The 128,631-nt window shown below is 48.7% G+C and overlaps 4 protein-coding genes across 7 annotated transcripts; 1 reads left to right on the top strand and 3 right to left on the bottom strand.

The window, feature by feature from the left end:
* The first annotated feature begins 9,772 nt into the window (after positions 1 to 9,772).
* Positions 9,773 to 19,146, top strand: MAP3K6 (mitogen-activated protein kinase kinase kinase 6). Of its 2 annotated transcripts, XM_044237539.1 has the most exons (26): positions 10,255 to 10,455; positions 10,574 to 10,742; positions 11,089 to 11,195; positions 11,423 to 11,593; positions 11,685 to 11,797; positions 12,388 to 12,547; positions 12,771 to 12,933; positions 13,014 to 13,121; positions 13,205 to 13,254; positions 13,341 to 13,436; positions 13,580 to 13,667; positions 13,758 to 13,891; positions 14,141 to 14,268; positions 14,522 to 14,658; positions 15,012 to 15,117; positions 15,610 to 15,767; positions 15,878 to 16,070; positions 16,178 to 16,316; positions 16,619 to 16,778; positions 16,959 to 17,135; positions 17,405 to 17,510; positions 17,748 to 17,895; positions 17,989 to 18,101; positions 18,198 to 18,271; positions 18,557 to 18,633; positions 18,842 to 19,146. In XM_044237539.1, the coding sequence occupies exons 2-26, from the start codon at positions 10,710 to 10,712 to the stop codon at positions 18,930 to 18,932; spliced, it is 3,030 nt and encodes a 1,009-aa protein (XP_044093474.1). In that variant the 5' UTR covers positions 10,255 to 10,455; positions 10,574 to 10,709; the 3' UTR covers positions 18,933 to 19,146. The 2 variants fall into 2 exon arrangements, with proteins under 2 accessions (XP_044093475.1, XP_044093474.1); XM_044237540.1 differs by lacking the exons at positions 16,959 to 17,135; positions 17,405 to 17,510; positions 17,748 to 17,895; ... (2 more) ...; positions 18,557 to 18,633; positions 18,842 to 19,146 and adding exons at positions 9,773 to 9,903; positions 9,990 to 10,013 and having other exon boundaries at positions 10,265 to 10,455; positions 16,178 to 16,686.
* Positions 19,147 to 19,322: 176 nt separating this feature from the next.
* Positions 19,323 to 27,749, bottom strand: SYTL1 (synaptotagmin like 1). Its single transcript, XM_044237537.1, has 15 exons — positions 27,587 to 27,749; positions 25,359 to 25,591; positions 24,232 to 24,380; positions 23,959 to 24,031; positions 23,828 to 23,873; positions 23,344 to 23,416; positions 22,976 to 23,073; positions 22,717 to 22,830; positions 22,396 to 22,562; positions 22,044 to 22,140; positions 21,557 to 21,715; positions 21,213 to 21,291; positions 20,996 to 21,095; positions 19,966 to 20,171; positions 19,323 to 19,762 (listed from the first exon to the last, which is right to left on the bottom strand). The coding sequence occupies exons 2-15, from the start codon at positions 25,547 to 25,549 to the stop codon at positions 19,623 to 19,625; spliced, it is 1,692 nt and encodes a 563-aa protein (XP_044093472.1). The 5' UTR covers positions 25,550 to 25,591; positions 27,587 to 27,749; the 3' UTR covers positions 19,323 to 19,622.
* Positions 27,750 to 30,582: 2,833 nt separating this feature from the next.
* TMEM222 (transmembrane protein 222) lies at positions 30,583 to 42,759 on the bottom strand. The gene is made up of 6 exons (XM_044237536.1): positions 42,552 to 42,759; positions 35,931 to 36,015; positions 34,690 to 34,721; positions 33,066 to 33,162; positions 32,851 to 32,981; positions 30,583 to 31,685 (listed from the first exon to the last, which is right to left on the bottom strand). Exons 1-6 carry the CDS (start codon positions 42,743 to 42,745, stop codon positions 31,598 to 31,600), a joined length of 627 nt encoding a protein of 208 aa, XP_044093471.1. The 5' UTR covers positions 42,746 to 42,759; the 3' UTR covers positions 30,583 to 31,597.
* Positions 42,760 to 53,674: 10,915 nt separating this feature from the next.
* Positions 53,675 to 124,264, bottom strand: WDTC1 (WD and tetratricopeptide repeats 1). Of its 3 annotated transcripts, none has more exons than XM_044237534.1 (16): positions 124,037 to 124,264; positions 103,041 to 103,189; positions 101,535 to 101,618; positions 73,928 to 73,974; positions 73,406 to 73,517; positions 70,518 to 70,705; positions 67,853 to 68,035; positions 67,016 to 67,110; positions 66,493 to 66,608; positions 65,024 to 65,099; positions 64,314 to 64,419; positions 62,995 to 63,168; positions 59,752 to 59,987; positions 58,146 to 58,326; positions 57,065 to 57,257; positions 53,675 to 55,671 (listed from the first exon to the last, which is right to left on the bottom strand). In XM_044237534.1, exons 2-16 carry the CDS (start codon positions 103,086 to 103,088, stop codon positions 55,474 to 55,476), a joined length of 2,037 nt encoding a protein of 678 aa, XP_044093469.1. In that variant the 5' UTR covers positions 103,089 to 103,189; positions 124,037 to 124,264; the 3' UTR covers positions 53,675 to 55,473. The 3 variants fall into 3 exon arrangements, with proteins under 3 accessions (XP_044093469.1, XP_044093468.1, XP_044093470.1); XM_044237533.1 differs by having other exon boundaries at positions 64,314 to 64,422; positions 124,037 to 124,263; XM_044237535.1 differs by having other exon boundaries at positions 55,503 to 55,671; positions 57,065 to 57,199; positions 64,314 to 64,422.
* Positions 124,265 to 128,631: the final 4,367 nt, after the last annotated feature.

Raw genomic sequence — 128,631 nt, 5'->3', positions numbered from 1 at the left:
GTGTTTGGCTCAGGTCATGATCTCAGGGTCCTGGGATCAAGCCCCATCGAGCCCCACATCGGGCTCTCTGCTCAGCGGGGAGCCTGCTTCCCCGCACCCTCTCTCTGCCTACTTGTGATCTCTGTCTGCCAAATAAATAAATAAAGTCTTAAAAAAATCAAGAATAGGCAAAACTAAAAAAAATAAAAGTAAAAGGACCTTTCTTTATCGGATGTTTGTTTTTTCCAAAATAGTAAATGCCTGCAGGAAACAAAAGGTCTATACAGGAATGGATATGAAGAGTGAGGAACACTTTCCCCCCCGCCCACTCCCCAGAAATAACTAAGCTTAACAGTACGTTTCAGACCCTTTTTGTAAATTTACACCCTACATACATGTGTTCCGTGTTCTTAAAACACAAAGTGCGATCAGGCTATACGTATTGTTCCACAACTTTGCCCCTTCCATTAGAGCTCAGGTTTGCCCTATGACATGCCCAGGTGGTGGTATTTTATTTGCTTGTATTCTATCTGTGTTCAGTTGGGTTTGTTCTGTTTTGTTTTTTGTTTTTTAAGATTTTTTTTAGAGAGGGGTGCCTGAGTAGCTCAGTGGGTTAAAGTCTCTGTCTTCGGTTCAGGTCATGATCCCACGGTCCTGAGATCGAGCCCTACATCGGGCTCTCTGCTCGGCAAGGAGCCTGCTTCCTCCTCTCTCTCTGCCTGCCTCTCTGCCTACTTGTGATCTCTCTCTGTCTGTCAAATAAATAAATAAAATATTTTTTTTTAAAAATATTTTTTTTTAGAGAGCACACGCAGAGGGAGAGGTGGAGGGAGCGGGGAGAAGCAGACTCTCCACTGAGTGGGGACTCCCACGCAGGGCTCGATACCCAGGACCCCGAGATCATGACCTGAGCTAAAGTCACACACTCAACGTACTGAGGCACCCAGGAACCCCCATGTTAATTACTATAAAGAGCACATGACAATTTTTTAAAATTATGCCCAACATGGGGCTCCAACTCAAAGGCCAAGATCAGGAGTCACAGGAGTCACACCAACTGAGCCAGCCAGGTGCCCCATTCAAAAAAAAAATTATTATAAGTAACACATGATGGGGCTCCTAGGTGGCTCAGTCAGTTAAGCATCCAACTCTTGCTTTTGGCTCAGGTCATGATCTCAGGGTCGTGAGATCGAGCCCCACGTCTGGCTCTGCACTCAGCGTGGAGGCTGCTTGAGACTCTCCCTCACCCTCTGCCCCTCCCACTCGTGATCTCTCTCTCTCTCAAATAAATAAGTACATGTTTTTTTTTTTTTTTAAATAACACATGACTAAAAAAAATAACACATGGTAACTAGGCTTGTCTGCAGATCGTAGCACACCTGCGGGAGAGTTTGGGGAGGAGAGATCCCTGGAATTGGAACTTCACCATCTCAGAGAGTCCCTCTCATGGATTCATCCTGTCTGGCAAACTTGGCCCTACCTTCCCCGACACCCCCTGCTACCGTAGCCCTCCCCTGCTCCACGAGTGCTGGGCCCGGCATAGAGAAGGCCTCCAGTGCAAGCTTGATGAACTAATGACCAAGTGGATGGAGGAGTGAACGAACAAGCCAGTGAGGCTTCCCTCCCCTTTGCTATCCCCTGAGGATTCTCTCCAGGTCAGATTACAACCCTCACATCCGGCCTGTAGTGGCTGCCTCCTCACTGGCCTCCCAGCCTCCAGGCCTGCCCCGCACAGTCACCCACTCAGTGGCCCGCCTATATTAGCGTCTATTTCCTAGGTGCTGCCGGGGGCTCCCCAGCAGACTTGAGAGTGGGCGTGAAGTCACTTTGCCAAGAGTGTGTCTGCCCAGTAGGGAGCTTCGGCCAAATCTCTGTGGCTCTGAGCACATAAGTGCCAGGTCGTGAGCAAGCCATGTCCTGTCTCTGGGCCTCAGTTTCTCCTTGTTTTTTTCATTCATTTAACCAATATTTATTGAGTGCCTGCTTTGTGCCAGGCCTATAAGCCAGGGCCAGGAATGACTACATGCCAGACTGTGTACGAACCAGAGGCCACACACAGACCACACCCAGCAGGACTCGTGGAGTGCAGTAGGTACCCAATAAATGGTAACCATGGCCGTAACCCTTGACAAAGACTGGGGAGAGGCCCCCGGAGGAGATGACGGTAGGGCTGGACCTCTACAGACAGTTGGGGCTTCGCAGGGAAAGACAGAGAGGAGGGCATCCCACATGAGGGCATGGAACAAGTGAAGGGGCAAAGGCAGAAAACCCTATGTGACTCCAAAGGTCTGGAGAGATGGCTGCAGAGACCCAGAAGCCAGGACCAGAAGTTAGGACTCCATCCTGGCCTCCGGGGCTGAGGGAGGAAATGCCTCTAGCAGCTGCTGGCCCTAGCCTGGGTAGGGTGTCCCTGGGGAGGGACAATGGGCAGGAGTCTTGCTTCATGTTCTCCCACCAGCCTGGCCCCTTTATAAACTGACATCCTCCCTCAGGGCACCAGCAAGATGGGGCTACTGTGGACCCCATTCTCCCTTTATACTCTCCTTGCTTGGGAAGCCGGCCTGCCTAAGGACCCAGGGCCACCCCAGCTGCCCAGGTAGCAGCCTAGGATGTCCTCCCCACCAACCGTCACTCCTTCCCCGGGTGTCCTTCTCCCACCCAGGCGCATTAGCCTCAAGGAGCAAAGGAGTTTGATCATTTGGGCTCTGCGCTGTAAATTTATGCAAATAGATGCAAATAGTGCAAACCCTTGACCCTTGGCAGCTCTGGAGGCAAGGGTCCTGACAGCTGGAATCTGGGAGATGGAAAGAGAACCACATATCTGGAGGAGATAAGCCCACTCCCCCATGCCCAACCTGGGGCCGCCCGGCCCTGCATCTTCCTGCAGAACCCAGGAGCTGGAAGCCAGCAAAACTGTCTTCCAGTTGTCCTGGAGCCCCAGGAAGTCGTGGAGAGAAAGGGGCTCCAGGCCCTTAAGCTAAGGGATCCCTGGAAGCAGGCAGGGACCTGGAGGGAAATGAGGCTGGGGATGCAGCAATTACTATCTCTGCTGAGAGGCCATGACCAAGGGGCAAGGAACCCAATGTGTGCCGGGCCCCAGGCTGGGCTCCCAGCACCCCAAGGTTGGCTCTGTGAGGTAGCTGGTTCTCCCCCGATTTTGCTGAGTGGGAAAGTCAGGTCTGAAGACGATGAGCTGGGCGGTCATGATCTCAGAGCCAGTAAGGAGCCACTTCTGGCTCTGTGTCCCTCATTGCCCTGGGCACAGGGTGGGACTTAAGGCACCTTGGCCTCTGGCCTTTTGGGGAAACATGGACCACCTGGCAAGATGGGCCCTGGTGGCCGTCCTCTGCTCTCTTTGTTTTCTGTCCTGAGGACTAGAGAGGGCTGTCTCTGCTTGGCTGCTGTTGAATGAGCCACTGGGAAGGCTGGAGAAATGGGGAGGGTGAGGAGAGAGGTCTGGGCACCCTCCCCTCTGGTGTGTGGACCTTGGAAGTACTCAGACTTCAGAGCCAACACTCTGCCTTTTCCTCTGGTTCACAGAGCCAGGAACACGGCCTCAGGCGGTGCCGGTGGCCCAGCCCTCTGTAGAGAGTCTCTTCAGGTCCCCAGAGCTCCCAGGGTCCCACCCTTGGCCTGTTCCATTGCCCGCAGGGTGAGGGTTGGGGACTGCCTTGGCAATTCCTGTCAGCTCACCTCCCCTTCCATAGGCCCCAGAAGCTGTCAGGAGCTGCTGAGCCGGCCTGCCACATTGAGTGGCTGGTGCTCTCTGAGCCAATGGAGGGCAGAGCCCCCCCCCAGCTTTTTGTGATGAAGACACCAAAGAGGGCCGCGGGCTGGTGAGAGTGTCTGGAGGCTCAAAGGGCTTGAGGCCAGGTCCAGTGGGTGCTTTTCTCTTGGCCCCTAGGGGGAGCCAGAGCCCACTGGAGAGGCTGCCCTCCTCCCCCACCCCTGCATGACCAACTATTACTGAGCCCCCAGAGGGTCTGAAGAAGTCTGAGAAGGCTTCTCCGAGGCAATGCCGTTTGAAAGGGCCTTGAATGCTGAGTAGAAGTTCTCTAGATAGATGGGGGTGCTGAAGGGCATTCCAGGTAGCCAGAAAGACAAACACACAGGGAGGCAGGAGAGGCCAAGAGGGTTTGAGGAGATCCTGTGAATGGACTGGTACAGGTCAAGCGTGGATTTAGGGCCTCCGCAGAGGCTAGTTCATGGAGGGCACGGGATGGCTGACTGAGGAACGTGGGAGGCGATGGGGAGCCATGGAAGCATCATAAGCAGAGGGCGGACCCAGTCAGACTTCTATTTTAGGAGAAAGACTCAGATTGCACTGTGGAAGGTGGTCTGCAGCCATGGATGGGGTAGAGGCAGGGACGCAGGTTAGGAGGACCACAGGGGTCTGGGCCACCGTGGAAGGAGAGGCCCTTAGACTGAAAGATATTGAGGAGAGAAACTCTGTAGCAGGGGGCGCCTGGGTGGTTAAGTGGCAAAGGGTTAAGCCTTTGCCTTCAGCTCAGGTCATGATCTCAAGGTCCTGGGATTGAGCCCCACACCGGGCTCTCTGCTCAGCAGGGAGCCTGCTTCCCCCTCTCCCTCTGCCTGCCTCTCGGCCTACTTGTGATTTCTGTTAAATAAATAAATAAAATCTTAAAAAGGAAAGAAAGAAAGAAAGAAAGAAACTCTGTAGGGCCTGGCGACTGCTTGGCTTGCGGCGGGAGGTGGGGGGCATCAGGATAAGGCTGGGACGTGAGCATGGGACTCTGGAGTGACTTCTCCGCTATAAGATCTTCATTTCCCTACTAACTTAAAGCAGGTTGTTTTGAACCGACTCTCAGCAGGACTGACCATCCTCCAAGGGCAGGCCTGACTTTTCTGTCATTTTAGTCACCCAGACTCACATGTCATCAACAAGCCCCCAATCCAAAGAGGGGGCTGGTGTCTGTCCACCCCTCCCAGTGAACCCGTTCTCCACGGCCACTGCTCCCTGCTTCTCTTCGTCTCCTGCCCAGCCTGGAAAATTGGCAATGCAAATTGCTGTGTTGGTAGGCCTTCTCTGCCTCCCTAAGTGTTCCAGAAGCAACAGAATGGCTCTGCTCTTGGTCCTACAAAGCAGGTTTTGGGAGCCAGGAGTCTGAATTCTGGCTGGGGAATGAGAATTTGCACCAGTTCACTCTGCAGGGTAAGTTCCCAGCAGGGCCCCTGGAGCCTGGGGGTACTGGGGAGGGCATTTTGCTGATACTCTGGGATCTGAGAATTCCTCTGTCCCTGCCTCCTCCTTCCCCCCAGGGACCTGGGAGCTGCAGGGGGAGCTGGAGGACTTTATTGGCAACCACACTTTTGTTTTTTTGTTTTTTTTTAAAGATTTTATTTATTTATTTGACAGAGAGAAATCACAAGTAGATGGAGAGGCAGGCAGAGAGAGAGAGAGAAGCAGGCTCCCCGCTGAGCAGAGAGCCCGATGCGGGTCTCGATCCCCGGAACCTGAGATCATGACCTGAGCCGAAGGCAGCGGCTTAACCCACTGAGCCACCCAGGCGCCCCGGCAACCACACTTTTGCCCACAATGAGGCCTCCTGCCTCCCTGGGGAGTCAGATCGCTTCCAGCTGGTGGGGGCAAGATCTCAGAGGGCACAGCAGGCACGTGAGCCTAAGGTGGCTCAGAGCAGGAGAAGAAGGGGAGGGAGAGGAGGGAGTCAGGATCCTTTCCCAGTGCTACCATGGCCTCCATAAATGACCCAGGGCAATTTCTTCCCCTCTGTGGGCCTCAGTCTCCTCATCTGAGAAATGGCAATCATGAGACAGAGTGGTGCAGGAGTGAACACGTTGGGCTCAGGATGCAAAAGTTCTGAGTTTGAATACGGCTCTTTCACTTACTACTAACCATGTGACCTTGGCCAAATGCCTTCCGAAAGGTCAGTTTCCTCCCCTGCAAAATGGGCAAGGAGGCGAGGAGGGAGGCTGTGGGACCCATCTGAGGCCCTGCTGAGTGTCTGTGTTATCTGCCTCGGAAGAGGAACCGGGAAAGGGTTTTTTGGTTTTGGGTGTGTGTATGTGTGTGCATTTTCTTCAGAGAACCAGTAACTGTTGAGAGACTTCCAAGAGGGAAGTGGTTATGAGGAGGTGCCTCAGGATGCCGCTTGCTGGGGGCAGGCACTGGGAAGTCCCTCCCTGCTCTGTCCCACCTGACCCTGCAGAGTTGTTCAGGCTGCTGGTGGGAGCTGGGGATTTGGGGAGGGGACAAGGCGGGGGTCAGGGGAAGGAGCTAGTGGCTTTGGAGCCACAGTCCTGAGTTCAAGAGCCTGTAACCCTGTGACTGGCCAAGTGATCTGGGAAAAACCTGTGGCTCCGAAGGGCTGCTGTTTTCTGCCAGGGCCTGCTAACACCCACCTCATGGTTGCTCTGAGACCCCTGTGAGAGCATCTCTTTAAGGGTGCCTGCATGGCGTCCCACTCCAGGATGACTCCATCCCCTCCTGGCCAGCCGGGGGGCTTCCTGAGCTTCCATAGTGGGGAAATGGGAAGCCCTTTACCACCCATGATGCAAGCAAGAGCAAGGGTGCTGTGATTGTCCGTGGTGCTGGGTGGGGCGGATCGAGCCACCAGTCCAGTTTCTTGGAGGCCACCGCCCCCAAGTATGGCACCAATTGGGCCTCAGGCCAGGGCGTGGGCCACCCTTACTGCAAGGTTCACATGATGCTCACCAGTATAACCTGGCAGCAGGTCCCCTTATCTCTCCCATCCCCTTATCTCTCCTGTACAGCTTCCGGACCCTCAACTATCCTCCCCATTGCTAACTGCCTCTGCTCACCTGTCCTCATTTAAAAATAAAATTACTTTAACCCTTTCCTGAGTTGTAGGACTCTTCTGGCTACTGGGAAAAACCCAGGAGGGCAGAGCAGAGACACGGGGTTCAGCTCCATTCAAGGAAGACCTTCCTTCCAGTCAGGAAGATGGAAGGGTTGGTCTCGTAAGGTAGTGAGGCTTCCACCCCTGGAGGTATGCAAGCCAAGGTCAGAGGAGCATGTAGTGAAGGGCTTGGAAGGATTCAAGCATCCACTGACAGCCCCCAGTGCCCTCCAGGTCCTACAGGTGGATGGTTTTGTGGGGACACCTGTACATCATCTCACCCTGTTAACCCGTGTCTGGGCCTTCTAAGTCATCTGTTTTCCACACCTGCCTCTCTTGCAAGCCAAGTCTCATTCTCTGCTACTTCCTGCCTGTCCCATTCGGGACTGGTTTGAACTCCGAGTCAAGCCAGGGAAGGTGCATTTTACTTCCACAGGGTAACAGTCACCAAGCAGTTAACTTGCTAGACTCACATTCTAGAAAGTGGCCGAGCAACACACACTTAAGACTGTGATAACTCCATCGGGCTCTCTGCTCAGCAGGGAGCCTGCTTCCCTCTCTCTCTCTGCCTGCCTCTCCATCTATTTGTGATTTCTCTCTGTCAAATAAATAAAATCTTTAAAAAAAAAAAAAAGGGGGGGTGCAGCTCCCCCTGGTGAAAGGGCCAAGGCCTGGGCTCAGATGCCAAGTACCATGTTCCTGGCAGGCTGAGAAGACCGCTTCCCCCATTCTGGTTCTTCCCCACCTGCACAGCAGGGCCCCAAAGGATGTAGGCTCTTCATGTGTTCTGCACACCCTTCTGTCTCTGGAGATGCCTTCATTCAACAGATCCCCGCCGGGCAGTTCCTGCAGTTCCTGCAGTTCCCAACTCCCCCCTAGTCCCGGCCTGGGCACACACCCTATAGGTGCCCGCTCTGAGCCATCCACACTGGTTGGCCTGCGCGGGGGCACAAGTTGTTCCGGAAGCCGCCAGTCTCAGTGGTTCTGGCGGTAGAGGAGGGAGGGGAGAGGCCAAGTCCTGGGGCCGCGAGGGAGCGGCGCTGCCCCAGGGCCGAGGGTGGAGCTTTCCCAGTTGGCCGGGAAAGGGCTGGGCCCGCCCTACATGTGAGGGCAGGGGAGAGCGACGGTAGACTCTTTCCTGCGGTGTCCCGGTGGTGGACACGCCAGGACCGATTCCCGGGATCCCCTACGTGACTCTGGGCCGCGGATCACTGGATGTCCCAGATTCTCTGGACCCAATCCCCGACTTCAGATCCTCAGGACCTTGCAAGTCGGACCCCAGATTTCGCCCTGGGCTCCAGATCCCGGAACAGGACTTCTGGCAAGAGTTTGGATTTCCAGATCCCGTACCAGGTTCCCGATCCTGAGATCCCTGGATCCGTAGCCACTGGCTCCTGCCCCTCCCCGGGTGCCCACAGCCGGGCGCCCGACACCCGAGCGCCCCCGCACGGCAGGGCCGTGCTTGCGGTCCGGAGCCCTGGAGCGCGCTGGCAGCTGCTGGCAGGACCCGCTGGCCGAGGCGCTGAGCCGGGGCCGGCCCCATGCCGCTCCCCCGGGCCGGGGCTACGCGCGAAGCCGGCCGCTCAGCGTGGTCTACGTGCTGACCCGGGAGCCGCAGCCCGGGGTGGAGTCCGAGGCGGAGCCGCTGCCCCTGCGCTGCTTGCGCGAGGCCTGCGCGCAACTCTCCGGGCCGCGGCCGCGACCGCAGCTGCGCAGCCTGCCCTTCGGGACGCTGGCGCTGGGAGACACGGCAGCGCTGGATTCCTTCTACAACGCCGGTGAGCTCGCGCTGGGGGCGGGCCCGGGGCCCGGGGCGGGGCTTAGAGTCCGGAGGAGGGCCGAAAGGGGCGTGGTTCGGCGACGCCGGGGAGACCTCGAGACTGGTGTGGGGTCCGGGGGACACAAAGTGAGCTAGGCTGAGGGGTTCGAGATAGGGGCACGATAAAAGCGGAATTTAGGGGATCTGGAGCACGGCCGGGCTCGGGCTGGGACCTCGTAAATCCAGGCCCGGAGCCTTCGGGGTTCAGGGTTGGGGCTTATAGCACTCTGGAGTCGGCACCGTGCCTGGGGAGCGAGGTTAGGATTGCGGCGAGGCTGGGAGCGGGTCAGAATGTAGTATCTCAAGAGTGGGGTTGGAGGGCTCAGCCTCAAATTGATCTCGCGCGGAGCTCGTGAGGGCGGATCCGGGGAGGTGGAGCTTGGACTAGGGAAAGGGGCGGTCCTTGGGGGGGGCGCTGGAGTCCAGGGGCGGTAACACACTACTTCCGAGGATCGGTCTAGAGAGGCAGAAAGAGAAACGAAGGGACCCTTCGGCGCGGGATTCTGGGCGAAGGAGTTTAGGTTATGAGGCCCCAGAAGTTGCGAGGTAGTGGGCGGAGCTGGAGGCTGAGCAGGGTTGCTAGGGGGCGGGGCCAGAAAGGTGGCTAGTCCCGTGCTGGTCACCCCTCCCTTCCGTCAATCCGGACGCCCCGCCCCGACACTTATTTGTTCATCCAGGAGTCTGGGAACCAAGCTTATCTGACCGCCCTAAACTCACAGCCTAAAGATGAAGGCTGACTCGACCTCGAGGACACAAAGACCCACACAGCCTTAGACTCCCACGTCGCACATATGTTGACACACCGGCCCTCACAGACACTGTCACACACAGAGATAGAAACAGCTCTACACACGGGCACAGCACCGTGCCCCGTACCCGCAGGCTCTAAGCAGTGGAATGAGGGTCCCAGCCCGTGGAGTTCAAGCCTCTCCTGCAACACCACAGATAATATCCGTTCTGTGAAAGAGCCAGAGGGACCTAGAAAGGGGAAACTGAGGCCAGAGCGAAACTGTACCCTGCTGGAGTCAAATGGGGAGGCCATCTAAGCCAGGACAGCCTCCCAGGCTCCTCCCCTGCCTGCGGAACTAGGCTTCTGGGCTCAGGGCCTCCGCCTGTGCCCCCACAGACGTGGTGGTGCTGGAGGTGAGCAGCTCCCTGGCGCAGCCCTCGCTCTTCTACCACCTTGGTGTGCGGGAGAGCTTCAGCATGACCAACAACGTGCTGCTCTGCTCCCAGGCTGACCTCCCTGACCTGCAGGCCCTTCGGGTAGGAGGCGGGGTGTCTGGGGGCGGGGGCAGGCGGGGGCAGGGGGCCGAGGTTACCCAGGATACTGATTGGATTGTCCTCTGCAGGAGGATGTTTTCCAGAAGAACTCGGTGAGCAGAATCCACTCTCCGCTCCATTATGCCCTTCCACCACCACTACCTTTCCTGGCCTCCTCAGTCACCTCTGACCCAATTCCCTTGACATCCGTGTGGCCTTCTGTTCCCTATTGCCAAGCTCAAGACGTGTGCCCTTTCTCTGCTGTTCCAGTCCCCTCTGGTGCTGACCTCTCACCTCCTCACTGTCGCTCTATAACCGGGTGCTGACCTCTGATCTGCCCTGATTGCTGCCTCCCTCCCCCCAGGATTGTGTCGGCAGCTACACGCTGATTCCCTATGTGGTGACAGCCGCAGGCCGAGTGCTGTGCGGTGATGCGGGCCTCCTGAGGGGACTGGCTGATGGGCTGGTCCAGGCCGGGGTGGGCACCGAGGCCCTGCTTACGCCCCTAGTGGGCCGGCTGGTCCGGCTGCTGGAGACCACGCCTACCGACTCTTGGTAATGGGGTACAGAGAGGGGGCACCAGGAGGAGGCTGGCGAGAGCACAACGGGCCTGGCTGAGGGACAGGCCCCATCGTTCTCTCCCCCTCCCTCCCTCCTCTGTCGGGGCCCTCAGTGGCTACTTCCGGGAGACCATCCGGCAGGACATCCGGAGGGCCCGGGAGCGCTTCTGCGGGGAGCAGCTGCGGCAGGAGCTGGCTCGCTTGCAGCGGCGGCTGGACAGCGTGGAGCTGCTGAGCCCCGACATCGTCATGAACCTGCTGCTCTCCTACCGCGACGTGCAGGTGTGTGGCGCACGGGAAGGCAGGTGGGGCAGCGGCACCCCACTTCAGAAAAGACCCATTCCCTCTCCTGGTTGTGCCACTCACGTGCTGGTGGCTTTGAGCAGAGGGGCTCATGTCTCTGAGCCTCAGTTTCCTTGTCTGTAATAGGGGTAGATCGTGTCACTGTCTCCCAGCATGGGGAAGTGGAGGCCCACAGCGGGTTCTCTGTGTCATGTGTGGGGGTGGGAAGATGGGGTTTCAGGGATGGGAGGGGGCCCCAAACTCAAGGTTTCCCTTAGTGCCTGGGGGGACGATGGGACCCCCCCCCAGAGGCCATCGTGTCAATGTGCACTGTCCCCCTCCGCAGGACTACTCGGCCATCATCGAGCTGGTGGAGACCCTGAAGGCCTTGCCTACCTGTGACGTGGCTGAGCAGCACAACGTCTGCTTCCACTATACGTTTGCCCTAAACCGGTGAGTGGTAGAACAAGGCTTAGGTCCTAGCCTCCTAGGGACATGGGTCTCTGCCATACGAGGTCCCTGCTGAGCGGGATCCGTGCTGTTCAGGGACTTTGCTGACTGGGATCCCACTGATGGCACATGGGACTGCCGCCTGGGGGGGTCGGCAGATCTAGGGGGTCATGGTTAGAGTGGGGTGGAGTCATCAGGTAAGGCCCCGGCCCGTGCTCCCCTTTCCCTAGGAGGAACAGGCCTGGGGACCGGGAGAAGGCATTGGCCGTGCTGCTGCCGCTGGTCCAGAGCGAGGGCTCCGTGGTGCCTGACCTCTGCTGCATGTGCGGCCGTGTCTATAAGGACATGTTCTTCAGCTCTGGCTTCCAGGATGCTGGGTACCGAGAGCAAGCCTACCACTGGTAAGGGGCACCAGCGAGTGGACCGTGGGCTGGAGAATGGGGCTGTGGGCCTCGGGCCAGCCCTGAGGCCCCACCCCCACCTCCACCCCAGGTATCGCAAGGCTTTTGATGTAGAGCCCAGCCTCCACTCGGGCATCAATGCGGCTGTGCTGCTCATCGCTGCAGGCCAGCGCTTCGAGGACTCTGAGGAGCTCCAGCTCATAGGTGAGTCCCAGCCCTGGACGGGCCAGGGGAGAGCGCGGGCAGAGAGGACACCGGGCTGGAGCCTGACCTTGTCCCTTTTGGACCTATTCTGTGAGAACCCACACCTGGACCCTCATACCCGTCCTGGGCCCTCATGAGCCCTTGAGGCTACAAGTGTGCCAAAGTCCACACCTGTGCTCCTTACACACCAAATTTGACAGACACTCGTTCCCCAGGCCTTCCTTGTGCCCGAGCTCCTACTCCCACCTGAGAGTCATACCTAAGTTTTCACCTTTTTTTTTTTTTTTTTTTTTTTACGATGTGTTTATTTATTTGAGAGAGAGAGGGAGACAGAGCAGGGGAAGGGGCAGAGGGAGAGAGAATCCCAGGCAGACTCCATACTGAGCGTGGAGCCTAATGCAGGGCTTGATCTCTCCACCCGAAGATCATGATCTGAGTGAAACCCAAGAGTTGGATGCTTAACCAACTGCGCCACCCAGGCGCCCCTTGCCTGTTTCTGTGTTCCTGCCCACATGGATGTCGTGGCCCACACCTGGGCTTTGCCCACACCCACAGCCACACTCCCTAGGTCCCACACCCCTCTCTCCCAGGCATGAAGCTGGGCTGCCTGCTGGCCCGAAAAGGCTCTGTGGAGAAGATGCAGTATTACTGGGATGTAGGCTTCTACCTGGGAGCTCAGATCCTCGCCAATGACCTCGCCCAGGTGGCGCTGGCCGCAGAGCAGCTGTACAAGCTCGATGCTCCCATATGGTAGGTGGCCTCCTCTGCAGTCTGGGCCCGGCCTCAGCTGCCTGCTCCTGCACACATGTACCCCTGCATTCTAGCCTAAGTCCTGAGCCGGTGACATGGCCCCTTCCAGACCAGGGCCCACCACACCCGGTGCCCACGTTCTGGCTGCCTCGAAGCCGGTCTGCTTTCCCAGGCAGTGCTAGTGGGGGCCTGGGCTGAGTTGAGGACAAGACTCTGCCGGCAGGTACCTGGTGTCCATGATGGAAACCTTCCTGCTGTACCAGCACTTCAGACCTACGCTGGAGCTTCCCGAAGGACCCCCGCACCGTGCCCACTTCTGGCTCCACTTCTTGCTGCAGTCCTGTCAGCCACTCAAGACGGCCTGTCCCCAAGGGGACCAGTGCTTGGTGAGGCTGCCCAGTGCAGGTGTGGGACCTGGGAGAGGGGCGGGGCCTCTCTAACCCACCCCCTTCCTCATCATGTGCAGGTGCTGGTCTTGGAGATGAACAAGGTGCTGCTGCCTGCCAGGCTGGAGATTCAGGGTACCGACCCGGTGAGCGCAGTGACCCTGAGCCTGTTGGAGCCCGAACCCCAGGTGAAGTCACTGCTGGGCATCCCTTCCCCAAACCACTCTCCGAGTCCCCCAGCACCCTCCTCAGACCCAGCTTCTTCTGCCAGGAGGTTCCCTCCAGCTGGACTTTCCCAGTGGCTTCCATCTGCGGGGTCAGGTGAGAGGCGAGGCCTCGGGCGGGGTCCCCAGAGTGGGGTGCCGCGGGCCCACTAGCACTCACTGTGGCTCTTCCTCCCTTCCCAGCTCCTCCAAGCGGGATGAGCGCTGCTGCTTCCTCTACGCGCTGCCCCCGGCGCAGGACGTGCAGCTCTGCTTCCCCAGCGTGGGGCACTGCCAGTGGTGCGCTTGGCCTCTGGGATGGCTGGGGTGCCCGGGGAGTGAGGGAAGGGAAGGGACATGTTCCTTGGGTGCTCTCGGCCGGGGGAGGGGACAGTTTCCGCCCAAGGTGCCCCTCCCGTCGGCCTGACCTCCCCCACTCTCAGGTTCTGCGGCCTGATCCAAGCCTTGGTGACAAATCCGGATTCCACAACGCCTGCGGAAGAGGCAGAGGGTGTGGGGGAGGTGCTGGAGGTGAGGAGCGGGGGCCTGGGAGCGCCGGAAGTGGGGGTGGGGAAGGGCTGGGGGGCCTCACTGAGCCCCCATATCGCCCGTCCCCCGCAGTTTGATTATGAGTACACGGAGACGGGTGAGCGACTGGTGCTGGGCAAGGGCACCTACGGGGTGGTGTACGCGGGCCGCGAGCGGCACACGCGGGTGCGCATAGCCATTAAGGAGATCCCGGAGCGGGACAGCAGGTGCGGTGTGCAGGGGCCCAGGGGCGGGGCCCAGGGCCCGAGGGGAGGGGGTCTTGTGGGCAGAATGGCAGGGAACACGCGGGGCCGTGAGGTCTGGAGGGGGCCTGTGGGCTGGGTGATCTGGAGGAGGAGGTCAGAGAGGGGCATGTGGCTGGGGCAGGTCCTGGGGGCCCCGCCTGCCTGGCGCTGGAGCTGGGTGAGCATCTCTGCCCCAAAGCGGCCTGTTCCTCTCTTGCTCCCCGCTCCCAGGTTCTCTCAGCCCCTGCATGAAGAGATTGCTCTGCACAAGCGCCTTCGCCACAAGAACATCGTGCGCTACCTGGGCTCCACCAGCCAGGACGGCTACCTCAAGATCTTTATGGAGGAAGTGCCTGGAGGTAGGTGCCCAGTGTGGGATGGCAGTGGAACTGGAAGTTTGGGCAGGGGAATGGGGCCAGGAAGGGGGTGGAGAACCCTAGGGGAAAATGAATCCTAGCCTGCGTGGGTGGGGTAGCTCAGAATTAGCTGACACTGTGCACTTGGGTGGGGATGGAGTCTGGGCCATGGCTGGGGTGTGCCTGGGCCTTGATCAGAGAGCTGAAGGCTGGAGTCAGGGGGTTCCTGTGATGATCCTGGACTGCGTCTGCCCAGGCAGCCTGTCCTCCTTGCTGCGGTCGGTGTGGGGCCCCCTGCAGGATAATGAGAGCACCATCAGTTTCTACACCCGCCAGACCCTGCAGGGCCTCAGCTACCTGCATGACAACCACATAGTGCATCGAGACATCAAGGTAAGTCCTGAGACATCAAGGTGAGTCCTGTTGCTGGTGGCGGGGGTGGGGGGGGTTGATGGGAACACAGGAGTCCAGACAGAGAACAGCAGTTTGCATTCAGAAGGCTGACTCCTTTGCAAAGGGTGGGGGAATTCAACAGGGAGGCTCCCAAGGGAATGAGAGAACTTCAGACCTGAAGCCAAAAACAGGTGCCTGCACCCAGGAAGTCATAAGTGGGGTGGTAGAGGGTGGAGGTTGACAGAGGCAGGGTCAGGCTGCGATTGTAGGAGGTGGGATCCAGGGACAGGGTCCAGTTCCGCCATCAGGAACCCAGCCTGATGCCCACTGAGCACAAGGTCCACTCTGCTCAGGGGGACAATGTGCTGATCAACACCTTCAGTGGGCTGCTCAAGATTTCTGACTTCGGCACCTCCAAGAGGCTGGCGGGCATCACACCTTGCACTGAGACCTTCACAGGTAATGGGGTGTGGGATGGGGGGTGGGGATGCTGACCTGAGACAGAAGAACTCTTAGGACCTTCCGGGGAATGGTGTTTCTCCTGGCCGTGGAGTTAGAGCCCTCATGGGGCATGGAACCAAGGGCCGGTGACTGCGCCGGGGGTGAGGTGATAGAGTCTAGAACTAGAGCTTGAGCAGTCCACGATGGCGAACTTAGTGTCTGAAATGCACCTAGGAAGTGTCAGTGTGGGCAGAAGTGTGTGATGGGTTCAGAGTGGATGACGCTGTCCCGGATGTGTGGTGGGCCGTACTGTACGCGAGGGAGTCGGAACATGACGGAGCCCAAGATGAGTGAGGAAACTCAGGATAGGTGTTTGACCCCCAGGATAGGTGATGGGGATTATATGGATGACAGAGTTCAGGGTGGGTGCAGGTGGCTAGGATGAGAGCCCCTGTCACCCCACGTCGTCTAATGCCTAGATGAGCATTAAGGGCATGGCTTCTACCACAGGGACCCTCCAGTATATGGCGCCAGAAATCATTGACCAGGGCCCGCGAGGGTATGGGAAGGCAGCTGACATCTGGTCACTGGGCTGTACTGTTATCGAGATGGCAACAGGCCGCCCCCCCTTCCATGAGCTAGGGAGCCCGCAGGCGGCCATGTTTAAGGTGAGACCCCTCACTCATGGCCTGGCTCACAGGGCGGGGGGCGTGGCGACAGACCGAGACCTGGACACCTCGAAACTTGACCTTTTTCCGTCCTCCCTGCCCCCTCCCAGGTGGGCATGTACAAGGTGCATCCACCAATGCCCACTTCTCTGTCAGCGGAGGCCCAAGCCTTTCTTCTCCGAACTTTTGAGCCAGACCCCCGCCTCCGAGCCAGTGCTCAAGCACTGCTGGGGGACCCCTTCCTGCAGCCCGGGAGGAGGAGCCGCAGCCCGGGCTCCCCACGACATGCACTGCGGCCCTCAGGTAAGATGCAGGTGGAGGGAGTGGGTGCACGGGGCTGAGGGAGAGGAGCTGTGGAGGTGAGAGGGCTGATTGGGGGGCCCAGGCTGACAGCCCCCTTCCTCCCTCAGATGCCCCTTCAGCCAGCCCCATTCCTTCAGCTGACCTGACCACCCAGCCCCAGACATTCCCACGCCCTCAGGTACCCTTTCAGCACCCACCCAGTCCCCCGAAGCGCTGCCTCAGTTACGGAGACACCAGCCAGCTCCGGTGAGAGCCCAAGGTCTTGGCGGGGCTTTGCCTCATCTGGGTTTGCTCTGGTACTCCCTCCGGGGGGAAAGCACCCCTCGGGGCCCCAGGTGCCTCCCACCACTTGCAAGGATGGCATTGGGGGCCTGGCATACAAGTCGCCGATGCTCCGACTTGTATTTCTTGTGCCACCTCAGTGCCAGGCTCCTCTCTCTTACCCCTGGGAGGCTGGCCTCAAAAGAGCCAGGATTCAGACCCTGGGGTGGAGGCGGCCGGGCGCCGTGGCCACCTGCCCTCCATCCGCAGCTCCCCGGTTGCACTAGGGTGCCTGAGGAACCGGGGGCCGAGGAGCCCACGTCCCCTGAGGAGAGTTCCGGGCTGAGCCTGCTGCACCAAGAGAGCAAGCGCAGGGCCATGCTGGCCGCGGTGCTGGAGCAGGAGCTGCCCTCGCTGGCGGAGAGTCTGGGCCTGAAGCAGGAACAGGTGGGTGTGCGCGTCCCAACCACTACCACCAACAGCCACACACCACCACCCTCCTCCCCTGGTTGGTGGTGAGGCGGGGCCAGCAAGTCCGCAGAGGGCTTCCCCTATGCCTGCACCCCCACCTGCCGCTCTCTTGACTCAGGGGGAAACCCACCCATGACAACCTCTCTTCCTCCCCAGGGGCCCCGGCTGGGCAGGAATCATGTGGAACAGCTACTGCGCTGCCTCGGGGCGCACATCCACACTCCCAACCGCCGGCAGCTGGCCCAGGAGCTGCGGGCGCTGCAAGGGCAGCTGCGGGCCCAAGGCCTCAGGCCTGCACTTCTGCACGGACCGCTCTTCGCCTTCCCGGACGCGGTGAGGGAGCCTTCTCGCGGTTCGGGCTGCCCAGTAAGATGTAGTCAGCTCCCTGTGCCTGGGAATGTGCAAGGACTTGTTGCAAGGTCACACGTCTTTCCCGTGAAGATACAGCTGTCAAGAAAGGGACATCTATCTCGTCCTAGTTTCCCAGCTCCTCCCTCTGCCCCAAGCCCGCCTACCCGACTCGCCTCTGACTCAAGACTTTCTAGGCCTTTCGGACTCGAGCCCCACCTCTGAGTCCCGCCGCGCCCTTTCTCCCTTTCCAGGTGAAGCAGATCCTCCGCCGGCGCCAGATCCGCCCACACTGGATGTTCGTGCTGGACTCGCTGCTCAGCCGAGCGGTGCGGGTAGCCCTCGCCGTGTTGGGCCCAGGTAACCCCAGGAGTGGAGCTATCCTGCCTGCCCGCGAGGGTGTGACCCCCTTGGGGGCTTGACATACACGCCAGGGGCCGGTAGGGGGCGTGGTTGGTGGGGGTTAAGCTCAACCCGGGCGGGAATGAATGGCTGGGTACCCAGAGCCGTGCGCCCTCTGCCGGGTGTCTGGGGAAGTGTCCCAAATGGGCGTTCTCTCTCCCTGCGGGAGCTCACCCCAGTCACTTGGATTGGCAGAAGAGGAGACAGAGGAGGTCCCACCAAGGTCAGAGGAGGAACCCCAGTCCAAGCAGCAGGAGACCATCAGCCGGCTCCCGGGGGAACCAGAGAAGACACCCCCAACCCCAGTGGTGCAGCTGGGCCTCTTGCGAGCAGAGACTGACAGGTAAAGCCCAGGGGACTTGCTGAACCCCCGGTGCCAGCTTCACCTTCCCTCTCCTCTCCTACGTACTGGCCCCGCCTCTGCGCTCTCCTACAGGCTCCGAGATGTCCTGGCTGAGAAGGAGCGGGAGTGCCAGGCCCTGGTGCAGCAAGCTCTGGAGCGGATACACAGGGAGACGGGGACCTGCACCCTGGCCCCAGAGCCCCCTGGTGAGTGTGCCACAGCTGGAGAACACTCAAGGCAAGTGCCAGGAAGCTTCTGCCAGGAGGTACCCCTGGATTGACCGCCTGACTTCTCCTTCACAGCTGCTCTCACGGTGGACCAGGGCTTGGTGCAGTGGCTACAGGGACTGAATGTGGATTCAGGCACTATCCAGATGGTGAGGGGGAGAGCCCTGGCCAAGTCCTTGACCCCCACCCACCAGAGACTCCATCTCTGCCCATCTTTCAGCTCTTCTCACTCTTTCCCTCATGCTGAGAATCTCAGTACACAAGACCACTTAGTGTACCCCCCATGGTGCAGATGAGGAAACAAGCACCAAGGGGCGTTGGCTGCCGTGTAGCATATTAGTAGCCCAGCAGAGTTAGTACCTGGGTCTCTGGACACATCTCCCTCTGATTTTCTTTTCTACTGTTTCTGCATCTGGGTCTTTGTCCACAACCAGCTGCTGAACCACAGCTTCACCCTCCATATCCTGCTGACCTGTGCCACTCGAGATGACCTCATCTACACCCGCATCAGGTATGTCCTGAGCCCTCCAGGGACGACCCACGCATATGGCTTCTTGGTGGCTAGAGTCTGACCACCCCCCCACCAGGCTGCATGCCTGCTTCAGTTCCTCCCTGGAAGTTACGTGGACAACAGTGTCCCCCGGGGGCAGGAGGCGCATCAGGCAGACAGTGGGGTAGGCCGTATTCTGGCTGAGCCGCACTGAACCTGCTCTCCCCAGGGGAGGAATGGTGTGCCGCATCTGGAGAGCCATCTTGGCCCAGCGATCAGGATCCACGCCAGTCACCCCTGGCCAACAGGAGGCTGAATGAGAGCTCCGAGACAGAAGGCAGGACCCAAGGATGGCTGCATGGAGAAGACACAAGCAACTTCTGATACACCTCACCTACCCTAGGACTCAGGGCCAACTGGAGGAGGCCAGGCGAGTGGGGGCAGGGTAGGGCCCAGACCTAGCGATATTGGGGGGGGATCAACCATAGAGATACCCCCAAGCCGATCAAGTATGGCCAGGCAGACTATTAAACAGAATACCTTTGTACGCTTGGGTCTTGGCAACTTCATTTTTTTTTAAAAGATTTTATTTATTTATTTGACAGAGAGAGATCACAAGCAGGCAGAGAGGCAGGCAGAGAGAGAGGGGGAACCAGGCTCCCTGCTGAGCAGAGAGCCCAATACGGGGCTCAATCCCTGGACCCTGAGATCATGACCTGAACCGAAGGCAGAGGCTTAACCCACTGAGCCACCTAGGCGCCCCGGATCTTGGCAACTTCTGAGGTATGGGGGGCCGGGGGTCCTGGGACCAGCTTCCTAAGGTCTTTCCAAGTCTGAAGTCCCTTCACCTGTTCCCTTTCACTTCCCTCACCCATTCCTGCCATCGCCCTTGCTGCCCAAAAACAGGTATCAGCCCGTTGCTGCCCTTAGAATAGACTTTATTGGTTTTGGCCAAGGGCAGGCCCTGAGATGGGGGTCCAGAGAGGAGTGTGGTGGAGCTTGTAGGGCAGCTATGTCCTGGGGACCAGGTCAGTTCTGAGGGGCAGAAGGCCATCCACCCACTCACATGGTCGCTCCAGAAGCATCTGCCACAGCTGCTTCTCCTCCGCTGTGGAATCCATCCAGGGTACCTGGAGCCCGTAGCTGCTGCCTGGATATATGCAGACAGGGGTGAAGGACATGGTTACCCTGGACACCCTAGATCCCAAGGAATGCCTGCTGGGTCCCAGATTACCCACTGCCACTCCCAGCTCACAGTGGACATCAAAGCTCAGGGAAGGGTGGAGAAGTGCCCAAGGCCACACACTAAGCCCGGTCTCAGCATCAGGTCTCCCGGGGCCCTGCCCCACTTACCAGTGCCCAGGCTGAGGCGTGTGCCCCCCAGCTGGCGGCTGGTCAGGGCCCCATGGTCCCAGAGGGAAAGCTCAGCACAGGCCTGATGCAGGTCAGCAGGCCTGAAGCCATCGTAAACCATCGTATGGTTGAACACAGGGCTGAGGCTGCGTCGTACCACCCTTGTCCGTTGGCGGCTGGCGTGGCTGTCATCGGGCAGCACTGAACTGTGGGGCAGGTAGGCTGGCAATCAAGTGGCTATCCCTTCACGCTCCCCAGAACCAGCCAGTCACCAGATCCTACCCATTCTCCCTCATAATGTCCGTACCCTCTGGCTCCCGCCTATGCCCTGAACTCAAACCTTCACTATTTGTGGACCTTTGGGCCAGCTACCTCTCAGGCTCTTGTCTTTAAAAGTTACAGCTTTTGTTCGTAGGACCCCAGAGTACAGTCTCTGAAATACAGATCTGCTACTTCCCTGCACAATGACCTTCATTGGCTCCCTGTTGCCCCCAGAAGTAGTTTCCAAACTTTTTAAAGCCTCAGAACCCACCCTGCAAGATAAAACATTACCCAGAAGTAAAATAAAACAACATCTGGGCGTGAAATCAGGGCTGGGAACTTAGAACCTGACCCATCCAACATCATTTCACTCTCCGAGTATGGGGCAGCACCCCGAGGCACCCCTAGAGGTCCCCCAGAGCTTACTTTGAAAACCACTGAACTGCAAGTTCAGGGCCAAGCCCCACAGCCTGACCTTCCAGGTCTTTTCATGGAAGAGCCCCTGTGACCTCCCAGGTCCCCAGCCTCAGCTCTCCAACAAGTCCTATGGCTTGTTACTCTGAAATGCAGCTCCTGATGGAAGTCTTTAACTTTTCTGACTCTGGGCTTTTGTTCAAGTTGTCCCCTTCACCCCTGCACAGTTGTCAGAGATCAGACTGGGGGCGGATCAAGAACGGTTGATGACGAGGGGTTTGTCAGAGGTGGGGAGCTCCAGAGCGCGTGGGCCATGGGGGAGGGCGAGTAGCCAGGATGGCCTGAAGCCCCTCACCACTGTACGTAGGTATCCGGGGTTCCTGAGCGCAGCGGCACGAGGTCCTGAGCTTCCTTCACCCAGAAGTGCAGCTCCCCGCTGGGGGGCAGTCCCGCGCCTGCCCAGAGACTTGGCTCAGACCTGCCGCCCCATGCCCTCGCCCAACGCCCCTCGCCAGACTGGAGGCCCCCTCCTTCCAGGTCCCATCCCGCGTGGCCTCTCGCGGGGCACTCACCCTTGGAGCCGGCGGGGACGTACTTGAGGGAAAGGGAGAGCAGCCCGCGGCTGGGGAGGTCGTCGGGAGAGTGTGGGACCTGCGAGAGGCGGTCAGGTCAGGGGCGGGAGCCGGCCCCAGCGAAAGCGGCCATCGAGGGGTGAGGTCTCCAGACCCGGATGGGGCGCACCTAGCCGGGGGACCCAACCGCCGCCGGGGGGCAGTAGGGTTGCAAGGCCGAGGGGAGGCTCGGCCAAAGGCGGGGTCAGAGGGGGCTGGAGCAAAGGAAAGGGGGGTTGGGCGGGGGAGGGTGCAGGCGGGACACCTGCGTCGCTGGGTCTCCCCACGCGGGCAGGCTGCCTCACCCGGGGCTGCAGAGGGAGCCAGATGGGCTCAGAGTCCCAGTCCCACGTGTTGAGAGGCACTTCGACTTCGCCCAGAAAGATGTTGCGACCCAGGCTCTCGCGGTGCCACACGGACAGGCTCAGCACGCGGCCCCGGAGCTCGGCCTGCGGGACGGAGTACTGGGGACAAGAGGTGCGCTTTAAGGGACCGCTGCGGCAGTGTGGACGGGGTTGGGGGGGGGGGGCTGTCCTACCATGCTCCTTGCACGACGGAATCTGGGGGAGCCCCGAAAGGCCTTAATGGGAGGTCTGGACTAGCGCCATGCCCAGCACTGGACTGACCCACTGGGGAACGCACGAACGGAGGGCCGCCCTGCCGTTCCTCCCACACAACGGTGGGTCCGAGCGACGGGCAACGACCATATCCTGGCTGCCCCAGCCACCAGGCCCCCGCAAGAAGGGGCGTTGGGTTCATGCATGGGGGCCCGCCCGGTCGTCGCAGCCTCACCCTCAGAGTCTCGTTGAAGACCGGGTTCAGATTCCGTTTCTTCACCGCCGTCTTGCGCTTGCTCTGCTTATCCGGGAGGAGGTAGCTTTTGACGTAACTGGAGCGTGGGAGGGGAGGAGAGGACCGGAGCTGAATGGGGGCCCCTCCCAGCGCCTACCACCACCCCCCGGGGGGGCCTCCCCAGTCCCAGCCCCAGCCCAGAGCACGGCTTCCGGGCAGCGCTTTCCAGGAGTTCTCTCACTTAACCCCCGCGCCTCCCAAGGACGTTGATACTCCCACTTCGAAGACGGACGAAAATAGGCCAAGAAGAGTGGCGGGGTGGGGGTGCGGCGAGAGCGGGTCGGGCACTCACGGATCGGAGCGGCGGCGTCGCGCGGCAGCCAGGCCCTGGCACTGGATCACGTGCACGCGCAGCTCGGCGGTGCCCGGCTCGTAGCGTAGCCCGAAGTGCACGGAGCCGCGCACCTGCACCGCGCCCGCCTCGGCCTCCCCGGACAGGCTCAGCAGGCTGCCGCTCAGCTGCGGGCGGGGGTGGAGGTCAGCGCGGGGCGGGGGGTGTTGCTCAGATCAGGGGACGAGGGAGGGGTGAGGCCGGGGCTACGCGCGGGGATATGGAAGGGTGGCGTCCCCCACCCGTCTCCTTCGTCCCCAGGCCATAGCCCTCACCCCTCACCGTGGAGGAGTTGAGGCTGGACACGGAGGAGCTGCTGCTGAGCATGCGGTCGAGGGAGGGGCCGGGCCCGGGATCCTCCTCCCCGTTCTGCAAGATCTCGGGTGCCGTCTGGGTCTGGGGAGCGTGGGGCAGGGTTAAGTGACGGGGCGTCTTCTCTTCCCCAGTCCTTCCCCCGACGGCTCTCAGCCTGGTGCACGGGCACTCCCTGCCCAGAATCCGCTCCGGGTCTTGGGAGCAGCCGCCGGCCGCTCCCGCCTACCTGGGCTGGGGGTGGCGGCGACTCCGCTTCCCGCGGCGGTGGCTCAGGCTCCGGGTCCGCCTCCTCCGTGTAGACCTGTGGGGCCCCGGAGCCCGGGGCTGGGGTGGGGCATGAGCTACTGAGCGTGGCCCTCTCTTGCCCGCCCCTAAGCACATTTGGAGGGACTGTTTTGCCACTCCCGTGACCTGCGGATTCAGGCTCCAGTCCTGCGGGAAGCCCTTGAGACCGCACACGCACACGCATATACACGCACCAAGGAGAGAGTAGGAAGGGGAAGGAAGGTGAACACAGGTGGTTGGGGTCACTTCAGAGATGCCTCTGGTCCCTGAAACCTCTCTGTAGTCCCCAACACACACCCTCCCGCTCACCTTCCTGGGCCTGGGGCTCTTCCTCATGATCTGAAGACTTTAGGGGGACATATGGTGAAGGGGAATCAGGTTTCTGAAAAAAGCAAGGGGATCACAGTGGGGACTTGTGACAAAGGAGTCAAAGGTCACGATAGGGTCAGAGGCCAGAGGCTCCAGCTGGCTATCCCAGATGGATTTAGCACAGCCCTCCAGGCAGGGCTGGTAACCAGCTAACCAGTTGCCAGACCAGTGGGGCCTGCATGTCACACCCCATCCCGTGTCACGGCATGCCCTGTCTGACTCCGTCCCACTGGTGGCAGACAGTAACTTCTGAGTCCTAAACCTCACCTAGCTCAGTCCCCCACCACCCCTAGGAGCCAGATTCTGAGATTCCCTTAGAGGCCAGGTCCCTGTCCTCATTTGACAGAGGAGGATTACAGTGGCCCAGACCAGGGTCTCCTGAGTCTCACTTCCCACCTCCTCTTCAGGGTCACTCATTACTCACCTCAGCCTTGCTGAGCGTCTCTTGGGGTGCCTTGTCCACGACGAGCCTAGGAGAAGGGAGAGGTGGTTGTCAGGGGATAGACCCCAGAGGACTGGTAGACACCCTCCTCTCCCCCTGCCAGGCCTCCTCACCTGGGCTCCGGCTCCTCTTCAACTTCTTTCTCGGCAGCTTCAGCCTCCCCATCGCTGCCTGGAGCCTGATCTCCTGTGCCCGGGTGAGAAGCTCTGTGAACCCTGGATCTCAGGAAGTCTGGCCTTTGGAGAAACTCACTCACCTCCAGGAGCTCATGGAGGGGTGGTGCCCACCCAAAGACACACAGTACCAGGGGCCCTCTCTCACTGTACGTGCATAGCCAGTGCCCTGGGCTCTGTGTAGCCAGTCTCACCCCGGGGATCTCCTCTCACCCATGGAGCTCTTCTTTCTGCGGATAGAGGCTCGGACAAGATCAGAGCCAAGGTGGGCATGGTGGTGCCGTTGTGAGCGCGCTTCCTGGAACCAGTCTCCTGTCAGGATCTTCAGCTGCCCAGGGTCTGCCAGCGAGGCCCGGAGCTTGCTGGGGGATAGGGGAGGGTGTGGCTGTCATCCAAACCACATTCCTGCTACCCACTCTGTGCCAGGCCTTGTACCTGGGGCCAGGGACACAAGAGCAAATCAGACTCAATCCTTACTCTGGATCAAGGAGCTCAGGTTGATGGGGAGACTGGATCCAGAACAGACAAGTACACTGTAATGAGGTGGGTGCCATGATGGATGTGAGAAGGGCCAGCTTTGCCTGTGGGAATCCAGGAGGGCTTCCCAGAGGAGGTGACATTTGACTAGTTTCTTGAAGGACAAATTGGAGTTTTCCAGGCAGAGAAGGAGAATAATTATCATTCATTAAGTGACTACTGTGCATAATGCCCCCTCCTAATTCCAGGAGGTAGTGCTCCTTAGCCCCATTTTACAGATGAGGAGAGTGGTGCTGGGGAGGTCAGGAGAGTTGCCCTAGGTTACACAGCTAAGAGGTGTCTTCCTGTCCCCAAACACTACTTTTAAATCACATGCTCCTCTGCCACTGTGCTCTTCCAGGGAGAAGGAACAGCATACATAGAAGGCTGTATTCAAGGACTCTGACGCTCTTGAGTGGACATTCTGGGTATGTGTATCGGGGGCGGGGCTTACTGGTGGAGGATGAGACTGGGGAGGCTGGCAGGGACTAAGCAGGGAGGCTTTGCGGGCGCACTTAGGAGCTGGCTCCTGACATGAGGTGCTGAGGAACCATGGGCGGTTTCAGCAGGGGACATTAAGGACAGATCTGGGGAGCTCCAGCTGCAGCATGACCAGTGGATCAGAGAGGGTGAGCATGGAGGCAGGAAGGCAACTGCCTCGGGTGAGGTGGAGAGCTGCGCTGGTTAAGGGTGGAGGTGACCAGTGGACGAAAACAGGAACCACCCAGATATCTGACAGGCCACACACTGGGAGGCAGCAGGGGCACACTGGGGCTCCCAGCGCCTGATGTCCTGTTCTCCCGGGCTCCCCTGCCCTGCCTCACCTGACGCGGCCCTCCTCCAACTGGCGAAGGCGGGCATCTCGCTTCAGGACATCAGCAATGGCCTCCTGCTCCTCCTCCGTCAGGAAGCTGAGGTCCAAGAGTGCATCAGCCTCAGGCTGTGGCCCGTGCGCCATGAGGCGGCTGGGCAGGGCCCAGAGCCTCTCCTGAAATGGGTGTCCCCTCTGGGGCATCAGCTGGGACAGTGCCCCATCAGCTGGGGCACATGTGGCGACCTGGGGGCAGATCAAGGGGGCAGGTCAAGCCCTGCCCAAACAGAGGGCCCATCCTGGAGCTGACTGCTCTTTTCTGCCCAAATACATGCCTGGGCGGTGGGCACAGTAGGACTCCAGGAAGGCTGAGCTCGAGGTGGCATGCGATACACCCATGGACCCATGGGCCCAGGTACACACTGGCTCACAGACATACAGATACCCTTGAAGATGTGCAGACACGCCCACCCACAGTGAGACGTCTGCCTGATCACACGGGTGCCCCACACAGTGCACACCTGTCCCACACCAAGGACCCTGTGCGGTCTTGGTCCCAGACACTGGCCCACTCCAGGGGACATGCCTGACATATTCTGAACCGTGCACGCGAGGCCCCACAGAATGTATAACTTGGGACAAAAATATGACCTGAGATACACACAAATCACACTGAGTGTTGCACACACATTGCTCCTCCTCCAACTGGATTGTGAGCTCCTTGAAGACAGAGACAGCGCCTCACCTCAAAAGCCCATATGTTGCCCACAACAGACAGTGGTAAAAACTTGGTTAATTGAATGCAGAAATACGCCTGTACACACATGGGGAAGGCTACACACACAAACACACACCCAGATCTGCTCACTGCCCCCCCCCCCCCCGGTAATCTACCAATACGGGTTTTCTCCCTCCACCCTTCACCTCCACCCTGCCCTGGCCCATTTGGCCTTCCTGTCTGAGGCAACCTCCTCCCCAGCCCACACCCCCACTTCCTCCCCACTGAGGTAACCACTTTACCCACTCCCCCTGAGGCCTCCAGCCAGGGATGCCCTCTTGCCTGCAACCCCTGGGCCCCTCTGCTCTGGCCACAGGGGTTCTCCCCCTTCTCCTGACCCAGGACCTGGCCAGGGGCCTGGCGGCAGAGGCCAAGGGCTGCAAAGCAGCTCAGGCTGCCCGGGCACCATGCTGACTCCGGAAGGAAAACATTTGCCCAGCTCCAAGGGGCATGTGGACGTGGCGGGGGGCCCGGGACAGAGTCGTGGGCAGAGCAGAGGCATGGCCTGAGCCCACTGGGCCATCTCTCCTCCCCTGCTGTCCTTCCCATCCCCTCCCAGGCCAGGTCAGGGCACCAGGCAGGCCCAAGATGGGAAGAGGGTTCTCTGGCAGGCAAGTCCTGGCTTGTGACCGCTGCTGCCTGAGCTGGGCCGTCCCTGCTGAGTCTGTGTCCAAGCCTGAGCGCACCTTCTCCCTCTGCTGCCTGCACCGCGGGCTTGGTGTAGCTGTCTTTACAGAGTGCCCGGTCTGATCCTGTGTGAACACCCGTCTGAACGCCCGTGTGCCCTGCATTAGCACTACTTCCCAAACATCTGCCCTGTTCAGTGCTGGGTGCTGCCCGCGCACAGCTCGGGGCTCTTCTGTGGCCCGGGGCCCAAGCCCATGTGACATTGTGCCCTTGCGAGGGTCTCAGACCAACACAGCACAGCTCTGCACACGGAAGCGTCTATGAGGCTGTTTGTTTTGTGGGTGTGAAGATTGTGTCACTGCCTGTGTGTCGGTGTACCATGCCCCAGTGTGACGCCGCGTGGGTGATTGTTGTTCACCTTCAGTGACTTTCGGGTGACAGCATGGTGTGGTATGTGCCCTGTGTACTTCATCCTCTGCTGGATGCGTGTCTGGGCTGTGTTGTGCTATGTGCTGGGGGGCCCCAGGGGTCCTCCGGGGGTGTGTGTAGGAGTACGGAGGTGGGGAAATGTCCTGTAGGTCCGCCTGGGCGGGGTTGTGGGCATCTGAGCCTAGGGTCCCCAGCAGCAACCCCTCCCTTCTAGAGCCAGAATCCAGCGTCCGGTTCTTCCCACTCCCATTCAACACTATGGGACAGACCCATTGGTCAATGTTCCAGTCCCAGACCCGCTCCCACCTGCCCCGACCCCTAAGGCCCCAGAGGGTACCCAGGAGACCAGGTGGCAGTGTCTGCCCCTTGGGACCCTGGCAAGGAACCCTCGCCCTGAGGTGTGTTACCTGTAGGGGTCCAGTATGGATCTGACACCTTCGCAGGGTGACGTGGGCTCTCCTGGACTCCTGGCAGCTGAGTTTCAGAGCAGAACTTGGGGAGCAGAGCAGAGAGGGACTAAGGCTGACTCAACCAGCAGCCCAGAGGAGCTGCCCCAGAGGAGGAGGAAACACCTTCTGAGCAGGGCCTGCTGCAAAACCGGGCCTGGACTCCCGGCACCCTGGGGGTGCACCCAAGCCTTGGCTTTCAGAGCTCTGAGCTGATCTGCTGGGTGGGAGACCCCAGGGGCTTGGCCCCAGCTCTGCTGCCCACTTATTCTGTAACTGCTGTGAGCAGCACAGGCACCAACCCGTGAGAGCCTCGGTGGCCTCATCCCTGGAGTGGGCGGCCGCCCCACCCCGCCTGCGGAGTTGCTGAGAGGAACTTGCTTTGAAAGCAAGGTTAGAAATCTTTCTAAGAAGCAGGGTCAAGGAAGGATAGCAGACTGTGGGTCAGAGGACCCTAAGTAGAGTTTCTCCTCTGCCACTGTGTGACCTTAAGCAGGTGTCTCCACCATGCTGAGCTGCAATTTCCTCCTATGCAAACTGGGGGTGGAGGTGTGAAGAGCCTGTTCCAAGGGCCAGAAAGGGCCCAGCCAGCATAGAGAGGGTACCAGGGGGCCCCCCTCCAACAGTCCCTTTTTTTTTTTTTTTTAGTATATGTGCTGCCGAAGCGAGCACTCCAACAGTCCCTTTTGACAACCACTGCCCCTCCCTGTCCACATGTGCCTCCTGGGCGGCGTTAGCCCCAGCCCTGCTGCTCTGGACCCTAACTCTGTATCCTCCACCCACAACCAAGTCTTCTCTTATGTCCAAGTTCCCACTGCTACGAACAGCCCCCCTGCTGCCAGCACCCAGACTGCCCCCTCTCCCATCCCCAGCTATCCCCCATTGCTGTTGCTCCTGCCCAGGTGTTAGTACCAGCCCAGCCTCTTCTGGAACCTTCCTCCTCCCTGTCTCCTGGCCTCCACACAGCCCCTCTAGTCCTGCCTATGCAAGGCTGTTGGAGGGGTCTTTCAGTGCCCTACTTTGATCTGTCATTCCTCAGCTCTGGAAGGAGCTGGCAAACAACCAGGTTGACCCTGTGGCTGGTTCACAAAAGTGCTCCCAACCAGTCCAGCCTCCCTTAGACACTTGGACTAACTCTTGGGCTGCACCTACTCCTCAGCCTAACTCCCAGGCCCCCCTGTAAGTGTGGCTCTGACGTCCTTGTGTCCCACATCCTTAGAAGCCTACCCAAAGACCCTGCTTCCGTTGGTGCTCCCTAGTCCCCAGCTGCAGGAGTGCTCTCCCCACTTGCCGCTGCCCCTCCCAGGGCTCCCCTGCCTCCAGGCTGTGCACTGGGCTTAGGCGAGAAGGCAGGAGCCTGGAGGCCAACAGGTCTGGCTTAAACTTCTGGCTCTGGTGCCTGGTCCCTGGTGGGCCTGGATCAGTGACAATCTCTATAAGCCTCACTCTCTGCCTTTATAAAACAAAGGCAGTGACAGCAGCCATCCCCTGAGAAGGCTGCAGGGGAGTGTCCCCTGGCTTGCCTCCAGCATGCATTCTCCCTTCTCTATGGTCACGGTAGCCAGCCCTTTGGAAAACAGCCTCTCTCTGCTTTACCCCTTGTGCTCCGGCCACAGCGTGGTTGTGAGTGGGGGCTCTGGAAGTAGGTTAGGCTACTGGACTTGAACATGGGTCCACTCTTCCTACCTCTGTGCCCTTGAGCAAATCACTTTACCTCTCTGTGCTTACTTCATCTATAAAATGGGGATGGTAGCACTGACCTCACTGGGCTGTGGTGAGGATAAATGACACTTTATTATGAGGCCTAGCACACACTAAGACTGAGCCACCTCTTTATATCTTGTTTCCCCAAAGCTAATTTAACGTTCTGCTGGGGTGCACCTGGGTAGCTCAGTTGTTAGGCATCTGCCTTTGGCTGGGGTCATGATCCCAGTGTCCTGGGATGGAGTCCCATGTTGGGCTTCCTGCCCAACAATCTGCTTCTCCCTCTTCCTCTGCCCCTCCCCTCCTCAGCTCCAGCTCTTTCTCTCTCAAATAAATAAATAAAATATTTTTTTAAAAAGTTCTGCTGGGCGGGATCAAGTCTTACTACTTTTGTCTGCCCACTTCGCTGTGGTTGTCCATACTGGTTCCATACTGGAACTTTCTCCCTTCAGCCAACTCTCAGATGAGTCCCTGTTTGCAAAATTGATTTTTGAAAATGGAATTGCTACGAAGGGATGGGGGTGGGGGGCTCTGTCTTGCCCTGGAGAAACTCCAGCTCCAAAGGGTGATAAGCTTATAGGCCCCTCCAGGGCCATGGGGGCCGGCCGCTACAGCTGTCCTCAAGGCTGCCATCAGGATGGACACCAAAGATCCTCGGGATTCAGAGACCAAGTCCTTTGCGAGTTCAACTAAAATGACACATGACATAGAGCAGGGTTAGGAAAGATGTCATCAAGGAAGAGGCTTTGAAGCCAAGTCTTGGAAACGAGGGCCACAATTTCAACAGGTGGAAAGCAAAGGACCAGAAATGAGCAGGTTCTGGCGTCTTGCTGGAGAGCGGGGCCGTGACCTGATCGCTGGGGGTCAGCACCGGGAACCTAGCAATATGACCGATGGATACAGGGCAGAGGCCAGGGGCTCCGGTGATCCTCCTGGCTTATCCCAGACGGTGCAGCCCTGGCTGAGGGGACAGGTCAGGGCGCTGGTCTGCCCAGCCCCACATCCCCGTGCTCTGCCAGTTCTTCCCAACAAGCAGTGTGGGAGGGTTTCATACTCACTTGCCTTGAGAAGGCTCTGGGAGAGTGGATCTGGAAGGGTGGGGAGCTCCCACAGCCTGGGCCTGGGGCAGGAGGTACCTGAGGGAAGTGGACATCCCTGTAAGCTCTGCCTGAGGTAGGCACTGGATGAGGACTCAACCATGGTTTTGTCAGTCAGGGCCCCCACCAGGGAGAAAACAAGGACAAGACACCTTCTGGAGTCAAACTCTTTATTACCCTGCCCAGAGAGCCCCGCGCAAGGAATCCGTGGAGCAGGGGTGAGGGGCAACACATGCCCTTCCCACAACTTGAAGTTAAGGGGAACTGTGGCAGGTGGGAGGAAACAGCTCCCCTCCAGCTCCCTGACGGCACTGGCTGCCCTGATGGCTGGCCCCCAGCATCTCGGACCCATGGGGCCATCACCAGTGCGCCTGTGCAAGGCCCATGCCTGGGGCTGAAGCCAAGCTCCGTTTACATTGCTCTGGTCTACAGAGGGTCACTCAGGGCATGTCAGCATCACTCATCTCCCTGGGCTGGCTGGGGGAGCCCCGACCCCCAACTGCAGGGGGAGATGGACTCACGTGCTGGGAAGCCCAGGGAGAAGAGGAAGCAGGGTCTGCAGGGGCTGGAGGACACCAGGAGATGGGGCACGAACTGCCCCTAGTGCAGCTTCTGGTAGACATCTGACTGGGGGCCCACCCAGTCCTATTAGACCATTCTAGAGACTAGTGGTGAAGGTCCCAGGGCAGCTTAGCTTATGGAAACTTCTCAGTGTACTCCACCCACCCTGGGACCAGAGCCCTGGCAGGCGGCTGCGCTCCAAATCCAGCTCTGGCCCCTGTGTGGCCTTGTCCGGTGGTCCAAACGTGCTTCCCCACCGGGCACTGGGCTGAGGCAGAGGGAGCCCAATGGGCAGTGGCAGGAGTAGCTCTACAGAGGCAAGCTAAGGCCTTTCCAACAGGTGACCAAAGGGGGTACCTCAAGGGCGGGGGTCACAAGTCTGGGAAGGAGGGGACAGGGAGCTTCTCAGTGACCAGTGAGATACAACAAGCAAACATCCCCCGCCCCATGTTCATCTTCAGCCATTGTTCAGTCCATCTGGCCCAGACCACTGGGTCAAAACAAGCAAACCCATCCCTGCCTTTTGGGGTGAGAAGAAAAAATCTGGAACCAAAAGGGGTGGCGACTGCCTCCTCAGGAACCTGGTGGACTCAGGGCCAGGCGGCAGCCATCACCGAAGATTGAAGACGAGGCTGACAGTTAGGATGATGCCCAGGAGGAGGACGAACGGCAGCCAGGTCTTCACGAAGGCCCCCACGCTGACAGGGAGGAGAGACGGGAGTCCGAATGGGAAGGGTCCGAGGAGTGGGGTGTGTTTCATAGAGCCCTGTCCGCCCACCGGCCCAGATGGGGCTGCTGCTGCTAAGGAAGCTCCTGGAACCACTCCCTCACCCCCAGACTTGGTCAGTCAAGGGAACAGGCCCAGCCTGGCTTGATACCGACGATGCAGAGTCACGGGTTCCAGTCCCGGGCAGGGGCTGTTCCAGGTTTCTGGCAGACATCTGACATCACACTGGGCCAGCACGAGAGACGCACCCACCCCCTCTCTGGGCCTCACCGCTCCCTCCACAATGAGCTCTCTCTGGGGAGGTCTTGAGTCTCGGTGTGGAAGCCCTCTAATGAGGCCCTCTGGGAAGCGAGGGGTGGGCGGGAGTCAGCACAGTGCTGTGGCTGGAGCGGAGGGGCTGGGAGTCAGGGCTCTGCCTCAATGTCTGTGTGACTGCGGTTACAGTCTTCTCTGGGGACCGCTAAAGGACTTTCGGAATTAAAAAAAAAAAAAAAAAAAAGACCCCTAAGAGTCTCTTTTTCAGAAGCTCTTAATGATGCATGTGGCTAGCGGGAGGGCTGGAGAGGTGGCCGAGGAGGGGGGGACCAGGCCCATGCTGGCGCCCAGGTGGGTGCATCAGTCAAGCTCTCTGAGTCCCCTTACCTGAAAACTGGAAAAATGCCTTTGACCTTACAGGTTGAGGCTGTGGCTTCAAAGGTCCTCCCCGGCCACCACGGAGGCCACCTGCCCAGAACCCTGCCTCTGATGAGGAAGAGTAGGAAGGGAATCCCGTGGGGTCAGTTACCAGCCCTTCCTGCGAGGGTCTCCATGTTCGCCTGACCTGTGCACGGGGCTCTGAGGGCTCACAGCCTCTCGAGGGGCCACAACCATCAGCTCCATTTTGCCAAGAGCAGCTGCGCTCAGAGAGGCAAGGCAGGTGGCTGAGATCACATGGGTCTGGGGTTGGACCCAGGTGGAGCTGGATTTCAGCACAGTCACCTTCCTCTCCACCAGGAACTCAGCTAGTTACTCTAGAACCTTCATGGCTCCAACCAGCATCTGTTTTGGCCCTGTTGGCTGCAGAACTCCACAAAGGGCCCTGACGGGATCCTCGGGAGACCACGGCCCCAGGGGTAAGCAATGGCTGGACGGCTTACCTGACGTACTTCCCGTACAGCAGGCAGAAGAAGCAGAGTGTCACCATGTTCCAGTTGGTGCTGTTGTTATAGCGCATCAGGTTCAAGGCCAACGCCACATGTGAGTGGCAGTTGTCACAGCAGAGACTGTGCTAGAGACGTGGGAAGGGCTGGGTCAGGCTGGGCAGTGGGGGACCTTCCACCCTGGGTCCTGCTATGGCGAGTGGCCCACCTACCATGCGGTGCTTGTACTCCTCGGAGGCGTCGTGCACGGCTGTGTCCCACGCATTGGGCCCGCTAGCGTACACCTGAGCAGGGTCCAGCTTCCAGTACCTGGGAGGAGAGAGGGGGGCCTGAGCACTGGCTCTCCTCTCTTAACATCACTCAGCCTCTCAAATGTTCCGGACGCCTGCTCTGTGCAGGGTCCAGAGAAGGGGCGGAGGCTGCAGGGGTGAGAAAAGCCCAGGGCAAGAGGCACACAGTGGGCACCTGTCACACAGTGCCATGTGGATGCTGGGGAAGGCGGGGACTAACTCATTTGGGGGGTTGTGAGAGGCTTCTGGGGTGACATCTGCATCGCGTGTGAAGGAACAGTGGTTACCTGTGCCCAGCAGAGGGCGGAGCACGCACAGAGGGAGAGTCACAGACTTAGCGGTTCATACGGGAGTGGGGTGGGGGGGTGGTTATGAGTGGGCACTGCTGGAGGAGTCAGAGGAAGGTGCAGGCTGGGCCATGTGCTGGGGGACTTGAATGTCACCCAGAGTTTATCCATAGCACAAGTTCTCTGCCCCCCCTCCCACATGGGAGACTGGGGTGAGCAGGAGAAGAGCCCGTTCGGCTAAAAGCTCACTGATCTCAAGCTAGGTGCGAGCTGTGCTAACCACGGAGCGCCCAGCGGGGTTCCAGAAGGGAATGCTGGGAGGGCAGGGCGCCCTCTGGCTGCTCCGTGGGGAACGGCTTGGATATGGGGCTGCACAGGGGTTCCTGTCTGGAAATGGGTGCCCAGAAAACGGACCCCGAAAAGCAGCCTGGCACAGACATCCAGCCCAGAGGTCCACGGCCAACATCTCCGCCTGCCTGTGGAAGTCAGCAGCGGGCGGGGAACCAGTGCAGGCTGTTTCGCTGTGCGGGTACCACCTCCTCCCTGGGGCCTGACTTGGCTGGGGCAGCCTCAGACCACAGGGGCTGTTCTCAGCATACCAATGACTAAGACCTTGTCACCAGGCCCACAGCTGAGTGGGCCCCCAAGACAGAAGAAATAAAGGGGTGCCTGGATGGCTCAGTTAACAGAGCATGAGACTTTTGATCTTGGGGGTTGTGAGTTCAAGCCCCATACTGGGTATAGAGATTACTTTAAAAAAAGAAAGAAAGAAAAAGGAAGGAAGGGAGAGAGAGAGGGAGGGAGACAGACCAAAGATTCCAAATACCCAAACATAGCAATAGCTCCCAGAGGGTCTGACTACTTTTATTCTAACCAGAACTTTCCAGCTGAGTTCCAAGCAGTGCCTCCTTTACATCTTAAATGGCTTGTTCACTCCCAAGGGGCAGAAAAATCTAGATTTTGGAATGAGACATCTAGGTGTGAGTCTCAGCTCTGCCACTTCCTGTGTGATCATGACCAGCCCTTTCTCTTTCCTTATCCTTCCAAAGGAGCTGCATACAACCTCACAGAGCTGAGGCAAAGTCTAGATGGTCTGTGGGTAAAAAGGCAGCCAGGACTGGGGCAGATGCTTGGCATGGGTGCTATGCTCTGGTGCTCCCTGGCTCTCCCGGCCCTCATCCCATCCTCAGGGTGCTGATTCCCGCCGCATCCCAGAAGGCCCGGCCCTAGGGCTTCTCACACAGGTGCTCATCACTTACTTGGCAGGCTTCCCGAAGGCCATGTTGTCTTCCTGTGGAAGGACAAGAGCAGAAGTGAGTGGAGAACCTGGCAGACAGACGTGTCCGTGGTGCAAGTGCAGTGACTAAGAAGGTGGTAGGTCAGGGGGGCAGAAACGGAGTCTGGGCCCCACTCAGGCTGGCACAGCATCTAAAGGGCCAGCAGCAGCTTTTCTGGGAGAAGGCCACATCACAGCAGGAGCGCCCAGAGCGCTGCATCCAGAAACCAAAGACTTGGAGTGCCAGCCATGACAGCCCCTCTGTGTGGCTCCCAGGTACTTCTCTCACCCTCTCTGGTCCTCATTTGCTCCAAGTTCTCTGGCCAATCTCTGAGTGATCACAGGGAGGCAGTTTCCTTTGTGGTACAAATGACAACACCCTCTGACCTCCTGACCTGACAACAGGGCCCACATGGGGCTCCTGTGTCTGGCAGCCTGACCGCATCATTCAGAGGAGGCCTGGTGGTTGAGGAGGGGGCTCGAGAGGCTTCCAATGACAGACATGTTTCACCCAAGCCCTGGACCTCCTACATAAGGAGTCAGGGCAGATTCTGGGTTCAGAATCAGGAAGACCCAGCTGACAGAGCAGGTCAAGAGAAACTACCATAAAATATACAAACAAAAGACCTCTGTCATGACATCTATTGACATAAACAAGCTGGTACCATCACGGCTCCTCATTCCAGCCTCTCACGGAGATGAAGCCACACCTCGGCAATAGGCAGCACACTGCCTGCTCCTCTGGAGCTGGCCCCTTGCCCCCACCTCAGGCACATCCCCAGGAAACAGACCTAAGAATATAGCTGGTTTGTTCTAGAAGCCCCACCCCATCTTCTCCATGGCCACACCCAGGGAACCACATCAGCCTCCCCGGTGTCCCCACCTTGTGACTCCCACCTTCTGAAGGTCCAGATGTGGTTCCTGGATGATCTGACTCTCCACTCTTGCCTCTAATCCCTACCCATGTCTTGGTACCCCAGGGGTGGGCTAAGGACTGGGTCAGTTACTTAAGAATCCTTCTGGCCACACTGCCCTCCTGGCCTGTCCTGGAGGTAAGAGAAGGGGGAGAGGGGTCAGACACTGGTGAAGAGCAGAGGGCCAGGGCCAGGACTGTCTGGTATTTGGCATTCTCCTGGGGAGACTGGAAAGCTGCCTCAGGCCAGCCAGGCCAGCCTCCCACTGAAGCCTCAGAACCCACCAGAGTGGGGTAGAATGGGAACTCACCGAGACAAAGTAGGGGCCGGCAAAGTCCCGAATGACTCCCGTGGATGTGCAGATGCCCATGTGGCCGATGATGGGGAAAAACCACCTGTGAAAAAAAGGACAGAAAAGGGGCAAAACTTAGGGGGTCTTCAACTGGTTAGGCAGACGCTGGGGACACTCCACCCAGTGTGAGACTACGTGAATATAACGTTGTAGTGAGTGCCAACTAGGGTGGCCGGCGAGGGCTGCGGAGGCACAGACAAGGGGCGAGGGCAAATGAATAGCACAATGGAACACCACTGCACCCCACAGAATGGCTACCCCCAAAGGATGGTAACATGGGGTGTGGAGAGTGTGTGGAGAGGATGGGGGGCAACGGCAATGGTTTCTACTGCCTTCAAAACTGGCAATTACTCTATGCCTCAGCAAACCCACTTCAGAGTGTACGCCCAGCAGAAACAAATGCTTATGTCCACCAGTGCCAAGAAAATCTATAGCACCTCCGTTCAACATTGCTGGAAACATATGTCAAGGCTCACTGAACCGCACACTTAAAAATGTATGCACTTCACTGTATATACAATACATCCCAATAAAGTTGAATTTTCCTTGAAGTGTTTATCTCAATTCCAGCTAGGTAACACACCGAGCAATACGAGTTTCGGGTGCAGGATTCAGTGATTCATCACTTGCGTGCACCAGCTGGTATCATCACAATTGCGCCGCTTAGTACCAGGCACCTGTTCAACCCCCCCCAATAAAGTTGATTTTAAAAATAACTAGAAATAATCCATATGTCCAACAAGAGTAAAATGAGTAAGTAAATTAGGTAGAGTCATGAAATGAAATAATATGTAACAATGAACAAAGAACACACTTTGGCTACATACAACACACATTCTCTCAGACATTAGGCAGTGAAAGAACCTTCCACAAAAGTTCATGCATAAAACTCCGCTTACATGAACTATAAGAAGAGGTAAAACTAACCTATGGTGCTCAAGGGCAAAAGAGGGATGATTTTTTGGGCAGAATTAACTGGTACAAGGGAGTCTTTAGGGTAGTGGAAATGTTATCTTCACCTGGGTGACATGAAAAAAAAAAATATATATATATACACACACACACACACACACACACAAATTCACTGAGCCATATACTTTAGATTTGTCCGCTTTGCAGTGTATCTCAGCAAAAAGGTTAAAAAATATCTCAGCAAAAAAGTTAAAAAATAGGGGTGCCTGGATGGCTCAGTGGGTTAAAGCCTCTGCCTTCTGCTCAGGTCATGATCTCAGGGTCTTGGGATGGAGCCTGGCGCCTGGCATCGGGCTCTCTGCTCAGCGGAGAGCCTGCTTCTCTCCCTACCCCCACCTGCCTCTTAAAAAACAAAAAAAAAAAAACAAAAAAAACCAGGGGGTTAAAAAATTAAAAAGTGGGCGCCTGGGTGGCTCAGTGGGTTAAGCCGCTGCCTTCGGCTCGGGTCATGATCTCAGGGTCCTGGGATCGAGTCCTACATCGGGCTCTCTGCTCAGCAGGGAGCCTGCTTCCCTCTCTCTCTCTCTGCCTGCCTTTCCATCTACTTGTGATTTCTCTCTGTCAAGTGAATGGATAAAATCTTAAAAAAAAAAAAAAATTAGGGCGCCTGGGTGGCTCAGTGGGTTAAGCCGCTGCCTTCGGCTCAGGTCATGATCTCAGGGTCCTGGGATTAAGTCCCGCATCGGGCTCTCTGCTCAGCAGGGAGCCTGCTTCCTCCTCTCTCTCTCTGCTTGCCTCTCTGCCTACTTGTGATCTCTCTCTATCAAATAAATAAATAAAATCTTTAAAAAAAAAAAATTAAAAAGTGAGGGGGAGGCATTTAAACCAATCTGTGGGGGTGCCTGGGTGGCTCAGTCCTGGGATGGAGTCCTGTGCCGGGCTCCTTGCTCAGTAGGGAGTCTGCTTCTCCTTCTCCTTCTGCCTGCTGCTCCCCCTGCTTGTGCTGTCTCTCTCTCTCTCTCTGTCAAATAAATAAATAAAATCTTAAGGAAAAACAACAACAACAAAACACCAATTTGTGTGTGGGCGGGGAGGGTTTCAGCGATGGCTGCTTAGAGGAAATGAGGAAGTTAACAGTAGGTGGAAGGACATCGATGAGGACAAAAGCACGGTGCATTCCAGGAACTTAAAAGTCCAAATTTTTTAAAAAACCAAAATCTCAGTTGGGCCCCAATATGCAAAATATATAGAAGCCCCTGATCTGTCTGTAGCATGGGAACCAGGGCGCTACAGGGCCTCGGTGCTGAACAGACTGGTCCATTTTAAGGACTCCCGGGGGGAAAAATGATTCATTCCAGGGCCAGTGGCCAGCACTGGTTTCAAAGCTGCACCCTGCTCGGGAAGGGGAGGCAAAACCTGGAGGTGCAGCTCAAGGAAGCGATTATTAGGGGCTGGAGCAATCAGCAAAAACTTCACAGAGGAGGTAACTTTTAACCCTAAGCCGTGAAAGGACAGGATGTCATCAGGCAGAAAGCAGAACTCTGCTTGTGTTTGGAGAAGGTGAGGGGACAAGAGTGGAGGGAAGTGGGTGGCCAGTTCAGAGGCTATTCTGGAATACTGGCAAGAGATGATGGTGATCCCGACTAGAGCACTGGTGGTAAGGTAGTAAGAAGAAGATGGATTCAAAAGATCCTTAAAAGGAACACTGGGCAGTTTTATGACTGATGGGACAGAGGCCTTCCTAGGTCTGCTGCCCGGGGGAATCTGAAAGGATAGTGGGGTCAGAGCGGTCTCTTGAGAACGTAATTCAGGTGCCATCAATCCCTTGCTCCACACTCATTAATGGCTTCCTCTTACACTTAAAATATACTTAAAACTCCTTCCAACAGTTTGGCCCTGCTTATCCCTTGAAATCACCTCAACCCTCTTTCTAGCGACATTGCCTGCTTCTGGTTCCCCAAACACACCACATCTTCCCACCTCAGTGATCTTTTTCATTTGCCTTCATCTGGAACACTCTTCCTCTAGAGCTTCACACAGCTGGCTGCTCTTTGTCATTTAGGCCTCAGCTTTACCTGTCCTCTTGGGAGGTCTTCCCTGACCATGCCTTCAAGAGTAGCCACACAATGGGGCGCCTGGGTGGCTCAGTGGGTTAAGCCTCTGCTTTAGGCTCAGGTCATGATCTCAGGGTCCTGGGATCGAGCCCCACATCAGGCTCTCTGCTCAGCAGGGAGCCTGCTTCCTCCGCTCTTTCTGCCTGCCTTTCTGCCTACTTGTGATCTCTTTCTCTCTCTGTCAAATACATAAATAAGTAAAATCTTAAAAAAAAAAAAAAAAAAAAAGAGTAGCCACACATCACCCCAGGAACCCCAGATCTCATTACTCTGCTTTAATATCTTCATAGTATTAACTACTATTTGGAACTAATCTTGTTAACTTCTATGGTTCTGGTCTTTCCCTACTAGGACGTACACTCCAAGACAGCATGGATTTTCTTATTTATTATAGTCCCCAGAGCAGTACTTAGCATGCAGTTGGAGGTATGAATTCACTGACTGATAAATGATGAATGAATGAATGTCCTGAATTTAAGAGTGGAGTCAGGCTCTGAAGTTGGAGCTGGGCTGCATCTTGACTTTGTTTTGGGGCAAGTTACTCATTCCCAACTTTGTCAGTGAGAGGTGGATAGTAATTATGACCTCAGTGCGGGGCCTACTGTGAGGATTAAACAGGCTCTGCTTGCGGGGCGCCTGGGTGGCTCAGCGGGTTAAGCCGCTGCCTTCGGCTCAGGTCATGATCTCAGGGTCCTGGGATCGAGTCCCGCATCGGGCTCTCTGCTCAGCAGGGAGCCTGCTTCCTCCTCTCTCTCTCTCTGCCTGCCTCTCTGCCTACTTGTGATCTCTCTCTGTCAAATAAATAAATAAAATCTTAAAAAAAAAAAAAAAAAAAAAAAAAACAGGCTCTGCTTGCAAAGTGCCAGACACACTTCCTTGCATTTGGTAGTTGCTCAATATTGTTACCATGAGCTGTTCCATAAACCCTTGCTATCTCATTGGCTGGACCGGCACAGAATAAATTGCTAAAGAGCTACAGTGGCCACAGAATGGGCACCAGAATTATGGGAAAGTAGCTCCTCTGGCTTCTCAGACCCTGATCTCAGAACAACCCCCTACCCTTTGCCTCTGCCCCAGTTCCTTTCATCTGGTTAGGGAGAAGGTCTGGGTTTGACCAGTAACCCACATATCACAGCTATGCCGGAAATCTGTAAAGCCCAGAGACAACAGCAGAGCCCTGAGCCTATGGAGGCCGCAGAGAAGAAACTCTCCAAGTATTAGTTAGTCTGGAAATCCCATGAAGGCAAGCTCCAAAGCTGCTTTGTGGACTGCTGTCTATTCAGACCAAGTACATAACAGACCCTCAATAACTGTTCATGGAACGAAGGAACGGCGGGAGGGAAGGAGTTACTGATTCTGGAGAGCTCTACCTGGTAAGGCAGACTATCTCAGTGGAAAGAGCCCCATGTAGGCTTCTAAGCCTTTATTTCCTCATCTACAAAATGGGGATGACAGTATCTATGTTCGTTAGGTTGACGTAAGGATCAAGGACCAAATGAGATGATGAATATAAGATTTTAGAGTATGTATCCAATCTTAGCTGCTTTTGCTAGCAGCAGGAGCTATTATCTGGCTTTTCATGCAGAATTATCAACACCTCTGAGGGGGTGGACAGAGTTTTGGTTTCAGTTGCCTCCTCTCTGCTCCCCTTTCCAAAGACAGAGGACAGTTCCTTGTGCCACATCTATTCCCAGCTCTGCACCCTAGGTCAGCAATCATCACGATGCACTACGATGGTTCGTTCACCTGTCTTCCCTTCCTGCTGCAGGTTCCACAGAGGGCCTATGGCTTATTTATCTATTGAACACATGCACATAGATGCAAACAGAAATGGGGTGCGAGCTGCTCCTGGCCCAGGTGACTAGGGATTATGGTGCCCCCATTTCATGTTGCTATCAGCTCTCTGAAGAGCAGAGGACTCTATGAATGTTTTTCTGACAACAGGGAAAAACCAGAGATCTTAAAGAAAGAAGACATGTTTCTAGTAAAACCAGTATATTCCTTGACTATCCCTTACAGTTATTCTCATGTAAACATTTTTTTTCTTCGCAGCACTAATCACTATCAGAAGTTCTCTTCCTAGCTTGTTTACCGTCTATCTCCTTTCACCAGGATTTAAATTCCGTGACAGGTGTGCCTAGGTGGCTTAGTGGGTTAAAGCCTCTGCCTTCAGCTCAGGTCATGATCCCAGGGTCCCGGGATCAAGCCCCACATTGGGCTCTCTGCTCAGCGGGGAGCCTGCTTCCTCCCTCGCCCCTGCCTGCTCTCTGCCTACCTGTGAGCTCTGTCAAATAAATAACATCTTAAAAAAAATAAATAAATAAACTCCATGACAGTGAGGATCCTATCTGTTTCATCTGTGACTTTATATTGTTATCACTTAAAACTACTCTGGGCACAAAGGAGTCATTCAACAAATGTGTTACAAGAACACTGAATGAATGAATGAACACACTTTCTTAAAATTTTTATTTTTTAAAGGAATCAGACTTGGATGCTTTTAAACGAATGCATAAGCATTTAAAAACACAAACAATTGAAGTATTTTAACATAATACAAAAATTAAGGTCATTTTTGTATCATCAACATATAAGGCCAAAAAATGGTCCCTTCTCCACAACACTTGGCTGCTTATGATACAGGGAATAAATTTGTCTCATCAGGTGAGGGGAGATAGTAAAAAGAGAGCATGTTGCGGAGTCGAAGACTGAGTTTGGGATGCCTTTGCTCATTGGCTTGTGAAGCTGACCAAGACCTTTAATGGTACAGAGGAAGCTCAGCTTCATCATCTCAGAAATCCCTACCTTAGAAAATGACTGTGAAAGAGCCTGGCCAATTGTCCAGCACTGTGAAGGCTGTTTTTATCAGTTGTCAAGGCTGAAGTAGGAGAGCAAACCAGCTCCCCTGACCCAGGAGCTCCTCCTCCTTAAAAGGCGGCCACACTACAGGAGCACCTGCTCTCTCTCCTGACAAAGGACGAGGCCATGGAAGGAACACTGCTTTGGGAGGTAGATACCCTGGGACCTAAATTCGCTTTGCAAGTGAAATAGTGTGTGATCTCCAGCCTCATCACCTACGAGACAAACGGCTGGACTCCCAGATGTCTGGGGGCTTTTTCAATGTTGACATCTCAGAAGTCAGTGTGGTCTCAGTCACACTCCCACTCCCGCCTCTGGACTCAGTCTAGCCTATAGGAAGTGATCAGCAAGCTTTCGCTCAATGAATGAAGCACTGAATGAATGAAGATGCCTCCTCAGACCCGGTGAGGGGCCCCTCTTCTGCACGCCCACAGGTCCTGCGCTTCCCAGCCACAGAACCTTTCCCGCCGGTCTACGACTGCCCCGCTCCCTCACTAGACCAGGTGTAACGAGGGCGAGGAGGGTGTCCCATCCGTCAGCAGAAATTGGCACCGCGTAGGTGGCGGGGTTCTGGTGATTGGGCGAGGGGTGCGGGCCGGACTCGAGGGAAGGGCTTGCAGCACGTCGAAACCGGAGGCTGGCCCGGGGCCGCCCGACTCTCCCCATCCCTGGGCGGAAGCCGGGAGAGACTCACGTGAGCACCGGGATGGGCGTCCACACCACGCAGTAGGGAAAACGGCTCCGGTCCACGTCCATGGTGCTGCCGCCCGAGCCGCTGAAAGGCTTCTTGTCCGTCTCGGCCGCCGTCGGCACCTCCACTTCCGCCATCCCGGGCGGGGGTGGCGGCGGCGGCAACAGAAGCGGCGAACTCCCTTCCGCTTCCGCCATGCTGCGCGCGCCCCGCTCCGGCCGGCCCCTGCTCTAGCGCCGCTCGCCCGGTGGCGTCACTTCCCGGAGGTGGGGTCCGCCGGCTTCGCCTTCCCCCCGGGAATTGGGGCCGCATCCCTCTGGGCCCGGCCCGCCTGGCCCCCTGCCTCGGCGCCCGTTGGCCCCGCGTGTTTGCGCCCGCGCTGCAGCGCTGAGGAGCGGATGCCTTCAGGCGGCGCGCAGTCTAGCGCGAGAGACCGACCGACAACTTCGTAATTCAGTACGCTGAGGCCTCCCAAGAGGTGTGGTACAGCCGCTGTTTATTGAGCGCTTCCTAGGTGCCAAGCACTTGACATACACTGTTTTTAATCCCCATAGACTGGTTCGACATGCGAATTTAGGTATTTCCCCTAGGTTACATGGAGAAACTGAGGCCCAAGAGGTGAGGTGAGTGGCCAAGACTCAAACCCAAGTCTGCGTTCCTTGTCCTTTTCCATTCTGTGGGCTCTCATGAGGCAGTGGCAGCGGAGAGAGGAAGGTCAGGCAAAATGCTGTGTGGTGTGCGTGTACGCAGGGGAGGCTTGCCGGGAGGTATTTGAGCTGTCTCGATGTTTGCCAGGTGGCACGGGGGTGGGGGTGCAGGGATGCGTGCAGCCGTGCAAAGCAAGAGGCTTTGCAGAGCGCAGTGTGCAGGAGTGTGAATATCACCTTGGTTGGAATAAATCTCAAACCTTAGATGTGCTCCGATCCCTTCATCGAGCAAATGGAGAAACTGAGGCTCGGGGAACATCTATTAATTGTCCGAGATGACACACAACCAATATAAAGCAGGCAGGCTTAAATCTTGGATTCTTTGGATTTTTTGAAGGATGCCAAAGAAAATGGAATCTTTGGGGATAGGAAGGGAAAATATGGGGACAAGAAGAAAGGCAGCAACTAAAAATCAGGCTAGGAGGAGGTAGGGACAAAATCAGAAAAATGGGCGCTATGCCTTTTTAGGAACGTCTTTTTCTTCCATTGAATTACCCTTCCTCCCATAGAAACCCTGCTCTCCTGTTTGTAGCACTTAATATTTTAATGCATTTTGGGAGGTATGTCTGTTATGAAATCTAAGTTCCTTGACTTCCGTAGCTATCGTATAGCTCCTGGTACAGAGCAGATGCCCACTAGATGTTTCTTGATTTAATGATTGAACGGATGTTTTATAAAGGCCTTACAGATATCACAACTGAAAACGATTCTGAGTAGGTTTGTGCCTCTCCTGTGACCCACGTGTCGTGCATTATCTTTGCAGAGCAACACCAGCATCTAGCACAGAGTTTGGCATAGATTAGGTGTGCAGTGTATGTTTGTTGAATGAATAAATTACATTACTTCTTGACTCATCACGATACCTAATCTCTTCCATATCACAGGCTCTAAGGAAGGTCTTTGCCTTAGATATTCCTGCATCATCACTGTCAATCCATAATTCTAGCACAGGGTTGGTGGGTGCCCTTTAGTCATTTATTTTACATATATTGATGAATAAACAACGAAAGTTAAGTCTTTCTTAGGGTCTGCCACAATTTGGTAGTAGTAACACAAGGACCACCTTTATTCTGCCAGCCTTCAGCGGCTTCTCCCTGTACTTAGGATAAAACATAAATATCTAACCCTAGCTTACAAGACCCTGCATCTTGCCTTTTTTCTTGCGCCTTTTTATCAGTTTCTCCTATGTGCCACACTCTTTCATGCCCCCAGGGACTTGGCTTACATTCCTCTGCTGACTGTTCCCCACCCCCTTAAAGTGGCTAACGTCTATTTATCCTTCAAGTCTCAGATTAAATGTGGCTTTCTCCAAGAGTCCTTCCCAATCAAAATCAGAAAGCCCGTTAATCTCCCTTGAGATATCCTCTTCCTTTCCTTCATAGCAAATTTGTAGCTCTGCATTCTTGGATTCCCCCACTAGGCTGGAAACTCCTTGAGAGCAGAGACTATCCTTGTCCTGTTTACTTCTGCAAACGTAGTGCCTAGTAGTGTTGAGTATATATCATCTGCTTAGTATTTGCAAAAACGAATGAATGGCATACCCTTAAAAGCTGGGTATCATATGTTGGGTACACACAGTCCGAGGGCAGGAACCTAGCTCATCACCTGCTACCTCTTGGTGTCCCAAGCTTTTTAAAGGGGCCCGAGGGTGTTGCTGGGCACAGTGCTCAGGAGTAGTGTCTGATCAGAGATTCTTAGCTCCTCGGCCTAGGCAGCTACAGAAGCAGAGGCATGAAGATGGCCAGGTTCCTGGAGAAAGCAGCCAGCTCCTCTGACTTCTCTGGGGCCTCTCCCCCAACCTTCTCCCCCTGCCACCCCTTAGCCTGTCCACACAGCCCCCTCTCATATGCACACATCACCTGGGTTTTCTCACCCAATGTAAAAGCCTCCCTAGCCTGTGCCTTGCCTGCTCGGCTGCTGCCACCTCTATCACCCACAGACAGATGGGAAATCTCCATCAGAGACTAACACTTCCTTCCAGGCTCAGAGGATCACAGCAGGGTCCTGGAAGAAGCTCCTCTGACAGCTCAGGAAAGGATTGATAGGACTCATTGCTACCCCTCCCCTCAACACACACACCGACCTAAAATAGGAATGACCATCTGGATCCACTTACAGGGCTGGCTGGGGGAGGGAAGGATAGGAGAGCCGGAACTGTCAAACTGGGAAATCTTCGAGGGCAAGATGCTGCTTGTTTGAAGGGTGAACTCAGGGCATGTTCTCTTGGTGGGAGTCAGGGCACCCCCTCCATTGGCCCCATCTCTGAGTCCCGCAGGCTCACACACCACCTTCCTCAGACTGTCTCACTCCTCATCCTGGCATTCAAGGCCCCCATGGTCTGGCTCTAAACCCCAGCCTACTTTACAAGCCTCATCTCTCACTGTGCCCCTCGGGATTTGTTCAGAGTTAACCTCGCTGGGCTGTTTGCCCTTCAGAAAATGATTCCTGCACTTCATACCTCATGTCTTTGCTCACACTGTTCCTTTAGTGGAATGCCCTTCCCCTAGTCTCCTATACTACTTTCAAGGTTTCTGGCAAATGTTCCCACTTTGCTCCCAGAGCACGAAGGCTGTGTTTCTACCTATTGAATATTCATGTGTACTTCCATTAGCATTAGCTGTTTACATGTCTGTCTCCCCTGAGGGACTGTGAACTCCTTGAGAAGGGGTCTGAATGGAACTATTGGTCCCTGTAGCCAAGCACAGCACCCGGAAGATAGGAAGTGCTCAGGGAATGTCACCGTTGCTATTTGTTGATCATAGATGGTCTCCTTAACGACTCTGGGGAAGAATCACCTCAATCAATAACCCCGGGCAGCAGGGCTGAGCCAGGGCTGAGCCAGGGGCGGTCACCGCAGCAGGCTGGAGTTGCTGCTGGGCATCATGCAGTGTGTCTGGAGTGTGGAAGGGCAGAGTCCTCTCTTCAGCCTTTTGTTTCTACTTCAGCTGTTCTGTTTCTACTCCACTCATTACCTTCTCTGGCTCCTGGAGATTGGGATTCTCCCCATTAAGCCCTGAACTATCTTCCAGGATGGCTCCAAACCTTTCCATGGTAGGGAGAGGACCATCTGAGAACAGACACTCTGACCCTTTGGACATTAGAGTTTACAAAATGACTTCCTTCTCTGTTCGGTTTTATAGATGGGCAAACTTGCCCAAGATTATCAAAAGCACATCTAGGACCAGAAGCTAAGTCTCCTACTCCCGGTGGGCAGTAAAGCAAGACAGTTAAATATGTGAATTCTGGAGTCAGCCAACAAACCCAATGTTTCCACCTAAGCCCTGTCAGTGGTTGTCCTTTGGAAAGTAACTGAGCCTGTTGCAATCAGTTTCCGCATATCTAAAATGGGAAACCATAATTCACATCTTAGAGAGTTCTTGTAAGGTTTATTTGACCGGCTAGACCTGAACAGTTCCTGGCCCCAAATACACACTCAATGTTAGCTACTGTAGCAGTGAAAACCACACAACTATAGAACTCTTACTTAAAAAGCACTTTGATGCACATAATCTCACTGTGATTTGGGGCCTTTTATAATGTAGTGAAATAACCAGAGCAGGTATCAAAATACCCATTTTATTGATCGGGAATATGAGCCCAGAAAGGTTCAGGAGCTTTTCTGAGGTCTAAGTACCTATTAGACAGAGTTGGGGTTTGGAGCCTTCTTGACCCTGGCTCTCTCTGCTGGTAAACCGTCTTAGGTCTACTGAAGAGTGATAAGGCTGAGACCAGCCTGAGATTCTGTAAATCACAAAACAGGTGCAAACTATAGCCTCATTAGGACCAGGCTAGTTTATATATATAAGAAAGAAATGAGAGCAGGAAGCAGAACAAGATAGAACAATAGAGTAGCGCATGCCTGCCATCATATCCATCAGAATGCTTTCCTCCCACACCACCCTTGTCTGACACAGAGCCTAGCAAATGGTGGGGAACTCCATGGAAGAATGTACAGGGGAGGACTCATGATTCCCAGGGAAATTCAATTTACAGGGACCATGCACAATCCGCATTTCTAGCCCACATCTTCCAGATAATGTGGAGGTTCCAGGAGGTCAGGGATTAGTCTGTTGTTTGCACTTTTATTAAGCCAGGGCTTGGTACAGAGGAAAAGCTCAAAAAGTATCACAACATTTAAATAATAAAATGATTTTTAAACACTTGGACTAGGAATCAGAGATTAGGGATCCAGTCCTGGTTTTGTTTCTGAGGTCCTTGCACAGCCCTTCCCTTTTTCCTGCCCCTCTTTGGAACTCCTTGTCTCTCTTTCAAAAACATGGAATTTAGGGATAGATCAGTGATCCTCAGCTCTGGCCATACTTAGAATGAATCTGGGATGCTTAAAAATAATGGCTGGATGCCTGGGTCTTACCTCAGATCAATTAAAACAATCTCTGGGGTGGGACAGTTTTAGTTTTTAAAGTATACTGGGTGAGGGGCGCCTGGATGGCTCAGTTCGACCCTTGATTTTGGCTCAGGTCATGATCTTAGGGTCATGAGATCAAGCTCCATGGTGGGCCCCATACTGAGCACGGATGGAGGCTGCTTCAGACTCTCTTCCTCCTCCTTTTCTGTGGCACTCCCACCCTCTTGAAAGAAAGAAGAAAAGAATGAAAGAAAGAAAGAGAGAAAGAAAGAAAGAAAGAAAGAAAGAAAGAAAGAAAAGAAAAGAAAAGAAAGAATGAATGAATGAATCCTGGGTGATTCTGATAGCATAGCCAGAGTGGAGAACCTCTGAGCTAGATGGTTTCTCATTGCCCTTTACATTCTGCAGCACATTTCAGCATGTGCTGAAGCAGAGACAGCGGAGCAGGCCTCTAGGGCCACACCTACCCACCACAAACACAGGTGGCCCAATTCTCTCTTTTTAGTAGGCTCCCTGCCCAGTGTGGAGCCCAGCATGGCAGCAGGGGCTTGAACTCATGACCCTACGGTTAAGACTCAGATGCTTGCCAACTGAGCCACCCAGGTTCCCCACAGGGGGGCCAATCCTAATGTCCGTTTTGCTTGCCAGGGTTGGCTCAGTCGGTAGAGCCTGCAACTCTTGATCTTGAGGTTGAGTTCTAGCCCCGCACTGGCTGGGTGTAGAGATTTCTTAAAAATAAAAAAATCTAGGGCGCCTGGGTGGCTCAGTCAGTTAAGTGTCTGCCTTCAGCTCAGGTCATGATCCCAGGGTCCTGGGAGTGAGTCCCCCATCAGGCTCCCTGCTCAGTGGGGAGCCTGCTTCTCCCTCTCCCTCTGCTGTTCTGCCTGCTTGTGCTCTCTTGCTTTGTCAAATAAATAAATAAAATCTTTAAAATATATATATTAAAAAAAACTGTTTTGCTATGCATTCACTGGGCGGGCTTATCTGATCCCACCTCTCTCGTTTTTATCAAAGTTTGGTTTTTTAAAAAATATTTGTCAGAGAAAGAGCGAGAGTGAGCACAAGCAGGGGGTACCGCAGGCAGAGGGAGAAGCAAACTCCTGGCTGAGCAAGAAGCCCAATATGGAACTTGATCCCAGGACCCTAGGATCATGACCTGAGCCGAAGGCAGATGCTTAACCAACTGAGCCACCCACGCATCCCTGACCCAGCCTCTCTTATCAGTAAGGCTGGTGAGAGTTTTGGGTGAGTCACACAAGCAGAAACACATTAAAAATGGAGTACCATGCAACCTTTCTTACTCCAGTTTTGCCTTTTCCACAATGTCATATAGTTGGAATCATACAGCGTGACTTTCAGGCTGGATTTTTTCATAAAGCAATATGCATTTAGGTTTCCCCCATATTTTTGTGGCTTGATAGCTCATTTCTTCTTATCACTGAATAACAGTGTGTCTGTATCACAACTTATCAGTTCACCCTTTGCAGGACTTCCTGGTTGCTTCAAGTTTGGGGAATTACGAAGCTGCAAGAAACATCTGTATACAGGTTTTTGCACAGGTGTAAGTTTTCAACTCATTTGGGTAAATACTAAGAAGAACAATTGCTGGATCCTACAGTAAGACTATATTCAGCTTTGTAAGAAACTGCCAAACTGTCTTTTCAAGTGGCTGTACCATTTCTGCATTCTCACCAGCAATGAGAATTCCTGGTGCTCCACATCGCTGTCAGCGTTTGGTAATGTCAGTTTTTGAAATCCAGCCATCCTAATAGGTATGTAATGAGATTTCACTGTTGATTTAATTTGCAATCCCCTAATAACATAATGCTGAGCATCTTTTTGTATGCTCATTAGTCCCCTGTATATCCTTTTTGGGTGAAGTATCTATTCAGATCTTTTGCCCATTTTAAAATTGGGTTGTCTGTATTCATATTGTTGAATATTTAGAGCTCTTTGTAGATCTTTGTGTGTGTTGGGGTATCTTTTATTTTATATTTATATTTATTTTATATTTATCTGACATGTTTCGCAAATTATTTTCTCAGTCCTTGGTCTGTCTTTTTCATTCTTGTGATAATGACTTCATGGAGAAGTTTTTAATGAAACCCGATTTATCAATTCGCTCATGGACTGTGCTTTAGATGTTTCTAAAAACTCATCACCAAACCCAAGGTGACCCAGATTTTCTCCTATTTATCTTCTAGACTAGAAGTCTCTTTTACATTTGGGTCTATGATCCCTTTTGAGTTAACATTTGTGAATGGTGTACGGGTTTATTTTTAAAAAGATTTAAAATTTTTATTTATTTACTTATTAAAGATTTTATTTATTCATTTGACAGAGATCACAAGTAGGCAGAGAGGCAGGCAGAGAGAGAAGGGGAAGCAGGCTCCCTGCCGAGCAGAGAGCCTGATGTGGGGCTCGATCCCAGGACCCTGGGATCATGACCTGAGCTGAAGGCAGAGGCTTTACCCCACTGAGCCACCCAGGCGCCCCTTATTTATTTATTTAGAAAAGATTTTATTTATTTATTTGACAGAGATCACAAGTAGGTAGAGAGGCAGGCAGAGAGAGAGAGAGGAGGAAGCAGGCTTTCTGCGGAGCAGACAGCCCGATGTGGGGCTCGATCCCAGGACACTGGGATTCTGACCTGAGCCGAAGGCAGAGGCTTTAACCCACTGAGCCACCCAGGCGGCCCAGATTTTAAAAATTTATTGGACAGACAGAGATCACAAGTAGACAGAGAGAGAGGGGGAAGCAGGTTCCCCGCTGAGTAGAGAGCCTGACGTGGAGTTCAATCCCAGAATCCTGGGATCACAACCCGAGCTGAAGGCAGAGGCCTTAACCCACTGAGCCACCCAGGCGCCCTTGGTCTACAGTGTTTAAATCCAACACCACTTATTGAAAAGACTGTCCTTTTTTTCATTGAACTGACTTTGCTCCTTTGGCAAGGATCAGCTGACTGTATTTATGTGGATCTACTTTTGGGTTCTCCACTCATTCCATTGATGTTTGTCTAGTCCTTTGCCAGTACCACACTGTCTTTACTATTATAGCTTTAGGATAAATATTAAAGTTGGATAATGCCAATCCTCCTCTGTTTTTCTTTGACTTCATTATTGTCGTTGGCTATTCTGGGTCTTTTGCCTCTCTATAAACTTTAGAATCCATTTGCCAATGTTCTCAAAACTAGTTGCTGGGATTTTTTTTTTTAAAGATTTTATTTATTTATTTGAGAGAGAGACAGTGAGAGAGAACATGAGAGGCGAGAAGGTCAGAGGGAGAAGCAGACTCCGCATGAAGCTGGGAGCCCGATGCGGGACTTGATCCCAGGACTCCAGGACCGTGACCTGAGCCGAAGGCAGTTGCTCAACCAACTGAGCCACCCAGGCGCCCAGTTGCTGGGATTTTGATTGGGATTTCACTGAAGCTATAGATGAAGTTGGGAAGAAATGACATCTTAATAATATTGAGCCTTTCCATACATAAGCATGGGTTATTTCTTCATTTATTTTGATTTTCCTTGATTTCTTTCATCAGCATTTTATAGTTTTCCTCATATAGATCTTGTACATATTTTGTCAGATTCATTCCTAAGGGGTGTGTGTGTGAGCAGCTGGGGTACAGGGGATTTTTTTTTTTGAGATTTTATTTATTTATTTGGCAGACAGAGATCACAAGTAGGCAGAGAGGCAGGCAGAGAGACAGAGAGAGAGGAGGAAGCAGGCTTCCCGCTGAGCAGAGAGCCTGATGCAGGGCTTGATCCCAGGACCCTGGGATCATGACCTGAGCTGAGGGCAGAGGCTTTAATCCACTGAGCCACCCAGGTGCCCTCGCACAGGGGATTTTTAGGGCAGAAACTATTCTGTATGACAGTGTAATGATGGATACATGACATTATGCATTTGTCAAAACCCACAGAACTATAAAGAAAGTGACCTTACGGGCTTTAGTTAATAATGATGTATTAGTATTGGTTCATTAATTGTAGTAAATGCACTACAGTAATGCAAGACGTTAATAATAGGGGAAACTGAGCCAGGGAGAGAGAGGGATATATGGGAGTCTTACCGAATGTAAGCCTTAAAGTGCTCTGAAAGACAGGGGCGCCTGGGTGGCTCAGTGGGTTAAACCTCTGCCTTCATCTCAGGTCATGATCTCAGGGTCCTGGGATCGAGCCCTGCATCAGGCTTGCAGCTCAGCGGGGAGCCTGCTTCCCCCTCTCTCTCTGCCTGCCTCTCTGCCTACTTGTGATCTCTCTCTCTCTGTGTCAAATAAATAAAATCTTAAAAAATTTAAAAAGTGCTCTGAAAGACAAAATCTACTTACAAAAAGGGTGTGTGGGGGAGTACCAATTCCAAATGAAAGGGAGCCCCTTGTGAATGAAGTCTTCCAGTGGCTCCTTCTTGCTTCCAGGGTCCAGCCTACAGCCCCTCATCAAGCATGGGGAGCCCTCTGCAGCTGGACTGCCCCTCCAGCCCATGAGCCACTCCTCCCTGAACAGTGCAGCTGAACTCAATCACTCGGGCTCCAGGAGGGAACCAGAGACTTTACACTAGTCTCTTGACCTGGGACACTGCCCCCTCCCTTGCCTGGTCTGCAAATGTCTTGAGGAAGTTTCTAAAGACTTCATGCTGGGGGCGCCTGGGTGGCTCAGTGTGCTAAGCCTCTGCCTCCAGCTCAGGTCATGATCTCAGGGTCCAGGGACTGAGCCCCGCATTGGGCTCTCTGCTCAGTGGGGAGCCTGCTTCTCCCTCTCTCTGTCAAAAGAATAAAGACTTCATCTTGGACACAAAAGAAGGGACACTGGTCCAAAACACCTGCTTCGTAACACCACCTGCTGTGCTTCTGTTTCTGTCAGGATCTCCTTCCTGTCTCCTGAATTAAACCGAGAATACCCTAGCATACCCTGCTGCCTTCCCATCACGCTGTTCTTTCCAAATGTACACACAGAAGAATGACAAAATTTCAGTAGTGAAGCTATTGTTCCCACAATACTGAATCACAGCCCTGAAACTGTGCATCAACAACCTTGGCAGGCCCCAACAAGTTCATAGAGCACATGGTAGGGGATTTTAAATTTGGGAGACACTCAACATCTGTTGGCTACGGAGAGATCTACTAGTTCAAGGTAGATCACAGTTTCATCATTAGGTTGTGATACATTCCTTTGGTTAGATCATCTTAGAAGCTGGGTTTTTGGTGGTCGCTATTGTGAAAAGCAATTCAAAGTCAGTGTGGAATAGGTAGTGCCGTCCAACGGGATTAGAAAGTTTGAGAAGCTTTATAGTGCCCAAGAAGCACACAGATCCCATTAGTTATTGTATTTAAGAATGAAATAAAAATACTGTTTCTTCTAGTTTATAAGTTTTAAAAAAAAGTGACTTGGTACCACATAGTTCTTATTATGTAATTTGAGTATCATTACTTGATAAATAGAACTCTTGGGCATTTCTTTTGGTTTAGAGGATCCATGAGAAAATTACTGAGCCATGAATGCTGGGTGAGTGCTATGAGCTGGGAAAGTCTGGGAACCTCTGGTCTAAGATACCCTCTAATCCAGGGCACATCACATTGTGAAATCCGTTTAGTGGGTTATGGCCAGCCTTCTTTTGCCTTAGTAAAACAGAATGGTCACTAGAACACACTGCATGTAGCAACGGTAAACATTATTGTGTAGAGCTTATGTTCATTATATACACACAAATAAGCATGGGTATCTTGGATCACAATGTAGAATGTGTATTTCTTGTTTGGGTTGATTTTAGAAGTTTGAAAAGCCACTAAGACTTCAACCTCATTTTAGAGATGAGAAAACAGCTTGGAGAGTGAAAGCTGATTATTGCAATTCACAGCCACCGGGGCCAGGCGCTGCTGCACTCAGCCTCGCTGTGCTGGGAGGCCACTGCTCACAGGGATCCTCCAAGGCAGGCCTCATTCTACCCAGCAGAGGTGTGGTTACTCAAAGTCACATAGCTACAGCGGTGAGGATCAGGTACCCTCACTTTGGTTCCAAGACCCATTTGCACCCCACAAATGCCAGCAGCCACACCTAGAACAAAATGGTTTTAATCAATTGCGTCACCCTCACTCTCCTGGGAGCGGAGCAACAAAAAGGCTCGGCTCCTGCCCCCAGAGGACAGTAAGGCTTATGTGTCTCTCCACACTGCAGGGCCCAGGCTGGGCAGGTGTGGGGGCGGGGGGGTACAGATGGGGGACACAGGATGGGCGGGCAGGAGGCAGAGAGGAAATGGCAGGTGGCTCGAACACAGGAAAGCAAAAGGGGCCCCTGCTGGTCCTTGGGCCCCAGGGCCCAGCCCCAGTACTCCTGCTTTCCCCTCCCTGGCTCGAGAAAGGTCATGGAGAAGAGACAGGGGAGCAAGTCCCAGCAGCAGGAAAAGCAGCAGCAGCTGTTTCCTTCACCAATAAATATACTTCATTACCAAGCTAGAAGAGGGGGTGGGAGAGGGACTGGGTGGGGAGGAGGGGGGAGAAGCTGCCACCTGTGTTGCTGGGATTAAAGCAATGACGAGATGGTGCCAGACCCCCCACCACTATCCTCACCCCCCCTGCCTTCTTAAAACTGTGAAAAAGCTTTTAACGTGGCCCTCCTGTCTCCAGGGCTGCTCGGAAGCCTGACTGAGAGGAGGCACCTGGCAGAGACCAGGCGGAGGGAGGGAAGGACGGAGGGAGGGAAGAAGGGAGGCTGCTGCTCCCCAGAGGCTGCAGCTGGAGGGCTGGAGCCAAGTAAGCACTGAGGGGAGAAGGAGGGAGAAGGGGAGGAGGCTGAGCAACTGTCAGGAGAGGCTCCCAGCTGAGAGCCAAGGGGGCAGAGAGCGGCTTGGTGAGTGGTGGGGTGACTGCTGTCCAGTGTTAAGCTTGGGGCTGCTGAGGAGGGAGGGGGCCAAGTTAGGGATTTTCCCATCTGAGTGGCTCAGGAGACCCACCCCCCTCCCCCCAGAGCAGCAGGGGGACAGAGAAAAGCCATCACTTCTTTGGTCTTTGTGGCGGCTCAGCATGTGGGGTGGGAGGAAGGGCAGAAAGGGCCCTTAGCAGGGAGCGCCACCTCAGCAGAGTGGGCCTGGCTGGGAGCTCTGGCAGAAAGGTCACAGTGAGGCCAAGGAGCCCCCAGAAAGGGGAGTGGGAGTGGTCATAGTGCAGTGCAGAAGGCTATGGCGTGTTGCCCCACCCTCTGCCAGGGCCCTTGGGAAAGGCTAAGCCCCCGGAGGTGGCCAGTGAGCGCAGGCGCAGGGTCTGGAGCCAGCACTGGGAGAAGGGAGAGGACACTCTCCTGCCCAGGCAGGGGCCTGGCCTTGCCTACTGCAGGACTCCCACCTTCCTTCGGCTTCCACCCTGACATGGTGGCTCTGGAGGGAGGGTGGGACCCCATCCTTTTTCAGAACCTTCCCTGAAGCCACAGAGGAGCTAGCCTTGCCCGTAGGAGCAAGAGTGGCAACAGGTCAAGGCTAGCCCTTACGGACTGGAATTCCACTCCCCTTCCTGCCGCCAACTGAAGTGTAGGGCAGTCCTTGAAGACAGCTTTGGCCCTTGCCTCCCAACCTGAGGCAGGCCAGAGCCCTCCAGGGACATGGGAGGTGGGTGGTGTCTGGAGGGGCTTCCCCTCCTGCTCTTCTGCTCAGAGCTGAGGCCAGTCAAAGGGCAATCTGCCCCAAAGTCTGAAAGCCAGCGAGTTGTAGCAACCCCCCACCCCCAATGCCAAACTAACAAACAAAACAGGGAAATGAAAAAAATGGGGGGGGGGGAAGACAAACCAAAACAGAACCCCCTGACCTCCTGCCCATGGTGGAGGGTCCAGCCAGTAGCAGGGGCCGGGGACCAGAGCTTGGAGGGTCTAGCTGGGCCGGCACTGAACCTGGCCCTCGGAGCTGTCCTCGTCATCAGAGGCCCCCGCGCCCCCACTGCTCAGGCCTGTGATCCGGTAGCCCATGTTGAGCAGCATCACCTCCAGTGGGTCGGCGTTCATGCGCCGCTGGTTGGCCTGGGAAGCACCCTCCATGTCCTCCACAACTCGGCCTGTGAGGTCTTCGCTCTGTGGGGAAGGCACACAGCACCGGGAGAGAAGTGTGTGAGGGAGGTTGGCAAACACACACACACACACACACACACACGTGGAGCGGTATACATAGAGGTGGCTGGACACACCAAGAGATGTACGTGGGGCTGTACGTATACTCCTATGTAGATGCGGATGCAGGTAACCCACATATGGGGATACGTACAGGACACGTGCTCACCAGGATACAGATATGAGGGAGACACGCCACGTGGGGTTATACATACGAGGCCCATCTGGTAGTACACACTGGAAGGGGACACAATACACTGAGATATATATGGAGGTGCCCATGCTGGGATACACACCGAGGGGGGGGCATACCCCTATTGGGGTACATATTGGCGGGGCCCCATACAGGAAATGGTGGGGCTTACCACATGGGGTTACACACATGGGGGGCCCATACATGGATATATGTGGGAGGACTCGCACCAGGGTCTGCTGGGCACACCTACTAGATACCCAGGGCAGGAGGAACAGCCAACACCCCCCGTCCTACTCTTCTGTCATCACTCCCAACAACCCTTCCTTTATCCTCCTTTTTCCCTCCCCTCATGGGAGAGGCCTGTAGGGTTCTCTTTAAAATTCACAGTAAATTGCCTCTGTAATTAGATACACCACTTGACTTCTGTTTTGCTGGCTAGAAAGGGGAGGGAAGTGGGGCAGAGGGCAGGGGAGGCCTCAGGCCAGCCTGCTTGGCTACCCACCCTGGGAGTAGAGGGGACCACATCCTCCTAAGTGTCCCTGTGGACTGGACACTTCACAGGCATCACTTCTTTATCCTTAAAGCAACCTTTTAAGGTGGTGGTGTCATACCCATTCCAATGTACAGATAAAAACCTGGGCCAGAGATGGTTAAGTCCCTTAGGCAGTGAGTGAAGGGACCAGGATTCAAACTTAGGCTCGCCAAGATTCCGAAGCCTGCATACTTCCCATGTAACCAAGGGACTGGCTTTTGTCCAGCTTCTGGGGGACACAACACAGTGGTATATGAGGTCCCTAGGGAGCCCCTGTTCTCATGAAGTGGTACTGGGGCTGCTCCAGTTCCCTCCCGGCCTCCTGCAGCCTGTCCTTGGTTACTGTTTCCTGTATGGGAGTCTCATCCCCTCAGCTTGCTCAGGGATGTGCCTCGAGAAGGCAGGTGCCTACTCTTCCCCCCGGAACTGCCTACTGCGTTTGGAATTGGTAGCTCCCACCTTGACATAGTGCTGGGCCCTCAGGTAGGAGTTCACTCATCCCAGGGGCTTCCATCTCTGGATGACTCATTTCTTTCCCCAATCTTCCCAGGCCCAGCCGGAGGCCTTGCACAGGATCCAGCCCAACCTTTGTCCCTGTCCAGTTTTGGCCATTTTCTCCACACCCTCACCTCTGGCCGGGGGTTCCAGAGCCGCACAACAGGGTCAATGCCGCTGGTGGCCAGGAAGCAGTAGCTGGGGTGTGGCTGCAGGCAGTTGACGATGGACTCATCTCCTTGGAGCACGCGGACCAGGTTGGTGGTCTCCTTTTCCCAGATGAAGAAGGAGCCATCGTCAGAGCCACTGACGATGTACTGAGCGTTGCTGGCAGAGGGGCAAAGGGCAGGGAGGTCAGGTGGGGTACTGCCCTACAGCCTCAAGTAGAGGCTGTATGGCTTACGGCAAGGGGAGCAGGGAACTCTGGGGTCTTCACTTGACTCAGAACTCCCACACTCGGCAATCCTCTCCATACTGCACAGCCTTAGTCGCTGTCCAGCTATTAAGCTTAAGATCAGGGACTGCTTGGGTGCCTCCAAGATATTCTCCCTCAACACATGTTATAAGCTCCCTGGGTGCGGGATCAATCCTGCATCTCTTCGATCTCTGGGAACACTCTTGTCGAAGCCTTCCCCAGCAGTCCTCGCTTCCCGGGTCCACAACCCCCTTACACACCACTGACACTTAGAGGGGACCTTGATGGAGAGACTCTCAACACTCAAGGGTTTCACTTACCCCAAGAAGGTATACCATATACAATGGAGGGTTGGGGGTGGCGGGGTCTGAGACATGGGCTATGTCCCTCAGTACCAGGGGCACAGTTCTGAGAACACAAGTGTGCTAAGACTGCCAGCTTTTGAGGGCTCTGGCCTTATACCCCAGCAGAGGGAAGCTCCAAGCATCCACATCAAGACCAAGCTCTGGCACATGGAGACAGAGGGAGAGGAGGCAGGGGATAAAGGCAGAGTCCAGACCCCATGCTGGATGCTCTGTGGATTACCTCACAAATCCTCATTATGGCCCCATGAGTGGGGATGGCTTGTTTCATTTTATAGATGAAGAGACAGGCCCACAGAGGTGAAGCCATTTGGTCAAGGATACAGAGGCAGAACTGGGATTTGAGACTTTTCTGAAAGCATTATGCCCCCACAACCCCCCAGTCTCCTGCTGCCGAACTGCCCAGGCTGTGCCCTCCTCCTCTTCAGGGCCTCGGACCTGCCAAAGAAATTGGCCTCCTTGATATCCGTGGTGGTGTTGCAGTGGCCGCAGTAGCGGAACTGGTAGTCGTAGCTTCGCTCCCGCAACACCATTTCATCCTCTGAGATGGAGTCCTTGCGGCTCGTACTGCGGAGGCGGACAGGGCCGCCGCTGCCACCGCCGGCTCCCTTCTTCTCCTCTAGGGTCAGAGAGCAAGGAAAGGTGAGACCTGTCCTTATTTTTCCTCCCCTACCTTGTCTCTACCCCGGCCCTGTTTTCAGCTCAAGTGCTGACAATGTAGGGCTATCTGCCTCTACCCCTACCCTCGAAAGCTGAGAATGACTGTGAGGAAGAAGCGTTTTTGTACCTAAGCCTTGAGGATATTCAAGAGGGGACTTTGGATGCTAGAAGGGCCTTTGCTCAGGTCCCAGAACAATGTCTGGAAGCCCCAAGGATGCACAGGCCCACAGTCTGTTTCTGTGGAGATAAGAGACAGGGAGGAGAAGGTGAAGCACTACTGAGAGACTTGAAAGGGTAATTTTTCTAAGTAGACCTACAGCTCTGAAAGGAGTAAAGTCTAAGCCCTTTCCTCACTGGAAGATGAGTTATAGATCCCAAATGAGGCACTGATCAGTTCAGTGCCTTGGGTAAAATCACAGTTTTCTCAGTGCCTTAAAAGTGCCTTGATTCTGCCTGCCTCAGGGCCTTTGCATGTGCTGGTTCCTAGGCCAGAAATCTTTACCTCCCACAGGTACACTTTTTATCTAGTTACCTCTTCTTCCCCATCCCTGAGATCTCAGATTAAATGTTTCCTCCTCTAGAACCCCAGCCTGACATTAAGCTCTGCCCCAGGCACCTGCACCGTATCAGCCCCCCATGGCACTCATCACATTGTTTCTCCTTCATTGCTCGGTTCCTTTGCTAGGGCTCTAAACTCCACGAATCCCAACTGACTTGTCCACAGCTGTACACCCACAACCCAGCACAGTGCCTAGCATGTGGTAGATGCTGGATAACTATTCAAACAATGCATCAGTCGCATGGTTAGTAAATTGCATAGGAGAGAGGTGAGGGTCCATGTCTTCATCACAAATACCCAGCTCACCCTCCAATGCTACTGAGCAGAGCTGGACAGGGCTTCAAATGAGCCCGTGGAGGCAAGGCCGTGGGGTCAGGGAGGCTGTGTGAGGCATTTCCACTGCCCTCCACTGCTGCCTCTGCTGCAATCAGCCAAACTGGAAGGAGTACAACCCCCCACTGCTGCCTCTTACTCAGATGCCCAATGGAACAGCTAAGACCCTGTCTCTGTGAGCCGGTGAGAAGGCCCAGCTAGAGCTATGCAGACTGGGCTCAGTTTCTTCCTGTCCTGAGTCCTAGGCATTAAGCCAGGTGCTTTAAACATACTATTGTTAATCCTCAAGAGAAACCCTAAATGGGAGGTGCTATCATTCCCCCTTTACAGTTGGGGAAACTGAGCCTCAAAGAGACCAAGTGAGTGTCCCAACCTCCATAATTTCTGAATCAGCCTAAGAATCCAGGCCTCTCTAATCTCAGAACCATGTCTTCTCCAGCATGTCACACAGGACCTCAAAGTAACAGCAACCCCTCCTCAGTGCCCACTCACCACCGTCATTTTTGGAGAAGAGGGCTGCCGTGATGTCGCGGCCCAATGCGTCACAAGCACTACTGTGGGCCTGCTCCGGGAACTTCCCTTTGAAGTCATCCAGGCACTCCAGGGCCTCAGCCACGTACTTGAGCTCAAAGAGGCAGCGGGCCAGGCGGAAGTGTGCCTTCAGGTGGCACGGGTTTAGGGAGATGGCCTTGAGGCAGTCTCTCAGGGCATCGTAGTGGTCACCATCCCTGGGAAGGCAGGGGAGTGTGGCTTAGAGGTAGGACCGTGTGGCAAGCAAGGAGTCCACCCAGTCTCCTTTGAGGTGGGCCACCTCAGCCCACCTCTGACAAATTTCAGGGCGAGGGTGCTTGTAAATGAAAAGAACCCTGGCTCAGCCCAGACCCCGCTCCCCAGGAGACAGAGTATGTTAAGGAGATGAGTCAGGAACCCTGAAGTCTTGGTGGGGGATGAAGGGATGGTGTGCGCGCACCAGGGTGCACGCATGTGTGAAAGAAAAAACAGTGTCAGGCTGCCCTCTGCTGGGCACAGAGTGCAACTGCGCACTGGCTCACCCCAGGCCCCTGCAGTTCTGCAGCAGAAGGCCTGGCATCTTGCCCACTTCAGGCTCCCCAAGCCCTCCTTCTCTCTTCCTCCAACTACCTCCTCAAATCCCCCCGGCTGGTCTTCAAAGCCCTGGCCAAGGCAGGGGGCCCTCAAGGACAGTTCGGCGGTCTGGGGAAGCCAGAAGTGCCAGGCTGGGGACTCAGGGTCTGACCAGCAGGCAGCAAGCCCTCAGCCAGGCCCCCCTCTGTCCTGGCTGACTGATCCACAGCAGCTGTGGCCTCTACCTCCCGGGGCTGAAGGATGGGGCCTGACAGACTGGCAGAGTCAGCTCTCTGGAAGCTGATGGCGAAGGGGGGTGTGCACGCCAGGAACTCCAAATCATCCCCACTCACTACCTTCAACCTCCCAAAGCATGGATGAAGGGAAATGGGGATGGTTTTCAGTTTTCGGGGGGACAGCAAGAAGGGAGGGGTCTTAAGGAAGTCCCCTGCTCTCCCACCCTGTGCCAGAATATAGGATACACTCCTCCAGTATCTCTCATCTGTTCCCACCTGTCGTTTATAGATCACACAGGTCACAGGACTTCTCCTTTAGTAGCCTTCCCGCCAGCCCCCTTTTCCCTGCTGGGCTGAAATGGGCCTAGGACCCAACTGTGACAAGCAGCATTCCCCAGAACTGATGCTCTTTCCACCAAGGCACAGGTCACAACCCTCCTGCACAGGGTCAAAGCAGGCCCAACAGGGGAAATGTCCTCCTACAGCACTCAGAGCGAGCATTCAGCCCTTGCAACAGCCATACTCAGATCGGGAACAAGTAGCTCACCAGCGTGGGAGCAGGCAGGGGACAGAGTGCTTTGAAGGCCTGGCCTGCGTCAGAACGACGGGCTGTGATGAAGGAGCAGGCACTGTTTGGAAACCCAATTACCACCTGCAAAGTGCCCCTCAGAGCTCCTGGAGAGAGCCAGACAGAAACCAACCAGGAGCCAGAGGGTGACAGCTCCCACTGCACCCAGGAGCAGATGGCAGCCCTGGAGAGACTGGCCTGGGACAGAATGCGACGTTCTGGGGTCACTGGCAGGTGTGTGGGGATGGGGAGAGTGGGCCGGCCCTAGGGTTCACCCATCCACCAGACTCACTGCCAGATCAATCTCCCTGAAAGGACAGCCCTCAGCACATCCCTCTCCTGCTCAGAACCCTTCAGTAGCTGCCCATCACCCCACTGAATCCAGGCCAAAACAGCCACCGCTCTGCATTCCAAGTCCTTCCCAGGCCGGCCCCAGGCTACCTCACAGACTCATCTCCTGCCAGTCCCTTCCAGAACTCTCTGCTCCAGCCAAATGGATTTGTTGTTCTGCAAACAAGCTCTTCAGTCAATCCCCCACCCCCACGCCTTTGTTCGCACGTCTCCCTGGGAATGTCCTTCCCCCAGAATCCCCTCCTCCTTTTCACTTCCTTGCCTAAGTCTGCCCACACTCAAAGCCCATCAGATACCTCATCTTCCTGACACTTCCCTGACCCCAGCTGAAGTGACTTAACTTTTCTTAGTGCCCACAGCCTTTTACTTGACCACGCAAAGACTCACTGCTTCCTGACTCTTTGACAATGAGAACCATGATCACGTCTTTGTCCTCTGCCCAGAAGCTGGGGACTCTGGAGCACAGGAACTCAAAGTGAAGAACTTTGTGTCCCTGGTATCTAGTGCATAGTAGGAGTTCAGAGAACATGTCAAGGGCTCTATCAGCCTCTCTTAGCAAGAATGCAAGAGTGAAACAGCTCTCAGTCTAAAGCCTGGATGAGGACACTGCATATTCTACCCAGCTCTTGGGACAGAGAGGCCAAACACCTCAGGATGGCTCCCAAACCATCACCTCCTCAGTCAGGTTACCATCTGAGTCTTTGGCAAACTCTTGACGCCTGAGCTAAGGCCAATGGGGTAGCATCTTCCCAAACCCCCATCTACCATCCTGTTAACTTGGGTGGGTTTCTTAAGCTTCCCTCTCTGGCCTGCCTTGTTGCAGCCAGACGATGGCACACCAGCTGGCCTGTCTGTCTGGGCAGAGCCGACGGATGCCAGACGGAGCAGAAATGGCTGTGGGCCCAGCTCTATCCATCTCCAGTCCTGGCCCCGACTGGGGGATGGGGCTTGCGTGCCTGCTGGTGCTGCAGGCAGAAGGGCTAGGAGCCCTGATGGTCTCCAAAGACAGCGGGTTCTTCAGGATATGGACCCCACCCCTTTACCACCAGCCCCTATGACCCAACATGACCCACAGCCAGCTTCAGATCTCTGGTATCTTGTTTGTGCTTAGTCTACGAGCATAGAAAAGCAAGCTCCAAGGTCAAGGAGCTGCAGAATCATTTCAGACAGATACCAAGTGAATTCACCAAATGCCTCTTTCCTATGTAGCAAGAATTCCACTGTTCCTTCATAGTCCCAATTCAAGGCACAATTATCCAACAGTTGGGATTAATCAATCTCTCAAGTCCTACTTATCCAGTGGCCACAACACTTTACAACAAAACACCACTACTTAACAAAACGATTTCACTGTGACCTTCCTTGGTGCTTGAGAATTCCTGACTTCCAGTCTGGAGATGGGGAGAAGCAGCCTGGGGCTAAGGAGCCCTAGGAGGCCTCAGCATCTTGGCTCCATCAGGCCCCCTGCCTTCATCCCCTGTCCTAAGGTCCGCTCACCACTTGCGCTTCATGTAGGCGGCAGCTCGGTTCCCGTAGAGCATGGCATTGTGAGGGGCCCTCTGCACGGCCTTGCTGTAAAGCTGAATGGCCTGGGTCCACTGCTGGCAGGCAAAGGCCTCGTTGGCTTGCTGTTTCACGCGCTCCAAGTATGGGGGCAGCTCTACCTGGGGACTACGGGGAAGGAGAGCCAAGTTAGGCCAGCCAAAGAAGGTCAGAGCAGCCTCTCAGGAAGTCTACAGCCTTGCCTGAGGGCCACCTGTTATTTTCTTGGTCCCTGGGATCTGCACTGTCATTTAGAAGAGGGGCGCACTTCCATTCTTGGTCTGGGTTACTGCAATAGGTAATGGGCAGAAGTCCCGATACTCTGAACCAGTGAAAAAACAAGAGGAACTGTCATGGACAGGTAAAAGGCAACTCTCTCTCTCTTTTTTAAAAATTAAACTCTAAGTAAACTCTATGTCCCCAACATGGGGCTCAAACTCATGACCCCAAGATCAAGAGCTGCATGTTCCACTGACTGAGCCAGGCAGGCACCCCAAAGGCGATTCAATTTGATTCTATTTATTAGAGAGAGTGCGAGTGTGTGTGAGCTTGCATGTGCGAGCGGGGAGTGGGCAGAGGGAGGAGAAGAGAATCTCAAGCCAACTTGTGCTGAGTGCGAAGTTTAACAGGGGGCTCAATTTCATGAGCCTGAGAGCATGACCTGAGCTGAAATCAAGAGCTGGGTGCCTAACTGGTTGAGCTACCCAGGTGCTCCCCAAAGGCAATTCTTAATCAAACTCCTGAGCATGATAATAGCTAACCACCCACCCCCACACTGAGCTGAACCTTGTGACCACCCAAGTTCCTCCCATGTATCTCTTTATAGAGACTTCTGTTTCTCTCAAAGTTTAGAGGCTTTGAACACCTCTATACGCAGCATTGGGCTTGGTAGTGAATAGAGGCCAAAAGATAGTATGGGACAAAGAAAAATACAATGGGGGAAGAATATCTATGTAGAACACCTTTAAGAGAGAGCTCAGTACTAAGAGACAGCTGATCCCCTGGTCCTGACCCAGCTATGGATACCAAGGGACTGGAGCTTCAGTCTGAGCATGACTGGAATCCTACCAGGTAGGAGCAGTATTGGAACCACTAGCCACATCCAGAAATACTCCATTACTCCATTATATCCCTTGCCCCAGTCCCCAGACTTGGAAGTATGTACCTGGATGGACGGTTTACAAAACATGCTCTTATATCCCTTCAATTATACTGTAAGGTACCATAAGGTGTAATTGGGACTGGAAGGGCTGGACAAGTCAGACTGGCCTCACCTGACATGTCCCCTACTCTCCGGCAGCCGGAAGCCATTGCTATGAAGGTGCAGGCCATTGGATACGCCGTTGGATACACCATTGGTGGACATCTTGCCGTTCTGAACTTCTGGCAGGGATGGGGAGAAAGAACAGCAACAACTCAGGAGGAGTTCCCCATTGCTCCTCAGCAGCCCTCCAGCTTCCATCACAGGATCTGATGGTTCCACTGTGGGCCATCCTCCTGGGGTGAGACCCCTTCCCAGAAAGCAAGTTTTGACGCAGGTAGGCAAGTGCATAAAGAAAAGCCTGTGCGCCCTCTGCTGGTTGGAGAGGGACACAGCTTTAACTTGGCATTACCCTTAGGTGGGATTTGGGGGGATGTGGGGTGGGCGGGGGTGTGTGTGTGTGGGGAGAACGGGACTTGTAGAGGTGCCTAAATCAACTGCAGGCCCCAGGAAAGAGTCAGTGAGGAGACTGACCCAGGATGAGAAAGGAAGGGCAACTAGTTGAGGTCCTTAAGAGACAAGCCACGGAAAGTGCTTTTTCAGAGGGAAGGTATCTCTGACCTACCGTTCTCTTCCTTCTTACTATACACAGAGTGTTCTTTCAGAGAATCGAGTCCTTTTGGGGCACAGCCACAGCACAAGGGAAGGGGCAGCTTTCTCAGCAGAAGTGGCAAACGCTCAAGCTCCCCAGCAGAGATAACCCTACCCCAAGAGAGAACTTACCCCCTGAGGAGTGGCATTTTCTAGGCAAGAGAAAGGTGTACGGCCGCTGCTTGTAAGTCAGGTCAAACAAATAGACCTAGGGTGGAAGGGTCAAGAAAAGAGATGGAGGCTGTGAGGTAAGAAAGTGGCCGGCCAGAAGCAAGGCCTTGGTGGCTTGATGGCTCTCAGGAACACAGTGAGTACTGAGTAGGGAGCCATCCAGCAAGGCCAGGAGGTGTTCTACGGAACAAACCTCACACAGGAACATCTTCCCAGTTCCCAGTCCCGAGGGTGGACTGCTTAAAACACCGCCATTAATTAGAATCACGTGTTTAAGTTTGAAAGGTCCTCAGAGGTTACAAAGCCAAATTTCTCATTTTATAGATGGGAAAACTGAAACCTCAGAGAAGGGAAGCAATTTGCCCAAAGCATCATTGCTATTTACTTCTCTCAGTGAACATAAAATTATTATTATTTAATGTTTTTTCAATTCTTACTTTGCTTTAGGAACTTGGCTAAATGTTTTATAGGACTTACCTCATTTCATCCTAGAAACCACCTCATAAAGAAGTACTATTATTTTTTTAGTACAGTTTTTAGTTATCTCTATACACAACATAGGACTCTGAACTCACAGCCCCAGGGATCAAGAGTTGCATGCTCTTCTGACAGAGTCAGCCAAGTCAGCCCAAGAAGTACTATTATTATCAACCCCTTTACAGACAAAGAAATATGGGCTGAGCCTTTATTTACCCACGGCCATAAAAGTAGTATGTGGCACAGCCAAGACCCAAAACCAAGTCTGTCTGGCTCTAAGCCACTCTGCTACACTGCATCACTATTCATCCTAATGCTACCTTCAGGCCAGGTGATGGCCCAGCAATCTGAAGCCAGGACCAGTTCTCCATTCCAGTCCTCTGCTACATAGTCCACCTTGCCTTGTTCATCAGCTGCTTCACCTGCCATGTCTCCTGTCAACCTGGGCTGGATCATATTTCACCTCTGTCTCCTTCATGTTTATAATGATGCTAGTCCCAGAGTAAGTGCTCAGTGAGTGTAGAATAAATGGATTTAAGCAAGGCTTACTAAATATCCTGACCGAGAACATGCAAAGAGAAAGGTTAGTAGCCTGCCATTACCAAGGAACACTCCTACAGGCTGACTCAGCCCCAGGGTTTCCTCCTAGGAAAATGGAGGATGAGGAAATCGAGGCTCAGAAGAATGAAGACCCTCACAGTTCAAACTCCCAGTACACAGAAGGCCAGCATTTGAAGACCGGTCTGTCAGTTCTAATGCTTCAGAAAAAGCCAAGGCCAGGGCACCTCTCTGGGAATTCCAGTGATGCCAGGTTGCTCCTACATTTCACTGTGAAGTAATTTACAATAAGGCTGTTGCCTGTCTGCCTCATGGCACTGGAAGTGAGGTGTTAAGCCCTGGCTGCTGACTGTAGGGTGAAGGAGGGCAGAGCTACCTCGGGCAGCCAGACATACCTGCTCCCCTCCCATGTTGACCAGCAGCTCTGTGCCATTGGGGCTGAAGGTCACATAGGTGGCGACCAACACTCTCAGACGGTTGTTGTAATCAGGCAGCTTCACAGGCAGGTGACCTGTGGGGAGAAGCTCAGTTACCCTAATGTGAAGCTCCCCATCTTCCCCCAGAGGGGCAGGGAGTTGTGTGAAGTCAATCATATCAATAATGGTAGCAATTACCTTCATCATAAAAGCAGCTGCAAGTGTTGAGCACTCACTATATGCACTAGGCTAACTGCTTTATATACTTTATTTCATTTCATCATTACGATGCCATTTTATGGAAAAGGAATTAAGACTCATCAAGGGTAAATACTTTGCCAAAGGTCACAGGATGGCTGGTCAGTGGCAGTCAGGATGAAAGCCCACATCTGCCTTACTCTAAAACTCTTTCTCTTGACCACCATGCCATGCTATCTCCCTGCACCACCCCAGAGTCAGCACCCAGCCAAGAATGTGGGGCCAGGGCTGGACTGAGCCCTACCTGCTACGTAATACTGGGCGGCACCATCCGGAAGGGGCTTCTGCCGGTCACAGAAGGTGTGGACACCTGCCGAAGGGCTCTGCTTCATGCTCTTCCTGGTGGGAAGGCAAACCATATAGGTTATAACCCCTAGCACTACCCTTGGCTAGTCGAGATCACACTCCCTAGAGGAAAACCTAAATTTTTACTTCTGAAAGGAGATACCTTTCTTCCTTACCTGAACAACCCCAAAGTTTCACCAATTAGACAGCCATGGCCGTACACATTACAGTGCTTTACAAGTAGGTCCTATCCATTGTCTTGGTCCTCATGACCACCCTATTATTCTCATTTTACAGATGATGGAGTTAAGGTTCAAGGTCCACTCCATGTCACGTAGTGTATGAGGAGCAGCAGTGGTCGCCCAAACCCACAAATGAAAGTCTAGCAGGCCAGACACCCCTGTGCCTGTCCCAGGAGTTGACTGAAAACCCAGGCTGGCAGAGCTGCTCAGGTCTGCAACTTAGGTGGAGGTTCTGAGTATATTATACATTTGTTTAAAAAATAATAAAATTAAATGTACAAAAAAGAATTACATGTATAAGATTATAACTCTGCACGAATACTCATAGTAAGAGAACAAGTGAAAATATTATACACAGTGATTTGTTTCAGGTGGTGGATTATGGGTAGTTTTTTCATTATATTTTCCATATTTTACAAAATAAACATGGATTACATTTTTTCAAAAATCACAAGAATTTAAAGACCCATCTTAGAAAGAAGAGGGCATGGCAATGAGGGAAAGGGGCAGCAGGTTCCCAGGGACCTGGCCATGGGAGGCCGAGCTATTCATACCTGTGGTTATGAATCATGCGAATGTCATAGAGCCTCACAAAGGGCCCACTGGCCCCTACTGCCAGGCAGTTGTTGTCCTGGGGGTTGACGGTGAGGCACTTGGCCTCCACCAGCTGGCCACAGTACTCTGTCAGGTCAATCAGCACCTCCGAGTGTTTGCTGTTCTCCCGAAGGTCATACTGGCTGTGAGAGAGGACAGCGTTAGGGGATGGGGGTTGGGTCCTCCTGTGAGGTAGGGGAGAAGCTAAGGCCTTGTTATACAGAGGGACTGAGAGCAGCTCTGACCTGTTCCTAAATAATAAGAAGGTCAAAAACCACTATTTTTTTTTTTGAAAGATTTTATTTTTTAAGTACTCTTTACACCCAGTGTGGGGCTTGAACTCAGGACCCTGAGATCAAGAGTAGAATGCTCCTCTGACTTAGCCAGCCAGGCGTCCTGAAAAACCATTCCCATTTCCCCAGTGGTCACGATGGGCCAGGCACCTGAAATAGGCTTCTCATATAATCTGTTTTATTCTTTATGTAACTATTTACGGTAAATACTACTGTAATGTTTTTTGTTTGTCTTTTATAGGTGTCAGTGATATTACTATTTAGTACTATTACTAGTAATTACTAAAAATGAGAAACTGCTTTGTGTCCACTGCTATCTGTAAATGTTGCACATGGATTATCTCATTAAATCCTCATGCCATTCCCAGGTACCATTACAACACTGAGGCCGAAGGCAGCTGAACAGCCTGTCTGGGATGACACTGCCAGTAAATGTGAAGCTGGGAAAATAGTGCAGAGCTGGGGAGACAGCCTTTAACCACCTGGCTCCGCTCCTTAACTCTACTTTTAATCTAATTTCTTACAGGAAACAAAGAAGTATGGAGGGGACTGAAAGGAGAATCTAGAGGTCACCTACTTAGCATCAAGACAAGCCTGAGTCCCACTCAGGAGGTTAAAGGTCATGTCAGACATCCCCAGCAGCAGCACTCCCCCTTACGGCAGTTTGGAGGACTGCTGTGCTGCCACTACACAGGCACAGAGAATGGGGAGGATGTGCCCCATGTGCTCACCCACCTCCTGCCTAGACACTGGCAATAATCTCCACCCTGTCCGCCTCACCTTTCTATGCCCACCTCATCAGATTGCTCTTCCTAAAATACTGTTTTTGTTATATCACTCTCCTGCTCAAAAACCTGAGGGGATTCCTCAATACTTCTAGCTTACTGTTAGTAAACATTGACCAAACTTATCAGTCTGGTTTCTAAGACCCAATTTCAAGCTAACATTGTCCCTCAGCTTTCTAACTGCGCCGATGACAACTATCCTCCATGTGGCTATCTTACCCCTGCCTCCACGAACTCTGCTCAAGTTGGGGAGTCCACTCAGCTTTTCCTTGCCCATCCAAATCCTGCCTATTCTGCAAGGTCCAGTGTATGCTCCCCTTCTGCTAGGACACTTTCACTGACTGTACCTTTGCCTAAGTGCCACTCAGGCTCTGACTCTAGGTGCTTTGCCTATCCCTGCTGCCCTGGCACAGTCTGGTTAGTGAGGTTCAACAAGGGGAACACAGAATTGTACCTGCCACTGACCAAAGTGCTTTTTGTCTTCCAAGTACTCTCCTAAGGTTTTATAGGCACTATCTTGATTTTAATGCTCAGGCCAAGGGAGATATTATGATAATTTCCATTATAGATGATGAAACTGAGATTCAGGGGTAAAGTGACTTGCCCCAAATACTGAGTGACAGAGGTAGGACTTGATCCCAGGTCTGTCTGACATCAGTGCCCTGTTTCTAACTGCTGTTTTATATTTTATAGTTCATGCGATCTAGATCTCTCTTCTTTTGTAACGGGGAAGAGGGTATAAAGTCCTACAAGATCTCAAGGGAGACATTAAATCAGGTTGGAGAGACAAGGAAAAAGTTCTAAAGTCACCTCTGAAGAAAGGAGTTAAAGGGCAATGAGACCATTTTAGGATGAAGGAAAGTAGAAGCAAAGTTGTCATAACCTAGGCCACTGGGAAGGGGGAAAGCCCACGTGACCATTTCTGGCTCGCTATCCCTTTCTCACACATATGCCCACTGATCAACTCTTTGAGAGAATGTATCAAGCACCTCTACGTACTAGGCACAGTGCTGGGCTCCGGGAACAAAACCAGGGATGAGAGAGAGATGGAGACGCTCTGGCAGCTCACTGTTCAGTGAGTGATACAGACAAAAAGATAAACCAATGAGTAAATAAAATTAAAGAACTACAGATAGTGATTGGAGTTAGAGAGGATACAATTAGTGTGCTGAGACAGAATGATTGGGGCGGTGTCCTACTTCTGAGGAGGTGATCCTTACGGTGATCTCAGGGCGAGGAAGAGTCAAATAAGGAAGAACTGGGGACAGAGAAAACTAGGTGGAGGGAACACCAAGTGTGAAAGTCCAGAGGAGGCTGACTGCTGGGTGACAGTAGGCCTGCAGGCCTGGATATAGTGGATATAGGACAAGCAATGTTGCCAGTTTTATATTCACAGAAAAGTGCCCTGGGCAGACATAGGAGGCTGAACTCTGCTGACAGGAAGGAACCAGGCCTATGGAAGGAAGCGGTGGGGCGGATGGGATGGGGAGCCAACATGCAGGGGGAGCAGGGGAGGCACAAGCCCCACTCCATGCTCAGGCCCTTACCGGATAAGCCCGTCCTCAGCAGCACTCCAGAAAGTGTTGGGCCACATGGGCGCTGTGGCGATGCGTTTCACCCGGTTTGTATGGTCTCCAAACATGTGGATCGTTTCCTTTACTGTCAGGTCGTGGACATGCACTTTGGAGTCGGCTGCCCCCGTGATCAAGATGCGGTCCCCAGCGTGAGGCAGGAACTGCTCCAGAGAGATCGAAGAAGAGATTGGCAGGCAGTGTGGGTCGGGCTGGCCAGGAAAGAAGACTAGCCTGGATGTTAGCACCCTCTTTCCTTCATTTTGGGTAAGAAAATGAGCCCATCCAAGACACTCCACTAAGGAAACTGCATCAAGCATCAGCCCACAGGCCCAAAGGTAAAAATTGGGACATATGCCTTTTCTTCGGTGGAATAGTCCTGACTTATGCCAAACTGAACTACCTAAGAAAGCCTTTTCCTCTGACCCTTCCCCAGGTAAGAGCTGAGCAGGTGACAGTCACAGTTGTTACCATTTACTAAGTATTTACCATGTGCCAGACACCTGGGCAGGTTCCTTATCTTATCAATATTTTAAATAACCCACTTAAAATTGAGGTTCAGCACTAACACTGAGTTAACTCGAGTCTGTCTGATTCTCATGTGAATACTGCCTCATGAGGACCATTTGATAACCTGAGAATTACATAACAAAGTAGGCTTAAAATGAAAAGGACTTCCAGTGTTTTAAGAAGAAAGTAGTATTTTAAGTTGGGTTCAAATATTTCTGGAGAACAATCTGGCAATAGGTAGCAAAGTAAAAGATGTTTCTATCTTTTAATCCCACACTTCCACTCTTGAGAAATTTCTATTAGGAAAAAGGGACCTGTGCAGAAATGCTCAGAGCAGCACTCCTCGTAATGACAAATACTGGAAATGGCTCAAATGTTGGGCCCTGGGGAAGGGTTGAGCATCAGGAGGAAGCATCTCCCTGCAGCTGTTACAAAGAATGAGAACCCCACCATTCAGATGAAGTTGGGAATAAAATATTCCAGATGACATGTGGTAAGAACAAAACAGCCATAAATATAGCTCTGAACAGTAATCTTTAAAAGGTGTGCGGTTCTATCACCTAGCTTTGAGAAAGAAAAATATTTGGGTATGGCGTTAGTGGACTTTTTCTCTTCTTTCTTGAGTTAAAAAAATTTAATTATCTTCTTTCTTAACTGAAAGTTCCTCCCAAACCACAACAAGGCTGAACCGGTGCTGGGGTTGGGGCATTAGTCTGCATTTAAAGAGCTCCAGTCCTACTTGACTTAAGTGTTCAGGAAAGAGCAACAATTCACTCTTCCCACACACCACTGTCTAAGGGCTCACCAGAACAAGGGCTGGATGAAACAGACGGAATTCCATCATTTTTAGAGGCAACCAGTAGTCTTTAATCCTGTCTGGAAACAGCATGTACTTCAGGCACAACAGAAGAGGGAGCTCTTGAGGCCTCACACACTGTAGTTGCCACCAGGGGGAGCTTGTGGGTTAAATAAAAATACCTGCATTGTTACTACCGGAAGAGAGAAGAATCCTTTTCTACACTTTCACAGGAGGCTGAGGGTCTGTGAATTTAATTTTGGGCCTTGCCCCAAATCTCACTATTAGTATCAAGACTACTGTCAAATTCTGGTTTTTGAACTCAACGTTTTGTGCTCTACGATGCCAAAGCTGATGGCACAGATCTCATTCCCAGATCCCACCCCACAGATTCAAATTAAACCTAATAACAATTTTCAGGGGGCAGAAAACAGTCTGTTTGCCATGCAAGAGGTGAATCAGCATTGTTCTGTCTCTAAAAACTGCAGAAAATTATCTAGGACTGGTCTCTGGAACAGAAGGTGAAAATGAGAGCTTGGGAAGAGGGCAGGGTTTAGGGAAATAAGTAGGTTCTCAGCTCTCAAATCTACCTTCTTCTTCATGTATCTTGTAATTCTTCTTGATACTAATTAGGAAAATATTTCTCAAATTAGTGAGGCTTTCCAAAGAACAGCCTCTCTCACATACATTTATTACAGAATTTCAGGGCTGGACAGGTCCTTAAAGGTCATTTCCTCCAACCTTAAACCTGTCAGGTAAGTTCCCATTGTGGAGAGTACCTCAGTGCTTGGACACTTAACAACCTTCTCAAAGGGCCCATTCTACCTTTTCCAAATTGCTCTAAGCGCTAGACCTGTCTCTCCATTAGGCCCATATTTGCTTCTGTGGACTTAAGAGCCAATAATCCCATGTCTGTTTTCTGAGATCAAAAGGAAGAAACTTCTTGTCATTTCCACCAACAGGGCTTCAGAGGTATGAAGACATTTTTAAATCCCATTCCCACCTCTCCTTAGCTCACTTTCACCAACAAATCTGTAGCTCAAATGTAGAATCGCTAAAAGTACCTACGGCAGGTGCCTTTTTACAATCATCTCATTGAACTATAATACTAAGCCTATGGAGTGCTGCTTCCCTTTTAAAATTAAAGGCCTATTTATTCATTTACTCATGAATCCAGGGGATTTTTCTAAGCTACTTTGTATTTACAGATGAGTAAAAGGGCTCAGAGAGGTCAGGTGACTTGCCTAGGTCACACAGCTTCTAAAAGGCAGATTAAGAGAGTCAAACATAGGTCTTCCTGCTATCTAAGTTCATGCTTGGAACCATACCCCACCATCACCACTCAAATAAATATAAATTCACCTGGTGCTGGCCTTGTGGCTCTAAGTGAGAAAGGAGAACATGGAAAGGAGATGGGGTTTCAGGAATCACTGTCAGATAGCTCAGATCACAAAGGTGTCTGTGACCCCAGGGGGTATGTGGAACCCAAATGGGCAAATACAACCATGTGCACAACCCAGTCATGCCTCTTACTTGCTCTATGCCTTATCCTGCTCACCTTGACAGAGAAGATATTTGCCGTGTGTCCCGTGTGCATGGAGAGCAGCTTCTTGTGGTGCAGCGGGTCCCACACAATCGTGTGCTGGTCATCGGAACCAGAGGCCAGCAAACTGCAAGCAGAATGAAGGTTTCTGATGTCTCTTCAAGTTCCTAGGCCCTACTCCCCTACCCCACCTCCCCTGTTCATAGGGAATGAAGCCACAGAGAGTGTGATGAACAGGAGATATCACGGAATTCAAGGTTATCTTGTAAACATTAGTTGAGTCTCTTCTATTTTGTCCTAAGGATTTATCATTATTCCTTAAAGGCATTAGATTATATAAAAAAAAAAACAACAAAAACCAGGGCTTGGGTGGTCATCCAATTCATTGTTCAACTGTGTGTTGATAGTGATGGACTAAACTTAAGTACACAGAAAAGTCTCTTTTCCTTAGATCTACTAAGGAGGAGGAAAGTCCCTTCTCTCAGCCTCCCCACTCCCGTCCCCAGCACCTTCTCAGATGCTCTAGCTCATACTCACTCTCCTTTCTCGTTCCACTCCAGACAGTTGACACATCCTGAGTGACCCTGGGGGAGCAAACGGAAAGGGACAAGAAGAGAGCCAGTTAAGAGATTCTCTTGGGAAATGAAACACCAAGAAGTAGAACTAAATAGGTAAACTGGCCTTTCCATCATTAGTGTTTTGCTGGTGCATGTGAATGACCAGAATTGAATTAAACTGCCTAGTATCTTACAATATATAAAGTATTTTCATAATCATGATCTCGCTTAATACTGAACACCTCAGCCTGTTTTTTTTTTTTTTTTTTTTAAGACTTTATTTATTTGAGAGAGAGAGAGAGCACAAGCAGGGGGAGCAGCAAAGGGAGAGGGAGAAGCAGGCTCCTCGTTGAGCAGGGAGCCTGATGCAGGGCTCAATCCCAGGACTGTGAGAATCACAACCTGAGCCAAAAGCAGATGCTTAGCTGCCTGAGCCACCCAGGAGCCACCACCTGAGCCTTTTAAATAAGGCCACGTTTCATTGATCCTATTTTGCAGAAACGTAAACTAAAGTTCAGACCAAGTAAGCCATGGAAGTGAGATCAAACAAACTTCTGCTCCTACCACTAACATGGGCATGTCCCCTTCCAGGGACATCCCCCTCAGCCACAGAAAATTTGCCCAGAGGAATACCTGACCCAAAGGCCGGCAATTAACTAGAAGGTTGATCTTTTGTCCATTCGGCATATAATTTAATTTGTCAGGCACCCACTGCATATCAGGTACTGTTTGGCACTGGGGATACAGCAGTATACAAAACAAAGTCCCTGATCTCCTGGAGCTTACTTCAGTAGGTGGAACCTGGTAGAGTAAGGTTATTTGGGACAGAGTCTTGAGCTTTGGGGGTCTGAATTAAGAAACATAGAGAGAGAGAGGCAGTTAGTAGCAGACACTGAAGGTGAAAGCATGCACAGAGAGGAATCATGGTAAAGCCAGAGCAATGAGGAAAGAAAACCCATAAAAAACAAGGTATCAAGTGGCAGAAGTGAGTCTTACATGGGAGAAGGAAGGAACAAGTCACCAGGCATTCCTATATACTATTGTCTGTTTTCCCACCCTCCTTCATTCCTAGCAGTACCTAGATTTTCATTTACTTAATTCCCTATTCCAAATAACACCATGTGTTTCAGTGAGTATAAACCCACTGTCCTTGCCATACTGATAGGTTTAGCAACTTAGGCCTTAGCCAAATTGGACATGGCATTCACCTGGGCACAGGAATTGGCTCAGAAATAAGCCTGTGACCCCAATCAGATGCCAGGGACACAGCTGCTGGGAGGATTCTGAAAAAGGCCTCATTCTCAGAAGAATCTATGAGAGATGCCTTTCTTCCTCAGATGCTGGGTGTATAGCTGGACACTTGGAATTGCCACACAAGGGAAACCAGCCTGAGAGTGACGTTCAACACACAGAAGACAACCCAGTCAAAGGGAATCACACAAAAATAGAGCCAGGGTGACTGACCAGAGTAACCAATACTGACGCCTACTCTACTTCTGGACTTTCAGTTAAATGAGACACTCAGTTCATTATTAAGGTCTTCTGACTTGGGTTGTTACTTGTAGCTCAATGCATGCCAACTGGTCGTTCCAGCTCAGATCCCAGTTTATGGATACTTCCTTCAAGATGCCTTTCCTGTCCTGTAAATTTGGGAAGGAGATACACCCTTCCTTGTGGGCTCCTCCTGTCACACTGGACTATGGCTCTGTGTTGACATAATTTTGTTTTTTAAAGATTTCATTTCTTGGGCACCTGGGTGGCTCAGTGGGTTAAAGCCTCTGCCTTTGGCTCAAGTCATGATCCCAGGGTCCTGGGATGGAGCCCCACATCGGGCTCCCTGCTCAGCAGGGAGCTTGCTTCACTCTCTCTCTCTGTCTGCCTCTCTGCCTACTTGTGATGTCTGCCTGTCAAATAAAATCTTTAAAATCTTAAGAAAAAAAGATTTTATTTCTTTGAGAGGGAGCATGAGAGTGGGGAAGGTCAGAGGGAGAAGGAGGCTCCCCACTGAGCAAGGAGCCTGATGCAGGACTTGATCTTGACACTCCATGATCATGACCTGAGCTGAAGGCAGTCGCCCAAACAACTGAACCATCCAGGCGCCCTCTCTGTTGACATGAATGTCCACTAGACTGAGCCTGAGAAAACAGGCTTTGTGTCTTGTATTCATCATATCCCCAAGGCCAGAAACAGAGCCTGGAACATTATCTGTTGCCTGAATGAACAAATGAGTCCAGCGGGACAAGCAGGAGGGATTGAGAAATATGAACAAATCTAATTCCCAAGAACCTGGTTAGGCTTATGATATTTTTTAAGATTTTATTTATTTAAAGGAGAGAGAGAGTGTACACCCACAAGTAGGGGGAGGAGCAGAGGCTGAGAGAGAACCAGACTCCCTGCTGAGCAGGGAGACCAATATGGGGCTCGATCCCAGGACCCTGAGATCACGACCTGAGTCAAAGGCAGAGGCTTAACTGACTGAGCTACCAGGTGTGCCCGTAACTATCTGGTTAGAAATGCTTTTCTTCTGCCTTCTCCTTCCCTCTTACCCTTTGCCCTATAAAGATTTTCATCTGGGTTGAACCACATTTCTTTCCGGGTTCTGCACTTACGTGCATTCACTCTGTTCAGACTTGTCAGACCACTTGCTGACCTGAACCTCTCTCACATTCCCATGGCACTCAGCTGAAACTCCCACACGTGGCTCTGGTCACTCTTTTTGGGTCAGAATAACTTCTGGCCTCAGCAGTTTCATTTTCCCACCAAGATGTAAATTACTGTGCCTAGGGTCGCTTCACATCACAGGCCTTCAGTAATCGCCACTTAGTGAGGGCTTACAAAGAGCAAGCACAGTGCTAGCTAACTACTTGTGGTAGGCAGAAAAATGGCCCCTGATGTCTGTGTCCTGATCCTCTGGAACTTAAGAATATGTAATGTCTGGTGGCAAAGGGGACTTTGCAGATGAGATTAAAGTTAAGCTCTTTGAAATGGGAGAGTATTCTAGGTTATCCAAGTGGTCACACTTGGATCACATGAGTCCTTAAAATCAGAGAACCTCTCCTGGCTGCAGAGAACTTGAGAGATGTAGTTGTGAAAGGGATCTGTCTTGTTATTCTGGCTTTGAAGATGGAAGAAGGGGCTTATGGGTCAAGAAATGCAGCAGCCTTTAGGAGTTGGGAATTGCAAAGGAACAGATTCTACCCTGCAGCCTCCAGGAGGAACACAGCCCTGTCAAGATCTTGCTTTTAGCGTAGTAAAACCTGGGTCAGACTTCTGATCTACAGAAATGAGATAAGAAATTTGTGTTGCTTTGAGCCACTAAGTTTGTGGTAACTTTGTATGACAGTAACAGGACACTAATACAGCACTCTATATCCATTAACCTATTTAAGAAACAGGTATCACTACTCATTTCATAGATAAGAAAAGCAATACTCAGAGAGGTTAGGTAACCTGCTGTGATATTGTAATTTATAAAAGAAATACGTATTTGGGGGCGCCTGGGTGGCTCAGTGGGTTAAAGCCTCTGCCTTCGGCTCAGGTCATGATCCCAGGGTCCTGGGACTGAGCCCCTTGTCAGGCTCCCTGCTCATGCTCTGTCACTATCTCTGTCTCTGTCTCTCTCAAATGTATAAATAAAATCTTAAAAAAAAAAAAAAAACTTTCAGTCCTACTCCCCAGAGGTCAGAGAGGAACTGGAGGTTGACTAGGTCACCAATGGCCAATATTTTAGTCAGTTATGCCTATGTACGTGAAGCCTCCAAAGAACCCCAAAAGAACTGGGTTCAGATGGCTTATGCATTAGTAAACATGTGGAGATTTGGTGAAGAGTGCACATTCCAAGAGGGTGTGGAAGCTTTGTACTCCTTCCTACATACCTTGTCCTAGGCATCTCTTCTATCTGGCTGTTCCTGAATTATATCCTTTTAGAATAAAAGGGTAATCTAGTAAGTAAAATGTTTCTGAGTTCTGTGAGCCACTCTAGCAAATTAATCAAATCCAAGGAGAAGGTTGCTGGAACCTCCAATCTATAGATGGTGAGTCAAAAGCACAGGTGACAACCTGGACTTGTGATTGGCATCTGAAGGTCGTGGTGCAAGGGGCGGGGCCATCTTAGAGGACTAAGCCCTTCACCTGTGCAATGTGATGCTATCTATCCCCAGACTGACAGTGTCAGAATTGAGTTATATTGTAGGGCACCCATTTGGTGTTGGAGAGTTGCTTGATGGTGTGTAAAAAGTACCCCCCCCCCGCCCCAATACACACTGGACCTGGCACCACTAACAGGATAGGAAGCAGGATTTTTCACTTGAGAGCCTGAGCTCTTAACTACTGTCTGAGAAATAGATGAATGTCTCTAGAATTACTGTTTATTTGTCCTCAAATCAGTAATGCCTCTCAAGTATAGAAGACAGAGGCCAAGTAGATAAACATGATACTTAGGATTAATTTTCACATGGTATAACCTAGCTTAGAGGTGGGTAAGTTGAAGAGAGTATAGAGAGAAAGCTCAAACCAGATTCTACAAAAATACAAAGAAACTATTGACAAAAAGTATTAATAAAGGACTTTATAAGTTAAAACACCTGTTTGGGAAGCTCTATTTATAAGGAATAGAGTGTTTAAGAGGAGTTATTTTGGCCCTGATAACTAAGGCTGGCTTAGATATATGGTCACATCTATAATTACATTGTAGAATACAACAGAAGAAAATATGCCTATGACGTATCAGAATTAAAATTTGAGTAAAAAATAAAGGGATAAAGCCTCAAACTTTTAAGAAAGTGAGAAGAGGGACTGGGCAGAGAAGGCTCCCTAGAGAGGAACAGACCTCTGGTGCCTCCCCGGACCCTTGGAAATACTGCTGTTTGGGGTGAGCTTTGCACATCAGGGACCTAGAGGAAACCGAAAGTGCACAGAGAGAGAACCCGCAAGAAAAGATTAAATCTCATTTACACTCCAAGTTACAACCTCTTAGTTCCTGTTTAACTTTTTAAAATATTGATTATAATTACAATTTTTGTTAAGTCCCTATAATTTGCTGAGTGGTGTGATATATGGGAGGAGGAGGAGGCAGGAAGAAGTATTTTATCCTAACACTGCTCAGAATTGTAGGTGCACAATGATGATAAAAAGCAAATGGAATTACAGTGAGTTGTATTACTGCCTTTACATTCTTTACAGACTACGTAACCCATCTAGGGGCTTATATCCTGCACTACAGCCCCCACTTTCATATGCCTCTAGTATGTAGAACACTAGCTATTACTACACATGATCTCATTATCACTCCCTTTCCACAGGTAAGACTAAGTCTAAGAGATAATTTACCTGGGGTCGCACAAATGATAAACATCAAAGTCCAGCTGGGAACCCAGGTCAATATAACTCCAAAGTTATTTCTCAGACTATGCTGGATACCTCAGATGTCATGATTATTACTGCCCTTAATTTAAAAAGAAATCTCGCTGCTACCATCACTTAAAGACTGTTTGGCAGTTTCATGTAAAGTTAAGCTTACATCTACCCTATGACCCAGAAATTCCATTCCTAGGTAATTACTTAAAAGAAATTAAAACATTTGTCCACACAAGACTGACATAAGGGCACCCGGATGGCTCAGTGGGTTAAAGCCTCTGCCTTCGGCTCAGGTCATGGTCTCAGGGTCCTGGGATCGAGCCCCACTTGGGCTCTCTGCTCAGCAGGGAGCCTGCTTCCCCCACTCCCTGCCTGACTCTCTGCCTACTTGTGATCTCTGTCTGTCAAATAAATTTAAAAAATCTTAAAAAAAATGGGGCGCCTGGGTGGCTCAGTGGGTTAAGCCGCTGCCTTCGGCTCAGGTCATGATCTCAGGGTCCTGGGATCGAGTCCCGCATCGGGCTCTCTGCTCAGCAGGGAGCCTGCCTCCCTCTCTCTCTCTCTGCCTGCCTCTCCATCTACTTGTGATTTCTCTCTGTCAAATAAATAAATAAAATCTTTAAAAAAAAATCTTAAAAAAAAGAACTGACATAAGAATATCCACAGATGCTTTATTTTTAAAAGCTCCACGAACACCCAGCTGGCTCAGTTGGTAGAAGTGTATGATTCTCCCCCCCCCAAAGATTTTATTTATTTATTTGACAGAGAGAAATCACAAGTAGATGGAGAGACAGGCAGAGAGAGAGAGAGGGAAGCAGGCTCCCTGCTGAGCAGAGAGCCCGATGCGGGACCCGATCCCAGGACCCTGAGATCATGACCTGAGCCGAAGGCAGCGGCCCAACCCAGAGCCACCCAGGCGCCCAGAAGTGTATGATTCTTGATCTTGGGTTTGTAAGGTGGAGACCATGCTGGGTATAGGAAGTACTTAAAAATAAAATCTTAGAGGGACACTTGGGTAGCTCAGTTGGTTAAGCGGCTGCCTTCAGCTCAGGTCATGATCCCAACGTTCTGGGATTGAGTCCCACATCGGGCTTCTTGCTTGGCAGGGAGCCTGCTTCTCCCTCTGCCTCTGCCTACCACTTTGCCTGTGCTCGCTCGCTCACTCTCTCTCTCTCTCTAAGAAATAAATAAAATCTTTAAAATAAATAAATAAATAAAATCTTAGGGGGAAAAAAAAAGATAAAAGCTCCAAACTGGAATTAAGCTAAACGGTCATCCATGGAAAAGGGATAAATAAGTCTCTCCACATAGTGGAATACTATGCAGCAATGAAAAGGAATGGACTATAAATACATGTAACAACATGGATGAAACTTAAAAAACATTATGCTAAGCAAGAGAAGCCAAACACATGCAAAAATATACTATCTAATTCCATTTACATTAAGTAAAGAACAGGCAAAACTAATCTTTGGAGACAAAAGCCAAAAAGTGGTTGCTCTGAGGCAGGAGGGTTGACTGGAAAGGGTACCACAAGAACTTTCTATGGTGATGGAAGTACTTTCCAATTTGTTGCAGACAGTAGTTATACAAGTGTCAAAAATCACCTAACTCATACCTCAATAAAGAGAGAAAAAAGGTGGTAATAATAATAATAATAGCAATAGTAACAGTTGATATATATTGGACACTATCTCACCATGTACCAGGGACATTACTGTGCCCTTCACATACACTTTTATTTTTATTTATTTTTTAAAGATTTTTATGTACTTCTTTAAGAGAGAGAGCACAAGTGGTGGGGGGCATGGGGGCAGAAAGAGAGGGAGAGGGAAAAGCAGGCTCCCTGCTGAGCAGAGTCCAATATGGGGCTCAATGCCAGGACCCTAGGATCATGACCCAAGCTGAAGCAGATGCTTAACTGACTGAGCCACAAGGCGCCCATATATATATGCTTTTAGTTAATCTTTACAACTGTCTTATGATGGAAGCATCATTATTTTCATTTTTCTGATGAGGAAATTGTGTAAATAGTGCAGCCGCATACTGTGTAAATAGTATAGCCAGATTATGAACCCATGTCTGACAGGTTCCGAACTTGGCTGTTAACCATGATGTCAGATTGCCTTTTTAAAGATTTTATTTATTTATTTGACAGACAGAGATCACAAGTAGGCAGAGAGGCAGGCAGAGAGAGAAGAGAAAGCAGGCTCCCTGCTGAGCAGAGAGCCCGATGCGGGGCTCGATTCCAGGACCCCGGGATCATGACCCGAGCCGAAAGCAGAGGCTTTAACCCACTGAGCCACCCAGGCGCCCCTCAGATTGCCTTTTTAAATTCTGAGCTGTCTCTCCTAAAACTTAAATGCTATGTGCCTGCAAGTATTGTGTGGGCTCAGAGAGACATGACTGAGTCAGACAGACACATCTGTCCTCACAGAACTGATGAGGTTTTGTTTTCTCCTTTTTTCTAAACATGCAACATTAGCCTTTGCGTATGTTATTATAATCACATAAACACCACTTCAAATGGCTAAGGAATATTCCTCCAAAGGTTAAACCATATCTACCTCTACCTTAGTGTTGTACATATAAGTTAGTTGCAAATTTGGTGAGTTGATGTACTTTTAAAAAATATTTTATTTATTTATTTGACAGAAAGGGGGGGAACAGCACAAGCAGGGGGAGCAGTAGGCAGAGGGAGAAGCAGGCTCCCCACTGAGCAAGGAGCCCAACTCGGGACTTGATCCCAGGATCCTGGGGCTCATGACCTGAGCTGAAGGGAGATGCCTAACTGACTGGGTCACCCAGGTGTCCCGAGTTGATGTATTTTAAAGTTCTAGTGGGAAAAGGGCATTTACAGGTGACTGGTCAGCCCAGACTAGGACTAATGTCATGGTTTTGTTTTGGTTTTGTGTGTGTTTTGGCATTTGACTGGAAATATATAAAATCCGTGTGTGTCTTTTTTAACATTTTTTTTTAAAAGATTTTATTTATTTATTTGTCAGAGACAGAGGGAGAGAGAGTGAGTGAGCACAGGCAGACAGAGAGGCAGGCAGAGGCAGAGGGAGAAGCAGGCTCCCCGCCGAGCAAGGAGCCCAATGCGGGACTCGATCCCAGAACCCTGGGATCATGACCTGAGCCGAAGGCAGCGGCTTAACCCACTGAGCCACTCAGGCGTCCCCCATGTGTGTCTTTTTTAAAGATTTATTTATTAACTGAGAGAGAGAGAGAAAGGGAGAGAGGGAGGAGGGGTGTATAGAGAGAGAGAGAGAGAATCTCTCTCTTGGGAGAAAGTCCCAGTGGACTCCCTGCTGAGCAATGCAGTGGGATGTGGCGCTCAATGTCATGACTGTAAGATCATGACCTGAGCTGAAATCAAGAGTCAGACACTCAACTGACTGAGCCCCCCAGGGACCCCTATAAAACCTGTGTTGTAATGCTAAGTATCACCTGTGCTAATCAAGGGCCTGATAAGCAGTAATGGTGTGGAAAACTATTAGAATGGGAAACATTATTAACAAATGCAAGTTAGTAGGGGCACCTGGGTGGCTCAGTCAGTTAAGCATCTGACTCTTCATTTTGACTCAGGTCATGATTTCAGGGTCATGATACTGAGTCCCATGTCAAGCGCCACACTCAGCATGGAGTCTGCTTGTCTCTCTCCCTCTTCCCCCATTTGTGTGTGCATTCTCTCTCAAATCAATCAATCAATAAAATCTTTGGGGCCCTGGGTGGCTCAGTGGGTTAAAGCCTCTGCCTTCAGCTCAGGTCATGATCCCAGGGTCCTGGGACTGAGCCCCACAGTGGATCGAGGACCTACATATAAGATCTAAAAAGTATAAAGTCCTGGGATTGAGCCCCACATCAGGCTCTTTGCTCCACAAAGAGCCTGCTTCCTCCTCTCTCTCTGCCTACTTGTGATCTCTATCAAATAAAAAAATAAATTAAAAATAAATAAATAAATAAATAATCTTTGAAAATAAATAAGTACAAGTTAGTAGACAGCAATCTATTAAAATATGGGATCCACAGGGGAAAAATAATAAAAGTCATTCATTTCTAGAGGAAAAAAAATAGGAACCATTTTATAAGGGAGTAAGAAAAAAAGAAGAGAGGCAAAGAGCTGGGAAGTCTACAAATCAGTGTATATCCTGGTATAACAAAAGGGTCTAGAGAGCCTTTTGTCTTAATTTATTTTTTACAAGCAGCAAGCCTAGGCTGGTTAGTGACAATCAGAATTGTACAGTAAAAAGAGATGTCAGGGTTCAACTCTGGCTTGGCCTCTTCCAAGGTCTAGAAGTAGTCACGTAAGATTCCCAAAACTGGGATGCCTGGGTGGCTCACTGGGTTAAGCATCTGCCTTTCGCTCAGGCCATGATCCCAGAGTCCTGGGGCTGAGTCCCACATTGGGCTCATTGCTCATCAGGGAGCTTGCTTCTCCCTCTGCCTGCCACTCCCCCTGCTTCTTTCTGCTCTCTCTCTGACAAATAAATAAAATTTAAAAAAAATAAAGAAATGGGGCCCCTGGGTGGCTCAGTGGGTTAAAACTTCTGCCTTCGGCTCAGACCATGATCCCAGGGTCCTGGGATGGAGCCCCGCATCGGGCTCTCTGCTCGGTAGGGAGCCTGCTTCCTCCTCTCTCTCCCTCTGCCTGCCTCTCTGCCTACTTGTGATCTCTGTCTGTCAAATAAATAAACAAATAATCTTTAAAAAATTAAAAAAACAAAAAACAAAAAATACCCAAAACAAAGATTCTCCAAACCTTATTTTTCATTTAGAAATGGAGATGATGATAATGTAAACTTGACAAGATCACTGTGAAGATCAAATGCAGTAAAGTAATAATATATGCAAGCACACTTTGGTAAACCCTGCCCCTATCCCTGGAACTAGTCCTCACATATACTCTCTGATATACCTGGTATATCTGTGTGTATCTTCCAGATCCTGCTCTTTTTTTTTTTTTTTTTAAAGATTTTATTTATTTATTTGACAGAGATCACAAGCACACAGAGAGAGAGGAAGGGAAGCAGGCTCCCTGCCGAGCAGAGAGCCGACGCCGGGAGGATCCCAGAACCCTGGGATCATGACCTGAGCCGAAGGCAGAGGCCTTAACCCACTGAGCTACCCAGGTGCCCCCCAGATCCTGCTCTTAAAGACCCCTCTGACATGGCTAGGATACTCAGAAAGGATACACATCTTGAACAACTGGATTCCTTCCTATTTACTTACTTTTCCAAAAGGGTTATTTTCTGCAGCTATTAAATTGCTACCTTAAGCTATGACCAAACAGAAAATTCATTTATTTAATACCCCTTATATATAAAGTACTGGGGAAAAAAAGGAATAAATAGCAGGATACACAAAAACAGGTCCATGTCCATGGCAACATGAGTCAAAGTTCTATCATAGTGAAAAAGAGATATACCAAAAAACCTAGGAAAAGACAGGAATATCCAGCTTTAGGAACAAGCTTAAAGATCTTTGAGGACAAAAAAAAAAAAAGATCTTTGAGGACACTGGCTTGCATATCCACATGTGAAAGAGTGAAGTTGGATTCCTACATCACATCATATATAAAAAATAATGCAAAATGGATCAAGGACCAAATATAAGATCTAAAAATATGAAACTTAGAAATAAACCTGGGTATAAATTTTTGTGACCTTGGATTAAGCAATGGTTTCTGCCCCCCCTCTTTTTTTGGTGGTGGGGCTATAACTGATGATTAATGGTTTCTTAAACATATAAATCATATATATGATAAGTGTCTAGTATCCAGGAGTATAAAGAATTTTTACAGCTCAGCAATAAAAAGACAAAAAAACTCAATTAAAAAATGGTTAAAGAGAGGAGCACATGGGTGGCTCAGTGGGTTAAGCCTCTGCCTTCAGCTCAGTCATGATCTCAGGGTCCTGGGATCGAGCCCTACATCAGGCTCTCTGCTCAGCGGGAAGGCTGCTTCTCTCTCTCCCACTCCCCCTGCTTCTGTTCCCTCTCTCACAGTGTCTCTGTCAAATAAATAAATAAAATCTTTAAAAAATAAATGGTTAAAGAAGGGGTGCCGGAGTGGCGCAGTTGGTTAAGCATCTGATTCTTGGTCACAGCTCAGGTCTCAATGTCAGGGTGGAGTTCAGGCTCTGCATTGGGCTCCACAATGCACATGGAGCCTACTTTAAAAAAAAAAAGAAAGAAAGAAAGGATAAAGGATCTAAATAGATATTTCTCCACATGAAATATACAATGGCCAATAAGAACATGAAAAGATGCTCAAGGGGCACCTGGTGGTTCAGCGGGTTAAGCATCTGCCTTTGGCTCAGGTCATGATTCCAGGGTCCTGGGACTGAGCCCCACAGTGGATCAAGGACCTACATATAAGATCTAAAAAGTATAAAACTCTAAGAAGGAAACATGGGTAGGGGCGCCTGGGTGGCTCAGTGGGTTAAGCCGCTGCCTTCGGCTCAGGTCATGATCTCAGGGTCCTGGGATCGAGTCCCGCATCAGGCTCTCTGCTCAGCAGGGAGCCTGCTTCCTCCTCTCTCTCTCTGCCTGCCTCTCTGCCTATTTGTGATCTCTCTCTGTCAAATAAATAAATAAACTCTTTAAAAAAATTTTTTTTTCCAAAAAAAAAAAAAAAAAGAAGGAAACATGGGTATAAATCTTTGTGACCTTGGATTAGGCAAAAGTTTTTTTGTCACCCACCCTTTTTTTGGTAGTGCAGCTACAACTGATGGTTAATGGTTTCTTTTTAAAATTATTTTTATTAACATATAATGTATTATTTGCCCCAGGGGTACAGGTATGTGAATCATCAGGCTTACACATTTCACAGCACCCACCATAGCACATACCCTCTCCAATGTCCACAACCAAGCACCCTCTTCCTCCCTCTCCCCCCAGTGACCCTCAGTTTGTTTTGTGAGATTAAGAGTCTCTTATGGTTTGTCTCCCTCCTGATCCCATCTTGTTTCATTTTTTCATTCCCTACCTCCCAAGCCCCCGCCCTGCCTCTCAAATTCCTCATATCAGGGAGATCATAGGATAATTGTCTTTCTCTGATTGACTTATTTTGCTCAGCATAATACCCTCTAGTTTCATCCACGTAGTTGTAAATGGCAAGATATAATTTCTTTTGATGGCTGCATGGTATTCCACTGTATGTACGAATGTATATATATGTATGTATCTCCACATTTTCTTTATCTATTCATCTGTTGATGGACATTAAGGTTCTTTCCATAGTTTGGCTACTGTGGACATTGCTGCTATAAATATTTGGGTGTACTTGTCCCTTCGGATCACTATATTTGTATCTTTAGGGTAAATACCCAGTAGTGTGATTGCTGGGTTGTAAGGTAGCTCTATTTTCAACTTTTTGAGGATCCTCCATACTGTTTTCCAGAGTGGCTGCACCAGCTTGCATTCCCACCAAGACTGTAGGAGGGTTCCCCTTTCTCCGCATCCTCACCAGCATCTGTCATTTCCTGACTTGTTAATTTTAGCTATTCTGACTGGTATGAGGTGGTAGATGATTAATGGTTTCTTAAACACGACACCAAAAGCACAAGTGATAAATGGAAACAAATAACTTAGGCTTCATTAAAAATAAAAACTTCTGGACGCCTGGGTGGCTCAGTGGGTTAAGCCGCTGCCTTCGGCTCAGGTCATATCTCAGGGTCCTGGGATCGAGTCCCGCATCCGGCTCTCTGCTCAGCAGGGAGCCTGCTTCCTCCTCTCTCTCTCTCTGCCTGCCTCTCTGCCTACTTGTAATCTCTCTCTGTCAAATAAAAAAATAAAATCTTTAAAAAAAATAAAATAAAATAAAATAAAAACTTCTGTGTCAAAGGTGCTATCAAGTAAGTGAAAAGACAATCCACAAAATGGGAGAAAACCATTTAAAATCATGCACGTGAGGATATGGAGAAACTAAAACCATCATACATTTTTCCTGGGGAAGTAAAATGGTGCTGCCACTTTGAAAAATAGTTTGGCAGTTGCTCAAAAAATTGAACATAAAAACAAACAAAAAACATATGATCCAGCAATTCCACCCTTAGGTATATACCTAAGGGAACTGAACATGTATGACCACACAAAAGCTTGTCCACAATGTTCACAGCAGCATTATTCATAGCTAAAAGATGGAAATAACCCAAATGTCCACCAACAACGAATGGATAAACAAAATGTGGTATATCCATATAACGGAATGCTATTTGGCTATAAAAAAGAATGAAGGACTGATTCATGCTATAACATGGATGAATCTTGAAGAAGTCATGCTAAGTAAAAGAAGCCAGATACAAAAAAGCCAGGTATTGTATGATTCCATTTTTATGAGATGTCTAGAATAGGAAAATCCACAGAGACAAAAAGTAGACTAGTGGCTGCCAGAGATAGGGAGTAACTACTAATATGGATAAAGGGTTTCCTCTGGGGACAACAAAAATGTCTAGAATTAGATAGTGGTGACAGCTGCACAATTTTGTGACTATACTAAAAACCACACTGAATTGTACACTTGAATAAAATAAAAAATAAACTAAAAACAAGGTAACAAACTGGTGGCAGGCGGGATTTGGCCCCCAGACCATACTTTCCTGAACCCTGATCTAAAGGATATTCCTTGAAATCTCTTCCAAAGTCAGGTCTCGGGGCACCTGGCTGGCTCAATGGGTTAAAGCCTCTGCCTTCGGCTTGGGTCACGGTCCCAGGACTCTGGGATCTAGCCCCGCATCGAGCTCTCTGCTCAGCGGGGAGTCTGCTTCCCTTCCTCTCTCTCTGCCTGCCTCTCTCCCTACTTGTAATCTCTGTCAAATAAACAAATAAAATCCTTAAAAAAAAAGTCAGGTCCATCTTTTTCTTTGTGGGTGACTATTTAATAAACTTCTCTATAAGGTATTATTAAAAAAACACTCTGACAAGTCTTTATTAGTGTAAGGTTATACTCTGATAAAACTTCCATGGTCTACTAACTGTATTCAAAAAGAAAACCAATCTAGTTTGATATTACTTGTTTCTAGTGAATTTATGCTCAAATTATGTATGAAACAAAACAGGAACAAAAAAGCAATCAAGCCAGATTGTGAAGGTGAGAAATGTAATTTTGCAACGTACTGGAAAATATTAAGAAAACTAGTATGGCAAGAGAATGAATCCACCAAGCCAAGAACTATTTGTTAATCAATGAACTAACTAACTAACAATTCATTGATTAAAGTAAGCTCTACACCCAGTGTGGGGCTTGACCTCACAATGCAGAGATCGAGAACTGCATGCTGAACCAGCCAGGTGCTGATAAACCCTTTCTAAAAAGTAGACACATGGTTGAGGTAGAAAGAATTATAAACTATGGGGCCAGACAGAATCTTATTAATCTTATTATTAATATATTAATTATATATATATATTATTAATCTTATTTTTTAAAGATTTTATTTATTTATCAGAGAAAGAGAGAGGGAGAGAGCGAGCGAGCACAGGCAGACAGAATGGCAGACAGAAGGAGAAGCAGCTCCCTGCTGAGCAAAGAGCCTGATGTGGGACTCGATCCCAGGACACTGGGATGATGACCCGAGCCGAAGGCAGCTGCTTAACCAACTGAGCCACCCAGGCGTCCCTTATTAATCTTATTTTTATCACTTATGTGACCTTAGAAATGCTCAATTTTATTCTCCTTATTTGTGAAGTGAGATTCCTTTCCTCTCCCTCTCTCTACCATGTGTGGAACATTGTGCCAAGAAATTCCACAAGTAAAAGAAATAGAATGGATCAAAATGTGGACAAAACTTTAAAGTGTCCTTGGAAGGGGCGCCTGGGTGGCTCAGTGGATTAAGCTGCTGCCTTCAGCTTAGGTCATGATCTCAGGGTCCTAAGATCGAGCCCCGCATCGGGCTCTCTGCTCAGCAGGAAGCCTGCTTCCTCCTCTCTCTCTGCCTGACTCTCTGCCTACTTGTGATTGTTCTTTCTCTGTCAAATAAATAAATAAAATCTTTAAAAAAAAAAAGTGTCCTTGGAAGATCCTGGTGATGCAACCAAAAAAGAAAGTGCCTCCCCCAAAAGTGAGGATTGCAGGCTACAAACTGGAATCTAAGGATATTTGGCTCCTGTCCGGTTCTGACATTAAAACTCACTGAGACAAGATGAGCTAGCACATGTAACTAAAGCGGGATGTGGAATGCTGAGCAAAGATGTCCATGGAAAATATATACCAAAACATCATAGATTTAATCCTAATTAGTATTAAATTTAAATCCTATAATATCAACTTCCTTTCTGCCTCTCTTACTCAGTTGCTGCCAATATACCAGTTCTTTACATACACATATAAGATTTTATCTATTTATTTGAAAGAGAGAGAGAGAGAGAGAGAGAAAGCACAAGAAGAGGGGAACAGCAGAGGGAGAGGGAGAAGAAGGCCCCCCACTAAGCAGGGAGCCAGACTTGATCCCAGGACCCTAAGATCATCACCTGAACCACAGGCAGACTGACTGAGCCCCCCAGGGCGCCCCTAAAGTTTATCTTTATTTTTTTTAAAAAAGATTTTATTTATTTATTTATTTGACAGAGAGAGATTACAAGTAGGCAGAGAGGCAGGCAGAGAGAGAAGGAGGAGGAAGCAGGCTCCCTGCTGAGCAGAGAGCCCGATGTGGGACTCGATCCCAGGACCCTGAGATCATGACCTGAGCCGAAGGCAGCGGCTTAACCCACTGAGCCACCCAGGCGCCCTAAAGTTTATCTTTAGAATACATATACTCGAAGAATATATATAGTCAAAGTACTGTGTTAAAAAATTACTTGGGGGCGCCTGGGTGGCTCAGAGGGTTAAGTCGCTGCCTTCGGCTCAGGTCATGATCTCAGGGTCATGGGATCGAGTCCCACATCGGGCTCTCTGCTCAGCAGGGAGCCTGCTTCCTCCTCCTTCTCTCTCTGCCTGCCTCTCTGCCTACTTGTAATCTCTCTCTGTCAAATAAATAAATAAATAAAATCTTTTTTAAAAAAAATAAAAAAAAAAATTACTTGGGTTAGTTGGCATTGCTCTCCCCATCGTTGTTTTTATTTACTTTTTGAATGTGCGAACCTTAACGTGGTTCTAAAAGTAAAAACTCTACAGAAAGGTCCAGAAAAAGGTTACTCCCTTTTTTCAACCTCTCCACCCCTATATCTTCCATCCACTAGAGGGTAACCCATTTCATTAGTTTCTGCTTAACCATTCTGTGTTTGTGTTTGCAAAAATATGCAGGTAACTATATAAATTCTTATACCAAAATCAGCAAAAATTATATTAAAATAGCCTTTAAACATATGGAATAGATATTCAATTTCACTCATAAGAGAAATATAACTTAAAACTACATTGAGATACTATTTTTCACCTGTTAGAATGGTAAAAAAAATTCCAAAGCTTAACCACACAGTCTATTATTGAATCTATTCCTTCTCCACAGAGAAGCAGGCACTCTCCTGCATTACAACTGGGAAAACAAAATGGTGCAACTCCCATGGAGGAAAATTTGGTAATGTCTAACAAAATCATATATGCATTTACCCTTTGGTCAGTACTTCTACTTTCAGGTTTTTACCCTAAAGATACACCTCCAGCAATACTAAAATACTTACACGTAAGGTTAGTCATCATGGTATTGTTGTAGTTGTAACTATTAGAAACAACCCTAAGAGTCCATACAGGGGATATTCACTGAATAAATCTGGGCTCATCTACATAATACAATATTATGCAGCTATGAAGAAGAACTCTATGCACTGATACAGGTGATTTCCAAGATAGCTTGGCAAGTGAAAAGAGTGTGTGTGTATATATACATATATACAATCTTAAGTCATGCCTCACTGATTTTTCATCCTCAAAAAATCCCCCAAGTCCAGGGGCGCCTAGGTGGCTCAGTAAGTTAAGCTGTTGCCTTCGGCTCAGGTCATGATCTCAGGGTCCTGGGATTAAGTCCCGCATCGGGCTCTCTGCTCGGTGGGGAGCCTGCTTCCCTCTTCCTCTCTGCCTGCCTCTCTGTCTACTGTGATCCTTCTCTGTCAAATAAATAAATAAAATCTTTAAAAAAAAAATCCTCCAAGTCCAGCCAACCCCTTTATTTTCTTTACATGCTGCATCATGTCTTTATTTCCCTTTCTATTCCCCTAAGAATCCATGATTCATTACTAAAATCATTCTCTTGCAACATTCATTTGACAAACCTCCAACCCTGAATGATACTCTAGTTCTCCTGTATCTTTAAGTTTCCCTTTCTCCACTAATTCCTTCCCCTTGGAATTAAAAAAGCACAAGTTCCTCTAATCTAGAAAAGTACTTCTTTGATGCCAAGTCTGCATCTAGCTATGGCCTTCCATTTCTATTCCCCTTTGTAGCCAGACCAAAAGAGTAGCCTATACTCAGTATTTTCACTTCCTTACTTCCCAGTAATTCCTCAATCCACTTCTATCATCTATACCACACACCACAAAAATGGCTCTTGCCAAGGTTACATTGTAGCTTCCTTGCCCTAAATCAACGGACATTTCTTTTTTTTTTTTTTCCCCAATCAATGGACATTTCTTAATCCTTATCTCACTTGGACCCTGGCAGTATTTGATACTTCCACCTCAATACAACTTTCTTCTGGGTTCTGTGACATCACCATCTCTCTCTGTTTTCCTTCCTACTCCTCTAGTTACTCTTTCTTGGTACCCTTTGCATATTCTTTGTTCACATGGCCCTTATGTTGGTCTTCTTTATGTCTCTATCCAAGGCTTTTTCCCTCCACTCTGCCTATTCCGCAGAGGTGATTACAACTTTTCCATTGTTCCAATCTCTATGATGTTCCCTGCTCCCACATCAACATCTCCAAAGTGTACCTGTATCTTAGGCTCAGAGTCAAGTATTCCAACTACCTATCCAGAAAGCACTAGATAATGTACAACATACAGCTCCAGAGCATCCATACTGAGCTTGTTATCTTCCCCCCAAACCTATTCCTTTTTCCAGTGCTTCCTTAACCTAGTAAATGATACTATCATTTACTCTGCCAGTCAAGTCAGAAACTTGACCTTCACCCTTGACTCCTCTTTCCTAACTTTTCACATCAAGTCACCAAGAATTCTGTTTATTCTATCTCTTAAATGTTTTGCAAATTCACTGACTTCTCTCTATCCAAATTACCATTATCTAGGGTCAGGTTATTTAACACCTCTTCCTGAATCACAGCCACAGTCCCTTAAACTGGTCTGGCTATATTTAATTATTAATTGTTATTAATTTTAAAGGTTGACTTATTTATTTGATAGAGAGAGAGTGCATGAGCAGAGGGAGGGCTAGAGGGAGAGGAGAAAGCACTGTGATGGACCCCATGAGATCAATCCCACAGCCCATGAGAACAAGACCTGAGCAGAAAACAAGAGTAAGACGCTTAGCCAACTGAGCCACCCAGGAGCCCCTAGTCTGGCTATATTTAAACCTGGGCAATCTTCATTTTGAAGCCAAGATAATTTTTTTTTTTTTTGCCAAGATAATTTTAAAGCTTAATTCTGATCATTTGCTCCTACTGTAAAAACTATTCAATGGCTCTCCACTGACCTCAGGATAAAGTCCATGTCTTCAACATATTTTACAATGTCTTATTAGGAGCATTTCACCCACACTCATCTCACCAACCTCATCTGTCATCCTTCTCCCACTTGTATTTTGTGACTGCCTGTTCTCCTGGACTGAGTACCCTCTACTCTCTCTCGCATCACTCATAACCCCAACCTAGCACTTTTTCTCTCCCTACCAATCCCCAAATCTAGCTCCTCCCATCCAGCTCTCAGGCATCAATGTGGACTACATTTCTTTTAGGAAACTAAGCTGTGATTTCTCCAGCCCATCAAGTTTCACCCATTTGTGAAATTTCTCAGAATAATGGGGGACACATAGAGGAATAGAGACTGGGGTTGGGGAGAGAACATTTGTTGAGCAGTGCTCTAAGAATGAAGGAATGTAAAAAATGTACAATTTAGTACAAACTCCATGAAAGATAATTTTGTTTTTTAAGATTTTATTTAACAAAGAGAGGGAACACAAGCAGGGGGAGGGCACAGGGAGAAGGAGAAGCAGAAGCAGGCTCGCTGAGGGACTCAATCCCAGGACGCTGGGATCATGACCTAAGCCCAAGGCAGATGCTTAACTACGTGAACCACCCAGGTGCTCATGAAAGGTAATTTTGATAATAATTATCCAAAAATCACAGATATGTGTACCCTCTGACCTACTAATTCCACTCATAGGTTTTTATCCTATAGACACCAATATGTGCCAGTGATACTGTAAGCAATAACGTATGTACAAAAGACTGTAGTTAATCTACATGTCTGCCAACAGGAACAGTGTTTAAATGAATTACTCTGAAGCCATGAAAGAATTAGAAATTAGAAATATCTTTATGTACTGATATACTAAAATCATAAAACATTTTTAAAATAAAAAACTTAAGGTACAAAGCAGTAAACATGTTATGCTAACATTTGTGAGAAAGGGTGAGAACGCATAAAATTCCTCTGGAATGATACTAAAACTGACTAGTTGATTCCAGGGAAGTAAATTAGGTGGCTGGGAAAGAATGGGAAGGAGATGATCTTTTAAACTTTTAAAATTACAACTATATGAATGTTTACCTAATCAAAAATAAGTAAATAAAAAAGGAAAGGACCTAATAGTCAGATGCTAGGTTGAAGGAAAAAAGTATTTAAGAAGCATCATTCATGTCATCCACCCAAACCTCCAGGTCAAAGAAGAAATGCTAATGCTAAGTACTGTGTTAAGTACTCTGATTTTTTATTACAGTACAATGAGCAGTTTTGAACATTATTTAGTTTAAACATTTTTAAGTGCCAAGATCTGAGAGTATTTTTTTTTAAAGATTTTATTTATTTATTTGGCAGACAGAGATCACAGTAGGCAGAGAGGCAGTCAGAGAGAGAGGGGAAGCAGGCTCCCCGCTGAGCAGAGAGCCCGATGCGGGGCTCGATCCCAGGACCCTGAGATCATGACCTGAGTCGAAGGCAGAGGCTTAACCCACTGAGCCACCTAGGTGCCCCAAGATCTGAAAGTATTAAGGACAATTTCCTAATATAAAAGAGAGATGAATACAACAGATTGATGTACTTCTTGATTCAGATCTTCCTTAGGAAGAAACAACTAGGAACAAAATTAATTCAGGTAAAGTGGATGGAAACCAGTCTCAGAAAACAATATTCAGGAAAGAAGTATGAAAAATAAAGAAAATCAGCTTTGCAAAGTAGATTTTTCAGAAGCTTACAGAACCTGCAGGATGAATGCAATAGAAAGAATATCCAAGAAATAAAGTTATCAATGTTAACTTGGGTGCTTTTTAAATAGGCATCTCTTTTGGTATAAATTCTACATATACAGGAAAAGTAACAAAATACCAGACCGGTTAAACTCAAAAGGCAAACTAGAAAGTCAGAAAGTAAAAACAGGGAAGGATTATTAACCTGGAAAGTAGAGAAGTGGTATGTGAATAAGATTAAAAAAGCAAACTCGGGGCGCCTGGGTGGCTCAGTGGGTTAAGCCGCTGCCTTCGGCTCAGGTCATGATCTCAGAGTCCTGGGATCGAGTCCCGTATCGGGCTCTCTGCTCAGCAGGGAGCCTGCTTCCTCCTCTCTCTCTCTGCCTGCCTCTCTGCCTACTTGTGATCTCTCTCTGTCAAATAAATAAATAAAATCTTTAAAAAACAAAACAAAACAAAAAAACCTTTAAAAATAAAAAAGCAAACTCTAGGGGCACCTGGGTGGCTCAGTGGGTTAAAGCCGGGGGTGCCTTCAGCTCAGGTCATGATCTCAGGGTCCTGGTATCTCAAGCCCTGCATAGCATCGAGTTCTCTGCTCAGCAGGGAACCTGCTTCCCTTCCTCTCTGCCTGCCTCTCTGCCTACTTGTGATCTCTGTCTGTCAAATAAATAGATAAAATCTTTAAAAAAAAAAGAAAAAGAGAACTCTAATAAGAAAATTTAAAAAAAAAAACAATCAAACCAACAGGTTTTTTGTGAACATCTACTAAATGTTCAGTGCTCTGTCCTAGAAGTTATCTTTAAGTTATCCTTTAGAGTTTTTCAAAAGCATACAAAGTAGTAAATTAGGAGATCCAGGAAAAAAAATCTTCCCCAGAGAATAAAGAATATTATTATCAATAACCACAAAAAGGCAGGAGCTTTTACTGTTGATTTTACCTCTTTTATCCCACCTCCAACCCCAAGTAAGCTCCTCTTCCTAATGCTAGAAATTTACTGCTGTCAACTAACACAGAATCCATATGTGACAATGGGTAGGAAATATAACAAGGAAAGGAAATGACAGTAAAGTCTTTAAAAAATAATACCAGCTAATATTTGAGTGCTATATAATATGAGTTTTACGATATGCTAGGCACCGTGCTAAGTACTTTACACAAATTAACTTGTTTATCCCTCCTCACAAACCTAACAAACAGGATATGGATATTATTTTACTGATGAAGAAATGGGTGCTGAAGTTAGACTTACCTAACCAAGGTCATATGACTCATAATGGTATCTTAATTACTATTTGTCAGGCAGGACAGTCACAAAAAGATATCCCCTCCAACCTCAAACTAGGAAAGAGGGAAATAAGACGGCCTTTTGGGAGTTAAGACTCTAAAACTCAGTACTGTTGAACTTGACCTCCTCCTTGGCTTTCCCGATAACCATGTGCTCCTACCTCTATGTCTATTCTTTCTGGTTCCCGTGGATAGAGGAAGAGCAGTAACAAGCAATCTCTAAATGTTCGAACCACCTTGGTTCCTGGTCCTGAGCTTGCTTCTCTCACTTTCTACTTTGTCCCCAAGTGACATTACCCAGTCATCCTGTTTCCCGGCTCTTATACAGAGCAGTGGTTCTCAAACCTCTTAGTCTCAAGACCACACTATCAAAAATTATTGAGGATCCCAAAGAGCTTTTTTATAGGCGTTATATTTATTGATATTTATACCATATTAGAAATTAAAATGGAAATATTTTGTATTATTTTCATTTGAAAATAATAAAAATGGTAAATTAACATATTTTAAATGAAAAGTAAATATATTTTCTTTTTTTTTTTTTTAAGATTTCATTTATTTATTTGAGAGAGAGAGAGAGAGAGATCATAGGCAGGCAGAGAGGCAGGCAGAGAAAGGGAGAAAGCAGGCTCCCTGTTGAGCAAAAAGCCCAATGCGGGCCTCGATCCCAGGACCCTGAGACTATGACCTGAGCTGAAGGCAGAGGCTTAACCCACTGAGCCACCCAGGCGCCCGTAGTAAATATATTTTCTAAGACAAAAGAATTTAATAAAAAGAGCTTTGCATAATGTCTAGCTTAATGGAAGGTAACTGGTCTCACACCTATTTTTGTATTGTCTGTTGCAATGTTATTTTGGCTAAAGTATATAACGAAAATACAGCCTCACAAAGATAAGTAGTTGCAACAGGGAGGAGTATTTTAACAGCCTTATAATTACAGATATCCTTCTTTGATACTGCACCAAAACTCCACAAGTAATGGTTTCTTAAGTTACAATCCAGAATCTGAAACCACAGAAAGGAACTATTGGTACCCTCCTATTGTTAATGCGCATTGGTCTAGTTTGTATTATGCATAGGTGTTTTACACATGTATTATATATAGGTGTTTTACACATTTGTATTACGTATAGGTGTATTACACATGTATGTTTTACACAGTGTTACATCAAACACTGGTCATTTTGAAAACACTGACTCACTGAATTTAAAGATCTTCAATGTTAACATTCATTATACAACACTGTTGACATCTGTTTTATCACCACAGACCTCGTCAAAAAAGCTTTATAAGTATTGAGAAGTTATCAAGCTCACCACAACAGATAAAAGTTTTCCTATATTCTCTCTTTTCTTGGCTTAGAAGTTCCAGTTTTATTCTTGGCAACAAATACTATCAGTTGTCTTTCTTGAAGTGACAGCTCAGTTCATTCATTTTTTAAAGAAAATGTCTGCCAAGAACTCTTATTTGAATAACTACAGTTTTTGTCTGGTTCTTTCAGGTAGTGCTTCATAAAAAGTAGTGGGGCTTGCAACTTGAACAACTGCACAAGTGCTTTTTCCTCCAGGCAACCATCATAGTGGGTTTGCAGGAGTACTTTACGGGTACTTCCCATCCCATAATACAGGATACTTAAGAGATACTTAACAGTTAGGATTTAATAAAACTAGTAATTTTTGTTGCTTCACATCAAGCACATTTTAAGTAAAACTTGCTCTTTTTGGTTACTGCAAATGCACGGCGTTAATAAGTCAATTGATGCTATTTGCCTTAATCCATGCTAAGGTGAGAGTAGTTTTACTCATTTTTTTTTTTTTGCAAATTTTATTTATTTATTTTTTTAAGAACATATTTATTTATTTGATAGAGAGAGAGAGAGAACAGAAGCAGGGAAGGGGCAGAGAGAGAAGAAGACTCCCCAATGAGCCAGGAGCCCAAGGCAGGGCTTTGATCCCAGGACCCTGAAATCATAACCTAAGCCAAAGGCAGATGCTTACTGTCAGAGCCACTATGGCACCCCATTTTTTGCAAATTTTAAATGAATTAACTTTTGTTTTGCAAAGAGCATCTTGATACTACTATGAAAGTAGTTTTGACCACAGACTTCCTTGAAAAAGTCATGGGGATTCCCAGGGGTCTGCAGACAACACTTTGAAAACTGCTACTACAGACTCTCTCTCTGTCAACGAATGACACTTCAGTTTTTATTCCAGTCTATGCCTCTCTCCTATCCTAGACCCACTGGCTTTTATCAAAGGCCTGAACTGCTTGAACTCTTGAATCCCATCGCCTCTAGCCTTCCCCAGCACTTTGCTCCTTCAATTATTCTGTCCTACTACATCAGCAAACCTTCCCCTGCCATCAACATAATCACATGCTTGTATTTCTTCCACTCTTATTCCTCTCCCTTGATCCCATAGACCCAGCCATTTCTCCAGTTCTCCGCTTCCTTTTGTAAACAAAGTTTTTTCAGGAGTTGTGTAGACAACTCTGTAAAGTGGAAAACAAAAACAAAATAAAATGACTTTGAAGGAAAGAAATGAGAGAATAAAGAAGACATCATTCGGGGTGCCTGGGTGGCTCAGTGGGTTAAAGCCTCTGCCTTTTGGCTCACGTCATGATCCCAGGGTCCTGGGCAGGCTCTCTGCTTAGCAGGGAGGAGTCTGCTTCCTCCTCTCTCTCTGCCTACTTGTGATCTCTGTAAAAAAAAAAAAAAAAGAAAGAAAGAAAAGAAAAAAAGGTGCCATTCTTCCTCCATCTTCTGAAATGAGCCCCCCACCAACAATTGGTTAAAGCCAACTCAAAGACAGGAGGACAAGAGAGCTGAAGAAAGGTAAATAGTAGACATAGATGACCAAGAGAAGGTATCTTTTACAGTTTACCCTTTTTACTGATTATATCCTACCTCCTCTCATCTGGGGAAAAAGTTTGTATTAAATAAATTAATAGATAAACTTCCATCTTTCTTTAAAGAAAGAAAAAACAAGAAAGCTGTCTATGATATGGCTGTCACTTCTTTACCTCCAATTCCCTCTCACAACCCCTCCGATCTAGCGTCTATTCCCATCACTCCAGAAAAACTACTCCAGTAAAGACCACATACATTGTTCTGTCCTCATCTTACCCAACCTTTCAAAAGCACAAAGTAGAAGTGACCACTCCTTATTTCTTAAAATATTCTCATTACGTGGCCTTTACACTCTCCTGGTTCTGTTTCCTTTCTACTTCACTGATGACTTTCTTGGGTAACTTTTTATCTTCTTAGCTTGTAATCAACTTCTAAAAGCTGGAATGTCTCCATAGCTAGGTATTGGGCCCTAATCTCTATCCCTCCTAGAGTTGAGTCTTCGGATTTCTCCCTCTTGTCCATAGCTCTCTCCCAATTAGTACCATCAAAGCCTACTTACTTGACATCTCCATAAAGATATCCAACAGGGTTCCAAATTTAATATGTCCAACCCCTGAAACTCTCCCAAACCCATTTTTATCCCAGTCATCATCTTTCCATCTGCTCTCACTTCTCTAAGTCTCACAAGTGGCAAAGCTGGGATTTAAACTAGTTTTTGTTTCTTTTCTTTTCTTTCTTTCTTTATTTTTTTAAACATCGAAATCTGTACATACTATGTAGGTTAGGGAAGTGCAAATTGAAACATTTCACCTTAATGTAATTTTGTATTTGAGCTCCAAACTTTGGGAAACAATAGATGGAATCTTGTTTTGTGTTTATAAAAGCTTCTAAGTCTATTTCAGACCAAATTATTTAACTAGGAAGAGATAGGAGAGAATATGGGTTGGCTGGAGGCATGGCTGAAAGAGTGAGCCCAGCCAGCCAGTGACCACTGTCCACTCAGCATCCAGCAGAGCAGGGTTTCTCAACCACGGCATTGTTGGCATTTGGGCTGCATAATTCTTTACTGCACATTCTTTGTTGCTGTACTGGGTGTTGTAGGAGGTCTAGCAGCATCCCTATCCCCTGTCCACTATATGCTAGCAGTACCCTTCTCATCTGGCCAACCAAAACTGTTTCTACATATTGCTAAATATCCCCTTGGAGGTAAAAATCTTTCATGTCCTGTCCCCAGATGCACCAGAAGATAGTACTTTAAGTTATGTTCTGAAGGAAATATGGAAATAAACTCCAAATCAATAAAGGATAAATAAATGTCTTAAAATTATGTTTTCAAAGAATTTTTAGAAATATGTAAGCAATCATGATATAAAAGTATAAAAGTTTACCAAACTATTTAAATGGTATGAGCCTCATTTTGTAGGCAAAAAAAAATGTGTATTAAAAAATTGGAAGGGGGCGCCTGGGTGGCTCAGTGGATTAAAGCCTCTGCCTTCAGCTCAGGTCATGTTCCCAGGGTCTTGGGATCAAGCCCCACATTGGGCTCTCTGCTCAGCAGGGAACTTCCTGCTTCCTCCTCTCTCTCTCCTCTCTCTCTCTCTGCCTACTTGTAATCTCTCTCTGTCAAATAAATAAATTAAGAAAAAAACCTGGAAGACTTAAGAATCATGAACTAGCTTTCTATGATCCAGGCACTGTGCTGTTAGTGCTTCACACAAATCTCATTTAATCATCACAACAATTCTCAGTTACTGCTCTACTTCACAGATCAGGAAACTAGGGTAACCTGCACAAGACCATATTGCTAGTGAGGAAACAAGTTATACTTTTTTTTTTTTTTTTTAAGATTTTACTTATTTATCTATTTGACAGAGACAGAGACAGGGAGAGAAGGAACACAAGCATGGGGAGTGAGAGAGGGAGAAGCAGGCTTCCTGCTGAGAATGGAGCTTGACCCAGGATCATGTCCTGAGCCCAAGGCAGACACTTAACGACTAAGCCACCCAGGTGTCCAGGAAACAGGTTTTAAAACTAAATTTAGAGGCACCTGGGTGGCCCGATGCAGGGTTTGATCCCAGGACCCTGGGATCATGACCAGAGCTGAAGGCAGACGCTTAACTGAGTTAGCCACCCAGGCATCCCAGCAAAGAGAATTCCAACTCAACCCACTGATAACACTAAGTTGGATAGGACATCTAAAAGTCAGATTCAAAACATGGTCTGGAAGAAGGAAAGGGACTGGAACTAACATCATAACATTATAGAGTGTCTCTGTGTTGGACATAATGAAAAAGCTGAACTTCTGGACTTAAGGCCTGGCTTTCCAAGGACTGGTCAGGACAACACTGGACAAGGTGCTTGACCTTTCTAAACCTTTTTTTTTTAATACCCATTCCCTAGAACCCCACAACATTACTTTGACGCTAAAATGAGAAAGCGAGCGCGCGCGTGTGTGTGTGTGTGTAAAAACACTGTGTAGACTCTAACTTCCTTTGCAAAGGTAGAATAATTATTGTCCAAGCCAACAGTAAAAACAGTGGCACACATTTCAACAATCTTTTTTCCAAGCACACAGCAAATAATATATGACCAAGAAACAACTTCTGCATGATCATACCAATCACTAACCTTGATTCACCTGCCTATTTTTACCCGCCTAATAAAACTGTTGGAAAGGAGAGGTAACCATCAGGTGTGACCTGCAGAGAAAAACTTTTTTATGCCTTGAATAATGCAGAGTGTTCTCTACAGACAGAAAATGGAGACCCAGCCATCTGCATCTAGTATGCAAACTGGATTTCTTACCTGTAGCTCTGCTTCCAGGCCCAGCCGCCTGATAAAGGGGTCAGTGACATGGTAGTGCCGCTCAAAGCTCAGGGCACCCCGCTCCTGGGGGACAGATACAAACTCACAGTTTCATTAATTTAATCCAACATGATATTTCAGGTACCTATTATGTACCAAGCACTGTGCTGGGCACCATAGGATCTACAAAAGTAACAAGAAATTGGCCTGCAGGAGTCTGCACTATACTTGAATAAGGGTTAGAGAATAATAATAAAAGAGTATAAAATTAAGCACAAAATTGTGCTGTTGGGTTACAAAAAAAGAAGGAGGAGGAGGAGGAGGAGGAGGAAAAGAAAAAACGAAAAAAACTGAAAACAACAAATAGGGAGTTTGCATTGTTAGGATGGAGTGGGTGGGCACCATCTTTAGGACACATATTGTGGGGTATATTCATAGGAAAAAAAATAACTTCATCGTCCCTCCAATTCTGATTCTGTGCCTCTAGGAAATGGTCCTTGCCCTTGAGGGCCATCCGGTCCAATGAAATTACAAAAAAACCCACAAATGGACAAAGCCTCCAAAGGATTCAGGGATGCAGGGAAAAAAAAATACATGAAACAGATTGATGTGCACCAAGTACACAGCTCATGTAGAGGCATATACTCAATGCTTTTAGATGATGATCACAGCATATGCTACATGCCACTGACTTTTTAAAGATTTTTAATTAAAAAAATTTTTTAGCACTTAACCTTTTCAAAGAACTTTCAGATTTCATTCTCTATGATCTGCCCAAAAGCAGACATTATTATTTAACAACAGAAAACAAAAGGAAGTAAAATGACTCAAGTCTTATAAGTAATTAGGGTCTTAAGCTCCTGACCCCAGCTTGGGGTTCTTACTACAGAAGCACATCAAGCCTTGATGGAAACTCTTCCATTAAATCCCTGTGGTCCTTAAAAAAAAAAAATCAATCAATCAATCCCTGTGCTCCTGACAAAGCCTGGGCTACCCTGCTAAATGAACTTGACTGCCTGGTCATTCATTCATCTCACAGAATGTACCAACTGCATAGCTCAGGTGCAGGAGACCCTTAAAGAAAAGAAGATTTTAAGCTGAACTAAGACTAAGACTCTTCCAGGTTCTGTTTCGTGCACAACTCGGCAGCTAGAACAACATGAAGATGCCGTATTTTCTCCTGCTGTAGCACCCCCCACATAAACCTACATATGCACACACAGTTGTGTATGCACATGCACAACACACAGATGGCTCCCTTCCCTCACCAGCTTTCATTAATTTCAGCAGCCCAGGTACAAAGCACTAGGACAGAGGAGTCTCCATGAGTTCCATGCTCGTGGGCAAAAGAAGATGGGAGTCAAGAGACCCTGATTCTAGTCCTGGGTCTGCCACGAAGTAGCTGTGTGACTTCAGGCAAGTCAAGGTCTTCACACCTCAGCTTCTTCCCCAGTCTGTTAGGAAGAAAGAACCTCATGCTCTTGTACAAAGGTCTAAGGTGCTTACCTTGATCTGCCTACGGATGAGGTCTCTAGTTATGTTCACTTTTGCCATCTTCTCTTAATGGAATTCAACAGCAGGAAGCTACAGAAGGATCTTCAGGACCCTTGAGCATTCCAGCCAAGCCCAGGTCCACAAGACACACATTTAATTACCTGGGGGAAAAAAAAAAAAACATCAAACCTTAAGGGATGGAATAGGGTGGCTTCAGGGCCCTAGTTCTAACCCCTGAAACAGTTCCAACAGCCTACTTAGTGAACTGGCTATTGCCTATGATTTATAACACGGTGAGCTGGCCCTGCTGCATAGTGCTGAAGAGCCTTTGGAAGATGAAAAGGGTGGGAAAGGGGAAACAATGAATCAGAGCCACAGGAAGCAACAAACACTGAAGAGGTCATGTATGCTTCACCAGAAAATGGAGGGCTGGATAGAAGGAAGATGGAGCATATCCTGAAAGTAAGACTAAGACATGTAGCAAGAAAGATGTCAAGTTTCACTTGCTCAGTATGCATCTGTGGCAACCAGTCTTTTAATTACACTTTGAACCCTCGACCCTCATCTTGGCTCTCCCCAAAACCAAATGAGTATCACAGACAACACTAAACCCTCTAATAGATTCACAAAACCAAAGGTGGACAGGAAAGGTAAAGGTGATCATGTCTAAGATTCAATCTGATAAAGAAATCCCTCTTCAATATCCTGGTAGGTAGGCTTTCAGTCTCACCTCCTTTTTTTTTTTTTTTTTTAAGATTTTATTTATTTATTTGAAAGACAGAGATCACAAGCAGTCAGAGAGGCAGGCAGAGAGAGAGAGAGGGGGAAGCAGGCTCCCTGCTGAGCAGAGAGCCTGATGCGGGACTCGATCCCAGGACCCTGAGATCATGACCTGAGCTGAAGGCAGCGGCTTAACCCACTGAGCCACCCAGGCGCCCTCAGTCTCACCTCTTGAAGCAACGTACTCCTTTGTTATAAACTCTGATGGTTAGAAAAACCTACTAATTTTATTTATGAGAACTTATCAGTAGAAAATGCAAAATACAAGAAACACAAAACTTCTATACCCAAGCATATTCATCAAAGATTTTGTTTTATTTTATTTATTTATTTTTTAAAAAGATTTTATTTATTTATTTGAGAGAGAGACAGTGAGAGAGAGCATGAGCGAGGAGGTCAGAGAGAGAAGCAGACTCCCGTGGAGCTGAGAGCCTGATGCGGGACTTGATCCCGGGACTCCGGGATCATGACCTGAGCCGAAGGCAGTCGTCCAACCAACTGAGCCACCCAGGCGTCCCGTGTTTTATTTTATTTTTTTAAGTAGGCTCCATGCCCAACGTGGGGCTCAAACTCAGGACCCTGAGATCAAGAATTGCATGTTCTACCCATCACAGATTTTCTAAAAATAAAAAAATTAAAAGGACCAAAATTTCCAATGGTAGAGTAATGGCTAAACAATGCATAGTCATTTGGTATTAAGCAGAATTAGAAATGCTACTTATTAAAAAATGCTACTTATGAAGGAAAAATGCTTACATCACACCAAATGTTTATATGATAACATGATGCTTTTTTAATAAATACTACTACCAAAACTGTGTTTTAAAAAGGAAATACAAGGGTGCCTGGGTGGCTCAGTGGGTTAGGTCTCTGCCTTCGGCTCAGGTGATGATCTCAGGGTCCTGGTATCGAGCCCACATCAGGCTCTCTGCTAGGCAGGGAGCCTGCTTCCCCTCTCTCTCTGCCTGCCTCTCTGCCTACTTGTGATCTCTGTCAAATAAGTAAGTAAAATCTTTTTAAAAAATAAAATTAAAAATTAAACAGGAAATATATAAACGGGGCACCTGGGTGCCTCAGTCGGTTAAGCGTCTGCCTTCAGCTCAGGTCATGAATTCAGGATTGAGCCTTGCAAAGGGCTCCCTGCTGGCAGGGAGCCTGTTTCTCCCTCTCCACTGCTTGTGTTCTCTTGCATTCTCTCTCTCACAAATAATATAAATAAATAAAAATAAAATCTTTAAAAAATAAAAAAGGAAATATAACAATAGCCATCTTTGAATAGTAGTGTGACTGATTTTTTTTCCTTCTGCTTTGTGATATTTTCAATTCTCTTCTACAAAATCACATTAATATTGAAATCAGAAAAAAAAAAGAAGAAAAAAAAAAGGGGGATGCTAGAGCCAAAAAACCCCACTAGGCTTTGAAAGAAAGTTCTGCTCCCTGTTATTTCCAACTTTTGGTCCTGGTTCCACCACTGAAGCTACACAGGAAGTTTAGTCTTTCTTCCCCAGTATGGCTGGGATGATGGCTTTCAGGGCCAAGCCTCTCTGCCAACCCCCTAAGCCAGCAGGATTCCCAAGACCACTTCTCGATCTCCTGGCCCGGGTTTTCCATCAGTGGCACCTCTACAGATTCCTAGCACACCCTCCTGAAATCATCTCTCCACCTGATCTGTAAGCAGACTCCTTCTTTTCCTTTGATATCTAATCACAAAAGAAACTCTATATTAACACTTTTCTATTGCAGATTTTTTTCTTTAGCATTAGGCACACAGTAGGACAATAAAAATCCTGCTACCTGATTAGATGTTCCCATTCAGCCCAAGTTCTTTGGGGTTTATGCAAATACATCAAAATGATATCTTTTGGGATCATAAGCTCTTAAAAGGGCAAAAACCTTCCCCATAATGTGGAAGACATCCAGCATTGCATCTTAGTGAGCATTACCAGGGAGATATGTAAGTCACTGGCACTGTTTAGGATCACAAAACATGTGACCATGAATAACACCTAAGGATGCCAACTGGGAACAGCTATAGTTTCATGATAACTTTCCTAGGGGTCTCAGGCCACCAAATTAAAAATGTTAATTTGGACAAATTGGCATACACTAATGCTGACCTGCAATTATGTTTATGGCTCTGCTTTGTGATATAATGGTCAATCTCCTCTCCCCCCCCCAAAAAAAATACGCAACAGTAATTTCCCTCACAATCACCAAGAATATAGGGTGAGATTTATTGTAATAGAAAGAACACTAAAGTCAGTGAGAATATCTGGTAATAGTAAGTAAGCTAGGTGGCCTTGGTCAAATCTCAGTCTCTCCACATAGGCTCTCACTGCTGTGTCTCACAGGCACAGGAAGAACTAGTACAAACACTGAAGGGGCCACATATGCCTCACCAGAAAAAGGCCCATATGCTTCACCCCCAACACCTTTTTTCCTGGAAGACTAAAAAGGTCAAATGATATAATGCAGGTATGGTGTTTTTTATTTAATGTTATTTTTAAAAGAATATAAATACTATGGTCAACTAATCTTCAACAAAGCAGAAAAGAATATCCATAAAAAAGACAGTCTCTTCAACAAATGTTGTTGAGAAAACTAGACAACCACATGCACAAGAATGAAACTAGACCATTTCCTTAAATCATAAACAAAAACAGACTCAAAACGGATGGAAGACCTAAATGTGAGACAGGAATCCATCAAAATCCTAGAGGACAACACAACCAGCAACCTCTGTGACCTCAGCCACAGCAAATTCTTGCTAGACATGTCTCCACAGGGCAAGGGAAACAAAGGCAAAAATGAACTATTGGGACTTCACCAAGATCAACTTTTGCACAGCAAAGGAAACAGTCAACAAAACCAAAAGACAACCAGCAGAATGGGAGAAGATATTTGCAGATGACGTATCAGAGAAAGGGCTAGTATCCAAAATCTATGAAGAACTTACCAAACTCAACACCCAAAGAACAAATAATCCAGTCACAACAGGGCAGAAGACATGAACATACATTTATCCAAAGAAGAAATCCAAATGGCCAACAGACACATGAAAAAATACTCAACATCACTTGGCATCAGGGAAATACAAACCAAAGCCACAATGAGATACGACCTCATACCAGTCAGAATGGTTAAAACTAACAAGTGAAGAAACAACAGATGCTGGCGAGGATGCAGAGAAAAGGGAGCCCTCCTACACTGTTGGGAATGCAAGCTGGTGCAGCCACTTTGGAAAATTGTAGAGGTACCTCAAAAAGTTGAAAGTAGAGCTACCATATGACCCAGGAATTGCACTACTGGGTATCTATCCCAAAGGTATAAATGTAGTGATGCAAAGGGGCACCTGCACCCCAATGTTTATAGCAGCAATGTCCATAACACCCTATCTATGGAAAGAGTCCAGATGTCCACTGACAAATGAAAGAATCAAGAAGATGTGGTATATAGACACATAATGGAATATTATGCAGCCATAAAAAAGGAAATCTTGCCATTTGCAACAACGTGGATGGAACTAGAGGGTATTACGCTAAGCAAAATAAGTCAATTAGAGAAAAACAATTATTGCATGTTCTCAATGATATGTAGAATTTTAAGAAACAAGGCAAAGGATCATAGGGAAAGAAAGGAAAAAATGAAACAAGATGAAACCAGAGAGGGAGACAAACCATGAGAGACTCTTAATCTCAGGAAACAAACTGAAGATTGTTCGAGGAGAGAAGGGTGGAGGGATGGGGTCACTGGGTGATGGACACTGGGGAGGGCAAGTGTTGTAATGAGCACTGGGTATTATATAAGACTGATGAATCACAGACCTATACCACTGAAACAAATAATGTATTATATGTTAATTAACTGAATTTAAATGAAAAAGAATATAAATACTTTTATCTCCTAAGAAATAGTAAGTTGCCAAATAGACATTTACTATGTACCAGGAATTTTGCTAATGGCTTTATATATGTATTCATTCTTGGGCTCATAATGAGCACAAGAAGCTTCTCCTGTATGCCAGGTAGTATTCCAGGCCCAGGGGACTCAGCAGTGAACAAAAGTTCCTTAAATTTCATGGTACTAACATTCTAGGAGGAGGGGACAGATAATAAACAATAACACAAATACAGTAAGAATATATCCAGTAGGGAAAAGTGCTGTGATGAAAACAGAAAAAGTTGATATTAAAGTGACTGATGGGTTACTTTTAGATGTGAGGTCAAAGAAGATGAAGTACACATTTGTGAAGTTTTCTAGCTGCTCAGCATTTGAAACCCTTCCTGTAAGTTGGGAGTCTCCCACCCAGTAGTCTGGCAGAAGACAGAATGCCCGCCCCCCACTATGAGGTGGGAACAGCAGAGACTAAGATTCTCTGAGGTCCCTTACAGCTAGAGTGCGTGCATATGGCCCAGGCTGTTCCAACCCGACACATCAGCCCCAGACCTTTATTGGGATCTGGTATCAGAGAATCAGAGGACCAGAGGGAGGGAGTTCATGCTGGCAGAAAGGTGTGGCTATAGTAGCCAGTAAAGCCCAGTCAGCTGATGGTAATGGTGTAAGCTGTATAAGCGTTAGCAGTGACCTCATGGTTTAGTTCTGTGAATGATTTTGGCTAAAAGTTCTGGCTGCTACCCAACTTCCCTTGTTCTAGCTCATTCTTCAAACATGGCTTTGTGGCCTTCCTTGATATTTTGTGAGTTTCCCTTATAACCTTTCAAAAATCAGCCAGAGTTGGTTTCTGTTGCTTACACCTACAAATCCCTCCTGATAACAGAGGAACCCTCAGATGACAATCAAGCTGAAACACGAATGACAGGAAGTCACAAAGGACTTGGGGAGGTTGCTTCTGAGGAGAGAGAACCACCACTGTTAAGGGGAAGACTGGTTCAAAAGCTTGTATGGAAAAAAAAAAAAAAAGCTTGTATGGTGGATGTTATTACTACCATCATCTTACAGAAAAGGAAACAGAGTCATGACATGAAACAATTTTCACAATGTCACACAGGTAATAAGTGAAGCTGGGGCAGGGACTCAAACCAGAGCTGTATGTACACTCTTAACCACTTTGTATATGAGAATAAATTATTAGGGTACATAATTTCCTAGAGTAATGATCACTATGAATCAACTAAGTTGTTCCTACTCATTCATTAATTTTCCTAAATTATTAACCTGGTTTGTACCAAGTACCAGGTACTGGACTAGACATGGGGGAATACTGACTGGGATCAAAGACACAGCACCTAAGAAATCAGAGAATCAAAGGCAAGGGACTTTAGCTAAGATAGGTACATACTTAGAGAAACTAAAAAGAACAAAAAAAGTGAAAAAGCAGAGAAAATAGACAAATATAAAAAACCCTCACTACAAGTCAGGTAAATGGTAAAATGGAAAGTAGGATTTAATACAGTATCAGACTGGTAGGCAGAGGTTTAAAAATCAAAATATCAAATTTAATACAACTACTGCTCAGTATTTTGGTGAACATTTCTGTTCCCATCCTGAGAAGAAATGGTAGCACACCAGCAGACAGCTCATTCTAGAGCACAGCCCACCTTCTCCCCTCTTTCAGGCAACATGGATTCAGTGCCTTCCACAAACTTTTTTAGGCAGGCAAGCATAACTGGAAACCCTTCTAAGTGGAGATTTACTTAAAAGGTTTACATTAGGTGGGAAATACCCCCAAATCTATAGGGGGCATAATCAGTTTCATACTTTGATTAAAAAATCTCTCAAACACAAATATTCAAATCAATAAAGGAACAGTTATTTGAATATGAGAAGATTTAATCACAGTCAAATTTTAAAAGCATTATTTTAAAGCGTGTTCTGGAATTGTCAATTCTATAGAACAAAGAGAACTCACAGATATGGAATGACATGATGGAGACATTTGGAATTGAAGAAAGGAAGTCATATATTTATGATTAAACACTAGAAAAGACTATATTGAGGGGATTTCTATCTCTGGTGCAGTATGCAAATTATATGTTCAGTTCTGCTGAGATGCAAAAGACTGAAATAAGTGACTTCAAGAATCCATAAGATAACATTTCAATGCCTATTATGTCAGCACCACACTTGACTTTGAAAAAACAGCAAAGCAGCAGCCAAACACAGACCCTTCTCTTCAAGAGCACTTCATATAGTTGTCATGAATTGAACAGATCAATAGCACCAAGGCTATTGTGACCATTAATACCGTAGATAGACTGAAAAAGGCTAATTTAACCGAAGGACCAAAATGAATAGCTAGGACAGTAAATTCAAAAGGAACAATAGGAATAATAAATTAAATCTTATTTATACTCATTTATTCATACATCTTAGAAGAAAGCACAAAAATGACAGTGGGGGAAACAAACTAAACATATGGCAGGAGGGGCACCTGGGTGGCTTAGTCATTAAGCATTTGCCTTTGGCTCAAGTCTTGAGCCCAGGGTTCTGGGATCGAGCTCCGCATTGGGCTCCCTGCTAGGCAGGAAGCCTACTTCTCCCTCTCCCACTCCCCCTGTTTGTGTCCCCGCTCTCACTGTCTGTGTCAAATAAATGAATAAAATCTTTAAAAATAAATAAATAAATATGGCAGGAGAGCAAGAAAGGAGACATGTAAATCACCAGCAAAAAAAACTAGGACGGTAACAGACCACAAGCAACTTTATACGTGTATTCTTCATTCTAAGACTAGCACAGTGAACTGAGTATAACTTTACATTCACCCTTAAAGCTCTAATGACACTGAAGGCTAATTTGCAGAACATGAAAGCTCAATAAAAAAATCTCTCTAGCTAAAGTACAAAGGTTTAGGAATGGCATCTGCTGTCATTGAGGATACTGCAGGCCAGCTCTAGCTGACACTCAATAAAAGGAGGAAGAAGGAAGCTAGTTTCTGGGAATATGAAAAACATAAAAATGACTAAAAGGCACAGAGGAAAACATATGACATAATGTTACAAAGAAAATATGAGCTGCCATGCGTAAGATACTCCTCCCTAAAGGTGTTCTACTCTTTGAGCCTAAAATGCATAGCATGTCACCACCTAACGCTATCTGTTCTACAAACTTTTAACTCAGGCTATTGGGGGAGCGCCTAGGTGGCTCAGTCGGTGAAAGCCTCTGGCTTTGGCTCTGGTCATGATCTCAGAGTCCTGAGATTGAGCCCCACATCGGGCTCTCTGCTCAGCAGGGAGTCTGCTTCCCTTCCACTCTCTCTGCCTACTTATGATCTCTAACAGTCAAATAAATAAAATCTTAAAAAAAAAAACCCTAAAACTCTGGCTATTTGGAACTTTTCTTCCATAGGCAGACCTCTATATTATAAAGGAGGCTAATAAGAAAATTCATTTAACAGCTCAATTTGGAGGAATTAATCTCCTTCATAATGCAAAGGGTATCAGTAATATAACAGCCCAAGGTTAACAAGCCTTAGAACAAAGTACACCTGGCAAAGATTACTCACCTGGAACCAATGATTGAATGGTAATTTCCAAAATAAACATGAGGAACCACCCATTTCAGGTGTGCCACAGTCCTTGGTTGGGCTCTGGTTAATGTAGCAGAAAGGGAAGCAGATTTAAAATACTTAGGCACTTGGGCCTGAAGTCCAGCCCCCTTGTTGTACCAATTAGTACCTACTTAGGCAAGTTACTCAACCTTTCTGAATTTCAAGTTCCTCATGTGTAATATGGGGATGCTCATCGACTTCAATTGGTTGTTGTGAGGAATAAGTGATCAAATATATATGAAGGTACAAAATAGTGCCTGGATTACAGTAGGTGCTCAACAGACGTTATCAGCCAAATCTGAACTCCATAGACTTGATACCTCCTGATCTATGCGCAGTGCCATGGTTACAACATTTCTCCCTTACTTCCTTCCCTACCAGAGCGACAAAGGTGACACTGGGGATTCCGTTGTAGGGTGGTGGGGCACACAAAGTGGGATGACTTTCTCACTTCTGCTGAAGGAACTCCATACAACAGTATGGAGTTAACTCCATACAACTCCATACCAGAAGGGTTATACAGGATTATTCATAATAGCTAAAAGGCAGAAACCCAAATGCCCATCAACTGATGAATGGACTAACAAAATGTGATGTAGCTATACAATGGAATGTTATCTGGCCATAAGAAGCAGTGAAGTGCTGATACGTGTTACAATATGGGTGAACCTTGAACACATTATGCTAAGTTAAAGAAGGCCATGAACTGAGCCATATACAGGTTTCTCCAGCTATCCAAAAGTAAAGCATTCCTATGAAATCTATCCTAAGCTGCAATGACATAAAGTGAAGAAGCAGTTACCACTAGTTTATATGGAAAATTTTTGAGCTTTCCCCGACCCCCCAAAAAAACCTCTCTTGGGCTTTTCCGCTATCATCTTACTAACGGATTAAAAAAAAAAACTAAATGAAGATAAAGCACAGAGGCTCAGAGTTCAAAGCTATGGTGGCTTGATGCGGAGTGTAGTTCTCAGGGGAGAAGCTGGGAGGTGCCATTCTCGCTTCTCAGGGTGTGCGCTGCCTCTGTAATGGGCTCGCGGCAAAACAAATGATGAACACGGTATCTGATTTTCACCCTTTTCATAAAAGCAAAAATCCTCTTCAGATTTCCTTCAGTTAGTGAGAAAAAGGTGCTAACGTAGGTTTTTCATAAAAGTGAGGTGGCAGGGCGCCTGGGTGGCTCAGTGGGTTAAGCCACTACCTTCCGCTCAGGTCACGATCTCAGGGTCCTGGGATCGAGTCCTCCATCGGGCTCTCTGCTCAGTGGGGAGCCTGCTTCCTCCTCTCTCTCTGCCTGCCTCTCTGCCTACTTGTGATCTCTGTCTGTCAAATAAATAAATAAAATCTTTAAAAAAAAAAAAGTGAAGTGGCATAATGTGAACTTTCAAGAATCAAGGGATGCCTATAATTCCATTTACGTGCAAGGCCCAGAATAGGCAATCTACAGAAATAGAAGATTTGTGGATCCTTGGGGTTGGGAGGATGGGGTTTAGAGTAGTAATAGCTAAAGGATATGTATTTCCTTTTTTTTTTAATTTGAGTGAAACTCACATAATAAAAATTAACCATTTTAAAGTGTACAATTCAGTGGTATTTAGTACACTCACAGTGTTATGCAACCATCACTTCTAGGTAGTTCCAAGACATTTCCATCGCACCAAAAGAAAATCACACTTATTAAGTAGTCAGTCCCTCTTCCATCCTCCCCCTCATACCTGGCAACCACCAATTAACTTTCCGCATCTATGAATTTACCTATCCTATATAATTTTATATAGGATTTTAAGTACAATTTTAATATAAATTTATATATGATATATATAAAATTATATTTTATATAAATAAAATCCTATAATATGTGGCCTTTTGTGACTGGCTTCTTTCACTTATGAAATATTTTGAGGTCCATTACTCTAGCACATTATCAGTACTTTGTTCCTTTCTATGGCTGAATACTATTCCATTGCACTGCTATTATCACATAGTGTTTATCCATTCATCTGCTGGCTGTTGTTAATAGTGCTGCTATGGACATTTGTATATATTATCTGTTTGACTACCTGTTTTCAATTCTTTTGTGTATATACCTTGGAGTGGAATTCCCGAGTCATATGGTAATGCTACATTTAACTTTTTTGAGGAATGGCCAAACTGATTTCCATAGTGGCTGCACCATTTTACAATTTCACCAGCAATGTACAAGATTCCAATTTATCCACATCCTTAACATACTTTTAAAAAAAGATTTTATTTATTTGACAGAGACAGAGAGCACAAGCAAGGGGAGCAGCAGGCAGAGGGAGAGGGAGAAGCAGGCTCCCCACTGAGCAGGGACCCTGATGCCAGCTTGATTCCAGGACCCTGGGATCATGACCTGAGCCCAAAGCAGAGACTTAATGACCAAGACACCCAGATGCCCCAAAGTTATTATATTTTTAAAAAGGAACTACTGATACAGCTAACAATATGGGTGAATCTCACATATTCTGAGCAAGCAAGACATAAAAAAGTACATACCAGGGGTGCCTGGGTACACACTGGGGTGCCTGGGTGTCTGGGTGCTCAGTTGGTTCGGACTCTTGATTTTGGCTCAGGTTGTGATCTCAGGGTTGTGAGACTGAGCCCCTCTCTTGGGCTCTGTGCTCAGCATGGAGCCTGCTTGTCCCTCTCCCTCTGCTCCTCCCCAGCTTACTCTCTCTCTAATAAATAAATAAATAAAATCTTTTTTAAAAGTACATATTATATGATTCCATTTACTGTTGACCTTTGAACACAAGTTTAAACTATGTGCATCCAGTTATATGTGGATTATTTTCAATAAATACAGTATAGTACCGTAAGTGTATGATTTTCTTAATAAAATTTTATTTTCTCTACTTTATTATAAGAATACAGTTTATAATACTTAATACAAAACATGTGTCAATTGTTATCAGTAAGGCTTCCAGTCAATAGAAGGCTATTAGTAGCTAAGTTTTGGTGAAGTCAAAAGTTATATGTGAATTTCTGACTACATGGAGGGGCACAAGGTTGGTACTCCTAACCCCCACACTGCTCAAGAGTCAACTGTATATGAAGTTCTAGAATAGGCAAAAATATAGTTAAAAAAAAAGGGGTTGCTTGGGTGCATGGAGATCGACAAGGAAAGGACACCTGAGATTTTCTAGAGTGACAGAAAGGTTCTACATAGAGGTGAGAGTTATGGTCACATGAGTATTAGGGAGATGGGTTACATGAGTATATCCATCTGTCAAACTGCACAATCAAGATTAGCAAATTTTAATATTTGTAAATTTTACTTAAAAAAATAGAATGGAGGGGTAGCTGGGTGCCTCAGTGGGTTAAAGCCTCTGCCTTCGGCTCAGGTCATGGTCTCAGGGTCCTGGGATCGAGCCCCACATCAGGCTCTCTGCTCACCAGGGAGCCTTCTTCCTCCTCTCTCTCTCTCTGCCTGCCTCTCCGCCTACTTGTGATCTCTGTCTGTCAAATAAATAAATAGAATATTTAAAAAAAAATAGAATGGAAGTGGGAAGCAGAGGAGGTACAGATAAGAATGGAAGAATTTTGACTTGTTGAAATAGGATAACAGATATATGGGAGTTCAATATTCTGTTTACTTCGTATATATTTGAAATTCTAACAAAGTTCTTTTAAAAAATATTTATTTTAGAGAGAGTGCGTGAGCAGGAGGGGCAGAGGGAAAGAGGGAGAGAGAATCTCAAGCAAACTCCATGCTGAGAGTGGAGTCTGATGCAGGGTTTGATCTCATGACTCTGAGGTCATGGCTTGAGCCCAAACCAAGACTCAGACACTTAAACAACTGTGCCATGTCAGTGCCCTTCTAATAAAATCCTTTAAAAAATCTTTCTTATTACAGAGTCATTCAAAACATGGAAGACTGATTAATGAAACACAAAACCAGATTTAAAAAAATCAAATTTAAGACATATCTACAGCCATCTCAGCCCTGGAGGGGAAAAAAACCCTAGAAATGAACGTATCTACAATGTTATAACAAGGATATGTATAAAAAATGTGCCAGTGGTCTTCTCTCTGATAAGACAACAGGTGATATACACATATATAAATGTATTTTTTTCTGTTCCTCTGTACTTTCCAAGTATTCTGTTGTGAACATTAATTGTTTTTATAATAATACAGAAACAGCCCTTAGGAACCTGCTTCAAACTGAAAGAAATGAGTTTGAATCTGGCTCTACTATATACTAGGTTGTATGAGCTTGGGTAAAATTATTTACATTTAAGCTCCTGGGGGTTTTTTGTTTGTTTGTTAATCGTTTTACCTGTCATGTAGGTATACATAGTAATTTTTACCTCACAGGGTTATTGGGAACATTAATGATATAATGCATTACAAAACACTTAGTACAATACCTGGCATGTGGTAAGCACTCAAGAAAGACTGGCTATTTTTCATCTGTTACATGAAGGTAACAACAGCACCTACCTCAGAGATGCTGTGAGGATTATACAGGATAAGTGGCACACTGTAAATACTTAATAAGTATGAGTGACAATAAGGAAAAAGTGTTTAAGAAAAGCTTCCTCTCTGGGTGCCTGGGTGGCTCAGTCAGTTAAGTGTCCGACTCTCGCTTTCGGGTCAGGTCATGATCTCAGGGTCTCGAGATCAACTCCCATCCTGGGTTCCGCACTGAGCACGGGGCCTGCTTACGATTCTCTCTACCTCTCCCTCTTCCCCCCACGCCTCCCCTCTTTCCCTCTCAAAAGAAAGAAAGGGAGGGAGGGAGGGAGGGAAAGAGGAAGGAAGGAAGGAAAGAAGAAGGAAGGAAGGAAGGAAGGAAGGAAGGAAAGAGCCTCCTCTTAAAAAGTTAAATATAGTTACTATATGACCTAGAAATTCCACTTCTAGGTATAACCTAAGAAAAATGAAAACATAAGTCTACACAAAAACTCATAAATCAATGTTCACAGCCCTAAAGTAGAAACAACCCAAATGTCTACCAATGGTAAATGTCCATAAATGGGTAAGTAAAATGTGATATAGCCATATAATCGAGTATTAATAAGCTATAAAAAGGAATGAAGCACTGATTCATGCTGCAACAGGAATGAAACTTAAGAACATTATTTGAAACAAGTCAGTCACAAAAGGCCACATATTTTATGAATCCATTTATACTAAACGTCAAGAATAGCAAAAGCTGGGACACCTGGGTGGCTTAGTCGTTAAGCATCTGTCTTCAGCTCAGGTCATGATCCCAGGGTCCTGGGATCGAGTCCCATGTTGGGCTCCCTGCTCCACACTGGGAAGCCTGCTTCTCTTTCCCCCACTTCACTGCTTGTGTTCCCTCTCTAGCTGGGTCTCTGTCAAATAAATAAGTAAAATCTTAAAAAAAAAAAAAAAAAGAATAGCAAAAGCTACAGGGACAGGAAGTATACTACTGGTTCCTTGGAATTGAGGAAGAAGATGGGAGTGACTGCGGTGGCTGTGATAGCTAAAGAATATGGGTTTCTTTGGGGCATGATGAAAATGTTCTGGAATTAGTGGTGAAGGATGCACAACTTTGTGGTATATTAAAAAGGGCAGAATTGTATACATTAAAAGGGTAAACGTTATGGCACATGAATTATACCTCAAGAAGAGATCAAGTCCCCAAACCCTTTTCTTTTCTCTGCCTCAAAATCAGAACTTGGGAAAATTCAGTTCTCACCCTTTTCTTTGCCTGTCTCCTGCCCTGAACTGTAATTATTTTTGTGGGGCTTCTCTTCTTTAAAAGACTAAAAGAATCCTGAGGGCTAGCTCTTCATCTGATTAATCTACTGACCCTCCTAGGTCTCCAAGGACTGATGCAGGCTTAGCAGACACCAGTAAGTACTTGCTGAATGAATGATAGCATGACGATCTTGTGTACATACAGTGCTATATACCTATCAGAGTGCTGATCATTTCATTTATGCTTTTACCTTGAACTTCACAACAATCCTGTGAGGAAGCTAGAAAGCTATTATCATCCCTCTTAACAAGGGAGAACTGAAGCACAGCGCTATGTGGTACTGAGGAATAAGCACTGGACCAGGATTTAGGATCTTGTGCTCCAGGCAGGGGCTCTGCCTCTAACTGGCTGAAAAACCCTGTGTGAGGCGTTTCACTCTCTCAGACTGTTTCCCCATCTGTAAAATGAGAGGTAGACTCTGAGATGAGCTACAAAACTTCTTCCAATGCCTCTACCCTGTGATTCTAAGAACACACTCCTAGGAGCAGTAGAGTGGAGATGGAACCCCAGTCATCTGTATTCTTTTTCCTCTGAACATGCAGCCTCTCACTGTGGAGAGATGCCCCCAACCAGAGTGACCACTGGCCCCCTTTCAACATTCTGAATTATGCAAAAGATGTATGCAAGTTTCCTTTCACTCTATTTGCAGTGGTCTACCTACTGGAGCAATCCTATAGAAGAGAAATACACTTCCAAAGGATAAAGGTCATTCCAAGTAGCATAATAAAATAAAGAGTTGGGCACTGGAGTCCAACAGACCTAAGGTTCAAATCCTAGTTCTGCCACCTATTTTCCGTGTGGCCACATTTCTAAACCTCAGCTTCCTAATCTGCAAAACAAGGACAATAATGCCTACTTTCAAAGAGTGAAGAGATATATACGTAAAATGCCTGATGCCAAGCCTGGTAAAAATATTTAGGGAACATTCAAAGCATTTCTTTCTTTCTTTTTTTAATGAACCACTTTTTTTTTTTTTTAAGATTTTATTTAGTTATTTGACAGAGAGATAGAGAGCACAAGTAAGCAGAATGGCAGGCAGAGGGTGAAGAGAGAAGCAGGATCTCTGCTCATCAGGAAGCCTGATGTGGGGCTTAATCCCAGGACCCCGGAATCATGACCCGAGCTGAAGGAAGCTGCCTAACCAACTGAGCCACCCTGGTGCCCCTTCAAAGCATGTCTTTCTTTGTTTTTTTTTTTTAAAGATTTTATTTATTTATTTGACAAAAAGAGAGGTCACAAGTAGGCAGAGAGTAAGAGGGAAGCAGGCTTCCTGCTGAGCAGAGAGCCTTAAGTGGGGCTCGATCCCAGAACCCTGGGATCATGACCTGAGCCGAAGGCAGAGGATTAGCCCACTGAGCCACTTAGGTGCCCCCTTCAAAGCATTTCTTAAGTATGTGAGGGCGATCTGGCTGCGACATCTGTCATCCCATTGATCGCCAGGGTTGATTTGGCTGATCTGGCTGGCTAGGCGGGTGTCCCCGTCCTCCCTCACCGCTCCATGTGCATCCCTCCCGAAGCTGAGCGCTCAGTCAAAGAGGACGACCTTCCCCGATAGAGGAGAGGACCATTCTTCGGTCAAGGGTATACGATTAGCTGCGCTCCCCTGCTAGAACTTCCAAACAAGCTCTCAAAGCATTTCTTAGTGTTCTGACAGATTGCTCATAAACCTATGAGGCAGGTACTATTATTATCCCCACATTTCAGATGAAAGCTCTGAGGTGGAGAGAATTTAGTTTGCCTAAAGTTATAGTTTTTAAATGGAGAATCAAACTAGATAGTTTAATTCTAAGACCCAGGTCACTGACAACTAAAAAATAGTTACTACTTTTAATCAGATCATGTGCAAGCACTGTTACCTCAAAGAAGCTCTTAGCATTCCTTAGGGTTAAAGCTAAGGAATCAAAATCACCTTGACTCTGCCAGTGTCAAACATAAAAAGTTCCCGGTGTATTTCAGGGTCACGGACTAAGCTGGCACAAGGAGAGCATCTGGGAAAGGTTTGATTGGCAGGATAGGCCCATCAACAAAGCACCTTTGGAAAAGTTCTTTGCCATCTTCGAGGCTACTGGCTCAAATGACTCCATATGGATGAAAACTCACCTCTATGGCTTCTCTACATTCGTGCTTTGTGAAAAATTTTTCTTGATGTTTTTAGAACAATGCTTTTCAGTGATTACAGCTAATTTATCTGCTTTTTCCTAGGGCCACAATTACCTTAAGGTAGTGAAAGGGAACAGGTAGACAAAAGGAGCATACTTTGAAAATGCTGTCCTCTCTTACTGTATATATGAGCATCTGCAGGCTTGGATTTTTCCTTTAACTTGCATCTTTCCAAATTTTGGCATGATTCAACATACCTCTCATAGGGAAGTCTTTGAAGTTTCACCCTGTAACTTTCTTTCTAGCAGAGAAGTTAAGGAAAACTAAGCCAATCAGTGTGGAAATGCTTCCTTTCCAACTCAGTTGCAGCTGTGTGTTACATCCAGATGTCTGACTCAAGAAGGAATCAGGTCGGGGCACCTGGGTGGCTCAGCGGGTTAAAGCCTCTGCCTTCAGCTCAGGTCATGATCTCAGGATCCTGGGATCGAGCCCCACATCGGGCTCTCTGCTTGGTGGGGAGCCTGCTTCCTCCTCTCTCTCTGCCTGCCTCTCTGCCTACTTGTGATCTCTCTCTCTATGTCAAATAAATAAATAAAATTTAAAAAAAAAAAAAAAAAAAGGGCGCCTGGGTGGCTCAGTGGGTTAAGCCGCTGCCTTCGGCTCAGGTCATGATCTCAGGGTCCTGGGATCGAGTCCCGCATCGGGCTCTCTGCTCAGCAGGGAGCCTGCTTCCTCCTCTCTCTCTGCCTGCCTCTCTGCCTACTTGTAATCTCTCTCTGTCAAATAAATAAATAAAATCTTTAAAAAAAAAAAAAAAAAAAAGAAGGAATCAGGTAAGCCACCAGCACCCAAATATTCAGGGCTCAACTGAGGGCTCAACTTGAAACTCCAAGACCAGAAATGCCTGACTCCCATTCTAAGAAAGGCTCTCTAAAAGTATATGGAAAAGCACAGTCTTGTGCTTTCTGAAAATAGAATCGGGGGGTTATGAACAAGGATAAAATTCTGCCCATGTCCTGAGAGCCCCTGGATAGCTACCTGGGTAACGTCTGATCCTGCTCTGCCCCATTCCCTAAGAAAATGGGGTTAATACCTCCCCAGATGGCTACAGGAAGGATTAAGGGTTATTATTCTTGGCATCCAGCTCTATCACAGCTCTGGCAATTGTGACCTTGTTCATTTTAAAATAAGACATTAAATATAAAAATGCAAACAGTGATCCCTGAATCTGACTCTACAGTAGGGTGAGGAATTTTTTTCCACAAGACCTCTGACACTGCCTTCTATACTCCAACCTACTGGCTGAACCTTCCTCTTACTCAGGCCTCGAGTTTTTAAGGTATTAGTCACTAATGCCACAAAGCCCTTCAAGGAGTCAGCATCTACTACAAATAGTACACAGAGCGAACCCCAGAATTCTCAGGGTGTCACCCTAAAGAAACAAAATGGTACCCTTTTACCCCAAACCCAGGCTCTCAAGGGCAATCAGTGAGGTCTAGCAAAAAGTGTATAGTACAACAGTTAGTACTCATAAAACCACTACAAGGAAGGTACTGTCACAAATCTCATTTCACATATGAGGAAACTAAAGCTCAGAGAGGACACATGATTTACCCTACGTTACACAGCTAAGAAGGTACAAAGGTTCAAATATCAGTCCTACTTCTAGCTGTGTCACCTAACAGGTTAGGTTTTTTTTTTTTTTTAACTTTCTGGAACCTCAGTTTCCTCATTTGTAAAGTGGTGGTAATGAGGGACGCCTGGGTGGTTCAGTTGGTTAAGTACCTGCCTTCAGCTCAGGTCATGAGTCTATAGAGTCCTGGGATCGAGTCCTGCATCGGGTTCCTTGCTCCGTGGGGAGGCTACTGCTCTCTCTGCCTACTGCCCTCCCTGCTTGTGCTCTCTCCCTGACAAATAAACTAATAAAGTGGGGATGATAGTTCCTTCATAGGGGATCTAAAGATTAAATGAAATATCGTAGAAAAAGTATCTAACAAGTGCCTGGCACACAGTAAGTATGAAATATGAGTTAGTTTTTTACAGTTCAATACGGCAGGAGTTTGACATCATTTCCATATAATAACAGGGTTTAAAATACTGAATAACTAATTAGTCCAGTTACCTACATTAAGTATGAACTCCTCTACCAAATCCTTTATAAGAAGTGGAAAAGCCTCTGCTTGAATATCTACAATGACAAGTAAGTCATTCCCTCACGGGGTGGTCGATTTTGCTTTTAGAAAGCCAAATTTTCTCTTACCAAGCCAACATCTCCTCTTTGGGAATTACTATCCCTTGATCCTAGTGCTGCTTTCCAGAATCACACAGAGAAAGTCCAGTTCTCTTTCTACATAACAGTTCTTCAAATACTTGAAGGCAGGTTTTGTGTTCCCCCAAGCTCTTAGCATTGGTCCTTTTAGATCTTCAAGCATCACAGCCTCAAAGGAGACAGGCCCTGGTTTGAATTCTAAACATTTCCTATATTTGCTGTGTGACCTTAAGAAAGTTATTTAACCTCTCTGTACCTGTATCTTCATATGTATAATAGGGAAAATGATCTTTGCCTCACAGGCAGTTATGAGGGCTAAATTAGATAAAGTAAAACACTAACTAGCACACATCCCAACATATACCAGGCCCTCAATATATGTCAGTTACTTCTTAGAATGTATTCTAATTAGTAAATATCTCTCAAAGTTAGACACAATTAAATGTAACACCAAGGGATTGGTTTCTGATGGAAAATACCAGGGCCTGTGTTTTTGTAGCCAAGGAGTTACGTGAGTCCCTCTGCAACGGTGGCCCAAAGATGCAGTGGAATCCAGAAAGGTAAGGATAAAAGAAGAAAGGAATCAGGATCATTCAATCAGAGACCCCAAAAAAAGGTAAGTATCACCATATTACATGTTGTTTATGATTCCCTCTTTAAGACCCAGGACTTCACATGTGGGCCACACTCCCTAATTCAAAAAGGAGTGAAGAAAATAATTTAAAAATTGTTGAAGTCATAGTTCTGGGTCTTTGCAGCAGCTGGCCCCTCAAAGTCCAAAGATGTTTAGCAGAGGGCTTTAAAATCTTCAGTTGTATCCTTCCAAGTCCCGAAGTCTAGGTGTGTGAAAAAACCCTAATTTGATGTCCCATGAGTCACTACTAACTTCCTTCCAGCTAGAAAATTTGTCAGCTGCATGACAACTCTAAAAATCCCCAAGTGGCAAATCGCCAATGTTAATACCATCACCATAATCACTACACATATTCTCTTCCTTTCAGTAACTCCAAGAGAAGGAGTCTTAGGCAGAAATACGGATTGTTGTTCTGTTATTCTTCAGAATTGACCCAAAGCACTGCTTCTACAAATTGACAGGTGGCTTGAACATAAGTGTCCCCAAATAGGTCAAAATACCCCAGTATTAAAGCAGCAGGATCACAAACTATGGCAGAAAATGTTTCTCCGTCTGCCAATGAAATACAACAACCTGCACTGGAAATCCACTGTTAAGTCTCAACATTAGCCCAATCGAGCCTTTCTAGTTACTCCCCGGTCTACGCTAGAGGATCCAGTTATTATACTCAGCAGACAAGATTCTTCAATCCAGAAACAGCCATAAATAGTCCCTTCACTTCAAGAAGACACTAGCCATTCAGGAGGGGCTGTAAGGTACAGAAAAGCTTCGTTCAGATCACTGGACATACCTGTGCCCTAGGCAGAGATTTCATAACGTCTTTGAGTCTGGAGGTGTCCTCTGAATAGTTTCTTCTGAAAACTGTTTCAGGCTTTGTTAAAAGGGAACACTTAACTGCCACTTTACCCTGATCATCTACCTCATCCTTGGGAAGAATGGGGAAGTTACAGACACCCTATCAGGTTTCTAAACTCATAAACTTAAGAAGAAAACTTTAAAGTTTCTCTACCACTACCTCAGGAAGTTCTTAAAAAAAAAAAAAGTCACAGAAGAAAAGGACTTTGAGGAAAATAGTCAAATTAGTCAGTCAGACTTTAGTCATAAGTCCTGATACCTCTTTTCTAGAGTCCCTGGTGGTACACCTACAGAGGAGAGGCAGAGGTCACTAAGCAAAGTCAATCTGGCTGGCAAGGAGTGGGGGCGTCCCACTGCAGCTTTCAGTGACAAGACTTGGTACCTGATGGTTCACAGTCTCTCTCCTATTCTACACTTCCTATTTCCCTTTTAAGTGGGTTACTGAATAGCCCGTTCCCAAGTAAAGGCCCTCTGTAAGGGCGTTACAGTCGCCTGGTGGAAACACATTAGGAGTTCTGCTTAGTGCCAGGATGGGCCACTGAAGGCATCTGCGGCTGCAAGAAGCCTGGCCACGGACAGACGGACACACACACACAGACACACACACACTCACTCACAGAGAAAGAGAGCGGGAGAGAGAGAGACAGAGACAGAGCGCGAGAGCAAGCGAGACAGAGCGAGAGCAGGAGAGCAGGAAACTAAGAGAGCAGGTCAGGTCAACGTAGCCCTCCCGGCATTTCCACCTGCCCCCTTCTTCCTGAGACCGGCGCCAGATCAGATGTCAAACAAAAACTCCGCAAAAAAGTCCCGTGATGGGATGACTTCCACCTCTCCCTTGGCAGAGCCCCCTGGACTCCCAAAGCCTCCCCCACCACCCATGTCCCGGCCGGCCCTCCATCCCCACCCCGCCCCCGGCCCACTCTGCCCTTCGCCCCTGCGAGGCCTGTCCCCTCTTGGGACACCCCGGAGCCCCGAGGCTGGCGGCCTCAGGGCCCCCGGGCCGGCAAGGCTGCGGCCGGCCCAGAGCGGGCGGCCCGTGTGCCGGGACTGCGGGAGCCGGTTCTCGCTTCGGCGCCCGGCGAGGGCAGGGGGCGGTGGCTACCAGTACCTGTCAGGCCTCTTCCCAGGACCAGCGGCGGCGCAACTTCAGGAGCCCATGTCCGTCCGGGGGGCCCGGCCCCTCTCCCGGGAGGGGGGGGCGCGGATCCCGGGGAGGGGGCTGGGGGGCCCGGGCAGCTCTAGCCCCTTCCCATGCTCCCCGCCCGGCGCCTGGCCGGGGCCGGACAGCGCCTCCGCCCGCCCCTGCGCACCGCCTCACACCCGCGCTCACACACACTCACACTCCCTCGCGCGCTCTCACACACGCACTCCCCTCCCTCCTCCTCCTCTGTTTATCTCCTCCAGCTGTCTGGGGACCCAGGAGAAGCCCAGCACCGCGCCTGCGCCACGCAGTCTCCGCCTCCGCCCCGCGCCTCACAGCCGGCGGCTACGCTACGGAGAGAGCGTCCGGCGGTTTCCAGAATGGCTAGCCGGGCCCCTCCCCCGCCCCGCGCGCCCGGTCAACGTCTGCTGCCGGCGGTGCCTACTAACCTGCTAGTGGGGGAGCCCCGCACCGCCGCGACCAATCCACTCCTGCGCTCGCCAGACCCGCAGCCAGTGGGCAGGCGGGAAAGCCGGGCTAAGCCCCAGGGCATACTGGGAATCGTAGTTTTTCCCCGTCGAAGAGCTCCTGCCCAGTGGGCTCACCCCGCCCAGTTGCCATTAGTTACCCTGACGCACCTCCCACCCCACATCCAGGGAAAATGGTCCCTCACGTTGCTTCTGGGACACCCCTAACACTCACCCATTGCCCCTCAGAGCCCGACACAGTCTCCTGAGAGCCTCACCAAGACTTCCTCAGAGCCCGTGAACTGGGAGACTTTTCAGGCTGGGGCCCCAATGCCCCCGATCCCCCAGAGTCCAGCTTCCTCTTACTCTTTCCTGCCCTGGGGGGCTGCTGAGTGGCACATTCCTCACTCTTGCTCCTGGGCCTGAAGAAAGAGGATAAAACGTAATCAGTCCTACAACTGAGTGGCTTGGAGGGGAGCCAACCACACACTACGGAAACCCTCAGGCTGACCGAAAGAGACAGAGATGCGGTCCTTCTGAGACTAACTGGTGGAGGCACTACTGTTCCCCCCTCTAAGGAAGAGGCAGTTCCAGCCTAGTGGAGTGCCACGTCTGCTAGAGGAGGTACCGTCCTAAGGAAGTGCTCAAGGTGACAAGGGAGGCATCAGGTGTAACTTCTGAAAACAGAGCCCAGGCCCCACCCATGAGGCGCCTCAGGTCAGAAAAAGAAAAAATTGTCATCATTTTCTGAGAATGGAAACTTGGCATTCACCCATAGGGTGGGTGCCATTTGTCAGATAACAGTAATTCGCTCTTATTTAGTATTTACTATGTCCCCACTGTATTGAGTACAATTTCTTAGATACTCCTACTCTTACGGTGTTTTGCAGAAAAGAAAAGAAAGCTGAAGCACAAAGAGATTAAAAGCAACTTGCCCAGGGTCATAGAGCCTGGAACCAAACTGGGATTTGAACCTAGATCAGCCTTACTCCAGAGTCTGAGCCTTGGAACACTACCTGTCCCTCCAGTGAGAACCAGGCAGCACCTACTCTCAGGAAGGACTATGTATATTTACCATCCACAGTGTTTGTTCCATGTTTATCACTCCATGAGTTGCTTTTTTCCTACTTCTGCTCACATCAAGTATATAAATTAGTCTGTGAGCTCCCAAAGGGTGATTTCTTCCCATTTGGAGGAGTTAGAACCTACTTGTGAATTCAGCTTTGTGAAATGCTTTTCTCCTATAAATGTGGGTCATTCTTCCTGATGTCTCCCCCACAGATGTTCCACTGAATATAAAATATCATAAATTTTGGGACTAGAAGAAAACTGAAATTATCCATAGCTCCCCAGGCTCAGGCTGAAAGCCTGGTTAGGGTCACTGGCTCAATTAAAATGAGAAATAACTAATATATGTGGAGTATTTACCATGAGAGAGAAATTCTTATCAGGGAATTAAGCAGTCCTCACAAATTGCATAGCTAGGAAGTGTGGTACAGTTGGGATTCAAATCCAGATTATTTGAATCCAGAATTCCCATTTTAAACCTTTGCTCTATGCTGGCAATGTCACAGGGGCTCTTAGAAATACCAACAGAGGGTGCCTGGGTGGCTCAGTGGGTTAAGCCTCTGCCTTCGGCTCAGGTCATGATCTCAGGGTCCTGGAATCGAGTCCCTTGTTGGGCTCTCTGCTCAACGGGGAGCCTGCTTCCTTCTCTCTCTCTGCCTGCCTCTCTGCCTACTCATGATCTCTCTCTGTCAAATAAATAAATAAAATCTTAAAAAAAAGAAAGAAAGAAAGAAATACCAACAGAGAAGTGTGGGTGATGTACCTGTGGCTCCTAGCACATAGATAGTAAAAAATGGTTGGCAGAATGAACTTTTGTTGGTAAGGAATGGGTGATAGTGTATGGTTTTGGAATATAGGCGAGGTTCAGTGGAGTGAGGTCTGGAGCCAATGATCAAGAAATAATTCTTGAGGGCGCGTTGGTGACTCAGTGGGTTAAGGCCTCTGCCTTCGGCTCAGGTCATGATCCCAGGGTCCTGGGATGGAGCCCGGAGTCGGGATCACTGCTCAGCAGGAAACCTGCTTCCTCCTCTCTCTCTGTCTGCTTCTCTGCCTACTTGTGATCTCTGTCTGTCAAATAAATAAAATCTTAAAAAAAAAAAAAAAGAAAGAAAGAATTCTTGAGACATCTTTGGTGCAAAATGGTGTTCTTTTTAGAGCATGGTGACAAAAACCCGTTAGCACAAAGAGCTGTGGCACAGGGGTCTTGAGGAGTGGCTCATTATATACTTGCAAGTTGGGGGAGGTAAGGAAAAGGGAGGTTTCAAAAGAACTTTCATATGCTAAAGAGGACCCACCTAAAAGATCTTTGCAAGATACCAGAGGCCAGGTGCCATTGTCGAGTTAAGGTTGTTTTCCCTTCTAGCAAGGTATTAACGTTAAGACAATTGGGAGATTCCTAGAAGAAAGTCACATGTGTCCCACCCAGGAGTGGGGGCTGGTGGGAGGTTGCAGGGTGTCCACTTATGCTTTTGTTTTCAGCTAGCCTCCACTCCCTCATCAATAAGATGAAGAATATTAATAATAGCTGAGAGGTGCCTGGGTGGTTCAGTTGCTTAAGGATCTGACTATGGCTCAGGTCATGATCTTGGGGTTCTGAGATTGAACCCCATGTTGAGCTCCACATCAGGCTCTGCTTGTCCTTGTCCCTCTCCCTCTGACAACCCCCCTTCTCTCGCTCTCAAATATATAAGTAAAATCTTAAAAAATAATAGCTGCAGCTAAAATTGATTATTTTCTTTAAAAATAATATAAAATAAAAATAATTATTTTCTACCAGGAGCTCACTTGCCCTCTCATGCACTCTTTCTTTTCTGCAGATAGGAATATATATGCATATATGCTATATGAGTATATTTCATACGTATACATGTATATACATTTGCATATGTATATGTGCATCCATTTATCTATGTATACACACATTCACACACACTAATTCATTTGATTCCCATAACCCATTTGATTGAATTAAGTATTATTCTTACTCGCATTTTTACATAGAAAAAACAGGCTCACAGGAGACTTAATTAAGTTCAGAATCAGGCACCCCTCCCAGCCAGAAATGTTTTTAGATAATTTTAGATAATTTAAGAGAAAAATTTCCTACTTCTAGAACTGAGCTTCTTTGGGAAGTTGTAAATTCTCTGTTTTTGATAGTATTCAAGAATAGGATGTATAATCACTTGTCCAGAATACTGTGGAAGCAATCATTTTATTGGGTCCATATTTAATATTCTCTTGTTTGGCTTTTGGAAGAAGACCAATTATTATTTGAATAATAAGACTTGTGACAATTAAGGTAGCTCCTTTTCCTCTCCTAAGTGCACTAGATAATCCCCCACCTGATCAGCTCTGCAGAGCTAGTCACTGATAACAACCGTTTTCATCCCTCGATTGGACTCCTGGACAAAAGGAGGCATCGGCAACCTAAAATTGAAGATGCCCTTGTTCTATAACCCAGAAGTTTTACTTCTAATATTTTGAAGGAACTGTTGCACGTGTGTACAGGAAGACATGGGCAAGGAACACGACTTCCAGCCTTTTTATAATAGCAAAAAAAAAAAAAAAAAAGGTCGAAACAACCTAACTATCCTTCTGTAGGGGAAAGGATGGATGAATTATCATTTGTTCATACAGTGAAGTATTACACAGCCAATTAAATTATTTATGTGCTATCAAGATAGATACATGTTTAAAACATAATGATGAATGGGAAAAAGGAAGTTGAAAGATGATGCATTCAGTATGATATTTGTGTAAAATTTAACACAAAAAATGCCACATATTATAGATGCATGCAGTAAAAGTACACAAATTGACATGGGAAAGACACACAGCAATTTTGAGAGAATAGTTGCCACTGAGAAAAAGGAAGAAAGAAGAGCTGAGTGATGAGGTTTTAGGTATATTTGTAATATTTTATATCTTAAGAGATTAGAAGTAAGTATAGCAAAATATTCAAATATTAAAATTTTATCTTGGGGATTATATTATTATCTGTACTTTTCTGAAGGTTTAAAATAGTTT

Source organism: Neovison vison, chromosome 2 (genome assembly GCF_020171115.1).
Source record: "Neovison vison isolate M4711 chromosome 2, ASM_NN_V1, whole genome shotgun sequence".
Lineage (NCBI taxonomy): Eukaryota > Metazoa > Chordata > Mammalia > Carnivora > Mustelidae > Neogale > Neogale vison.
The sequence above is the reverse complement of the archived record's forward strand: the minus strand, read 5'-3'. Positions and strand labels throughout refer to the sequence as shown.

Coding starts and splice junctions, on each gene's coding strand:
- WDTC1 (XM_044237533.1), bottom strand. CDS start 103,088: ATGGCAAAAGTGAACATAACTAGAGACCTCATCCGTAGGCAGATCAAG. Junction 66,609..67,015: donor CGCCCAGTATTACGTAGCAG/GTAGGGCTCAGT, acceptor TTCTCCCCACAG/GTCACCTGCCTGTGAAGCTG. Junction 55,672..57,064: donor TCTGGAACCCCCGGCCAGAG/GTGAGGGTGTGG, acceptor CCTTCCCCACAG/AGCGAAGACCTCACAGGCCG.
- SYTL1 (XM_044237537.1), bottom strand. CDS start 25,549: ATGCCCCAGAGGGGACACCCATTTCAGGAGAGGCTCTGGGCCCTGCCC. Junction 22,831..22,975: donor CGCCGCCACCCCCAGCCCAG/GTAGGCGGGAGC, acceptor CACGCTCCCCAG/ACCCAGACGGCACCCGAGAT. Junction 20,172..20,995: donor CCGGATACCTACGTACAGTG/GTGAGGGGCTTC, acceptor CCTGCCCCACAG/TTCAGTGCTGCCCGATGACA.
- MAP3K6 (XM_044237539.1), top strand. CDS start 10,710: ATGAACCTGCTGCTCTCCTACCGCGACGTGCAG. Junction 14,269..14,521: donor TATGGAGGAAGTGCCTGGAG/GTAGGTGCCCAG, acceptor GCGTCTGCCCAG/GCAGCCTGTCCTCCTTGCTG. Junction 18,272..18,556: donor ATTCAGGCACTATCCAGATG/GTGAGGGGGAGA, acceptor GTCCACAACCAG/CTGCTGAACCACAGCTTCAC.
- TMEM222 (XM_044237536.1), bottom strand. CDS start 42,745: ATGGCGGAAGCGGAAGGGAGTTCGCCGCTTCTGTTGCCGCCGCCGCCA. Junction 33,163..34,689: donor GCCTTCGGGAAGCCTGCCAA/GTAAGTGATGAG, acceptor CTCTCCTCCCAG/GTACTGGAAGCTGGACCCTG. Junction 32,982..33,065: donor AGGAGTACAAGCACCGCATG/GTAGGTGGGCCA, acceptor CCACGTCTCTAG/CACAGTCTCTGCTGTGACAA.